The 143,536-nt window shown below is 46.9% G+C and overlaps 5 protein-coding genes across 10 annotated transcripts in view; 1 reads left to right on the forward strand and 4 right to left on the reverse strand.

Annotated features, from left to right (window-relative positions):
- ndp (norrin cystine knot growth factor NDP) overlaps positions 1–4,061 on the reverse strand; it is a 15,712-nt gene extending 11,651 nt beyond the window's left edge. Inside the window, exon 1 of the mRNA XM_062533427.1 lies at positions 3,827–4,061. Within this exon, the coding sequence (XP_062389411.1) occupies positions 3,827–4,012 (186 nt within the window). The 5' untranslated portion in view covers positions 4,013–4,061. The remainder of the gene's footprint in view (positions 1–3,826) is intronic.
- Positions 4,062–20,494: 16,433 nt separating this feature from the next.
- On the reverse strand, positions 20,495–33,342 carry efhc2 (EF-hand domain (C-terminal) containing 2). The gene is made up of 15 exons (XM_062533428.1): positions 33,251–33,342; positions 32,831–33,019; positions 32,573–32,723; positions 32,204–32,427; positions 31,733–31,984; positions 30,820–30,927; positions 29,167–29,305; positions 27,622–27,787; positions 26,674–26,816; positions 26,249–26,445; positions 25,613–25,737; positions 25,008–25,202; positions 23,596–23,688; positions 23,044–23,146; positions 20,495–20,795 (listed from the first exon to the last, which is right to left on the reverse strand). The coding sequence occupies exons 1-15, from the start codon at positions 33,290–33,292 to the stop codon at positions 20,682–20,684; spliced, it is 2,241 nt and encodes a 746-aa protein (XP_062389412.1). The 5' UTR covers positions 33,293–33,342; the 3' UTR covers positions 20,495–20,681.
- Positions 33,343–33,743: 401 nt separating this feature from the next.
- Positions 33,744–37,377, reverse strand: fundc1 (FUN14 domain containing 1). Its single transcript, XM_062534290.1, has 5 exons — positions 37,221–37,377; positions 36,049–36,220; positions 35,735–35,810; positions 34,921–35,049; positions 33,744–34,421 (listed from the first exon to the last, which is right to left on the reverse strand). Exons 1-5 carry the CDS (start codon positions 37,237–37,239, stop codon positions 34,344–34,346), a joined length of 474 nt encoding a protein of 157 aa, XP_062390274.1. The 5' UTR covers positions 37,240–37,377; the 3' UTR covers positions 33,744–34,343.
- Positions 37,378–38,507: 1,130 nt separating this feature from the next.
- kdm6a (lysine (K)-specific demethylase 6A) lies at positions 38,508–109,064 on the forward strand. Of its 6 annotated transcripts, XM_062534291.1 has the most exons (31): positions 38,508–39,019; positions 39,154–39,217; positions 44,780–44,888; positions 48,087–48,136; positions 55,389–55,447; positions 57,829–57,873; positions 63,272–63,392; positions 70,133–70,187; positions 71,268–71,302; positions 73,514–73,607; positions 75,183–75,309; positions 76,690–76,788; positions 78,353–78,572; positions 79,355–79,489; positions 81,300–81,428; positions 82,321–82,398; positions 83,047–83,154; positions 87,462–87,836; positions 89,302–90,302; positions 95,763–95,892; positions 96,576–96,681; positions 98,142–98,347; positions 98,877–98,938; positions 101,473–101,547; positions 102,117–102,265; positions 102,932–103,046; positions 103,412–103,599; positions 104,190–104,331; positions 104,853–104,979; positions 106,162–106,332; positions 107,719–109,064. In XM_062534291.1, exons 1-31 carry the CDS (start codon positions 38,850–38,852, stop codon positions 107,746–107,748), a joined length of 4,575 nt encoding a protein of 1,524 aa, XP_062390275.1. In that variant the 5' UTR covers positions 38,508–38,849; the 3' UTR covers positions 107,749–109,064. The 6 variants fall into 6 exon arrangements, with proteins under 6 accessions (XP_062390275.1, XP_062390277.1, XP_062390276.1 ...); XM_062534293.1 differs by lacking the exon at positions 79,355–79,489; XM_062534292.1 differs by lacking the exon at positions 57,829–57,873.
- Positions 109,062–115,914, reverse strand: dipk2b (divergent protein kinase domain 2B). Its single transcript, XM_062534297.1, has 5 exons — positions 115,455–115,914; positions 113,671–113,935; positions 112,886–113,059; positions 111,932–112,220; positions 109,062–109,769 (listed from the first exon to the last, which is right to left on the reverse strand). Exons 1-5 carry the CDS (start codon positions 115,697–115,699, stop codon positions 109,411–109,413), a joined length of 1,332 nt encoding a protein of 443 aa, XP_062390281.1. The 5' UTR covers positions 115,700–115,914; the 3' UTR covers positions 109,062–109,410.
- Positions 115,915–143,536: the final 27,622 nt, after the last annotated feature.

Here is a 143,536-nt window from a genome sequence, read left to right on the forward strand (position 1 = left end):
CACCACTCACTTTTGGAGAGGGATTGAGGGGGCGGGGGGTAGCTTTAGACAGAGAGTCAGATTGAGGGGTGGGGGGGTGCTGCTGCTATGGAAGCAGTGCTAAAGCCCCTTTGTGGGGTAGTAGAATACCACGCTCTCGTTGTCTGGGGCCCGATGTGGATCGTCTGAGCAATAAAATACTGTACCCCACTCCCCCCTTTAAAAAATACCACTGCCACACACCTCCCGCCCCCCTCTTAAAAAATACCACTGCCACAAAACACCCACACCCCCCTCCCTTTCCCCACCACCACAACCACACCCAGCCTGACTCATAAACTGCCCTCCTCTTCCCCCAGAGAGACGGTCAGGAGCGTGCGCCTGTCCCCCTCTGAGCCAAACGAGGGATGAGCGGCAACCGCTTAGCGGCCGTTAACTGTCACATTCACTCACGGCAGCCGCGATGTCGAGTGGCCCCCACGGGCCGCTGTCCTGCACGCGCGCCATCCGCCTGTGCCGCCGCCGCCGGCCCAACCAGGCATGAGGAAGTCATCTGTTTGTCGGCACGACAACCCGCACACCCCCACTTCCACTCCCCAACCCCAAACGCACTGTACTCTACTACGGCCTTGCCGTGGAGTGATGGTGTTATTTTGTTTGTCAGCATGGCCTTACCCACAATTGCCCCCCCCCCCCCCGCCCACCCCACCAAAGGCTCTGTCCTCTCTCCAAGTACAGCACGCAGCCAGCACCTACCTCATCATTGATGTTACTGTCTAGCTTTAAACTGATAGCGCTATGCTATGCTGTATACTTAATAAATCAAATTATTTATATAACAACTCTCAGACAGAGTGTAATTCAAAGTGCTTTATGGGGACGGAAATAGGCAATTGATTGACTGGTTCAGCAAAAAAAGTGAACGAGTTTTAAAATAACCCAATGGTGGAGAGAAAGAGAGAGAGAGAAACACACAATAGGGCTATATTACCTTATGGATGTGTTTGTTTTGTTTAGTAGTTGCAACAAACATGTCAGGTATGTTAGCATTTTTTATGGGATGGTAGCCTAATATTATGTGAATAGTCATATAAGTGCGTGTGTGTGTGTGTGTGTGTGTGTGTGTATGTGTGCACATGTGTCTACGAATGTACAGTATATCTCTGTTCTAGGCTATCTTATGCTCTCTGGGTTTAGAAGGAACAGGGACAACTTGCACTTTGTAGCTCATCTCTCAACTGGGACGCCCCATCATAACACTGCTGCCGTGACGGTCAGTTTGTAAGCAAAATCAACAGAAACATCAGGATTTCACCGATAGGGACAATGGATGCTACATTTGAATGAGCCCCACAGTCCAACAACGAAGTGCTCACTGATTGCAACACAATGTGGGAACATAACTGTAAAGTTAAGCATGGGGTCCACATATAATGTTTTATTTGTACCCAAAGCATCTGTAGCTGAAGTCTGTAGCCTTCATTACATTCCATGTGTCCCGACTGTGTTTTGCCCCCCGCAGAGCACCATCAGTACCTCCCTCTAGGCTCTGATCACATTCTACCTTCTCACAACAGACCTTCTCCTCCTCTCCTCCATCTGACATAGGCCCCCCCATACACACACACACACACACACACACACACACACACCTTCTCTCAATCCCAGAGCCTTTCTCTGTACTCTCCGGACGTCTCTGCGGTCACACTCTCCCATACTCACCCTCTCCGCATCTCCATCCATCTCCTCCCCTCCCCACCCTCTCCCCCACGTCTCCTCAGCCCCGTCCTTGGCTCAGCCTGTGACTTGTTTGGTCTCCGTCAGTGGCACCCCCACCCCACCCCACCCCACCCCACCCTGTGTGCTGCAGGGTGAGTCACACTGATGCAGGCTGGTGTCTAAATGACAAAAGGGGGAGTGAGTCAGTCAGTCTCGCTGGCCAACACTAGAGCCCAGGACTGGCAGAGGGCTGGGGGGGGGGGGGGGGCGGATGTGTAGGGGGCACTGGAGCCATGCCACGCTGCAGACATATTCAGTTCTCTCTTTCTTTCTCTCTATCTCACAATGTCTATCTATCTTTCTATCTCTCTCTCTCTCGCTCTGTCGCTCTAACTTTCTCTCACTCCCTTTCTCTCTCTCTGTCTTTCTTGCTCTCTTTCTCTCTTACTTCTTCTCTTTCTCTCTATCCCTCTCCCACTCTCACCTCCTTTCTCTCTCCCTCTTCTCTCTATCTCTCTCTCTCTCTCTCTCTCTCTCTCTCTCTCTCTGTGGGGGCTTATTTTTGGCCTGGCGGTGGGGTCCTGCAGGCCGGTTCTGCTCAACTCCCACTGCCAGGGTGTCGTTAACCACACAGCTAGAGGTCACACAGAACGAGAGGAGGGTGTGGAACGACAGAAAGAAAGAAAGGAAGGAAGAAACAGAATGAAGGAGTGGGAGGAAAGAGAGAGGAAAGCAATTGAGAGAAAAGATGAGAGGTAAAAGAGAGAGAGAGAGAGAGAAGAAAAAAGGGCAACAAGTACGAAAGAACAGAAAGAGGCAGATTGAAAGTAGCAAGAGAGAGAGAGAAACAAGAAAATGAAAAAAAAGAGGGAGCACAGGGGAGAGGAGAGAGAACAATCAAGATAAATAAACGAAAACACAGAGGTTTTCTCTTTCCCCCTCCCCCTCCGCCCATCTCGGGCCTTGCTCGCGTAACTCTAATTTGGGGGCAAGATTTCTCGGTTCGATACTCAAAGGCAGAAAAAAAAAACCCAGAACGCCTCCTCTCCCGCATGTCTAGAGACCTGCATTGTTATCTTAAGCAGCTTGTTAGCTGGGAGGTTGTTGGTGTAGCGAGTGGATAGTCTTACACAGAGGTCCGACCTCCACGGCCATTAGTGTAACTCAATGAGTGGCCAGGGAGCTGCAGGTTATGGGCGGCTGCTGGCTGCACATTCTGATGGGAGCGCGCCTCGGATTCAAACCCGGTTTGGCATCAAAGAGCATGTGTGTTTTCGTGAAAAAGAACGTCGATTTTAAAAAGAAAATGGGGTTCGTGCATTCATTTTGTTGGCAAAAAATGGTCAAGGCTGAGAGATGGCGTTTTTTTTCCTATTATTTGCAGTAAAGTAAATGGTCTGTATTTATATAGGCTTCGTTCCACTCTGACTGAAATGCAGGAATTGAAGCATTTAACGATTCATACGACACAACTCCTGTGAATCGCATTTCATACCAGATCTGCCCACCAATGGCCTTTCAAAGACTTGTTTTCCAGTTGTTAGGGACAAGTTTGAGCTCAGTATCCCTCTGAATGTTCAAGATACCCTGAGACTTTTTTTTAAAGGTTCCAGAACTCTAAAAATTTTCCTGCGCCGAGACAACTCAAACATTCCAAAAAGTTGTAAACATCACAGTTTAAAGGCTACAGAGCTCAGGAAACACCTCTTCACTGGCAGGAAAGAAGAAAAGCGAACCACACAAACATTTCACAAGCGTTGTCTTATCACCTTTTTTCTCATGGTGTGGACGTGGGCGTGTTTCTAAAGGGCAGGATGAACGCGGTGACGCAACCAGCGTTCACACAGACAGGCATAGAAGCCCCCCCCTTCTCCTCCTGAACACACCTCGGAGATATCAGAGAGTTGGTGTCAACACCAGCCTGTTTGGTGTTGTATTCTCAACTAAAATTAGCCTTACACAAAAACAGGATTTCTCCACCGATCTCAACCTGAAAACACACAGCACAGAAACACATACACACAGTCCCTCCCTCCCTCAATCCCCCCCCCTCTCTCTCTCTCTCTCTCTCTCTCTCTCTCTCTCTCTCTCTCTCTGTCTCTCTCTGTGTTCTAGTGAGGACGGTTACCTTGGAGTTGCACTTGTAGATGGGGTGGGTGATGGTCTCCACAAAGTGGTGCCTCATGCAGCGGTCGGGGTCGGTGTCCCCGAGGTGGCCGCTCTCCGCCTTGCTGGTGACGCCCTGCAGCACGGCCAGCAGGGGGCAGGTGACCAGCAGGAGCACCAGGCCCGGCTGCCGCAGAGAGTTCCTCATGATCGCACCCCCCGACGGAGCTCCGCAAGTCAACGCGCAGGACGGAAAGGACAGGGGGAACAAATTGTTGATTTGTTTTGGGACAGGTTTTCCAGGGAGAGGGGGAGTGAGTGAAAAATGAAAAGGTGAAAAAAGGTGGGGGAGGAGAGAGGGATTGCGGTGGTGGGATGAAAGTGTGTGGGGGGGGGGGCTTTAGGGCAGGGGGTACTGATTGGTGCCCTCAGGTCTTGGCGTCACGGGTGGCGGGGTGATCGCGGCGGCGGTGGTGGTGATGGTCTGCTCCGTGGGCGACGCCATCTCCAGCAAGCCCGCCCGTCTGGATCCAACTGTGGAGAGCAGAGAGAGAGAGAGAGAGACGTGACTGAGTGAATGAATGAGAGATAAAGAGGCAGAAAGAGAGAGAGAGGTAGAGAGAGAGAGAGAGAAGTGGGGAAAAGAAGGGAGTCAGGAATGAGTCTGGGAATAACCTGCTCCCGTGGCCGTGCCGATTGCCGGGGCCCCTCCCCAGACGGCCGGCTGAGGTTAGAATATCAGCTAATGTTTTGTCTATTACGCCCAGCCTGTGGGTCTGCTAACCAAAGGAGCGCTGCTTAAGTTATTAACAGGGCAGGTGACACAAGGTACGGGGCAGGAATCTTGGGAGTGTGTGTGGGAGTGTGGTGAGTGTACGTTTGACCATGTGTGTTTCTGTGTGCGTGTGCGTCAGAGAGAGAGAGAGCGAGAGAGACTGTGTGTGTGTTTCTGTGTGTGTGTGAGTCAGAGAGAGAGAGAGACTCTGTGTGTGTGTGTGCGTGAGAAAGACAGACTGAGAACCTGTTGGCGACGCAGTGCCCAAGACAGGCGACTAAGCCCGTGCCAGGCGGTTAAGGTGAGTGCCCCAGTGCCTCCCTCTCCTGCCAGGACCGAGAGGACTGGGATGTTTAAGGGGAGTTGGCAGCCCACTCCACTGTTATTCTAACAACCCCACAGCAAAAAAAGAAAAGAAAATCACAAGTAATGCTGTGTTTTTATTACACCAAGGAGAAACCTAATACATTAATAAACAGCCCAGAGCAAAGCCTTTCCCCAGGAATGAATTTTTCATTAAAAGAAATAGGTCTCAGAACAAGTTCTCTCATGACTGTAAGGGGGCTGCCAACCATGGGGCGTATTTATAATAATATACGTAGTTAGGGGCGATTTTCTCTCTCTTTTCTTTTCTCTGTCTTCCTCGCATGATCCCGTGGCTTTATTGTCCTCCTGTGACAATAGCGTTTGTGTAAAAGGAGGGCTTGTGTCGTGAGCGGCACGGCTAAACCTGCCGAGGCAAAAGCCGCTAATAAGGTTCGTCCACGGCTGGGAACTCCAGGCGAGCTGACCCCACCTTCCACCAGCAACCCCGTTCTGAGACCTCTGGAGGAGGGGAATTTGGGGGGTGGGATAGGGGTGTGGGGGGGTGCAGAGCTTGGGGATCAGGCATGTTTCTCCAAGAGGAAATTATCATTTATAAAAACAATACACTGCATTATGTCAAAACTCTTTCTTTATCATTTTTCTTCATTTTGAATTCCCCTCCACCCAAACACACATGCACACACAAACACACACACACACACACACACACACACACCATTTCCCGTTTCTCCCCAAACTCTTTCTTGGAGTTTTTCTCTCTTTTTTTTTTTTTTTTGCTTGGTGCAATCGCAAATACATCAGGTTAATTTGAACCGCTTCTTCCCTGGAGTATTATTCTCAACCAGAGGGAATCATTTAGCTTCTACATTCCTCCTGTGAGAAATCCAAGTATCAATTTGCCTGTTAAAATAAATACTCCTTGAAATGTTTGAGAGGGCCCACCGAGAGTGTGTGTGCAGAGTTTACAGAAGTGGCCGTCGCTGGACCCAGACACGGCGCTGGATGCGGACAAACACCCCGGTCTCGTCATCGGCGCTCTATCAACAGTCCCGAGACGCAGACGGCATACCAGGGTACCCGTCACTGACCACCGTCGGACAGGAGGATTCCTTGGAACTCGCTGTTGACGTCCGGCATTGTGTGATAACAGCCACCCTGTGCTCCGCAGGAGATACGAGCCAATCGTTACGTCAGATATGATCAGATCTGGCAATGATGCGGCCCTGATGCGGCCCAGATCCTGCTGTTTCCACAGAACGCCGCTGTCATGGGAAACACTTAGCGGCAGCAACAAATGCAGCGAAACTATTCAGGAAAGTCAATCCCCGTCCCGGGAAAGGTACTGCATATTCGATTTAGTCTCTTTAGTCGTGGCCTCAGCACGAGTACGAGGGCCGAGCGGCCCGGTCAGGCTGGGACAGCTGTCACGCATGACGGCCCGGCCAGTCCAGTGACGCAGCATTCTGGACCGGACACGTACGGGGGTGCGCTGGACATATGTAATTCATGCATACACAGGTATGTGTGTGTGTGTGTGTGTGTGGCCTGGAGAATGGAGTCAGTTCTCTCCCTCTCGACACGCTCACGCAGCCCTCTCTGAGAGGCCCTCGGGGGCAGCAGAGCAGCAAGGTGGGGCGACAGCGCCCCAGTTCTGCAGCGCAACCCCCACATAGCCCTGCACCTCCCGCCCTCACACCTGCTACGGCAACAGATTTATAGAGCCCAGCGTGTCCACAAACAGCAGCTGGACCTACGGATCCCACTCCCACCGGGACAACAACATCCACCACCACCACCACCTCCACCTCTGCACCCACTCCCACCAGGACAACAACATCCACCACCTCCACCTTTGCGTCTTCTCCCACCAGGACAATAACATCCACCACCACCACTATCTCAGCTCCTACACAGCCTTCTTTGCCTTTGTGCTAGAAATTATATCAAAACATGTTTGGAAACAAGTACCTAACTTTGTTCTTTGTTTGTACTCCCTACATATATTATGTATAGACAGTCTGGCTTTAGAAAGCAAAAGTCCTGCCGTGTATTGGTTCTACCTATGTGCTTAACACAGATGATTTCACTAATTAGCTGATCTACTGTACTTGGCTTAAGAGTTGGGCTAATTAAGTGAATGGTTGAAACCAGGTGACAGGACTTTTACTTTCTGAAGCTGGACTTTTACACCTCTGTATGAAGAAATTATTCCACAATTTGTATTTAGTATTTATTATGTGAAGACAAAGAGTGATAGAATGTGCTTACAAAACATTACACATTGTCTTGAACATAGTACAAGTTGTGTTTTAATATACTGGACATTGCAAGCTTACTGCGAGTGTGTTCCAACCTTTCAGTAGAAAATAAGTGGTCTCATAATAACACAGCTCTGCATTTAATGGTGTCTAGCTCAGGCCCTAAATATTGGGTCTTAGGAGGTGGTTTAGCAAAGGAAAAATAAATGTTATAAACATTACTCTTGTCCTGAGGATGGGGGGGGAGGATTTTTTTATGAGGTGCGCTTTTGTTCATGCGTGTGTGTGTGTGTGTGTTTTCAAGGTCTGACTTTGGCCACGCTGTAACGTTAGACGGACTGTACCTGCGTGCCTCCTTTGATTAGCCGCCTGATTTATCCCGAGGTTCTAGCGGCGGTCCGAGACCCAAACACACAGAATAAATCAGCGGGCCCTCAACAGCTCGGCAAATTGGAGGAGAGAGGTGTTGGAGCCACGGAGAGCGTGTAACCCAAATACTTTCCTCCCCTCATCACGCGAAACAGACACACTGGCAGCGAATCACAGCGGATAAAATTTGATTAAAGTCGTGCAGTTTATATTACATTTGCAATTGTGATTTTTCAGTACACGCCGACAAAAAAAAGAAAAAAAAGAAAATATGTATCTAATTTTTTCGGACAATGAAAAAAAAAAAAACACGGTGCCATTACCTTGCCCTGGACTGTTTCCCTACGGTGACGTTATGCTTTGCAATTTAGTTGTAATGTAATCGTTCATGCGCCATGCCGAATCCAACAAGGGGGGAGTGGAGGGCCTTTCCAGCGCTGGGGGAAAATCACAATAAACAAACTGGAACCGGCGTACGGAGCAGGACCCAGGGAGACTCTCCAGGCCACCTCAGTAACACAGAGGAAAGACAGAGCGAGAGAGAGAGGGAGAGAGAGGGAGAGAGAGTGGTGGTAGGAAAGACAGATTGCAGAGTGTGTGTGTGTAGGGGGGTGAGGGAGAGGGGGGGGGGGGGGGGGTAAAGAAAGGGAGTGACAGGTAGAAAGTGGGAGGACAGATAAAAAGTGGAAGTGAAGAAAAACCTCAGCGTGAGATGGATGGGTGAAGGAAGGAGAGCAGAGAAAGAGAGGGAGAAAGAGAGATAACAAGAGAGAAAGAGAAGAGAGAGAGGCAGCCAGAGGTCCAGACAGGGAAGTGGAGTGCGGTCTCAAAGAGATATTGGTTGGCCTGCTCTCCGCGCTGGGCCTCTGCGCCCTCTCTGAGGGCTCTATCAGACAGGTCCTAATGGCCATTAAGGTCCAGACGATGGGGTGGCCTGTCCCCGCCGGCCGTCGCCACGACAGTGGTGGCCATGGAAACCCACATTTATCGATCAAGGCAAAGCAATGCCAGAAGAGCACAGGAGAGAGAGAGAGAGAATGTGTGTGTGGGATGAGAGTGTGTGAGAGATAGAAAGAGAGAGAGAGAGAGAGAGAGAGAGAGAGAGAGAAAAGAAGGGAGAGAGGGATAAAAGAATGCAAGGGAGAAAGAGAGGCAGAGATAAAGGGAAAGAGGGAGAGAGAGAGAGAGAAAGAAAGGGGCCTTGACGTCTGCTCCATCTGGGCTGTGAAATTCCTGACATTCAAGAGCAGAGGGCTGCAGGTTAGAAGGCTTCTGTCTGTCCCTGCAGCCAGATCAGACCAGCAGAGAGACCCTCCCACCAGTCCAGGGACCCTCAACCCAAGCACACACACACACACACACACACACACACACACAAGCAGAGAAAGACCCACACCCTCACAAACACAAAGAGAGAGAGAGAGACACACACACACACGCATGCACACACAAACAAAGAGCGGCCCTATCAGTACTATCCTCACACTCACACGCAAACATATAAATGCATGCATGCCCCCACACACACACACACACCTGCATGCATGTCCAAACACACGCATATGTAGGAATGTGCATGCAAATACACGTATACACACACCGGCACGCACACCACATTTGAACATATTTCAGGGCGCACACACACGCACGCCACATGCATACATTCTCTAACACACATTCACACATAAACACACAAACACATGCACACCACATGCATAAATACTCCCAACACTCATGTATACTCGCACATACCCCATCCATCCATCCATCCAAACACACATGCATCACACACACACACACACACATACACACACACACACACACACACACACACCTAAGCATGGGAATGATACACACGCTCACACACAGACACACACACACACAAACATCACACACATAGGTAAAGAGTGACAGGCCCTTGTTCCCACACACACACATCCGCTCTCTAAGGCCCACAATCCTCACACGAAGGTAAACACAATTACAAGCGTCTGCGAGTAAACCCGAGCCCCTGCACAAACACTGTTCCAAACCACAGGGTCCCCTCCTCATGGGTGGGAGTCGTGCTCAGAGCCCAGACACCTCGCTTCGTATAATGCTGAGCTTTCCGCACTCGTATACACATATACAGAGGAAACCCGAGGTGTGTCTGGAGTGTTTTCTCTCTCACATGCTGGTTCTCTCTATCTCTCTCTCCTTCGTTCCTCCCTCCTTCTCTGTGTCTCTCTTTCTCCTTCTCCATCTCTCCTTCACTCTCTCTCTCTCTCCTCCAGCCCTCTCTGTATGAGAAAGAAACACAGATTCTCTCCTCCATCCTTCCCTCTCTCTTTCTCCTCCGTCCCTCTCTCTGTATGAGAAAGAGTGAGAGTCAACTCTTTCTCTCTCTCTCTCTCTCTCTCACACACACACACACAGACACACACAGGCTGTGTCATTTTGAAGGGGATTGAGCAGCTAAGATGGAGCCTGGAGGCTGTAAGAGAGTGGATTAAGGGGTGAATCCGCAGTATTACCCCAAGTAGCCATGACATTACCGCCGAGAGACAGTTTATTTGAATTCAGGCTGCAATTTTCCGGGTAATCCGGCCCAATAAAGTCGACTTCTCGACCCACACCGAAAGACGACGGGCATCCCCAGGGCCCAGGAATTCCGACTCCACTCCGAGTATCTACAGCCTCCATCTGAACCACGCGAAAGACTAAATCCACGAAAACCGAGGCATGTCGAAGACACGGATATCAGCAACAACAATAACGACAACAGCAAAAAAATCGGCAGGTGGTTCTTGGAAAACTGAACAAAGCCGAACCAAAACAAAAGCGAAAAGCTGAGGGCTGAAGGCTGGAGTCTTTGTAACGCTCTGTGCCCTGTTGACCCCTGGTGCTTTTGATGGATAATTTGGATGGCGGGCGCAGGGGAGGGTGGCGTGGCAGCGCGTTTGAAGGCGGATCGCCGGATCAGAGGTGCCGCAGCAGCTGAGGGCACAGTTGTTGTGTTTCGGCCAAGCCTGTGGTCGAGCAGCGGCCTGTCACTCACAGAGATGCACGCACATACACACACACACACACACACGAGCACGCATGCATGCACGCACACACACACACGTGCACAAATTAGAGCGGCTCCTGGTCTCCTTGCAAATGAGATGCACTGTATATCGGGGCATACCTTCGTGAGACGATGACGTAAATGTGGCTAAGAGTGATTCATGTGTCGAGCGTGTTTGCAACGTTCTCTGAACCGATCTGATCACTTGTGAAGGTACTGATCAAAGCAGTGGTGAAGAGGCAGAACAGAACCCAGTAAAAGTGATTCATGCTATTATATTGGCAGGATTTTACAGGGGGGGGGGGGGGCAGGCCTTGTAGTCATATGTTCCCTTGTACTCACTGCAGTGTGATTGAAGTGACTTAATCCCAGACCCAGAGTTGTCAGACTGTGGAGCTCCATGCCGGATGACGAAAGCCCTTCTAGCCTCACAGGAGGAGAGCGTGTCTCCGTCTCATGGAAGTGCTGGAGAGAGCTGTGCTGGTTGTGCTCCTCTGCCCTCTATTTCTTACCTTCTTTCTGTTCTATCTCTCCATTTTCTTCTCTGTCTCTCTGTCTCTCTCCCTCTCTATTTCCCTCTCTGTCTGTCTCTCTGCTTCTCTCTCTCTCCCGTCGCTCCCGTGTTTGGCCGCTACGTCATTGTTTGTGGCTCGTTTAGCGCCCCATTGTTTCAGCGGCTTTTAATAAACCAAAGGGCAGATTCCACGAGAGGCCACCTCTGCCTCGTCTCTCTTTCTCTCTCTCTCCCTCCCTCCCTCCCTCTATCTCTTTCTCTCTCTCTCCCCCACTGACAAACCCATCCCCCTCTCTCCCTCACGCTACCCACCACCCCACCCCACCCCACCGCCCCCAGTGGCATGCCAGCCTCCGAAGCAGGGGCAGTGCCACCGCGTGCTGACGCCACTCCGCTCGCCGCCTGCCCCACGCCGGGCCTAAGCCCCGCTCTAAATATATCCCCTGTGATAAAGATAAGACAAACACGGCGGATTTGACGGCACTCCGTGACCAATGACAGGGAGACAATGGGAGCCTCCGCTAAGCTAATGTTAGCTTTACAATTTGGGCTTCCCAGAATCGAGGGCACCGGATTCACCCGGGGGGCTCCTGGAAGCACAGGCAAGGGCAGAGGGCACCCCTCTCTACTGGGTGTGTTCTTGGGGGGGCTCCGGTCCCTCTGGCCCCAGAAGACGCGCGTGTGTGTGTGTGTGTGTGTGTATGTCTGTGTGTGTGTGGTTATGCCCTTCAGGTGGTGTGGGGGGGGGGATCCTACTGATTAGCCTTCCTGAGGCTTCCACTTGTCCTGTCTGGGTTATGCAATGAAGCCCCTCTGTGTGACTGTTGATTTCAACAATTTGGCACAGAAGGGTCAGTGTGAGTGTGGTATTTACATTTCTGGAAATCCGCCGCGAAGACGGCGCAAATAGCAGATCAGGACCACACTATGTTCAAAATAAATAACTGCCTAAAGCTGTATCTGATTATGACTGATTGTTAGCCAGAGACACTCACAGACTCTCTCTTTCTCGCTCTCTCTTAAACACACATACTCTCTCTCTCTCACACACACACACACACACACAATTTGTCTGTAACATCTGACATGCACATCTGTGTCTCGAGAAGAGTGTGAGGCCTCACACACACCTCTTCCTTCTCCCTCTCCTTCGTCTCGCTCTCCTCAGCAAAAATGTCTAGCCGTTCTTGTGCCATTCTTCCTCTCATGTTCTCGACTAGTGTTCCACTACCGCTAAGCGTGGGACGTAATCTAGAACCCATAAGGAGTTCTTTGGGTTGTCTCCATAATGCGGACCACTTCAAGATTCCTCTAGAACCATCTTTTGTTTTTTTTGTTTTCTTTTTAAAATAAAGGACTGTTCTAAAAGTCCCCTTTCAGCTATTTACAGGAAACAGAGCACCATTAAAAAAAAATATATATATATTATATATATATATATTATATATATTCTAATAATATATAAACAAACTTCAATTAGCTTTAAAAGATCTTGTATGTCCTTTTTTCTCTCCCCCTGGGGGCTCTTGGTGGGTGGTAGGTGGTGGTGGTGGTGGTCGGGTGGAGGTTTGAGGCTGAGGGAGCCCGGGGTGAGGCATGCCCTGCTGGGTCCTGTCTCTCAGTGAGAGAGGAAGAGGAAGATGAACAATCAGCTCAGGCTGTTCCTATCAGGGCTGGACTGGACCCACCGCAGAAAGCATTCATCAGCTACACATACCATTAAACCTGCCTCAGGACTGCTGCCTGATGACACACTCACCACACACCTCACGCCACCACACACACACACACACACACACGCACACACACACACATAAATGCACAAACGCGCACACACATACATACACACAGACACATGCAACAATTGGTCTGCAATTCGACACTGATTAATGTGTCTGCCTCATGGCTAAAATAAATCTCACGTTTAAAGAACTCAGCTCCTATCTAAGGACTTCCTATCTCTGTGGTCAGCTGAGTTGCCCATAATGACCACAGAGAACCTTAATCCCCTGATTAATGACCACAATGAACATCAATCAGAGGTCCTCGGGTAATTAAAAATGATGACTCGCATTAAAAAAACCTATTAAAATCCACAGTGTATATCATTTTTAGTTGCCAACTTATGCCACGGCTGACACATTATTACTGTTAATATTACTCTCACGGTATATTTAGTTATTTTTAAACAACGATAAATCTGTGCTGTCTATATAAATAACAGAAAACAATCTCTGGTATTTGTACAGAATAAGCCAAATCTGTTTAAATGATCATGGCCAGTGAGGCAGCTCTAACCTGGGTCACCTTTGCGTCCGCGGTGGTCTTACCTCCTCTCCGGCCGACAGAACGGGAGTGAAATCGTCTTCAACACCAGCTGCTGCTGCTGCTGCTGTTGCTTCGCCCGCAAACTCAAGAGAGATTTCACCCCGAAAAAAAAGCAACAGCTCCTAAATAAATCCTCTTCTCTCGTTTTTGTGTCTTCCTTTTCCCCCTTCCTTCACTTTCTCTGCCGTTCTTCTCTCCCACTCACTGTGTTACCCCGTGTGTTCCTCTCTCTCTCCCTCTCTCTCTCTTTCTCTCTCACTCTCTCCCTGTCTTTCTCTCTAACAGGTCGTGTATGAGCTCTGCTTCCCTCCCTTGCTCCCACCCTTTCTCTCTCTCTCCCTCTCCCCTCCCCTCTCTCTCTCTCTCCTCTGACACTCACACTCACTCCCACTTTCAGTGAGAGAGAGAGAAAGAGAGAGAGAGGGAGATTACAAGAAAAAGAAAAAGGGTGGATGATGCGCACTTCAGGATGGTCATCAGATGTGGAACGTGACACAGCAGTCGTATATCACTAAAGCCACACACACACACACACACACACACACACACACACACACCAGCTGACACACACACACACACACACACACACTCGACACGCTCCCAGTGAGCAAATGGGGATTCCAGCCACGGAATGGCCCTCAGTGCTGTCACTGGGCCGACCAAATGCCCAGGCCCTGATTTTATGAGGGAGGTCAGGGCAATAAAACGGTTAGCAGAATTAGTTTGTTTAAAAGCAACTGGTCACCCACCCTGCACTCCACACACATTCAGTAGGAACACCATGGCACTTGGGAGTGTGTGTGTGTGTGTGTGTGTGTGTGTGTGTGTGCGCGTTTGTGTGTGTGTGTGCGCGTTTGTGTGTGTGTGTGTGTGTGTGTGTGTGTGCGTGCTGCGGGGTGTGGGGGGGGGATGGGGGACACAGTTTACCTCCCCAGCCACATGTGGAAGCCTGTTTTTTTTTCTGTGTGTGTGTGTTTGTAGGTATGGGGTGTGTAAGTATGTGTAAGTGACTGTGTGACATATGTGTGTATATACAGTAGGCTACATGTGTGCAGGTCTGTGTATTTGTATGTAAGTACATGGGTATATGTGAGTAGACATGTGTGTGTTTGTGTGTGTATGTGAGTACATATATGTGCAATGCATATGTGTGTGTGTATACACTGTATATGTGAGTGTGTGTGTGTGTGTGTGTGTGTGTGTATGTGTGTGTGTGCTCACTCACGTGTCAGAGAGCCCGAAAAACAGCCTCCTCGCCATCTCACTAGGGGGAAGAAAGGTGGTCTTGTAGAGTTTATTTCTGGAGAGCGTGTGTGTTTATTGGCTTATTGTTCTGCACTGGCACTGTGCCTTGTCATTCACTGAATTAAAACACACCGGCGCGCCAGTGGAGTGAAACCTTAAAAGAGCGCCGGCATCATTAGAGGGGGGGATATTTATAGCCGACCGTGAGGATAATTCTCCGATTCTGTGTTTACCTGGCGGCGGAACAGATGATTAAATAGATGACAAAGCAGATGAGGGAAGAGGTGAAACTGAGAAAGGTATTATCGTTTCATGCAGAACAAGTCTCTCTCTCCTTCGTGGAAGAGAGAGAGAGAGAGAGAGAGAGAGAGAGAGAGAGAGAGACTTTAACGCTGGCATGGAAAAGTCAGTCATTCTTATTGCGTCTCATGACCAAAGTATTAACACACAATTCATTTAAACCCAATTTGGTTTCAGGGACGGGGCAAAAATCAATATTAAAATTGCCACAAATACTGGCACCCAGGGCAAGGGAGTAATCTTCTAATTGAAGAGTGGACTTCATCCAAGGAATAACTGAGAGTCCACCAGGCATGGGGGTTGGCCCTAAGGGAGTTCATAAATTTGTGCCAACTTGAAATTTCATTATGACATAGTCTTTGAAGAACTTCAGTGTCGAGGTGATAGAACTTTAGAGGCAGTCGTCAAAAACAACAACAACAACAAAACCATGGACAATGGGAGACAGGAATTGTAAAGCATGCTGACTGAGAGGGGCAAACCGAAAATGCTTGGTTCTTGCAGGGATCTTTCTGGAGAAGTATGTTGTTGCCTGCATGAGTGTTGGTTTGTGAACACAGGCTGGCATGCAAAAATCCGCCCCTAAAAACCTCCTGGGAAATCAAAAGAGGGGAGAGAGAGAGACGGCTCAGTTAAGACGGGCTTAGGGGGTCAAGAGTTTACGGAACACAATTACCTGTGAAGCCTTGTGTGACCCTCACCCTCACTCCCAAACCCCAGGACCCACCCCACCCAAATGCACCCCAACACCGGCCCCCACCCCCACCCCTCATCTCTCCTAGCAGAGGTCTCACCTTCCAGTTCATATACCCTCTGACAAGGCGATTTACAACCACCAACGGGAACATACCACCACACACCCCCTGGATTTAAACCACTGCAGCTTTATTTGTGTTCCACGTTTTCATTAACGCCCAAATTCAAACAAGTACAGCTCGACCCCCACCACCACCACCCCCACCCGTGCTGCACCCAAGCTCAGCTATTTCTCCTATCGCTTTATTGCAAAAACATCCAAAAGAAAACTATTCAATTTATAATACAAAAAAACCTTGTCCACACATTATACCCACCAGAATTGCTAGCGTGTAACATTGAGCTGACACGTCAAAATGGATGTTCCGTTAAAATAAAGCACAATATGGACACCTGTGCTCTGCTGTGGCTTGTGAATGACCTTTTTCCAAATATTACTTCTCGTATAGTGTCGATGGGGGAGAGAAAGGAGATGTGAATGAAGGAGCTGACATGATATTTCACCAGCTGCTTCCAACCTAAGCACAAACAGTAAAATAGTCTTAGCAGAGATTTCCCCCCCAAAAGGTCAACTGTCTTTAAAAAACGAGGGCCGCTCTTGCTCTGGCTTCTGGTCCACATAGCCAATGTCTGGAATGCCAATGACTCGGCATTGCGGAACAAAGGCACAGTTTCATGTGTAAAAATAGAGTGGGTTAACACGGCAGCCCTGTCAACTGAACACTCTAGTCTGTTCTCTAGAGCTTCTCACAAGGAACGTTGTGTTATTTCTTTTTAGAGGTTCTGTTGAGGAACCTTGAGAGGTTCTTCTAGCAAGCTGTAATGAGTCTTCAAGAATACCAGCTGATAGCCAAACAAATGTTAGATGTCCACAACAAAGAAATCACCAGGGTTTACTAAGTGAATCCTTCTAGCAACTAGCCTTTCTTTGTCGACATGGTATTTTGACGGTTCTTGGTTTCAGTGTTGGTCCTTTAGTCCCTTCATGACTCAGAATCATCTCTTCTTGGTGACAGCTGTCGAGTAAATGTGAGTAGTCTGGAGCTGGGAAAGGGGAACATGTCACCACAGGTAGGTAGCCTAATCCAGACTGCCCTCACTGGGGGCAAGGTAATGTGTGTGTGTGTGTGTGTGTGTGTGTGTGTGTGTGAGTGAGAGAGAGAGAGAAAGAGAAAGAAAGAGAGAGGAGCTCTAACCAGCGTGATAATCAGGTTGGCAGCTAAGTAAGGAAGATTACGCACACACCTGAGTCACCCCCTCCCCTCCCCTAGACTTCACCTTTGGACAAGAGAGTTCACATTCTCAACCCCTCCGTTCCCACCATCTCTTCCCCGTCGATGTTTCTGAGGCACACAAACTGAGGCTCTCTTTTATTTCCGCCGTGGTTTGCCCCAGAGCCCAGAGACGTGCGGCACCTCTTCAGAGTGTTGCCGCACCTGCGGAGAGACCTGCCGGCGGCACTCCGACAGGACCGACAGCTCGGGCTGCCCTCGCTCTTCATTTACGTGATCCATTTCAAGTGTAATTTCAGGCTACATGAAAATAGAGGCAGCAAGCTCATAATTTTGAAAGATTTATGTGGGGTGGAGCGTATGAAAGAGAAAAAAAAAGTAAAAAAAGAGAAAGAAAGAAAGAAAAAAGAAAACGCACAGTCCTCGCTCACTTCCAAAATGACCTCCGTAGGGGACTGAGACCCCTGTATGAAAATAGCCCCGCTGTTCTAATTTACAGCCAGTATAGAATAACTTTGCTCTGTTTTACCATCGAAAGAAATAATGTCCTGTCTGCACCCGGCCAAAGACAACGCTGCCGCTGATGGTTGTACCAGGCTTGGTCATCCAGACTCTTTCAGAGAGGAAACTGACCTCTCACGACGAGAGCTCTCAATGTTCCTGCAGAGGGAACACATTGATAATATCTGAGGAGCTGAATCTTATATTGAAGTGGTATAAGGAGAGGAGGAGAGAGAGGGAGAGAGAGAGAGAGAGAGAGAGAGAGAGAGAGAGAGAGAGAGAGAAGAAAGGATCTACAAGATGACGGGTGATGTAGAGACAAGAGTGGGTTAGAAAGACGAGAACGAAAGCAGAAAATGAAAAAGGGAGATAGAGAGGGAGGGCGAGAGAGAGATAGAGAGACAGAGAGAGAGGAGAGACAGAGAGAGAGGGAGGAGGGGGAGAGAAAAGGCAGTACAGAAACAGAAACGTCGATCGTATCTTCTCGGTAAACAGCAGTTGGTTGCTGGCAGGCAGCTGTGCTGTGCTGTGCTGTGCTTTGCTGTGCGGGGCGCGACGTTTCGGGGGAGCGAGAGAGTAACTGCTTCCCCATGTGGACCCGAGGCAGCGGCTGACCTCGTCGGAGAAACGCGCTGAAAAGCATAAATCCTGCCCCCTTTATGTGGAGCCCCCATGCCAATTCCTACAGGCACGGTGGAATCACCGCACCCGATGAGAATTGGGGGGAAAGGGGGGGGGGGGAGGTGCTGGTGTGTGTGTGTGTGTGTGTGTGTCTTTGAGAGGGGGTTGCACCAGTGAAAGTGTCTTTATATGCTTCTCTCTTCAATCTCCACACAGAGGTTGACTGGAGCCTTCTCCCTCCCGCCCTCCCCAGTAGGGTTAAAAGCAGGGCCCTCAGGCGGAGGCACGTCCAGCGTGGCCCTCTCCAACAGATGTTATGCAGTGGTGAAAAGGAATGATAAAGCGCTTTTCAACAGGCTGCACGGCCACGGTGGAAATGGCTAATGACAGCTTTCATCAGCTCCTTTCCCCAATGCTAGATGTCCAGGTTATCGGCCCTTTGCTGGATGGCAATCACAAAGGCGACCCTCTATAGTTTTTTTTTCTCCCCCCTTCATCCTTTGAGAATTTGTGCAAAACAGGTTTCCTTCGAGGGAAAGTGCATAAAAGGTAAGAGCGGCAGATGTGGAGGGGATGATTGAAGAAGGGAGAGAGTGGTATGGCCGGTGCGGCCAAAAGCCAAACAAAAGAAATTCGGCTCTGATGCTAAATTGTCTTGCCTCAATTTACTCCTGTCCAGATATAACATCGTTAAGTTATCTGAAGTACAAGATGTCCACAAACACAATCAAAACGAAATGAACCTCTTGAGAAACGCTTCCTTCAAGAACAAAGAAGCCCTTTCATCAGCTAAGGACGGCAATAAAACAAATGGTTTTGAAGTACATCAAGATGGAGAGACATTTCCTTTGTTTATGGCCAGGTATTAGAATCGTTTCCTTTGTTAATGAAGCATCGCAGAGTTTGAGCAGGTAGGCCTACCTCTCTATCAGCTAGCATGCTAACTGCGCTCAACTGGTTGCTATACAGTATATGTGAGACTTATTGCCTTATTGGGAGGTCCCTCTCACCCCTACAGACGTTTTATCACCTTTTCCCATGTTTCAGACTGGAACGTGCCCCGCGAGACTGACCTGAAGGGCAATTAAAACAGGAACAGGCTCGCTATGTATTACACAAACATCACCGGGGTTAGGGGCCAGCCGAGACAGACCAAAAAACAACAGCGTCTCCGAGCGCCCTCCTCGCGCAGAGGAGGGACGTATTAAAATGTGCGCGCACGCACCTCCGCTTAAACCAGCTGATCTGGACAAGTCATCAGTAATGTATATGATTTGGACCGCGAGGCAGAGTATAAATAACCTCTTTGCCAATGTGGAAGAGGTGTTGATAGAATAGAGCACTTCCTTTTAACTAATGGTAAGTGTGTGGACTGAATGTGTGAGTGTGTGTGTGTGTGTGACACGCATTTTTGGAGAGGCATAAAAGGCCAAACACGTGGTCCCCTGAGTGGCCCTGACGACGTCAGCCTTTGTGTCGGGGACAGGCGGGAGCGGCGCGGCGACTCGGGAGGCTAATATTTTAGTAAGTGTGAAAGCTAAGAATGAAGACTTGATAATGCCCCAGTGATGTAATGCCCTCTTTCTGTCGCACAGAGGGATTGAGTGCCTTGATTGCTCCAGATCTGATTACAAGCACCCTCAACCTGCAGGTCGTCTGTGTGTGTGTGTGTGTGTGTGTGTGTGTGTTGTGTGTGTATTTGTATGTGTGTCTCTGTATGTCGGTGTGTGTGTGTGTGTGTGCATATGTCTCTGTCTTTGATAGTGTATCTATCTCTGTATCCACGTGTGTGTGTGTGTGTGTGTGTGTGTGTGTGTGTGTGTTTGGGGGTGAGGTCCCCCTGCTTCTCCTTGTGTGCTATCCACCACCAGTAATTGAATGACACAGTGGATTAAGCCCTGAAACAGGTCCCTGTCGCGCCCCCCCACCGATAGCCCGCGGTGCTCAAATCCCACCGTCTGCGCCCCCATACACGGCCACTGTCCGGCGGCGGCGGCGGCAGGGGTCGGACTTTTTGGCCACGGAAGCCCCGGCGTCTGCGGTTGAGCGTGGTTGCCGGCTGCCTGTCTGGCAACAGGCTTATCGGCGGGGTGGTCGGGGCTATTCAGAGACAACTTCCTCCTGTCTGTCTCTCGGAGACGCGTGGTGTGCACGCTGTTGTTACGTTATACAAGCATTCTTTCCGTAATCATCGCAAAACAATGTGCGAGGCATGTGGTCCGCCCAGCCCCTGCGTACAAAATGTGTTTTGCTTTGTAGCGCTTGTATCTTTTACAGCGTCTGAGTCTACCCTGAGGGTGAATAACGCAAGATGCTTCCAGTGGCGCTTTGGTGGGAGTGTGTTTTTGATTTACTGTGAATTGATACCTACCCCTTAACAGCATACTTTAGCACAGACACAAACAAACACAAGAGGGAGTTTGAGGCTTGTATTTTTGCTTCACTTCGGCAGGAAAAATAAACAGGGTCGGATGTTTTTTTGCGGTCCGGCAGTTGGTACAGGTGAGATCTGATATTCCGACCGCTCTCTGTCTCTTTCTCTCCATTTCACACTCTCTCTCTCTCTCTCTCTCTCTCTCTCTCTCTTTATCCGCACTGCCGTTCAGTTCTCTGTGGCCGCCGTCCCTCTGGGGCCGAAGACATCCTCCAGCAGGAGAGCGTAGTGGACGCTCCTCACCGCCAGGCCCTGTGGAGTTCCGTTCCAGTTCACATCAAACTGGAAAAACAAAATCGAGACGAGGGGCTTTTTAAAAGCAGAGAGACACACAGAGAGAGAGAGAGAGAGAGAGAGAGAGAGAGAGAGAGAGAGAGAGACCGCTGAATGGAGCAAATCCACATCATCAATCGCCATGCAGCGTTTTGTGTGTTTTGTTTTACTGTTGTTGTTATTGTTATTGTTTTACTGGCCACAGAGGAAGCGCATCATCGCATAGAGTCGTGAATCAACAGGAGTGCTTTATGGCAGTGAAGGGGTCTGTTGGAGAGAGACTAGGCCTCCAGGGCATCAGGCATGAGGATGAAGGTAAGGGGAGATGGACAGAGACGAGCAGAGGAAGATGGCTGGGACTGGACAACAACATGGAGGGAGGGATGGAAGGAACGCAACGACAGCAAAAAAGAAAGAGAGCGGGAGAGAGAGAGAGAGAGAGAGAATAGAACTATCATCAAGAGAAGACAGGGATATAAAGAGAGACAGAGGAAACTTTTTGGAGGGGAGTGGGGAGTCTCGAAGGGCACATTGAAAGTCATACACCATGACGGCAGCGTCTTCGCTCCTCTTCTTCTTACTGTCCGGCGAGTCCTTGGACAAAGGCAGAGTAATCCACCATAGTCTGGCCCGTTAGTGTGGCCTTGGGCTGGGTCACAGAGAAAGGCTGCAAAGCGGCAACAGAGGCCATCAGACAGATCAACACACGGAGCAACACTGGGGGGAAAAAAATGAGCAATGAACCTATCAACGAACAACACACCAAAGGCTGGCCGCAGGGAGACACAAAAACATCCAGCAACCACACAACCATGCAGCAAAACACACACACACACACACACACACACACACACGCTCGCACACACATACCCACACACATGCACGCACTCGCCGGCTCCCTCTGCTGGAGGGTAAGCGGCGGTGCGGTGCGGTGCGCGGCGGGGGCCCCGGTCGCTGGTCTCGGTGCTCCGGTGTCGGCCGGCCCCTGTGGTCCGGGCGCAGATGGTTCTGCTTAGGCGCCGGCGCTGTGGCACGGCACGCTAAATTACGGCGCCGTAATAAAGGAGGTGGTGCGGAGCGGAGCCTTGAGTGGATTTTCTCAGGGCTGATTTGGGGGAGGTGAGGCGAGGAGGAGGAGGAGGAGGAGGAGCGTGCACACACACACGCACACGTACGCACGCGCACACACACACACGCACGCACGCTCACACACACAGCAGGCCCTTTGCTCACTCGTTCGTACGCCCCGAGGACATGGCCATAGGCCTGGAGCTGAGCCACCTGGACGTTCTCTCTCCTTCTCCTTCTCTTTCTGACTCTCAATCTATTTCTCCCTCCTTCTACCGCTCTCTTTCTTCCTTTCTTTGGACAGTATCTCGTATTGACTCTTAATCTCTGTTCTCTTCCTCTCTCTCTCTCTCTCTTTCTCTCCTGGTGTTTCTGGCACACCACTCTCTCTTCCTGGATATCCCTCTTTCTCTCCCTCCCCTTGTTTTGCTCTTTCTCTCCTTTCTCAACTCCTCTCTCTTGTCTTGCTATATCTCCATCTGTCCCTCCTGCTGTCTCTCTTTCTTTCTCATCCTCTCTTTTCTCTGCTCATTCTCTTCCTCTCATCCCTGTCTTTCTCATTTTGTGTCTCCCTCACTTCCCTCCTTCTCACCCTCTCTTCTCCTCTCCTTCTCTCTTTCCCCCTCTCTCTCTTCCTCTCCTTCATTTCCCCCCCTCTTCCTCTGTCTCTCTCCCTCCGTTCCCCAGGCCAATAGCAATCACACTGCGATTTCACAGTCGAGAGCGAGAGCCAATGGCCGAGCACAAAGACCCGCACTGACACAAATCACACCTGAAGTAATGACCGCGTCCAACATAATTGAACATGATGTGCAGTCAAACTCTACAGCCGGGGGCGGTCACACTCCACCCTTCTGTTCAGCTTAGCCTCCTGCGCTAGCTAGTCAAGCAGAGCACAGACTGAGAGCCATGTCAGCTGTCTCTCACAAAAGGCTTCAACACAGCACAACAGACATTCTTATTTCTAGATTCTAGATTCTAGATTTCTATGATTCAAAAGCTACATGAACAGATAGGTAGTGTTAGTGACAACATGTTTTTTTTTTTTGTCATTAAACTATCCAGTCATTTAAAATGATGGACATACGGTAGACTTCTGTGTTTGCAAGGACTCGTATTGCTGGAGGGAAGACCATGGAGGAATGTCTTTTTTGTCTGTTCTGTGTTGTGCAACTCTGTGTTGTCTCACCTTGAGCATGTCGTCGGGGAGGACTGGTGGTGTGGGGTTCTCCCTCCAGTTGATGCCAGACAGGAAGGCGTGGTAGTCAATCTCCCCCGACTCCCTCTCATACCTGAGGAGAAAGCGCAGAAGAAAGGGACAGTTCACAGGGGATTAGGAGAAAAGAGAGAGAGAGAGAGAGAGAGAGAGAGAGAGAGAGAGAGAGAGAGAGAGAGAGAGAGAGAGAGAGAGAGAGAGAGAGAGAGAGAGAAAGCCTCAGCGTGTGATTTGTGAGATGTGACAAGTGTTCCTCAGACTGCTGGGACTTTTTCAGAGGGGGAATCTTCCCTCCAAAACCACAGCCTGCAATTAGATGCAACTCTCCCCAAATGGTCCCGTCCACAGCAAAATGAATACTGACACAAATAGCATTTTAGCAATGCTGTCTGCCTGACAAGAGAAGGTAGCAAGAGAATATAGAGCATTCTAAGAGCAGATGAAGTATCTATGTGGCGTATGAAATGGGCCCTGAGAGGGAAGAAGAGAGGGAGATATGGCAGCTCTCTCTACTACGGGTCTTACTTGCTGAGGAGAGCCCTCAGGAGGTCATCGGTCAGGGGCAGCTGGAAGGCCTTGCAGATGGTGCGGGTCTCCCTGCTGGACAGGAGGCCGGTCCTTCACAGGAAGAAGCAGAGAAAAACAAAACCGACTTCAATGAGAGAACTTCAGTGTTTCTCAGCTAACTTCACCTCCATATCAATGATGCTGTCCAAGAGACGAAAAAAAAGGTTGCAATAGGTTCTGTGAGTATGACGTATCATGAGTAAGAATCCAATGTTTTTTTCATGCACAGGTACCACAATGTTTCAAGAAGCGTTTGGCTTCCAAATATTCTCAGCAGCCCTCACTTTGGGATCAGAGTCAATTGTAAGGATTTTTATTTATCAATTTACTTTTGCTTTGTGTGCGTGTGTGTGTGTGTGTGTGTTGTTTGTGTGTGTGTGTGTGTGTGTGTGTGTGTGTGTGTGTGTGTGTGTTGTTTGTGTGTGTGTGTGTGTGTGTGTGTGTGTGTGTGTGTGTGTGTGTGTGTGTGTGAGGCTCTTGTCTGGAGGCAGGGCGATGGCGACTAGGCTCGTTCTTTGGCCCGAGACGATCGCAGACATACTAACTTCATTATCCGCCACGTACGGCATTTTTCGGGAAAAATCTGAAAAGAAGCGATCGTTCCACGCGGGCCGCATAAACAGGACATGCGCGTTGACCCCTTGGCGCTCGCCGCCATCCATTTCTCTCCCCCCCCCCGGCCTGCGACATGCCCCAGCCTCCCACTCTGTGGGGATCATCTGGTTCCAATGCTCCACTTGAACCACTGGAACGAATCGGAGCGCCTCGAACTGGGGCGGACCGAGCTGCAGATTGATGGTTTTTCGCTTATTTTACCTTTGTGAGGAGTCTGAGTGTGTGTGTGTGTGTGTGTGTGTGTGTGTGTGTGTGTGTGTGTGTGTGTGTGTGTGTGTGTGTGTGTGTGTGTGTGTGTGAGAGAGAGAGAGAGACAGCCTATGTGTCCGTGTGGAAGGTAAGGGATCTCTTTGTGTGTGTGTGTATGTGAGTGTGTGTGTGTCTGTGTGTGGGGGGGGGGTGCAATAATTACTTGGTGCGTATATTTTTATGAGTATTGTCAACATGAGTTGACAGGTGAACCACATGAGAGCTGAGAAATCTATGAATACTTGGCATACAAATTTAAATGTCAGTGAACGACGGGTGTGTGTGTGTGTGTGTGTGTGTGTGTGTGTGTGTGTGTGTGTGTGTGTGTATGAAATGTAGTACGACCCAAGTGAAAGATTTTTGGAGGGAAGAAAAACCCCAAAGCACCTGGCTTGGCTCATCCTGACACTCTTGTGGTATACCAATGAGCCAACCATGTTGCTCTAACACACCCCAACTCTCACCACATGAAAAAGCTCTGGGGAAGAAGGCAGTGTTTGCGGTACCTGTTCCGGTCCTCGTGGGTGAACGCCCTGACCATGTCGGCGAAGGCCTCGAAGTGTTTCTTCCTCAGGTGGTCCTGCGCCACGGCCAGCATCTTGGCCATGTCGGCCTCGGCCTCCTGCCGCTCCGAGTAGCTGCGTCCCAGCATCATGATCTCGTGCTCTGACAGACCGCAGTCGGTGGCCGCCAGCAAGGACCTGAGGGGGAGGGGGGGGGGCACACACACCAACCAACCCGTTTTATTGGTCTCTGTGGCGGCCGAGGGCTTATGAATGGAATATACAGGTGTGGATGTGCAAGTAACTTTGCTTGATGTCACAATGAAGTGAAGCCAATGAAGTATACTGAGTATTATCATGAGCTAAAGCTAGCGGATACTTGTTAAAATAATAAGATCTAACATAAATCCTGTCTGTCCACACAGTTCAAATGCAGTCTTATTTATTCCACAGCGGTATTCAACATGGCTGCTCATAATGGGATTTAGAAGTGAGCTCTCACTAGCCCACCCAGAACAGAAAAGAGCCACAAAGTCACGGTGGGGAGTTAAGGCCGATCGTATTAGCTTATGAATCATTCTCAACACAGGATAGGGAGGGATACATACCTGAAATGCTCATAGTGGATGAAGCCGGTGCCTCCAGAGTCGGCCATGGCCAGAAGCTGGGTCTTCTTCTCCTTGCTGATGGATTTAATCTTGCTCAGGATGGTGGCAATGTTGGCCCTTGGGAACTAATTATAGGTACGGCGTGAACACGAGTGTCAACATGGTCCCCGTTAAGTACATGTAACTTGTGAAACTGAAGCCCACTTTGTAGCGCATGTCGCTGGCAATGGCCAAGGTCACTAAGCTCCGTGCCAAGCGAATGCAAACACTCATGGCGCCTCTATACCGCGTGCCCACACAATTCTGTACAGCTCACTGCGCAAAGGGGTTTGTTTAATTAACGCAAATGTCCACTTATTACATCAAGCCAAGAATCGATTCATAAATAACATGTGAATTGTGAAATATCAATTCATCACTATACTCTAACAAGTACTATTATGATCTTCACAGCTATGATCACTTCAGCAAATTTCCATCATGCAACTTCAAAACATCCATAATATGTAATACATGTATGGACTATGTAGTACTGCATACTGTAATATACTAAAAACAAGTGTTCATACTGTACATGATAACATATAACATGTAAAATATGGAAAGTGAGTGCTCTTTGGAACTTTGGAGCCTGACCTCCTCTGCATGCTGCTCCATGTAGTTGAAGGCGTACTCGTCAGCATCCACCAGCTGGAAGGGCTGGTTGTTGAGCAGGAGTCGCGCTCCCACGTAGAGGTCCTGCGCGGTGAAGTACTCGGACATCTCGCTCTTGAACAGAGCCTGGCCTGGCTTCTTCACCCGGCCTCTCTCCAGGAACTTACCACCGATCACTCCTGTGAGATGTACGTACGCGCGCGCGCACAGACACACACACACACACACACGAACACAGAGAAACATACACAAAAAAACATCAGCAAGGTTGCTGATTTACTTGGAGACACACATATCACAATACACACATATCACAGGACACTGGAGTAGTTGAATTTGAGAATCAAGACTCCCAGTATTGGAAGACTACAGAACGCACTGAAGCGCATCGAAATTAATCTGCTCACCTGTGTTCCTCTGAGTGGGCTCAAACACGGCGATGGTGTCATCACTCAGGTAGAAGGAGATGATGAACACTCGCTCCTTGTCAATGGGATTGTCGGTCTCCATCTTGCCGACAAATCGCAGCACGTTACTCTCAAGACCTTGCCTTGACACAGAAAACAAATACGCATCAATCTAGAGTGGCTGAAGGGAGCAGTGAACACTTGCCAACAAATTCAGCTTGGCAACTCTATCAAAAAGTTTAGTACAAATAACACATGGCATAGATAGACTGAAGTCCCTTACACTCCTAACCATTTCAGTGGAATGTACTCTGTTTTAAATTAAAAGGAGTTCAGTGAGCTAAAATGATCTTGGTAAATAGATGAGTATCCATGTTAGCATAATAAATGTGTCATGACAGCAGGTACATTAAAGGCTTGGAAAAGATGGAGAGGACGCAGAGTTAAATCAAGTTGATTGCACAATGAATCATGTCCAGGACAACGGTTAAAATAATCCCTCAAAAATGACCACCGCACGAAAACAGCGACAAAATGGTACATTCCTTGGCCCTAGTTTCCTCAAATACGGTTTAAAGCAGTGACTGCTTAATTTCACCACTGAGATATTGGTTTTGGCAGACATGGATCCTTTGTGTGGCTCACAACCCAAAAACAAAACCTCCTCCAATAACCTCCTCCACCGGCCAAATTCATTCCCGACACGAATTCGGAAGTATCTAATGAGTGAGTTTGGATGTCTGATTACTCACGGAGCAGAAGAGACACTAGCCTCTTTTACCTTTAGCATCAAAAGGGCTATAGAATGTACAAATGAATCTCACTGAATGTCATTACAGACTGGGCTATGCTCGCTTTTGCCATCTTTACACTGGGTGACTTCTTATGGCTGGACTATATATTAAGCGTCCTCCCCAGATGGGATCTGTAAGGGGAGCGTCCAGTTACCTGTCCTTCTCCATCAGCTTCTTGAAGTCCTTCTGCGGGGGCTTGGGCAGCAGGCTCTGGCAGGAGCACAGGGAGTCTTCTTCCGATCCAAAGCCATTATACGGGGGCACCTGTCTGGCCGGCTTGGGGGCTGGGGGAGCTTTGTACTGCACAGGGGTGAAGTCCTCTTCAAACCCACGCAAGGAAGAGAGGACCGGGGAAAGAGAGACAGAGAGAGAGAGACAGAGAGAGAAAAAAGAGAGAGAGAGTAAGAAAGTGAGACAAATGGAGAAAGACAAAGACATAGACATTAGGAAATGCACATGGATATATCCGTGAGTCTCTGTGTTATCCATCTCCATAAGTGCCTTACCATCGTAAGTGTGACCCCGTTCACCCCGAGCAAAGCACGCACAGGCTCTCCTTCAGGGCGGGCCTGTCACCCCGGCTCGCTAACATTCATTACAACCGCCCGTAACTAACGCAACAAGCCCCTTCAATCAGCATGACAAAGTGAGGGGCACTGAGAGTGGTGGAGTCCACACACACACACACACACACACACACACACACACGTATCTAGTGTTACGTCCGGTAAAAGTGGAGGTGCTGGAGACCCTTGTGTGTGACTGTGTGTGTGTGTGTGTGTGTGTGTGTGTGCGTTTGAAGATGAAGAGAGGCCTGGGAGGCCACACAGCTCATGTGTGGTGGCTTCAGACAGACAAGGATGATCTAGAGTCGCTCGTCCGTCATGCTCCCTTTCACAGCCCACTTTTGCTCTCCAAAGGGCCTTACACACACACACACACACACACACACACACATATTTGGTGGGTCTGCTGCCCTGAAATTCCACTGAGGTTCTACTTGTTCTACAGAGGTTCTATCCTGAGGGAAAAGAGGGGGAATTTCTTCTCCATAGCCTTCATATCCATGGAGATTGTTTGCTGTAGATGTGCATCTCTTTGTGAAAAATTCACACGCCCGCAAATATGCTGGGGAAATTTGGGAGGTCATGAATTGTGTTTCCAAAAATATGTCTGCGAAGACGTGTCTGCATAACCATGAGAATGATGCAGCTCAGTTCGCAAAACAATCCTCGATACGATCAGAACAACCCTATAGTTTTGTTCACATGAAGCCTCAGCCATTGTTTAAATCAAATGTGCTTTAAAGTTCAGTCAGAGTCTATGCAGCGCTCCAGCGCCTAGGACTACCATTTGACAGGATAAGGTGATTGATCCCAAAGCCTTACTGACATCAAGTGGCAGTTCACGAGTAATGCAAGCTTTGCCTCAGCTTAGCCTGGGCGCCGCAGGAGAAAAAGCCTGCTCTGATGCGCCCTCCTGTGCCATGCCCAAACGCAAACACATTCTAGAAGAGATCTCTCTGAGTGAGAGATGGAGAGCTCTTATGTTCCGTGCCAATTTTGGGCATTACAAGGAAAAAAACGGTCAGGATATAAAGGTCCTCTGGTAACCTGTGGCGTAGGTGGCATTTGTCCTTAATTCCCCCTAGTTCCAGCCAAATAAATTCAAGATTCTGTCTCCATCCGCCAGAACTCACCTACGCCATACTTGGTGCGGTAAAATTCTTTAGTGAAGTTGTCACAGTCGCAAATGATCACCCGTCTGCCCCAGACGTTGACGACGCTGCCAATAGTCAAGTCACAGTCCTTGTAGAAGTTCTCTTGGACGGCACCAGTCTGTTGGGAAAGTGAGGAATTACATGCTGGAAACATCCTGAACTCTCATTGTCTGAACTTACAATGACCCTCCCATGCAGTGGTGTATGAAATGAGGTTTTCACTACAGCAAGACAAAAAAAAAAAAAAAAGGCACAATAACAAAAAACCTAAACAAAAAAAACAAAACAAAACAAAACATCATCATCATCATCATCAACCGTTTTTTATTCAGGGAAAATTGACTGAGCATCAAGCTCTTTTACAGCAATGCCCTGAGTCACAAAACATATAACAACAATAATCAAAATAATAAAACAAGAATAAGAAAAATAATACATAAACAATTTATAAAGCAATAATAATAAAAACAGAGAGAAGAGAAGAGGGAAAAGTATGTATAAATAATAATAATAATAATAATAATAATAATAATAATAATAAAATAAAAGGTCTAAATATTAGTCAAAGCAAGAACATTTTACAACAGCCATATCATCAATCATACCTTTGAAATGGTCTAGTGACACAAACCTATCTAATTTGAATAATTCTTGGAATTTGTTCCATTTATTAGATGCAAAAAATGTAAAAGCTAATTTACCAAATTCTGATTTAATTTGAGGAGTTTGAAGAGATATAAAACCCTGTGAACGTGTATTGTGGCAGATTGATTTCATATTCAGAAGAGAAGTTAGGTAAGGAGGCAACTTTCCCAGTAATGCCTTATAAACAAAAAGGAGGCAGTGCCTTTCCCTCCTATCATAAAGGGAAGTCCATCCTACATTTTCATATAGTGTGCAGTGATGAGTTCTAAACCCATCACCAGTTATAAAACGTAGTGAACTGTGGTAAACTGCATCAAGTAATTTCAGAGTGGAAGGAGCTGCATGCATATACACAATGTCACCATAGTCTAGGACTGACAGTATGGTTGCTTGAATGATGGTCATTCTGCTTTCTAAAGAGAAACAGGACCTAATCCTGTAAAGTGCACCTAATTTAATTTTTACTTTTTTTGTAAGATCAAGCACATGAGTTTTAAATGAAAGTTTATTGTCTAGCCATATGCCAAGATATTTATATTGAGAAACTTGCTCAATTTTTGTCCCATTTAAGGAACTAATGTTATAGGCATCAAGGTCACACTTTCTAGATCTAGTAAAGATCATACATTTAGTTTTAGCTTCATTTAGAACCAGTTTAAGATCATTTAAAGACTTCTGCACACAATCAAATGCACATTGAAGATATGACACTGCTTGCTCTACAGATGGTGCATAGGCATAAAGGATTGTGTCATCAGCATAGAAATGCACTTTACAATTTTCCATTGAAGCACAGATGTCATTTATATACAAATAAAATAAAACAAAGACACCACAAAACTGTGGTTGTCCGTCCATTCCTTAAACTCTATGGTAATCTACTTTATGTTCTGAGGGAGAGCAACCAAACAGAATTACAGCAACTGTTGACAGATTTTTAATGAGAATTTCTTTTATTTCAATAGTAATAAAAAAATGTTCACCTACTTTCAGGCTATCCAAAATATAGCGTCCCCCATGTCCCATCGGTCCGAACACATTGAGGACAGTGCGATTTGTTTTCTCCCCTGGCTGGCTTACGGGAATAGGAGCGTGCTGTTCAATATGAAACAGAGAGAAAATAATTACGTTCTATCTTGAAGGACAAGCTTAAATGAGACCATAATTGCAATATATCTTGAAGGACAAGACTAATTTGTATCGGGGGACATAATTATTTTCCCACCAGGGGATTCTCGCCAAACCTTTCGGATGACATTTTCTGAGAGGCAACAGAACTTTAGGCGCATAGCGCATAATAAATGGGAGACAAAACAAAACAAAACAAAACAAAAAAACGAAAGAGAAAAAAAAGAAAGAGAGAGAGAGAGAGAAACAAGGCTGAGCTTTAGCATTCCTTCATTATAAATTAGGTCTGAGGAGGCAACTGGGGAGAATGGAAAAGTGCTTTAGGGGAGGCTAGACGTTACTTCAGTGCTGTCAGCCCAGATAAAAGCTTCATGCTAGAGATGGGAATGCTCACTGAGGCAGAGGAGGCCTCTGCTTGCTGGTACAGTCTCCTGAGTTCACAGTTGCACACTGCACCTGGTTGCGGTTGAGCCCATTTCATGGTGCTTCTGCAGGGTCAACTGACAAAGCATGGTGACAACAACACCAAGGTCATGGGCTGGACACCCTGGATTGCATTATGGACTGTTGTGATGTATGATAGAACATTTACACGTTATAATACAATAGTTTTGTAGTCATCTTCACAGGGGCTGTGAAATATTTAAGTACCTGCTAAATGAATGATTGACTTTTGACCATAGGTTCAGATCGCTGTAGAGAACAGTTTTCACAGCAGGGGAAATTCTAGACAGCCATCAATCACATTCAAGGAGCCCCCTGAAGGTCTAACCTTGGGTAGCCTACTCCTGTGAAGAAACTTAGGGGTGGCGTCACGGCCCGAATTCGGGTAGATGACCTCTCGGATCTCAATGGTGTCGTCGGCCAGGAAGTAATGCATTATGAGCTCTCGGGGGTCGCCGAACATGCTCTCCGAGTCATCCCAGTAGCAGTAAAAGCACAGGACATTGCGGTCATGGTCAAGAAACTGCTTCAGAGTGTCCTGTCTCTCATAAGGACGCAAAGGCTTCATGCTCTCCTCCATCTGCCACAAACAACAAAGCATTTAAAACATTTAATTAAATCACATACTTATGTCAATATGTCACAACAAAGAAATCTAATGGTCAAAGACTATTTAGAAAGAGAAAAATGAGAAACAGCATATAGTATTCAGTACATAGTGCTGCAATGTAGCCTAATACAGTGCCTATATTGAGCGAGATATTTCCCTGAATATCTCTTGTGCATTCCTCATCTTCACCTGTTGACGAAGGTCACTATAAGGATCCTCGGGAACGCTGGAAGTGGGATTGATGCGCACTCCCAATTTCCTCATGAAATTTCTTGTGAAAGGGTCACAGTCCATGATCTTAAAGGTCCTGGAGTACAGCGCCATCTCCTGGTTGATGTTGAAATGGTGCACGTTGTAGAATTGGTCATCATTTGGAGGTGGGAGCGGAATCCTGTGGCGTCGGATCAGGGTTCCTGTCATGGAAAAAAAAAGTGAGTTAAAATTCCATATTTGTATTCTCTAAAGAGAGGAACAACAGTTATTCTCATTAACTCTGCTTCTTTTCAAGAGGCCAGCATTTCTGACTGGAGTGGCAGGTTTCTTCACAGAGTGGCCTACCCTGAGGGATCCCGCTGTTCTTGAATTCTGGCTCCACTACTTGAATGGTGTCATCCTCCAGATAAAAGTAGATTTTGCACTTCCTAATCCTGTATTTTTCTTCCTTGCTCTGAGGCACAACCTCTTGGAAAAATGCATCAAAACACAGCACCTGCCGCAAGGCATTGCAAATGATAAGATGGGAACAAGAACAGTGTTTATTTTGGAGGCTACCAGTAAATAGAAACAATGTTGAAAAGTTTTGGGAATGCTTCTAACCTGTTTGTCAAAGGCTACCCATGAGGGCGCATGACTATTTTCTCCCTTGGGAAACACAGAGTATTTTGGCTTTTGCTTCTGGCCTAGAAGCAATTCCCCTCCAATGCCTGGCTTCTCAGATCCGACCAACATTGGTACTCCATTCGTATAGTCAAAATGCTGTGACTTATGAAATTTGTCTTTGCCCAACTAGAAAACAAATCAATTAAAATAACCAATAGCAATTTTCAAATAGTACAAGTCCTGCGCAAATAATTATTTGTGGCATAGCGCGGTATGGGTCCCTTGGGGACCATCCTTTTTGGGAAGTAGGCTAGCCTACGTATCTAAACGCATTACGTACGGACAAGTTGACCATTCCATATTCCTAACCTTTCTTGAGGAATCTCTTGTTAATAATATGTGGTGGTAAATACTTACGTTTTTGTTCATTGAATATCCTGGCAGCAGAGGCAGCGCCATTTTGGCCCTACGCTAGGCTACTTATTTGAGTTCTTCTATCGGACCTTCGCCACTGCAATAACAAGTTGCTATGGCAAATGCGTTGTTTGATACTGTTGCATGGCAACGCAGGAACCATGAATGTGAATACATTCTACAGTGCCATTCTTTAGTTAACGCTGGTTACAATGTAATTCACTAATATTTGTAGACGACAAGATGTATCCGACTCAGTATTGAGCATGTAATCTAAAATATTACTGGCCAAGTTCTCCATGCCTTGAAGTCTTAAATTGCGATTGAATATTGCTGTGCATTGCTTAGTGTAGAACAATAGGCCCATTAACATGCTTCAGACATTATTACAGCTATCAGACATAACACAAATATTTCACCCACCCACAAACAGATCCACAATCACAATCACTATTTGTAGTGCAGACAGTCATTGAGAATAAACCATATAAAACAATTTGTTTTAGAGTTGTATTACAGAGATATATGCACAGAGTAACAGAGCAACAAAAAAATGGTAAACAATAAAGGTTATTTTGGTATTGTGCACAGCAGATAAGAATAGGCTTTATTAGATTTGACTTCAAATATTGCACTGTCCAAAAGGCAAGTCACATACTGTAAAAACCTAGATATGATTCTATTTATGGTCATATACAGTACATGACATGAGGAAATTTCTAGTTTTCCTACTAAACTGGAAGCACGACCACCGCCGAGGAGGACACTTCCATGAGATTCTTAAGCTGACAACACTACAAATCAACCAAAACAGATGGATCAAAATATACAGGACACCGAGATCTTAATGGCGTTTGGCTTGTTGTGTGGTGTTGTGTTGTGCAGCTTGTAGTGCGCACCCAGTCAACTCTACTGACTGTAGGGACGCAGTAGTATGAGAGGGGTTTGTAACTGAGCATGCTGCACAGACGACGACGACGTGGAGTACCGAGGGCCCCACACTGCATTCTGCGGTATGAGACCGTGTTTCACAGTAACGAAAGGGAGCGCATCTCTCGATCGAGATGACTGACAGCAAACTCCACTCCTGTAACGCTTAAGATGCCAGACCCAGCAGGAAGCCTCCGACGAATCCGCTCGACATGACAATGTTCCTTTTTACAAATTCTGTGGACTGAAGCAAAAATGATGTTATTGTTATGGTACTCAGGTATCAATAATAATACTCACACACCTTAGACAGCTCATTTAGAATGATTGGCAGGAATCATAGCCAAAATTCTATCTTTAACAAACAACTGGGATTATAGAAACTTTGTCTAAACATCAGGGAAGAACTATGGCTTACACATTACAATTGAACAAAAATTAATTTAATACATTTCACATTCAGCCTTATATTTGTTCAAGACATCAAGATATACAACACAGCAATCTTTTAAATGTTTATACAGTGATCAACACTGCAAAGCAATCCTATATTTAACATATTTGCCTCTCATTTGAAGCCAGGATTGTGTCACATTATTGCAACTACCGGGAATCAACTGTAAATGCTTTTAAATCATGTCTCTGAACAGTACCATAAAGTAACAAGAGAATATACTGCTTGGTGGCAGAACATTTCCTAGAATGCACGTTTCCATTCTGAGGCGGTCTCAAGATATGCTTACCTCTTCTATGAAGGAGTTCAGTTCAGGAGCAGCTTTGTTAGCTCTCTTTTTCAGATGTTTCTTGGCTTTGTTGACATCCTTCTCAACTTTCTTCCAGTCAACCTGTACATATCCACTGTGATTGGCAATCTAAACATGTGCCAGAGACAGAAAGAGGGTTGCATTAAATCCTGTATCTGTAAATATTCAAAAGGTATAATTTCATACAGATTTTCATAACTGATCCATCACTACACAAGGCAAGCAACCATTACACTGAAAAATCAACAATTCTAGTTACATTTTAATATCATGTTCACAACTAATAGGGTCCTGGCCAATTAGGAAATGGACAGGACCCTGGAAATGGCCAAGGTAAATGAAGTGCCCCAAGTAATTTCATGATGTGTAGCAAGACTGACATATCTTGTGCTACATGCCAATGTAATGGGGAAAAAACTGTATAGTCATCGATGCAAAGCGTTTTCTAAGACAACATTTTGCCACATTTAGGGAATATGTCCCAAAAAAACCCATGTCTCCTTCCACAGCCCTGGCTGCATGTACTGGTCACAAACAAGGTGGGCGCAGCCTGTGTGGAGTGTCTCGGGGCGCACTAAAGGATGGATTGAGCTACCTCTCTGGTGTATTTAGTTTGATCTTTGATTCATATACAGTGTAAGTTGCTTGGGACAAAAGTGTCTGCTAAGAAACAGAAACAGAAACATAAACAAACACAACATCGCCCAGCATCGCTCACCGTACCTTTAACCAAAACAAAGGAATACACAGAGTGCAATATTATCACTCTCAGTCTCCTCGATTTGCCTCTTACCTGCAAAAGTAGAAATCCGCCACCAACAGCAGTGGCAGCAATCTTCCCCACTCTTTGAAAGAGATACCCTGCACACCTTTAGGCAAAATAAAAATATATGGTTGGAATTTGCATTGAAAATATGATATGCTAAGCAGACAGAAAACCAGAAACACCCGTGCTATTTTGTCTGGAACATAAATGAAGGAAGACTCAAGTGATTGTTGTTTGTTTACAGCTTGTTGTTTAAGAGACAAGGCATGTGAGATATCATATGATGTAATGAAGCCTGAGGTTGTAGTCTCTTGGCTCTGCATAACCCTGGCACAACGCACCAACCAGTGACTCCTCCCATCATGATTTGGGTGGCCACAGAGTATTTCTCAGCTATCGGACCAGAATTGTTCCCAAAGACACGGCTCCACCACTGATGGCGCCTGGCATAATCTGTGATGTCCACAACTTCATACAACTCATCCTCAACATCCTCAACTTCAGCATCTTGTTCTGAAAATAAACAAATGGTACAGCTTGTTTGAATATAAAGGTAAATACATATGACTCAAAAAGTCACAAATTATTATAAAAAGAGATATTTCATGTAATAAGGATTTGGAGAACGAAGCCGTTACTATGTCAGCACAGTTGACAGATGCCTTTAAGGCATCAAGGTGACATAAAGTAGTTCAGGTAAAGTGTGCAGTTAGTAAACAGGCTGTTCTCCATGGAAATCTAACCCATCACAGCACCCACTACTTGCAGATTAAAGTGCTATTCTGCAAATTACTTGAACGAATGTACAGCAACTACTCTACTAACCCATAAATACCTTTAAAGGTGAATGGTTACAGCATAGGTACAAACATACGTTTATGGGTTACAGTATTCTACTCCATATGGCAGGTATCCATCACCCAACCCAATGTCAAAACATGCACCTTTTCCCAAAACAGAGGCTAACCTAAAATACATATTTTGTGTTTGCATGTGCATAAGGCAAATTGACCGTAATTAATAACATAAACCCCAAGTGAAAATGATTAGTCAACCTGCTACTTTGCTAAGTAACGTTAACGTTAAGCCAACCTTGTTTCAAAAGACATGCACTGATGACATATTACTAGGATGCCTCCGATTCCTCAAGGTGTCATACTTTGTGATTACGTGGCTGGTTAGGGAATTTAGTCTTTAGGTAGCCATCTTCACTTAATCTGTGATTACATCTGCTAATGGTAGCTAACTAGCTGGGTCAGTGTACAACAGTCTATGACAACCATGATGACAACAGTACAAAAGCCTATCGTTTGTATAGGCTAATTTAGCTGGTGTGCTAGCCAGGACATAATGATAAAGGTAGCGAATTAACCCAATATTTATATCTAAAACAACAATCATAACATATTACTAGAATTCAAACACTGTAATTTACAAAGAATAAAAGAAAATAACTTAAACAACAACGGCAGACTCCAAAACATTGTGTGGTCTGCTAGCATTCACCACTTACCCTCTCCGTGGTCCGCCATTTTGAAACGCAGAGACCAACGTTAACAATGTTGACAATACAGTATCACGCACATGAACGCTACATTTTAAACGTGCCCTGCGACATAGTGTCTGAATGCAACCAGACAATAGCGTTATAAATGGTCATACTTGTACGCATAAGACATGTTTAATATCATGAACGTGTTAATCGATGCGTGATTTTTTTTTTTATAGCAGGCAGTGCAAATAGATATGCAATAAATATGGGTTTGGATTTGGACGAATGATGGTCTCTCGTCCACACTACAATCTGGATCGAGTCTGACTTTATGATTCTGGACACATCTACAAATTGTCACATTATAAGCGATGCAATCGTGGCAGGGTACTTCACAACTATCCTCATTAAAAGACGTGTTGTAAAAAAAAAAAGCACAGCATGGTTGGTGGTAGGCTGCATTAGTCCCTTTGGTAAGGAGCGATATGTTGGCTTAACATTTCATCTGTCCACCCCATATCACATAATTTCTGGCGGCACAGTCTTCACTTTACGGCTCTGGACGTAGTTGACAGGTTTACTGCTCATCCAATCTAGCCACACAGAGGGGTCGGTTCGTCCAACAGGACAGCGCAGTCATTCTAGGCCAGTGCAGGCTCTTTAGGAAACATAGCTGGTAGCCTACATCAATGGAATTATTTCATGATGTTGGTAGTCAGTTTTGTACAAATACCAGCATGTGATGTGGTTTGTGAAGGGAAGAGACAATCATAGCTGACCCAACCTCAGACGAATTTCTCAGAAATGTTTAGCAAAACTCTTGTTAGAGATTCGTTCAGGCAATGTGTTGTAGCCTACTGTGAAACTATTCGCCTATGCAGGGGACAGAACGTGGTGCCACGGTTAAGTTGATTGCAGACTTATTTGTGTCAAAATGAGTAGGCTACATCTACAGTGCTGTAAGTGCTGCGAGTAGTAAGAGAGACCAGTTCAGAGTCGATTTTCATATGACCAGGAACAAAATCTTGGCCACCATTGCATTTAGTTGTTGAAAACCAAAATGACTTTCTTTTTAACACTCCGCCCACATTGGCAACATTGTCAAAAAGACGTATACACTAACCAATAGTGTGTTTCAAATTTCACTTACGTAATCAAAATACAGTATGAAAAGCCAATCAAAACCCCCATAGGTAGTGCGTAAAGTTACGGGTTTGTTATTTATCCTCCCCCTGAAAGTTTATATGAGAAACGGAGAAAGGGACCCAAGACAAGGCCAGTCACATGTTCACGTAGGAAACTGATTATTGGTTACTCAAAACGGAGAGGGCGTTCCGACGGCAGCGGCGTGGGTTCGCCAGAGTGACACAATTATAATAACTTTGAGCTGGCGATTGGGGGGAAGTTTGTGATATTACCAAATAACGCCGTATGGTAAAAACCCCGCATTAGCATTGCTCCATGCATCCTACGGTATTAGCTAATACAGCGTGTTTTGCATAGAACAATGTGAAAAGGAGGCTTTTGGAAGGATCCTATTTTCCGGACTTGGCATCAATTCTTTTATGTTTTAATCCTGGCAAAGGTGCTGTTCTTTGGTTCGTAAATTATTTCGGTGGAGTTTCTCTACCGCTTTCCTGTTGCTTTTCCATGAAATCGTGCGGAGTGTCGCTCGCCGCTGCTGCCTGCGCTGCTGCTCGAAGTATCGGCGCTGCTGGTGATGAGGAAAAGAAAATGGCGGCGGGAAAAGCGAGTGAAACCGAAGAGGACTTTCCGAAGCTAACGGCGCAGGAGAGGGACAGCTTGGTCGGAATCGACAGGTTAGAAATGCTCTTTGATCAAACTTAAACGTGCCTAATTTTTTGGTGTCGCGTAACTCCTGTTTAAGTCGTAAAAAATTTATATGTGGCGCTCAAAGTAACACGGAACCGCCTGTGTTGTCCTCTATTTGCAGTTCACTATTTGGATTTCAGAGGCTTCATGAAGATGGCGCCAGAACGAAGGCCTTGCTGTTAAAGGTATGTCAGGAGTAGAACCAAGGCTGGCTGTTTTAGTTACCACTCCTGACTTATGCATTTCCCTCTTGAAATACGTACCAGATAAACATTGTTTATCGGACAACCAAATCCTGCTAATACGTCTCCAGCCCATAGCCGTCAGGCTAACGAAACTTCAATGTTCACTATGCTGCACTGTCAGTAGCCACACATTAAAGCAAGCTAGCCAGCGAGCTATTCACCCAACAACGCTTTCTGGCGTTATACTGTAAGATGATTATTTGTCAAGGATGATTTCAGCTTCTTGGCTGTGTGATCATGCACTTTACTACACATTGACGATATTCCCAAGATCTGGCCACAATTTCTATCTAAGTTATGGTAAAAAAGCGTGTGTGGCGTGCAGAGGTTTGCTAGCTAGCTACCTTTACCAGATGTAACAACACTTGTGTGCCAAAATATTACAGGATCCAATAACGTTAGCCTCCCAAGGTTGGCTTCATTAGTACCTCTTGGGTGCATAGCTGCAACTAAGATATGTAACATTTGAGCAGGAAGGGTTCATTTAAGTAGCTACGCAAACCCTATCAGATGAAGTGTATTCGAAATGTCTACCCAGCTAACGTAACGCTGCTATTTGCTAACCTAAATAGTCTGCTAAATAAGAAACGTAGCTAGCAATGCACAGCTAGTAAGCTACTTGGTCTTTGAAAACCCTAGTCAGGATGTAAGCTAGGTGGCTGGCTAAATCCTTAATCAAACGCATCATCTCTCGTTCCCAGATTATTAAACCGATGCAAGAGTCACTGGTTGATCATGTGTAAATGTTGCAACCCAGGTTGGCCAGAAGATGAATGTATTTTCCCCACATTACAATACGCTAACTTGCTCGATAAGAATCATATAGTCAGCCCCAACAGTGTGTATCTAGGGATGGGAAAACTAAGCAGCTAGATGGCGAATTTTGGTGTCGCCCTGGTTAACGCACTTTGAAATGGCGATACTCTGCTAGCGATTGAACTAGCCAGTATACTACAGATAAGCGGTTAGTGTTAGTTGGCGATGCAGACCTAACGTTATGCTGGGAGAAATGCAGCGAAGTAGGCAGCTCACTCCGTTCTGTAGCTGCACACTTGGTTAAAATGTCTGACGGCTGGTGCAAGTTAGCTCTAGTCCAAGGTGAAAAACTGCCCTACTAAACTATTCTGTGCAAAGCTCGGTTGTGATAATCGGCGCTTGTCATTTGCTAGCTATATTAGCTAGCTAAGTTAGCTGTGAAGCTAATTTCGGTTTACTATCCGTATTAATTCTCATGTTAGCCAGCATAGCCAGCCGAAATGGTTATTTGTTGGTTCATTACAAGCTGCCTATTTCTTGGTTCCATTGCACTCTCATTATTGGTAGGACCAACGTAATGTGAAACTTTTTTCGAAGTCGGTTTTGCTATTGTCACTTTTTGATGACATGGATCAAACGTGTCCAGTCCTGTAACGTTAGCCATCCAACAGTAGCTTCTAGCTAACATTTTGGGACTCTGAATGCTAGCCAAATGGCTAGCTAAGTCGCTAATGGCTTCGTGGATTGGTCCAAGATGGCGGGGCAGGGAGGGGAGTGTTGCACGAATGTGTTTTTTCCCCTGACCGATTATTCTCAAGCTTAACTAATGATACACATTGTGGTTGTTGCCGTGTTTATTCACTGGTGTACACTTGCACGGGAATATGAACTGGGTGTTATTCCGTTCAGGACGAGCAAGACACCTTCCCGTTATGTAGATCTCTGAATCCAACCTGTAGATAGCGTTGCTGGCCGACAATGCGCGAACAATACTATCCCCACTCGCCTTTACGGCGAGACGGAAAAGTTTTGAGCCGTTTGGATCGTTTTGTAGTAACAGGGACTGTCAGTCTCTTTTCATATCATTTCATATCATCATGGTATTGGAGACGAATGCAGGATTTTGTGGGGTATGCACCAAATTGAGAAAGGAAATCAATTCACATGCTTTGTGGATGCCTGTGAAATGAGTGATCGTTCAGTGTTTCATGGGTCATGGATTCTCAAGTGCTCTTGTACATGTTTACCTGTCCCTCTCTGTTCATAACTTCAATGTTTCCCCTTGATGCATACTTTTAGGGCCTACATCGTGTATTGAAATTGTAAATTGATGGGAGTAGATTTTTGTGGAGCTGTTATCTGGTAGATTAGTCCAAGCAGGTGATGTCTTGGTTATGCAGGTGATGCTGAGGTTATCAAAAAAGGCTTGCAGAAATGGCACTGAAAGATATGTGGGAACATGGTTATCAAGTGTACAAGTACACAGCTCCTCAAGGGATAACTCAAACTGATATTTGTCTGACCCCCTTCAGTCATATACACACACTTTTTGCAGAATCTAGGCATGCATGATTTCTTTTTTGGAGGAATAAATGTTTAAGTGCTATTTCATGTGCCATCATATGCATTGGCATTTGTTGGATCACCAGCAAGCCACACACACACACACACACACACACACACACACACACACTCTTCAAGAGCAGAGTTGGTGCAAAGTTTGACATTTTGGTTAACTGTTGAATAAGTTACGTTTTTGACCTCAACAGTTGTCCTGAAAACACATTTATAACGAAGGCTCTAAATTATGAAGTGCCAAAATAACAGAGCTGTCTCCATGGCATCCCCTTATATGGTGGATTTTGTTGGCCTGTCTATATAAATGTCTGTTTTTTTGACTGGACTGATAACCCACACTGTTGATGTTTTGCAAGGTTGTCAGATTGTAGCCTTAAATATTACATCTCATAATTTTTCTTTAAAGAGAGATTAACCAAATAAAAAAAAAAGCCAGTGTTCCAAGTTCTTACCCTTGCGTTGTCAGTCATATGGCCTAGTGCTTTGAAACATGTTACCAAGGACTGGACAGAAGCATTGAGATTTAATGACATTGATTATATGTTGACTGGATCTTGCAAATATCAGGATTTTAAGGCCTTTTTCTTCCTCATATGAAGATGTGCTGTAAGCCATTATTCTGTGAAGCTCCCTTCTCCAGTGGAACACAGCTTATGGCACTATTGCATTATTTTCCCTTAATGGGGCGGTAGTAGCATAGTGGTTAAGGAGCTGGGCTAGTGTGCAGTAGCCTGAAAAGTGTAGGGTACAAGTCCCGGATACCACCTTTGTGCCCTTGAGCAAGGCACTTAACCGCGAGTTGCTCCGGGGACAATGTAGTCATTTGTTATAGAATTGACACTCATAAGTCACTTTGGATGAAAAGTGTCTGCTGAATTAATAAATGTGAATGGAAATGGAAAAAAACGCTCTTAAAACATTTTTCTGAAACACTCCACCACCTTTTGTAAATTAAGGCGTGTGTTATCATCTATATCATTTTGTGGACGGTCTGCACAGCTGCTCAGGGTAGATGGCCCTCTGCCAACATTCCATAAGAATTCCATACATTCCAACATATCATAGAATGCTTCACCTTAGATATGGAGTATGGTGCCCACACAAAAGCCAATGAAGGACATACTGTAGTAACAACGTCATAACACTCTGGAAACTTTCCAAATTGACAGGGGAGAGATGGACATAAAGAATTATCTTAGAAAGCATGGCCGGTCCAGTAATTGCAGTGTATTGCACTCTAGTTGCATTTCTTGCTCAGGCGCTGTACAAGCAGACAGGATGACTTTGGTGAGAAGAATTATGGAGAGGGCCATTGTTTAACAGGAGGCGTGAGCCTCTGTATGTGTGCTTGTGTTTAGTGAAGACTGTCACACTGTCTCTAGTTCTGGGGAGTGCACACAGGGAATACTTCTGAACCCCTTCAGGATTTTGTTTTGCTTCGGTATTTTTTTTATTATTATTTTTTTTAAAACATCTCAAATTTTCTCCTTCATTTGAACCCATATCCCATGTGCATGCAATCCTCCGCCTACTTTTCCTTTTTCCCTCTCCATCCCGAGAGCATGGTGGAACTGGTCTGTCATGCGCTGACAGAAGGCATCCATGCTTGACTCGTGAAATCCAGCTGGAAGCTTTGATGGTCCGTGTGTGCACACGCGTGTGTGTATGTGTGGTTCACTGGTCACCTCTCTGGCTTCAGTCTGGTCTGCTATGCTTGTGTTCTGTATTTGTTTCCCAGGTTGGTGGTGGATGGTGTAGAATTGTAGTACTAGCCTGCATTATATACCTTTTTGTTATACATTAGTTCTGGAAAGATGTGTCTGCAAATAGCTTTTATCTGCAGGAGTACAATCCAACCATCTCTACTGCCAGTGATATTTCTTTTTGGCTTTCTTTTTTTTGCTTTGCTTTAAGGGCTCTATCTTTAAGCCACTGAAGCCCTATGCCTTGAAAACCTCCAGCCATATTCCTTAACCACGTTCAGTCTTTGGAATAGCCTGATTTAAGTGAACTGACGACTATTGTGGAGGTCCTTTTTGTCTTGCTTTGATATTTCGATTTAGAGTTGCCTTAGGATGACTCAAAAGACCGTTCTTCGCTGGTATTTGCAAATGCCTCAGTTATTTCGGTATCTCCAGCTGTTTCACAAACCTATTGTCCAAATGCCGTCGTCGTCCGAAAAGTGGAAAAAGTGTTTTTTTTTTTTCTAAGGAACCATAACAGAACTGGTCTCTCTTGCCCAGTATGATAATCTTTGTAACAGTTGTTTGGCCTTGTTGTGACTTCCATTAGTGTTCACTCATGTTTGTGTGCAAGGAGTAATGCCTGCACACTGGAAAGTCAGGATGACCGACCACGTGGCTAAGAGCAGAGGGGTGGAACGCACGGATCCTCCCTGGTCCAGTGACCTTTATTTGAACTCGCCCGTCCTCATTTGAATGTATTACATTTCAGTGGAATCGGTGACTGCTGGACCTGTGTGCTCATTGAAAAGCATTCTTCATGGAATAAGGCTGGTCTCCCTCTGCTTTGACTGTCAAGTCTGCCAGTGGAGGGGACCGTGTGTAGCTACGCCTCTGCAGTGAAAATGACAAATCCGTAAATTTGTGCAAATTAATTGTTGTTAATCTGGTTGTTTTGGCGTGTTTCTTTTCCTTTAAAACTTCAATAGCTCAGACATATGCTCATGTTGCAAGTGGTTAAGCAGTAGAATTTGATGATTCTGTTGAAGCAATTGATTGAATCAAAGTTTTTAAAAGAGAATGAAAAGTTGTTTTTGTTTTTATGTTTTCTGAGAGAGAGTTTTGATTTCATATGTAAGGCTTCTTCTGGAAATGGTATCATCCTCAGAAATTCAGAGGCTGTAATTCACTGCATGTTTTCCAGATGGCAATCAATAGCATTGCTCTAGTGCACTTGAACATTTTTCACTTGGCTTTCAAAAATGATAAAACATTTGTAAATCCGATGGATACTAGCAAAATTATTACAATATGGATACAAGCAAAAATAATCTGTTTTAGATGTTTTTGTTGGAGGTTCAATTTGTCATCCAAAATGATTTGTCAACATCTAAACTAGTCTTCAGTGAAACTCTTAACTGATTATGTAGTAGGAAATGACTCCTCATTGCTGATCATTGTATGTGTTTGTTTTTTTCCTATTCAGGCTGTTCGCTGCTATGATTCTCTCATCTTGAAAGCTGAAGGCAAGGTTGATCCAGAGTTGTTTTGCCAGCTAGGTCACTTCAACCTCCTACTAGAGGATTACCCAAAAGGTGAGTTTCAGATACATAGAACAGCACCTGGTGGGGCGGATTACTTTCTATAACTAGTGAGTTGTTGTCAAAGCCTGTAGGCACTGAAATCCTCCTGAAACTTTTTGACCTTTTCCAGCGACACGGTGTATTTTTCCACAGAAGTGTTTTTAAACGGGTGGCATGCCAGATGTGACGGGCCATGTTGCATCAGCAGTCATGGTCATGTACAATTCTCTGTGTTTGTTCCTTTAGACTCCAATTTCCAGTTCACCATGTTGATTATTCCCTGTAGTGTAAGGCTGTTATGACCCTGCAGCAGGAACATGTTAACTCCTTGACCATTGTCATATCTCTATGAACACAAGCCCTGAAACAATGTATCCCCTTCAATGTGTACTACTGAATTACATAGAATGAATGGCTGTTTAGAGCAGACTATGCACTTATGTACTGAATTCCTGCCCATATGGGTGTTTCTGTGAATTTTAACCTGTTTGCATACACATCAGTAGAAGCAAGAGTAGTTGGTAATTTTCAAGTCTCTTTAGATCAGTCATCAGCCCATCCAGGTTGTATTTCCCCCCTCTGTGTTTTTGTATTAGAAAACTATATTGAAAGTGTCATTGACTTGCTTTGGATTTTGTCTGAAATGTAGCTGAATGGTTCTTCTGGGAAGTATTTACATTGGGGAATAAAAACTGGATTCAATTTGCATCCTTCCATCCATTCCAAAGCCCCTTTTTTCCCTCTTGGTTTGTACGTGGTCCTAAGTTTTGCCTGAAAGGCTTTTGTGATCACATCCTCTCTGGATTTTTTTTTTTTGTCTTTTTGTTAGCAAAGTGTACCAGTGAACAATGGGAGCTGTCTGTCTGAAGAACATGTCCCTCCTAGACAGCACTGCAAGCATAGCTTTTGCTATCGTTTGTGGTGCATTTTAAAACTGGAGAGGAAAGTGGGTTTATCAGAGGAAAAGGCATTTATAGAGTTCACTTGTCACTTAGATCGTCTGGGTCCACCAGGGCAGGGGAAAATGATGGTTGCTTTGCAATGCTAGCGTAATAAGATTCTGCATCAAAATCGGGAAATTTAAAACAATCTATGAAAATAAATCTGCCTAATTGACTAAATATGCCGGCCTTATTGAAATACCCACTTAAGCCCTATGATGCGCAGTAAAATTACAGATCAATGCATGCTACATGTAACTAGGTGCGACTGAATGCACAATACATTGGGGTTTTCTGATGCTAGCCAGGTCCAGGAACATGCTAGTTTGACTATATTCTAAACGCACTTATGATTGTGTGGTCATTCAACACAGTGTTTCTAAACCAGGTTTCCGTCTAGCATAGTCTCCATGGATGGCATCAAAATAACCCCAAATATACACTATTTCCCCTAAAGCGTAGCATTTTCATTTGTACTAAGAAAGAGTTGATAGAGATAACATAAATTTAGCAAGATTTGTAGTCTGTGTTGCATCTTTTGCTGTCTAATATAATCGCGTGCATGGTTTTCGTGTGACTTGAGCTTATCTAACTATCACAAGTTTCATTTACTCGGAGCGCTTATATTTCTGTGCCAGTGTGAGTTGGGCGGGGGGGGGGGGGGGGGACGACGACTTCTGAGAAAAGTCTCCGATAGATCGATGGAGGTAGATAAATTGTTTTCAATTTGCAAAAATACTCATGTAGACCTTTGGTTTGAGGGTGTGTTAGCCTTCAGTGAGATGTGGAGTGTAGTTTTATTTTTATTTATTTATTTTTGACTCTTTTGTGACTCATACATGTAAAGTGTGCCTCGACGGGGAAAAAAAAAAAGATTATGAAATGATTCTGCACACCAATAAGTGAACAAATAGTTCTAATATATACCTAGCTCTGCTACTTAATTAATTCACTGATCTGGGCAGAGTGGCGCCTCTGACATGCTGATGCAAAACCGGATCACCTGGCATTGCACTACCACAGATAGGCCACGAATTTCTGAGGTCTGTTTTGTCCATTTTGACTTGAGTTGGTACTTTAATGCAGGGGCTCTCAAAGCTTGTGTTTCCAAGTGTACCATTTAGGCGAGAATGCTGTCTGATTTCTTGAGGTTTCATCGTTTGTACAAAATATTAACATGGACTTTCTTATGTGCCAAGTTTCATATATATTGCCCAGAAAAGCCAGTTTCACCCAAAACATGTATTACATCGTTATGAGCGCCGTCTTTATTATAGTAGCCACGCAGGCTTGGCTTCAACCAATCAGCATCACAGGTGAGCTGAGCTGATTGGCCAGTGACAGTGAACAACTAACTTAGCTGACATGCTCTTTTGCCTGCCCCAGGCCAGCCTGTCATTGACAGACTATGTGTGCTCCTTGCAGCTTATTTAATTCTCTTTTGCAATGCTATATTTAAATCGACTTGAAACAGCAATATCAATGAATCAACCACCAACATCTTCCTCTGAAGCATTGTTTTGTCTCGATAGAGGGTCGTGGAAATAAGAGCTTAGATATCGTAAGATGATTTGCTAAATGAATATTTAGCAGACATGGCAGTGTTGTAGTAGGCTACATAAAAGGCATGGCCGTCTAAATAGCGTGGTGGTGTTTTTGTTGTTGTTTTTTTGTGCGTGTATGTGTGTGATTGTGCAGTTCCCATTTCTCACTCTTGAAAAAATCTAGGGGCAAAGCCAAACAAGTATATGTGCAGTGTTTTGGTCCAGTGAGTGCTTCATTGGCCTAATCTATGCATTACGTCATTTTGGCGTTCTTATTTGTGGTGCGTTTGCATCCAGAAAAAAGCCTTTTGGAACCGTTCAGTTCAAGGGCTGGGGCCTCCAGTTCCAAGTTCATAGAACTGTTTTTTGTGAAACTGTTAAGTCTAAAATAGTTTAGCTTTGGAGAACACATGGTGTTGGATCATAAGGCAATCAAAATTGACGCCTTATGTGGAGAACATACTTTTACCCTTTCACTGGAAGGAGGGAACTAGCAGTTAGTTCAAGGCTTGTTGAACAAACAAGAAATAAAAAAATGTGGCTAAGACTGTCAATACGGACAGGTAGACTGAATCTGATCACATTCAATGCGGATGGTCTGTCTAAGATTTGGGCTGCAGTACTTCTGTACTTGGGTCACTAACTCATGTGCACTGTGTTGACATGGACCACATTGTTGTTTTGATGTCTTGCACCACACTAACTCTCCTCTCATTCTCTTCCAGCATTATCTGCATACCAGAGGTACTACAGTTTACAGTCTGACTACTGGAAGGTGAGTTGTTCTCCCATTCCCATCAGAATGAATGCCCAACCATGAGGGTTCTGTTCAGCTCCAGAACAGTCAGTGACATCACTGTGTTGTGATTCTGCCAGTTGTATAAGAACAGGTGGATGCGCTGCGATGGTGCTTATGTAGGGGGAAGACCAGATTGGGGACTTCAGTTTTGGGCAAGCTTGATGGAGGTTCAGTTTGATTAATTCTCACAGACCCTTTAGGGACCACTTACACTTGAAGGGTATTATTGAGGGACTACACGATTAAACCTTGAAGCTTAAATTTCCGGAAGCAATTTTTTAAATATTATTAATTAAATAGTTTTAATTAACACAACACCATATATGGTGGTTGTTTTTCTTTTTTGCGTGTTGAGGGGCGGGGGGCAGTATTTTATTAGCTTACATTAGGACAGTTTGGCCCATTTGAATACTTGGATGAAGACGTCTGACAGTGGGGGAGCCGGTGGAGCACTGAGGCTTATAGGGTGTGACAGTTCTGGGTCCCAAGCAGCCATGCTGCCACAGTGGACAAGTCTGTTACTGATTCAGTGAGGGAGAGATTTTTTTAAATATTTCTCAACGCTTCATTTCATCCCGATGAAGTCATTAGACGTGTAAAGGCACAGCTTGTTTGAGCCCTTTAGGAGAAACTCCATTCAAATCCACACCTTGAAGTCAACGTTTTAGATGGTGTCCATAACCAGGGAGTAATAGCCACGTGATCAGTGAAGGCCTGCTGAATGGCACAACTCGCAGGGTTCCCACGGGTCATGGAATTTCTGGAAAGTCTATTTCAGACATGGAATGTCAGTGATTTTTTTTAAAATTTTTGGGTCAAAGTCATGGAATTCCAGGGAATTTTGTTGAGCAGTTTAAAATGGCAATGTGTTAATCCAAATATGTTTCCACTCAGAATTGGTGTATATCTGGTTATTAGCTTTACTCCCTACTTAACTTTGTTTATTTAATTCATCTCCTACTCTAAAACTGTAAAAGATTGTTGACTCTTGATGTGCCTGGAAATCTTTTTTCTGTAGCCTATCATTCATTATATAGAAAATTCAGGGGAAAGTCATGGAATTTTACATTTCACTTTGAGTGGGGAACTCTGAACTCGCCGCCGCTTAAGGTTAGGACCAACAGATTGAAAGCAACTGTCTAGGAGAAAGATGGGAAAGAATTTTCCAACATGTCACCTCTCACCAACTTGTCTCCTCTTAGTAACTCCACATAGAAATCTGGGTGGGTAGGCTGGGTGGTGGTGCCGTAGTGGTTAAGGTGCTGGGCTAGCATGCAGTAGCCTGAAATGTTGTTTCAATTCCCGGCTTCCCGGGCCCTTGAGCAAGGCACTTAACTCTGAGTTTCTCCAGGGACAATGTCGTCCCTTGTAATAGACTTGACATATGAAAGTCACTTTGGATGAAAACATCTATACAACGAATAAATGTAAACATAGATCTGGAAATTTCCTCTTTTTTCTTGTACAGAAGGCTAGCTGCCTAATAAGTTAGTTAGGTCTGTGGTAAACCTCTATGTACAATGTCAATGGCCTAGTTAACCATATGGGCCAGTTGAATGAACTACATGTGTGATCAGGCACCTCTGGTAGTGCTCAAACCTCCACAAGCATCCTGACATGTTGCGCCATCACATTGTGCTAGACTAGCAGTGTTGGGACTTGGCTGTAGTTGGTCCCCTGATCATCACTTCAGAAAGCAGTACTAGATGATGAATAGCTGATATAGTGCTGGGCGGTATGGCCAAAAATTTATATCACGGTATTTTTAAAAATTCTGACGGTTTCACGGTATATGACGGTATTTTTTTTTCCATGCATAATCAGGTGTTCACAACATTTTCTATGGGTTGACCAAGGAATTACTGCAGTAGATTGACTTAGGATGGCCTATTTTACTGTCATGATGAGTGAATATTGTAGAATAATTCCACACTAGTAGTATTACAGGTTGCATGGCCATGATGCTGTTTACAAAGAGGCACTCATGATTCTAATGGGCAATTGCAGTCAAAATACAGAACTTTCACTATGCAAATTGCACAAACCTACACAAAAAATAGTGCAAATACTAGTTCAAGCCCAAGTACACTGTTTTCAAGTAAATATAAAAAGGAAATATAAAACAAGTGTGACTAAGTGAAGAGACTGCTCTGCTAATATGCCTACTCTGTCAAGTAGGCCCATCAAAATCATGCCGTGCTGTTATTGTGTGCTCTACACATAACGTTAGTGGTAGGCTAACGTTTACAGAATTCACGTGGATGTCTTGTTAGCCTTTCATGTTACGGTTCGCTAAGCAAAATGTAAACACAAAAGTTCGTTTCAATGCACTGATGACAGTCAAGATCATGACTAACTAACCAGCTAGTATTGTTCAGTTCATGTCTGTAACATGCTTTACTTTCTACTTGGATAATTTCAGCGAATGTTATTAAGGTAAAATGAATTATAAGATCATAAAGCTTTCCTGTGTTCGGTGGGTTCGCCTACTAGCCAGCTAGCTAGTTACAGCGGTGAACAATCTTTTTTTTGCCTACTGGAAAATCGCTTTCAATGTAGGTTATTAAGACCAGTAACGCTTTTCTTTAACTAGGGGAACAATTTAAGGTATTCTGTGCAACACCCGTGAATAAATCCCGTACCAAAGGAAAAATTAAGCCTTCAGCATCATAATTAAAGGGAAAACGTGAGGTGTCTTGTGCTACAGGCTCCACTGTTTACTTTCACCATGCGTGTTTAGAAGCGCAACACTGAAAAGGGTCCCGTCTGAAACAATGACGCGCGACGCAGCATTCCGCCCACAGTGTAATCAAATACACCGGTATGGCGGTATATTAAAAATTCATATCATAACGAAAATATACACCGGTATTCGGTGTGAACCGGTATACCGCCCAGCACTAAGCTGATATAATAATCACTCATCACAGAGCCACGTTTTTATTGTGCTGATAAGACTGTTCCCAGGATTGAGTGGTGTGACTGCGTGTCCAATTAAAAAATCAAGTGTGGTAAACATGCACTCACGTACGTACGCACGCACACAAGTTCACACCTGCCTTCCCACATTTGCACCTAGCTCTCAGCAGCTCCCTCCAACACGCATACACCCTGTATTTTAATGACCACAGGCTAATCGCACCCCCGTCTTGTTGCGCCCCCCCCCCCCCTTTTCCTGTGTCTTTGGGGCTCAGACTTTTACTTTTGTCACAGGGGTGTGTGTGTGAGTGAGTGTGAGAACATGCCTGCATGCATAGCTCACCCTCCCTCACTTACACACACACACACACACACACACACACACACACACACACTTGCATAGATATGATGGTGAAGATGTTTTGTGTTTGTTTGGCCTGCCGGTCATGGTCTTACTCCTGATGCCTTTTAGCTGGCTGTGAAGAGCCTCAGTTCTGCAAACCTGTCGTCCAACAGTTTTTTCCTTTCTTCTTTTTCCCAAGCTGTTGTAGTGGGCAGCTGCTGGTAGTATTTCACCTCTCTCCCTCTGTGTACTCTCTCTGTCTTGGTCTTTATCGGTCTTCCTCTTGCCCTCTGTCCTCCACTTTTTTTATTCTCTCTCTCTTTCTCTCTGTCTCTCTCTCTCTCTCTCTCTCTCTCTCTCTCTCTCTCTCTCTCTCTCTCTCCCCCCACACAGTCACTTTCTTTTTTTCTTTTTTCCTTCACTTTATCTTCCTTTCTGTCACCGTGCCTTTTCTCCCTTCTCTGGAGCTCCTGTGTTACTCCTCTGTCCTCCAGCACAACTCCAGACCCACTGTCTCCGTTCTTATTTCACATCTTTCCCCTAGACAGTTGTTTTCTATCTGTCTGTCAGTCTCACTCCCTCTCTTTCTCTCTCACTCTCTCTCTCTCTCCCTCTCTCTCTCTCTCTCTCTTCTGCTCTCTTCCTGCATTTCCACGGCTTGGGCTCCTTCTCTTGATCTCCTTCTCGGGGGCACTGCTCTTTTGAGGCATGGAAATCACCAGCAATTGCTGTCATGGCTGTCTGCATCCTTACAGGACCTTGTCCCCGTGTCAGCCTAGTTAGTGTCAGCTCCAGGCTGCACAGTCCAGCTCTCGAGCTGGCTCACTAGGACAAACATGCGCACACACATGCATGAATACACACATACACACACATATACCCACCATACTACATACTGACAATATAGACTCCTTAGTCACATTCTATGCACACAATACTTCTCTGCAAACCAACAGAGTGTGTGTGTGTGTGTCTCAAAAACTACGGCCCGCAGTTATTCTCAATTCTAATTTACTCTATTCCCTCAGATAGCTGTGTTTTGGTGCATTAGATATACAAGTTATTTGATTATGCAAGTACAAATAATTGAATTTGGAATCTGTGGAGTCACTGGACACAAACTTTATTAAGGGAACACATGCGGATCGGTCTGTTGAAAGGAACAACTGAAGGCCTCACTCTGGCACACTCAGGGCAGCAGTGGCCACGACTATCACATAATCCTACCCAGTGAAGGGCGTGACATCAGAAAACCAACAGAGGCTTGGTGAAACTTGGAGCTAATCCCAATTGTGCATTAGAAATGGTGTTTGTGTGTCTCTGTCTGTCTGTCTGTCTGTCTGTCTGTCTGTCTGTCTGTCTGTCTGTCTGTCTGTCTTGACGGACTTACTTTTGAACGGTCTCGAGATGGAAAGAAACGTGGCGGTCTCTGTGACGAACCCCAAAAAGCATTTGCCGTCGCCAAATGTCGTCTTCTTGCCGCCAGCATGCTAGGGCCATTCCTCACAGCAGCTGTCAGGCTAGCAACCACCCAACCCCCCCCCCCCCCGCACCCATATCATCCAACAGGATGTGTGTGTGTGTGTGTGTGTGTGTGTGGTGGGGTAGTGTTGGGGGCTTGATTGATCTGTTGTCAGAGTAGAATTATTTGTTCCCTGATTAAATTTCCCATGTCAGTTGTGCACCCTCATTACTGGAAAAACAAGATGTATGACTGGCTGTGTGCTAGTGCATGAGAATGATTATGGACCACAACAAGCCGTGCGTTAACTGTGTGTGTGTATAGCCCACATCCTCCTGAATCTGTCATTCCTTCCACCCTTGTCATGTTTCATTTGCCCCTTTGCAGCAAATGCATGATTGAAGTGTGTCTGTGTCTGTGTCAGGCAGGCAGGTCTCTTTCTATTTTGTTCTAACAAAATATCCATGGCAGTCCCCTTCCTCCCCCCCCCCCCCCCCACCACACACACACACACACACACACACACACACACACACACACACACACACACACACACACACACACACACACACACACACACGTCCCACCTCTACACATGGATATTTGTGTGGTCATAATTATAACAATGACAAGCTCTGGCTTTTATTGCCAGGCTTTCAGGCTTTCTGGCTTTTATTTGCTTTTGTGTGCTTTATGTGGTGTCCACACTGGTGCATGTTCTCATGGCTCCCTTTGTGGCCTTCCACCCTTCTCTTCTCTCCTCTGTTCTCCCTGTGCAACTTCAGAGGAGGCCAATCTCTTTGAAGGCAGCGAAAGACAAGGAACAGTCACCACAAGGCCCTGGCACTTGTCGTTTACCACACCACGTTCGCTCTCCTTCAGTTTTTAGTTTAGTTTTTTTTTTTTTCCCCTCTACTTTTCTTTTTCGGTCTTTTCTTCTTCTTTCACTCTGTCTTTTCTCCAGCTTTCGTGATGCTGCACTCACGCGATCCAATATAACCTTGATGTTGGCCATGAATATAAGTCCCCATGTAGGCCAACAGGAAGCAGAAAGCTTTTTTTTTGTGTGTGTGTTCGTGTATAAGTTTGTTTGGGGGTTGAGCCCGACCGTGTGGCCGATTAGACGAGGTCTTAACAGAATGTCCTCTCGTCGTTCAAGCTACACCCTCAGGCATTCGATGAAGTGTTTCTGCCAAAGCATGTCCCACCCACCAACTGTCCCACCGCGGCTGTGCCGTGGCATAGAGCCTGATGGCGGCCTGCTCAGCCCTGATCAATGGGACGGAGTTCCGTGGTGTAGCAGCGGTCGTGCGAAAGCCGCAGAGGTTTTTCGGTTAGCGTGGGCCCGGCCTGTTGACGTGAAAAACGGCAGTCGAAAAACTTTCGATGGTTTTCTCGGTCTGGCTGCGAGCACCATCCTACATGATTGATATCACAAGAGATCAGCTGAGTTTCGTTTGTGTGTGTGTGTGTCTGGGGGGAGGGGGAGGGGTGGTATTGATTTCTAAAAATATAGGTCTACTAAATATAATTGCAGACTTTTTTTTTTTTCTCTGGCCTATGGTTACTATGATCAAGTTGATGGTCTAATTGCCCATTTTAAAAAAACAAACAAACAAAAAAAAGATGTTGGGAATTTCCCTGCATTCATCTATGCAAGGTTTCAAAATGCTGTTGCAGGTGCATTGGCTGTGAAGTGGGTGTTCTCGTTGAATGGAGGAGCCTGTTTGGAGATGTGATGTGCTACTTTCACATGAACCTTATTTAGGCCTACACAATAATCCCAGCATACTGTACTCCATTATAATTTCTCTCTCTCGGTTTTTTTCCTCTCCTGAGAGGACCCTGACCTTAAAGGAGCGCAGGAGGCACTCCTTTCATTTTAATTAAGATGAGGCTCATTAAGTGTGCCTCTGTAGATAACGTGTGTGTGTGTGTGTGTGTGTGTGTGTGTGTGTGTGTGCCTGCACGCACATTCATGGGTATATGCTTTATTATCTAGGTGGGCTGTTCTCTGCTTAATGTAGAGCTGTGTGTGTTTGTCTAATTGACGTGTGTGTGTGTGTGTGTGTGTGTGTTTGTGCTCATTCATAGGGATATGCTTCAGCTAGGTGGGCTCTTCTCTGCTTACTGTATAGGTTGTGGTGTGTGTCTGTCTGTGTGTGTAGTTGCGATGTCTGTGTGTGTAGTTGCGGTGTCTGTGTGTGTGTGTGTGTATGTGTGGTTGCGGTGTGTGTAGTTGCGATGTCTATGTGAGAGGGCTGGATGGAGAAAGTTGGATGGAGCTCCAGGTGAGGCCCCTCCGGAGTGGACACTGCACATTAGCATTCTCACTGTGGTGGAACTGGGCAGTAACAGGGCAATCATTTGTCTTTTGGAGGCGTTTTCACAAAGTGTGTGTGTGTGTGGCAAGACTGAATGTTATTACCTTTCCACAGACTTCATGTTGTTCTATGTGACGTTTGTACATGACTGACGTTGGCTTTTCTCTCTTTCTCTTTCAGAATGCTGCCTTTTTATATGGCCTCGGTATGGTTTACTTCCATTACAACGCATTTCAGTGGTAAGTTCCGCATCACTTGTCTATGCAGTGGAAACCCATGCCTTGCATTAGACCTTTCACATCTTTTGAACTTTATGTAAACCGCACAAGCCACTCACCTCTGTATTTTGGCCCTGTTTCACCATGGGCTCTCACAAGCATGCTGGGTAGGCTTGGGCTAAATTTCCCCCCTTTTTCTTTTTTTTTTTTGGGGGGGGGTGGAGTTGGATGGTGGGTGGGTACCTCTGGGTGGTGAACCACAAAATATTGTTTTTATAGCAGTGGTCACTGCCGAGTGACCCACTCTGCAGGGGCTGTGGTTGTGAAGGCTGGCTTGCTGCTCAACCAACTGGAGCATGGACCGCTTCCTCCAGAGCGGTCTGTAGCTCGCCGTTGATCGTCACCTTGTCCACCACTCACGGAGTGTTCATCTGTACTTGCCTAAATAAGAGCGTCTGTTTACATTCACATACACAGAAATGACCAATACAGTCCCACATTGTTGTGGTCTTAAGCAGCCAAAGGTGTGTGACAAAATGTATGGAATGCCGCTTCAATGGTAAATGCTGAATTTGTGATCTCATAGCCATACTTACGCCCATGTCATCCACACCTGTTCCACAGCGAAGCGTTGTGGGCAATTGGTCATCTTTGCTACGACAATAGTATTTCATGTAAAGTTGAAACACAAAAAAAGAGTGCTGTTTTGATATTTGTTATCAACAAACCTTTGGGGATGAGCAAAACAGCCTTGCAATGCTGATTTGAAAGTTGTTTTAAGTTGTAAGAGTTCGGCGTTCGGTGTGGCAGTTTTCAAAAAGTGTGTGTGTGTGTTGGGTGTGTGTGAGCGAGAGAAAGGTCGGGAGTGAGGTTTCTCCTTGAGATGGTGGATCTTTTAAAATCATTACTGAATTTTCTTGCACCTCCTGTGGATATTCTTGCATTGAGCCATGGAGTCCAGCGTTACTTGAATCTCTTCCCTTTGACTTCGGGGGAGGGGGGGTTGTACGTGTACGTGTGTCAGTGTGGTGGGGTCTGGCAGAATCAGTTGGTTTTCTTCTCTCTGCGCAACAGTCATCTGCATTTTTCTTACCAGTTCACCTGCTCAGGGGTTGAGAGGACCTTGCTCTAACCAGTTACTTTCCAGTGTGTGGTTTTTTTTTTTTTTTTTTTAATAAACAAAATGACTTTCACCCTTAAAATCAATACATCGGTTTTAACAAGCAGTGCCATTATAGACTATTTGTTTTGGCTTCTAGGCTCCCTGGGAAGATGTGACGACGTGGTGATTTACCATTTAAAAAAACTGAGGAGCATAAAGCATAACTGTCCTTTTCAGAAAATGCCGCAGGTCACTTTCATGGGCACTTGGATGTCAGTGGTCCACGTGCGCCGGTTAGCAAAGACGTATGAAGCGACTCAGACGCGCTGTGCAAACCTCGGCCCCTGCAGCCACGAAACAGTTAAAACCGCCGGATCGCGCCAGGCTGGGAGAGACCCAACTCTGCCCCGGGAGCTATCGAGGTCACCACAGCGCGAGGGGGCGGGCCGGAGGGGGAGGAGTGCTGGGTAGGGGGCGAGGTTTTGGGGGGGGAGGGGGGGGGTCCATGGGTGGGAGGGTAACTAGTGGTCTACGCTGGTGCGCAAGCTATTCCCACACAATCAGGCCGCGCGCGCTCCGGGTGGTGTAAAGATCGCCATTGATGCCGTTTCTTTTGCGCAGCCGTGGGCATTTTGTCCTTAGGCGAACTTTACTCCTCACCGCTTCTGCTGCACGCACAAGAACAAACACACATGCGAGGCTCACACACACACACACACACACACACACACACACACTCACACTCTCACACACCACGGAGAGAGAGAGTCCACACCCATAGAGGCCAGAGCAGCTCAGCACACACTACACAGCTCTGTGTGGTTGTTACTTGTTAAGTAATCGTTTCCCTGGTACTCTGATGTGCTGCATGGTTTGGTAGGCACCTCTCCTTAAATGGTTAGGTTCGGTTAGAAGTCAGTAGATGTAAAGATTTCAACAGGGAGCGTTAAAAAGCAGTTGTGGTTTAGTCTGTGGTGGGAACTGATGGCAATCTGCCTTGTTTATGCAAGGCTCTTAAATGGAGTTGATCACCTTTTTAAAATTAAGCCACCTTCCTCTTCTGCCAGTCTACCTACTACCATTTAGCACTGTACTTATAAGAGTGGCTTAAACTGTGTGTAAATACCAGCACTAGAGTTGCAGATGTAGAGAAAGAGATGGCTTCTTTTCTTTTTTAAAAAAAAAACAAACAAAAAAAACCTTATAGCTAAAGTAAGACTGTAGCTAGCTGTTGATGAAGACGTGCCGATGGTGTTTGTCTGTTTATTTACTACTGGAGGTCCCCTCTCTTCCTGTCTAGGCCCACACAGCCCAGCTGCTCAGAGGCCCATGGCGAACAGAGAAGGTAGGCACGCCATGCTGGGTTCAAATCAAATGAATAAGTACACAAATAGATAGATATGAGATAAATAAATAAATAAACAAACAAACACCATCAGGACACAGACTGGCTCCTCTGCCCTCCGGAGGGAAGAGGCTGGAGTGAGGGGGGGGGGGGGGGGGGGGGGCACTGTTGGCGGACTGGTTGGTTGGGAGTCTGCTGTTGGACGCCAGTCATTTTCCTAAACGTTTGCCTGTTAGTGTGCGCTTTGGTTTTGTGATTAGTAAGGTATGCTTTCTGTGCGCTCTGATTTACTTCGAGATGCTTGGTGTGTGTCTGTACTTGTCTCTGTGTGTGTGTGTGTGTGGGTGTCTGTGCATTGATTAGTAAAGATATATGGGTAGCTGTGAACCTGGCTGGACGTGTGTGTGTGTGTGTGTGTGTGTGTGTGTGTGTGTGTGTGTGTGTGTGTGTGTGTGTGTGTGTGTGTGTGTGTGTGTGTGTGTGTGTGTGTGTGTGTGTGTGTGTGTGTGTGTGTGTGTGTGTGTGTGTGTGTGTGTGTGTGTGTGTGTGTGTGTGTGTGTGTGTGTGTGTGTGTGTGTGTGTGTGTGTGTGTGTGTGTGTGTGTGTGTGTGTGTGTGTGTGTGTGTGTGTGTGTGTGTGTGTGTGTGTGTGTGTGTGTGTGTGTGTGTGTGTGTGTGTGTGTGTGTGTGTGCTGTGTTGTAAGGAATGGATCAGCATTCCCACCCCGTGCTGGCCTGGAGGTTACTGAACTCAGCCAGTGCATTATTCATTCCCTTAGCTTAGACAGAACCGCCTCTTCAGGATTACTATGGCACGGGGCAGCCTCTTCCCTGTGTGTGTGTCTGTCTGTGTTTGTTTTTCATGGTTTCAGTCATATTCTTGTTGATGAGGTAACCTATGAACATGCTTGCAAAGACAGAGAGATACAATTACTCTCAGCCCCCATATATGCAAGCAGAGCTCGTATAGAAACCGAGATGACCTGCTTCCGCTCATAAGCTCAAACAAACATGTTTGCACGTACACACACACACACACACACACACACCACATCACACCATACACACACACATACTCACACACTTTCACTTTCTCACTGTGGTCCTCACACACTCGCCTTCCTGTTGTCATGCTCTGTCTTCTCTCTTTTGCTTCTCACATGACCTTTTTTTGTTTTCCTTATCATCTTTCTTGTTACCAACTAATTTTCCTGACTCTGTTGCTGCTGCCCAAACAAACGCTCCTCTGTTGTTCTCAGTCCCAACACACACTCACACACACACCCCTCCACACACACCCCTCCGTCGCAAGTGGTATCCTCCTGGAGGGGGTCTCTGTATAAACTTGGCAGCGTGACAAAAACTTCTGGACTCCCTGAGGCCTGGGCAAGGGGTGTCAGGGGGGGGGGGGAAGAAAGGGTCGGAGAGGGAAGGAGCGAGTGAGTGTTTGAGAGAGAGAGCGAGAGAAGGAGGCAGGAAGAGGCCATGATCTTCCATGCATACGATTTTTTTTTTTCCGATTCTCTTGTTACCATTATATTATAGCTCAAAATTGCTTCTATTTTTTTGTACCCCAATATCTGGGAATTCTGACGCTTTTCGGCTATGTTTCCAAGGTCAATTAAATGTGACCCGCATGTGGCACAATTCCGATCCTCTGAAGTATAAAAAGGAAAATAATGTGCATAGATTCCGATATGTTCAGATGGGTTTCAGACCTCATTCATACGTGGAAATAAATCGGATATGATTCGGATAAGTGCTAATGCATCTGCATTCTTAACGGGCTAATCGGGTAGTCCCTGTCATTTTCATTTTCGTTGAAAATGCCCACAACCTTTAACGTTTTTGCATTTACATTACATGGCCCATAATGTTGCTTTCAGTTTCTTGTAAACGCACGACTAGCAGAACGATGTAATTAAAAATGAAAACAGACATGGCCCAGACCCACTCATATCTGTCATAGCCAATCACTAACGTTTGGTCATGACGCGACATGCTCAAACTAGCGCACAACCTCAACGTCATCGTTCTCAGCTACTCCCTCTGTTCGCTGAAAGGACCTGCACAGTTTTGTCCTCAGAAAACCTGCGATTATACTGCAGACCCAGGCTACGTAATGAAGGGAAATGAAAACTGAGCGCAAGTAGCCTGATTACCATCGACTTTCAAAGGCTCTGCGAGACTTTAGTCTGACCAACAGCCTGTGCTAACACGGTTTCTTGCCAGCGCTGGTTGACCCGCCTCCTTTAAGTGCCTCGATTTGCTACTGGTAGATGTCAGAAAGCGGATTGCCGAGTTTAAACCAATAACAACACTCTTTCCGCTGCCTTGAACACGCCTCTACCCAGAGACGTTGGAGCTGCTCAAAGTTGATTGGTTCTCGACCAAAGGGGGCAGTTCCGCAGATTTCGGGAACTCAGAAATCCTTCTCAATGAGCAGTTGACCAGACCAGCAGCAAAAGCCTGAAGGCGTTGCGTCACTGGGAGGGCGTGCCAGGCTAGAGCGCAAGTACATAGGAAGGATGAGCCAGGCCACTGAAATCCCCTAGTGCATTTGCAGTGCTTTTTGATGGCTTTCATTTCGATGACCAAAATTCCTCTGGTGTGCATACGGATTTCGTACAGATTTTCGTACAGAAGTGTTAAAAAAGATTAATGAACCATGTAAACACATATCTGATATGGGCCACTCTCAAACGAAGATGTAAACAGGCAGTCCAAAAAATTGGATATAGACGGAAAATCAGAACTGCGCATCAAGGCCTGCTGGTGTAAACGCAGCCTTTGGCCATAGCAATCTAAACAACAGCAGATACCCACAAGCAGGTCTTGAGGTGGATATGGATAATTGGATGTGTTTGGACCATCCAGCTGTGCTGTTGACGCCTGTATGATCGCTCCTTACCGCAGCGCCTCTGCTCTTCACCCCTGATCCGCCGTGATGCCCGCTCTCTCTTATCCCCCGTCACGTTTGCCCCCTCGGCTGCAGTAAACGCTGAGCACGGCATGTTTGAGTTCTGACAGGAAGCCGTGCCGATTGTTAGAATGTCTGTGTGCGTCATGTGCCCGTGCGTTTTCCATTTCATCTGCAGCGGTACGTCCCGCGCAATCTAGACATCCTGCGCACGTGCTTGTATACAAACCCATTTCCTCCACGGTCAGATGTGCGGACACTATTTTTGGCTGCACAACAATGTGGTATTTTTAGGGAGAAATGCCCGCGGCAGAGAGAAACGTAAACAATACCCAGCCTGAGGACGAACGGGGAGGGGATTACTATGGCTTCTGTATGTACGGGTTCTTTGGGTCTCGCCATATCTTTGTCAGTGTCTCATCTCTTCCCCTTTCCTGTACGGTGTGCTCTTATGCATACTACCTACTTAGGCGGTTGCTACTTTGCAGGGACCTCTATCTCTGAACATGTGTATTGTATTTAAAAAAAGAAAAAAAAAATAGAGAAAAAAAGGCCAACATCAAGCAGTTGGGGTAATATTTGCTTCGTTCCACTCTAGAGATTCCACTCTTGTCAATCTGTTGTATGTTGCTGAAGATTGACATGTGGGGGTGTGTGTGCATGTGCATTATTTTATGACATGCTCAGTTGCTGGTGGTGCTGCACATGCCTGTAAACACATGCGCACTAGCAAATGTGAACTTTCACTTGAGCCACTGCCTGCTGTCCCAGCCAGTCTTTACACACACAATCATCTGTGTGACCACACACACACACACACACACACACACACACACACACACACACACACACACACACACACACACACACTTGTTGCAACTCACACTTTCACACACACCTAAACACACAGCTGATTACACATGCACAATCAATCACGTTGGTACACAAACACGCCACACACACATGTACAAATGTGTTGCTACTCACTCTCGCACGCGCACACACCGAAATACATAGCTGATCACACACTCACTCACAGGTGTGAAGATGGAATGAGGAAGGATGCCTTCCGTTCCACTCTTACATCAGCAGGATGGGGGTAGGAGGGGTGGGGGGGGTTAGCTTGAGGCTAATCAGTGTTCTCCCCTTGCTGGCAGTCGGCCTGTCTCTACTCCCAGCTCCGGGTTAACGAGCACCACGGACCTCTGGGCTCGCTGTCAGTCCTCTCTGGCCTCCTTGCAATCACCACAAATAGCCCCCTTTCTTCTGCGGGACTCTCTCTCTCTTGCTCTCTCTCTCTCTCTTGCTCTCTCTCTCTCTCTCTCTCTCTTGCTCTCTCCCGCTCTTCTCTCTCTCTTGCTCTCTCCCGCTCTCCTGCTCTCCTTTTTCATCTCCTCTATTCCCTCGTTTTCACTTTTCTTTCTGTTTTCCTTTTTCCCTTTTTTTTTTCTCCCCCCCCCCCCCCCCCCATTCGGGCTCTCATTCTTATTAGCTGTAGCTCAGGCCTGGCATTCTGTCACGTTCGATCTGTTCCAGAGCACAGCAACACTCATCGAGCATTCTACTGTGAGCGAGAGAGAGAAAGGGGGGAGAGAGAGAGAGAGAGAAGAATGAAGGGGGAGACTGAGCGAAGGAGAGGGAGGGGGGGAATGTAAGGGAACACAGGAGAGGAGGGGGGGACTTGGAAGGGGAGGAGAAAAAGTTGGGGCCATTGAGTTCAGTGGGCTGTGCGTCAATGAGGAATACATCCTGTGTGTGTGTGTTGGCGCTTGGCTGAGCAGCCACTCACTGAGACTCGCTGCTGAGATTTGGGCACGTGTTTAATACGTCCATACACACAAGAGCATGTGCCGACAGGCTGTGTGTGTACAAACGGAGAGGCTCAGTTCTGACGATCACTATTATTCACCTTCAGTTCACACACGCATGCCACACACCGAAACTCATTTTGATGAAGATGTAGTCGGCATGGACTCGTTGCCACGGTGACCAGCTTGCTGCAGCCGGTTCTCGCCATGGTGATTTTGTCCTCTGGCTGATCGGAAGCTCTCACGATCTCGGGTGGCGGGAAAAAAAGGAGCTGACGCGCCAGAGCTCCTAGTGCTAATTGCAAACTAGCCGCGCGACCAAAAGGACTGCTAATTAGCTTTTGCCATGTTCATGTTCTCTATTAATTCCGAAAAGTCATTTCTGCACACTATTTTTTTTATTTTTGGATGTTTATGGCTAATTTTTATGTTTTTGAAAGGTTTGTTCAACGCTTGCAATGTCCTTCAAGGGATCTTACTGATAAGCTATTTCTCTTGGTTGTTGGCAGATATCTTGTCTCTCTAGGTGGTGCATTGTGAGGTGGTGTGTCTAGGTTCATCCCTCTCTACACTGGCACAGGCACTGTGCTCTCAAAACAGATGCTAAGATATGCGAGATGAAGTTAGTCATGCTCACTTCCTCCACTCTGTTCCCCTTGTGTCCGTCTCAGGGCGATAAAGGCCTTCCAGGAGGTGCTCTACATTGACCCGGGCTTCTCCAGAGCCAAGGAGATCCACCTGCGGCTCGGCCTGATGTTTAAGGTCAACACCGACTACGAGTCAAGCCTGAAGGTATTTTTCTCTTTCTCTCTCCCACACACACACACACACACACACACACACACACATACACATCCCTACACCTACACACACAAACCTCCTTACTCGGGGCATGCACACATTCACCTCTCTCCGAACACACACATTCACCTCACACCCACCAGATACTGACAATGTGCACACACACCTTGTCACACCGAATTGATTCATGAACTGTCTGAAAGGGTGTTTGACTGCTATGTCTCAAGACCAAGGCATATTTATTTAATGCCTCCAAAAACTACTTGTCCATTTTTTTCCCTTTCTATTTTCTTCAAGGCTGTTCCGACTTGGCAGAATGAAATCAATACTTTTTGAATCAATATCTTTTTCGCCCCCCACCCCAGTCAATAGTCCTGAATGCTAAGCATCAATCAAGAATCACTCTTCTGTCGTCTCCGTCTGTGCCATTCTCTCATATTGAACTTGAGGGCTTCGATGCCAAATGGTCAAGTTCTTCAGTACCTCTGTCAATCCACACACACACACACACACACACACACACACACACACACACACACACACCCCATGTAGCCGTCTGTTGTCGTGGTCCCTGTATCCCCCCCCCCCCCCCCCCCACATTCTCCCCAGTGGCTTGATGGCTGCTGAATTGCTGCATGTTTCCGCTGGCTAATTATTTCTCGTCAGGCTGCTTTTGTGGGCCTTGTGCTCTCTTTCTCTCAACACCCTCCTGTTTCCCAGCCCCCCCCCCTCCGCTAGCCACGCGTTCCGTCTGAACATGCTGACACCGACGCAGGACCAGTTTCTGGTCAATTCCCGTTAAAAGGAAAAACACAGAACTGCGGGTGGAAGGTAGTACTGGTAGCGTGTGAATTTGGCGTTGACCTGCTGCAACCGTTGGTTCATTTGCTTATTTTTGAACAGCTCTCACAACTGTTTTTGGTCACGGGTACTGTATGTGACTACTGCTCAGGAGCCCTGTGTGGCCGGCCAGAGAGCATCTGCTTTTGAGGAGTTCACAGATGGGCTCCTTCAGCGGTCAGTTTGACCATGAGGCACAGTTAAGTCAATTTGCCAGTGATCTATCTGACTGTCATCTTGCACAATAGTGATGACTGTTGTCACAAGCCACTACTTCTCTGTTAAAGCTACTTAGCGGTCCAGTCAGACAAAGGTGTATGACCTCTAAAAGAGGCCGCGCTCTGGCTTTGGCCTGAGTTATGTCTACTGCGCTAGCAAACGGCAGTGGGCTTGGCAGTGGAACCAGAAGATTAGACTTTGGAGAGGAGTGTCGGTGTGCGCATGTGTCTATGTTTGTTTCTGTCTCTCCACTGGTTTCCTTTCTCTCATGCTCGCTTTGATTTTGTGTGTGTGTGTGTGTGTGTGTGTGTGTGTGTGTGTGTGTGTGTTTGAGGCCGTGCTGAGTTGCCATCTGGCCCAGTCGCTTGAGGAGAAGAGTGGTCATCTCTCCCTCTCTCTTTCTCGCTCTCTTTCTCTATTTCTCTCTCTTTCCCCCCCCCCCCCCCCCTCTCTCTCTTGGTATCCCACCAATGCCCCACCCTTCTGCTCTCCCTGACTGAACCGGATTTGTGAATGAGACTCCAGTGTCCTTACCGTACGTTCACACCACAGGCGACCATGCTGGCAAAAATTCACCAAAACTACCAATGCCTTTGAGGCTTGTAGGTTTTCCAAAAGTCTGCTTAAGTGTTCATACATTGAATCAGTCTAAAAAATGTTGCACCCCCTCCCCAACCCCAAATGCTACACACTCAAGCAAGTAACACTTAAACAAATCCAAACGATTGCTCCAAAAACATAATTGTTATTGCAGACAACAAACAGTATTTAGTTGAAGCAGTCTGAAGAAGAGCCATGCGGCTCAAAACGTAACTTGAATTCTTAATAAACTGAACCAAGTGAGAGCTAGTGTGCGAAACTTTTACTATTTTTTTTTTTTTTTTAGACAATTAACAGTAACAATGTTTAGTGGGAACTAAAGTTAATGTTTTGTTCTCTGAACTGAGGCACATTTTAAATTTGAATTGGTTGGATCCGTGTCATCGTTCATCACCGTTATCATTTGTCACTTTATTGCAGCGTCCGCACTGCCCAAAGCGCACACTCTGCTTTCGCAGAAATGACCGCCGGCCACTTTGTACGTTCACACCAACAGTGGTGCGGGCGTCAGTCACACATGCATCACGCGGCACCATGGTGCCTGAGCCATAAGATGTCCATCTCACACACACACTTCAGTAGTACACACACGGGTGCTTTTTTATTTGGACAGGAAGAGGGAATGTGTGTGTCTTGCAGCATAAGGGAGGTGTGTGTGTGTGTGTGTGGTCAGATGCCCATGCCACTCATTAACAAATCTCTCTGATTAGGCTCATACGCTTTGTGCCGAGGCTTCCTCCTTCAGAAAGTTATGTAATGGGGATTAGGAGGGAGGTGTGTGTGTGTGTGTGTGTGTGTGTGTGTGTGTGTGTGTGTGTGTGTGTGTCTTTGCCTGTGCCGTCCAGCTGTGCATGTTCTGAAGAGCGCCGGGCTGCAGAGCTCTATAAACGCTGGGCTTCTCTCTCTTAATAGCTTTTGTTGTCCTCTGTCCATCAGAGAGGGGGAGTAGGGAGGGAGGGAGGGAGGGGGAGAGAGAGGGAGGGAGGGAGGGAGGGAGAGGGAGGGAGAGAGGGAGGGAGAGAGAGAGGGAGGGAGAGAGGGAGGGAGAGAGGGAGGGAGGGAGGGAGGGAGGGAGAGGGCGCGCGTGCGCACACACACACGTGCACAACAGGCAGCGCTACGCAACTGCCTCTGACATTTTGTTGAACCCACCTCACTAGAACGTACCCCTCTAAGGGGCTGTATGAGAGGACTGACTCTGAAAAAGACTGATAGTGGTGGGGGGAAAAAAACAGGTTGGAGTAGATGAAAAGGGTAGTGGGGGAGAGGAGGGGGGCTGGGCGGAGGCTTGAATGACGTGTCTGTGTGTGTGTGTGCGCGCTTAGCGCTGGGCGAGTGGAGGGCAAGATGTTGCCATAGCTGCACGTGCAGCATGTCCTCTGTGCTCCGTCTGAACCCAGTAGAAGGAGCGTTGGCGGCGTGCCAGCGCTGCGATAACACTGCGCCTGTGTGTGTGTGTGTGTGTGTCCCAGTTAGTGGAACAAAGGCTGCGCTCTCGGAACAGCGCTCGCCCAGCCGACTGCACCCCATGGAAACACCTCTCTGTGCCTGCACTCCTCCATACGCTCCACTATCTCTTTCTCCTCCTTTCATCCTTTCATCATCACTCCTCCTGTGTGTCATTGCTTTTTTCCCTATCTATCTATCTATCTATCTTTATGTGTATGTATTTCTATCTATATCTATCTATCTATCTATATGTGTATATGTACAGTATGTATTTCTATCTCTATCTATCTATCTATATTTGTATGTGTATGTATTTCTATCTATCTATCTATCTATCCATTTCTATCTATCTCTATCTATCTATCTATCCATCTATCCCTCCATCTCTCTCTCCTGTTCATGTGGTCTGTCTGATGCTGTTTGTCTGTCTGTCAGATTTGTATTCTATCGTCTCACTACAGTCAGGGCTCCGTGGTGTGCTGCTGCTGTTCCTGCTGTTGCTGCTGCTGCTGTGTTTTTTTTTTTCATCATTGGGGATTCAGTGCTGTACTTGAGTGCTCCGCTCGCTCCTCTCACACTCTATTTTTTCTCTCCGTCTCGTGCTGATTTCCTGCAGAGGGAGAGGAGGGAGGGAGAGAGAAAGAGAGAGGGAGGGAGGGATGAGGAGGGAGGGAGGGAGGGAGGGAGGGTAGAGCTGGGAGATGCACTAGTCTACAGCTCCAAGATTATGAAGTGGGTGAAGCAGAGGGAGGGAGGGGGAAATCTGTCTGCCTAGAGGTATTGTGTGTGTGTGCGCGCGTGTGTGTGTGTGTGTGTGTGTGTGTGTGTCCGCCCGCTCTCTCCCCATCTCTCTCTCTGTGAGAGTGTGATCTCTCGGTTGCAGTGCTCTGCTGAATAGTAATCAGTATTAGAGGGAGAGAGAGAGAAGTGAGTGAGTGAGGGAGGGAGAGAGTGAGGGAGGGAGGGAAAGAGAGAGAGAGAGAAGCCCGGTGATCCTGCTGCAGTATCAGGCAGCCAGTGGAGCGCCCAGGCAGAGGAGAGGAGAGAGGGAGAGTAAGAGAGGAGTGGAGGGAAGAGAAGAGAGAAGGAGGAGAGGAGGGAGGAAAGAAAGAGGACAGCGACTGGTGCAGGAGAAGAGGCAGAGGAGAGACAGGGTGGCAGAGAAAGGAGGAGAAGAAGGAGGAGAGAAACGAGGAGAGAGGAGAGGAGAGGAGAGCCCCCGACCCCTACCAACGGCTGGGTAACGTACGCGGTCTTCTGGCTGCCGCCGGCACTCTGCTGGTTGTCACGGCTATTTTTGGCTCGCGTGTGTGTGTGTGTGTGTGTGTGTGTGTGTGTGTGTGTGGTGGAGCTGGCGAGGAGGAGGAGGGGGGGTTGAGGAGGGGTGCTTTACGTTTGTCTCGGCACTGTGTGTGTGTGTGTTTGTTTGTGTGACTGTGTGTGTGACAGTGTGTTGAGGGGGCTTGAGAGTGTGTGTGTGTGGGCGGTGGAGGGGGCGGGGGGGTCACGCATTTGGTTTGTGTTGAGCTCGATGGCAGCTCTGTAGTACGAGACAGTGGCTGGGGTTTTTGATCTGCCTGACAGTGAGTGGCTGGTTGGAGGCGAAAGCGCTTCATCAGAGAGATCAACGTGTGATTCCCACAACCCCCCACCCTACGCTGCTCTCAGCACACTATTGACCCATAGACGTCCTCACCCGCGCTCGCCACCATTCCTAGGCCGTCTGAAAAGACGCCACTTCAGTATCGCGTGTGTGTGTGTGTGTGTGTGTGTGTGTGTGTGTGTGTGTGTGTGTGTGTGTGTGTGTGTGTGTGTGTGTGTGTTTCTATCCCTTCTTTTCCTCCGCGTGCTCCCTGAGTGCCAGCCGTCTTTATTGATCTGAGCAGCATCCTGATGGCAGCGCGAGTCGGCTTTTGAATACTTAATGCCAGCGTGTGCTCTAATGCCAGCGCTCCCCCTCGCTCGCCCCGCTCACTTTTGAGCCCGCTGTTGCCAACGCACCTGTGCAGCTGGAGGAGCGTGACGACGAGCATGGACGAGGGATCACCGCGGCGATGAGCGCTGATGGGCCAGGAGGTCGGGATGATGATGCTCATTAACGACTGGCTGAAGTTGGGATACGGTGCTGATGCTGATCTGGATGAAGACTGTGAATGTGATTAGGAGGAGGAGGAGGAGGAAGAGGATGCTGATGATGATGATGGTCCTTGTTGATTTGGTAAAAGGAGAAGGGTGATGCATGATTGGTTATCAAGATCAGGGCAGGAGAGATGGCTATGGTAGCGATGGTAATGGGGATGTTGGTGGTTTGGCTGCCCACCTTCACCTGGCTTCAGGTCAGGTAAAGGTAATGCCCGTATATGGTTAGGGGGTGGGGCAGTGGAAGAGCTCAGTTCTTGTAGGCCTGGAAAACAAGTGTGTGTGTGTGTGTGTGTGTGTGTGTGTCAGCGAGAGAGGACGTGTCTTGTCCTTGTCGGGACTGAAGGACAGAGGGACCACGTAGAGATGAATGGCGAAAGGAAGAGGAGGAGTGTGAGGATTAGAGATGTGCTGATGAATCTATGAGCTGAGTGGAACGAGCACACACGCACGCACACACACACACACACACACACACACACACACACAGTCAGTGGAAAGTCATTTACACCCATCATTTCCTTGTTCTGCTCTTTGGGGTATATTCATCTTCCTACATTCATGTCTTCTCTTTTTCTTTCGCTCTCTGATTCTCAGCTTCTGCTTCCCCCTTTCTTTTTTCCTCATTTTCTCACTGTCTCTCTAATCCCCCTCTCTGCTGCACTTAGCCCCCCTCTCCATTTCCTATCCAACCTCAGGGACTTCTCATCAGTTTCTCAGGAGACCTCCCACACCTGACTCTCTCTCCCTCTTTCTCTCTCTCCCTCTCTTTCTCTCCCTCCTGGTGTCACTTGCTTTCTGAATGCAAAGAAGGTTGTGTGGTGTTGGTAATTGAGCAGCAGCTTGTGTGTGTTTGTGTTTTTATTTCCCCATTCATTTTCATGGCTGTCAGGTATTTGTGTCTTCTGGTTGTGTGGAACACTGAGCACCTGTTCACTTTTTACGCACAAACCTGGACCTAATTTTTCCAGTCTCCTGTCTGTGATGCAGTCAGTCAGCGCTCCTCTTCTTACACCACACACACACACTCACACTCTCGATGACTGATAATACACACCTACCTGCTTCTCCCACTCTCGGTCTGCTGTGGGAACCCCGCTCACGATTCTTAATGCCTATGATCTGCTGCCCATGCTAAAGGTCATTTAGCGGTCCGCAGTCACCTAGCAACCACGGCTCTGATGTTGGGGAGTTTGTGTGTGTGTGTGTAGCGCACTCCGCTCAATAGTAACATAATCTGGGATTCATTACGGAGCTGGAATGGGCGTGCTAATGTGAAAATGTGGTGTGATCTAGTTGTTTTTGGTGCGCTCAACACGGCATCCACAGCTTTTCAAGTCATCACTTGAGTGTCATTAATTGATGCTGTGCCCTTGAGGACCACTTTGGGTTTTTTTTGTTGTTTGTTTTCTCTGTTGTTTTTGTGGTGTACCAATGTGTGGCTTTTTCATCTAATGACCTCCTCCTCTCTTGTCTCTTCACAGCATTTTCAGCTGGCTTTGATTGACTCGAACCCCTGCACTTTGTCCAAAGCTGAAAGTAAGTACCAGCAAACAAGCCCATCTTTCTCTCCACACACACACGCACACGCACACGCACGCACACGCACACGCACGCACACACACACACTCACACGCTCACTGCTGAAGGCAGCCACCTGCCTGCATTATTTAACAGCCCTCAGTTTTCTCAGAAGACTTGTCCCCATGTAGCATGTCTGACTGATACAGCCACTGCAAACCATTGGACTTTTGGCTTGACATTTCAATGCTCTTTTGCTAAACATGAACCCCCCCCCCCCCCCCCTTTTAACTATCCTGTGCGTCATCTTCTCCTTTATCCTCTCCTCCTCTCCTGCTCTCCTCCCTCCCTCCATCTGAAGCGGCTGTTCCCTGCCATTTCCCTTCTGCCTGAGACAGCCTGTTGCTATGGTAACAGCCATACGGGGCTGGCTGGAGCGGCGCTCCATGCGCCCAGGCGGTAATAAGACACTGCTCAGTAATGGCAGCGCAGGTTGGCAGGCAGGCAGAGATCTCGCAAAGCCATACCGTGGCGCAGTCGATGCCCCCCCCCCCCCCCCCCCCCGCTCTATAGCATCTCCATATCATCCTCTCTGCGCTCTGTCTTTCCATCTCTCCCTCCCTTACTTGATCAGTTCATCCTGCACTACTTCATCTCTTCCTCCCTCTCTCTCCCTCGCTCTCTCTTCCTCGCTCCCTCTTCCCCTACCTTGCTCCCTCTTCCGCTCCCTCCCTCCCTCCCTCTCTCTCTTTCTCCCTCTCTCTCTCCCCCTGCCATCCCTCCTACCCTGCCTACCTTGCTTTATTTCTCCATCAATCAGCATGTACACCTTCTGTGCTCTTCATAGCGATAGCTGCTGAGGTGCACTAATGGAAACAGCCCTCTCCACACCTCGGCCCCCTCAGCCCTGCGCCGGCTCCATTTTTCTAATCTACTCCAGCCCGTGTTCCTCTCCTTGTGATAAGTGTGTTCATGTTCTCCTAAAGGGCTTTTGCTAGCCTTTCATTTTCTCAGAATAGTTTTGCTAACAGTGTTTTTCTTTCTCCCCCCTCTCTCTCTTTCTCTCTCTCTCTCCCTCTTTCTCTCTCTGTCATACAGTCCAGTTCCACATCGCTCACTTATATGAAATTCAGGTAAGGGCAATCAGTATACACTACACACTAACTTAAACAGAAGTGTCCATTTTTTGTCTTTTACCACTGGCTTATTGTTGTTGAGAATGTTGCAGTTGAGAATGTTGGTGTGGTCTGTGATGTCTAGGGGACACGGAAGGAGTGAGGCTATTGATGTGATTGGGTGCTGAGTAGCTGTGTGTGTGTGTGTGTGTGTGTGTGTGTGTGTGTGTGTTGTGAGGCGTTGAGACTGCAGTGATTTGTCACATCTGGCTGCTGGCACAGAGGGGAAGTGGTAAATAATTAACACGGGACCGAGAGGGGTCCCTGTGGAAAGCAGCCACCCCAGAGACTGCCCTCCGGCATCAGGCCACGCAAGATCACCTCTACTTCCACACACACACACACACACACACACACACACACACACACACACACACACACACACACACACACACACACACACACACACACACACACACACACACACACACACACACACACATCCCTTCCCTGAGTGGCCAGTTTTGCCATGGATTGAATTTTTTTGCTGGTGTTATTTTAAGGGCCCGTTTACACGTATCCAGATGTTTTTTTTTTTAAGTGTTTTTCTAAATATATCTCTGCACACTAGCACGCGAGCTGCACCGGATATTGTGACGTTATCTGCCCCAATCATTGTTTTACAGATTTGAAGAAAAAAAAAAAAACATTAAGTCACAGGTCGGAAGACTTGAGATTCTTTACTGTTAGAAACTCAGTTTATCAAGCGAAGTTCAGACATCAAATTTATTTTGGCATAGCACAGAAACATGAAAAAAAAAATGTTGATTTAAAAATGGTCTGAGTACATGTGAACACGAGGGACGCCTGTTTGCAGCATAGTTCTACAGTATATATACAGTCTATGGTTTGCAGCCTGTGTGCAGTGTATGGAGCTCCAGGCCAGACCCTTCCCATTGCCCAGCCATTAATCATTCACTGGCCAATCAAGTGCTCAGTCCCAGGGCTCTGGTCTGGGCAGTCCTGTTGTGTGCCATGGCAACCGCCAGACGGGTGGTTTCTGGTCTGATGGCGTGAGATGTGATTATGGAACTTCTCCACCAGTGAACTTTGACTACATTTCCCAGGTGCTCCTTTTGGTATCTGACCGAGACATCAAGCACATCTCTTAAAAACGCTGCGCTGTACGCTTAGCCTTACCAGTGACTTAAACACGGCTGATTTATGGACTGATTGTAAGGTCACGGCGGTTTAATGGTGTGTGCGCTCTTACCCTGGGCATGACCGAGATTACGGAAAAGCGCATTTGATGCATTCAGGTCACCAGGTTTCTGTTTTTGTTTCATGTTTGCTATTTTTGACCTCATCTCTTTGGCCCTCCAGTATTTGGTTGAATGCTCATTTGGAATCCCGCTTAGCGGACAAAAAGGATTTGTAACCTGCCCAAGTTTTTTTTTTTTAAATTGGTCCGTAAGTTGCGTCAGAGTGAAGTAAGTTGGCTGTGTGTGTGTGTGTGTGTACTTGTGTGTTTGTGTGTTTAGAGAGACAGAACATTCGGACAGAAATGTTTGACATGCTGCTTTTAGTAAACCTAGACAGGTTGTGAAAACACAACTCTTGGTGTGTGTGTGTGTGTGTTTGACTCTGCTATAGCCAAGATCCTGATAAGTGCTCGGGCTTAGACTCTGCCTGTCTCAAGGTCAGCAAGAAAAACAAACACTTATTCTAAGTGGTCTTCTCAGGTTTCTCTGATACAGCACCGTAGGGCAACCAGCCCACACACACACACACACACACACACACACACACACACACACACACACACACACACACAGAGGGAGACGAACACACAGACACTAAAGCGGTCCGACTTGTTGAGTCTTGTCTGCTCTGTTATGTCCCAGACTGACCCTCCCATAGTGTCTGATGACCCCCCTCCTCTTCTCTCTGCTAGTTAACAGCATTGCCCCCTTCCTCCACTGTCACACTTTAACAGCATTGCCCCCTTCCTCCACTGTCACACTTTGAAAGCCCCCCCCTCCCACACACACACACACACACACACACACACACACACACATTGTGCTGGTCAGTCTCAGGGGCCCCTTTTGTGTCCAGACTGGACAGTCATAAAAATGGTCAACTCGTCTGGTTTCTCACCCTCCTCTTTCTCTCCTCCTCTTCTCTCTCTCCTTCTCTTCTTTGCTCTCCCTCCGCTCCTCTCTGCAGAAGAAATACCGCGCTGCAAAAGAAGCGTACGAGACTCTCTTACAAACGGAGAATCTTCCGGCACAGGTGAAGGCAACCACCCTCCAACAACTGGGTAAGTGCATCTGGATGTCTACATGCTACAAGCGGCTGGATTTTCACTGTAGTTGTTTGCCTACTCAGTGGCTGCCTATAAGCGTGCTTGTTGTGGCACTTCGAGTGTGAGCTCATGTTGGGTAACAATATTCTGGTTACCAGCTTTTTTGTTCAATGGAATGAAAGGGGAATCTTTACCATGTAAATGTACCAGCCTGCATTTTGTTAATGATTATGGCTCAATAATGATATCTGATAGGAATGGAATGTCTTTGTTATTTCTAATGTTATAGTTGCTTATTATGGCTTTTGATCGGGAGGTGTGCTGGTAAACTCACTGGATTGCATCACCCCATGTCAGTGTGTGTGTATATAGCGAAGAAAACAGCCAAGTATTCCCAAATTAGTCGTTCCCTGCTTGGAATCCCTGTATTCTCCAGACACCTCCCGCTCCAGTCTCAAAAGACTGTCTGATGCAACTTGTCGTTAGACTGGCTCGCCGGGTTATCACACACACACGCACAGACACACAGACAGAGACACACACACACACACACATACACACACACACACACACACACACACACACACACACACCAGACACTTCCTACCTTAGCACTCTTCCTCTTTTCCAAACACCATGGTCTGCTTTCTAAAGCTTTGCTGTAAAATGTTAAGCCCTCCAAACACACACACACACACACCCTCCCTGTCATAAACTACCTCCATTTTTTTCCCTCCCCTGCATTTGTCAGCGCTAGTGTAGTTGCCATGGCAACAGTCCCTTGGGCGCCAGGCTTGCCACAGGTGTTAAGAGAGGGTGTGTGCAAAATGGGTGCAAGACTGTGTGTGTGTGGCAGGCTGGTTATTACCCAGGAGTGAATGCGAGGGACAGGGTGAGTGAGACACGAGTTGGGGTCGTTTTGGGAGAGCGGGGGAGGATGGTGTGTGTGCACAAGCTGTCTGGCCTCCCTTGACGACCGCTCCTGGGTGGGAGGGAAGCGCAAGGCACAGCGCTGTTTGGACAGAGCGCGCCCAGACGGAACCGTTTTAAGTCTCACACATGCGCACTGGCTCCCTCCCTCTATCTTTGTGCTTTTTACACACACACACACACACACACACACACACACACACACACACACACACACACCTCATTCCCTCCCATTGTGCACACAGCGACTGTAAGCAGGCTCTCCATTTGCTGGCTGCTTCTTTTATTTATTTGTTTATGTTTTCATCAGGTCGGGGTTTGATTCGCCGGTCAGGCAGCTACCCCTCCTGTGAGAGAAGAGAGAGAAGAGAGAGGGAAAGGGAGGGAAGAGAGAGAGAGCATGTAGAGTGAGGGCGGGGGAGCAGGAGGAGATAACGCACCGGTCTTAGCTTAGCCTAACTGTAGACAAGCTGTAGATCAGCTGCAGCAGGAGCTAGTGTGGAGTCAGGAGTTAGACTACCTGCACTTGCGCAGTACCCTGGAAACTAACCATGCTGCCCTCTGCCTCATCTTCCTCTTCTTCCTCCTCCTCCTCCTCTGCCTCATCATCCTCCTCATCTTCCTCCTCCTCCTCTTCTTCTTTGCGGGGTGCCGCTGCAGGCTGGATGCATCACACGGTGGAGCAGCTCGGGGACAAAGCCAACAAGGACAGCTATGCCATCCAGTGTCTGCAGAAGTCCCTGGAAGCTGACCCCAACTCGGGACAGTCCTGGTACTTCCTGGGCAGGTAGGACCAACGCTCTATATCGCAGATTGGGTCTCAAGGTGTTTATTATAATGCTCATGGTGTATTTCATTATGTTGGTTGAACATGTGTAGATTGAAATGTACTGCTCATGGTGTCATTGGGGAGTCCTACAGAGTAGGCATTCACGTTGCTTTTTTTTGCATGTTTGTCTCTGTCGTCTTGTAGACTAAACCATGTAGACTTTATAATTTGCGTTGATGTTGCTGGATGGTTTTGCAAAAGATGTTTGGTGTTCATCGCGTGGCTTTGCCGGAGACTTGGCTGGATTTGTCAGCTGTATCAACGGTTTGATGTTTGACTCATTGTATGCTTGGGTGTCTGTGGCGCCGTTGTGTTGTACTCAAACAGGAAGTAGAGGAAAAGGAGAAGGATGAGGCGGGAAGTACTTGGCACATGAACCGGAAATGGCCCTTCTGGATTGTTGTCTCCTGGAGAGCAGAGTAGAGCAGCCGTTTGGAACTTTCTCTTGCGTAGCTGCTAGTAGTTCCTTGTCTGGTAGAGAGCAAGGGGTCAGGCTACATCAGGGATTTAAAATAAATAAATAAATAACTGTTAGTAGTTTTGGAGAAAGTGTGTGTGTTACATGACTAAACTTTTCAGTTGTGTGGATTTAAATCTGTCAAGTTAACTTTCTTAATATGCTGCCTCTGTTTTAATAAAATGATGAGAAACAGCATTTTCCAGAGCCTGTACATGTACAGTAGTCTGCTCTGGGGATGGCGTAAGCTACCCTTTTGCACACTTGCGCTGGTCACTCTTTGTTGCTATGTTGGTATGAGTGGCAGTTTCTGAACAACCTCCTCTTAGTATTAACTCTTTTGGAGCTAAGTAAACTTCTGCGGTTGGTTCACACAAACCTCTGTGTGTACCGGCTGGCATGACTATTGGTGCTTGGGGTGTTTCTCCAGATAGCGTGAAGGAGAAGCATGCATAGATTAAGCCCAGCAATGAGCCTCTTATCACTGTGGTATGCTGACGGCAGTCATAGAGGACCAATAACCGTGATATAGGGCAGTATAGGGCCGTCAGTCCTCAACTGCACTGCACTGAGGCAGGTGAGGGTGAGTGGGGGGTGTTGAGCAACGGGTGAGGCTGAACAATAGACTTTGCATGAGTCGTTAGGCCGATGTGAATTGCCCGTGTATCATTTGCATGTACCTTACTGGTGCTGTGTTTGTGTGCGCGCTCATTTATTATTATACCAATGGTTTTCTTTGATTTCAGTATTTGTAGGATTTCATCCTGTTTTTTTGTTTGTTTTTTTGGTGTTTACTTGGTCGTATATGGGATTTAATACAGTTACAGCTTCTTTGAACTTTGACCTCTGATTGTCCATTCCACTGTCTTCTCCATGCTCAGGTGCTACTCCAGTATCGGGAAGGTCCAGGACGCCTTCATCTCCTACCGGCAGTCTATTGACAAATCAGAGGCCAGTGCAGACACATGGTGCTCAATAGGGTAAGCCACTCACTTCCTGACTTTTAATGTTGGTGCTCAGTGCCTTATGGGAAATGTATTGTTTTCTCCCTTTCTGGAAAACATCTTAATGTAAACATCAAACACTGTTGTTTGTGCAATGAGGGGTGAAGTAGTTGGTAATGGTTGTTTGCGAGGTGATGCCCAGATGGGAGTGATTTTACTCAGGTGGGGGTACTCAGGTGGGGGCAGGGCAGGTGTGGAGGGTCTTCGCTCTCCTGTGGGAGTAGACGTGAGGAGCTCTAGGGGTCCCAGTAGGCCAGGAACGGGGAGAGCAGAGCGCAAGGGGGGTGGTTGCAGCCCCAGAGACGAGCAGAATTCCCCAATTAGGACGAGGAAAACAACCCTCTGATAAGCTGGAGAGCGAAAAAATGATGAGATTTTAAAACCTTGATTGCAGAATGGGAGGAGATTAAGCCCTTTGAGGTGACTGGGAAGAGGGGCCAATGTGGGTGGCTAGAGCAAGTAATCGAGGGAAGGAAAGAAGTCGTGGCTCTTAGGATTTGAGGGGCTCCTTAGTATCTCCTCCACCTGGTTTCAATTGTTGACCTATCAGGGGCCTGAGGCTCCAGCAGAGTGGTCCCTCCCCGTGTGGTCTTCTGATCTCGCGCCCATGGAGCTTCCTCTCAGACTTCTCCTCTTATCACCAGAGTCTGGGCCACTCACTCCGCTCTCATCTAATGTGCCTCTGGCTTTTCTCTCCTCATCCTCCTGTCTCTCCCTCCTTTTCCCTCTCTCTCTCTCTCTCTCTCTCTCTCTCTCTCTCTCTCTCTCTCTCTCTCTCTCTCTCTCTCTTCCTCCTCTCTCTCCCTCTCTTTCTCCTCCCTCACTCCTTCCACTTCTCCATGTCATCCATCTCAACTGCTATTCATCTTTCATCTTTATCTTCCCCTCTCTTCTTTGCCTCCTCCCTCCCCTCCCTGTCATCCCTCGCTCCTTCACTTTTTCGATCATGCTTTTCATCACGGCTTACTCCCGTTTCCTCCTCTTACTCCGTTGCGTTCCCTCCCACACACGTTCCCTTGGCCTCCACTCCCCCTGCAACCTGCCCCTACGCCGGCCTTCCTTATGACTCCCATCACTTTCTCTCTTTCTCTCTTTCTTTCTTTCTTTCTTTCTTTCTTTCTTTCTTTCTTTCTCCTGCTGTTTCCACGGTCTTTCCTCTCTCTGTGCTCATCCTGTCTCTTTTCAATCCTCCTTGTGCTCTCTACTTAAATTTCATTTTTTTTCTCCCCCCGTTCCTCCCACTTTTCTTCTTTATCTCGGCCTCTGCCTTTTTTCTCTCTCTTCTTTCTCCTCCTGTGTACTCTCTGTCTTGCTCTTTATCGGTCTTCCTCTTACCCTCTCTGTCCTCCACTTTTTAAAAAATCTTCTTTCTCTTCCTAACATTGCTCGGTCTTTCTCATCTTTCTCTCTCTTACAATCTCTCACTCTCGCTCTTTTTATCTCTCTTGCACGCTCCCCCCCCTCTCTCTCTCTCTCTCTCTCTCCTCCCTCCCTCCCTCTCTTTCCCTTTCTCTCTCTCTCTCTCTGTCCCCTCCTCCAGTGTGTTGTATCAGCAGCAGAACCAGCCCATGGACGCTCTGCAGGCGTACATCTGCGCCGTGCAGCTGGACCACAGCCACGCGGCGGCCTGGATGGACCTGGGCACGCTCTACGAGTCCTGCAACCAGCCGCAGGACGCCATCAAGTGCTACATCAACGCCACGCGCAGCAAGTCCTGCAGTAACATCAACGCCCTGGCCGCGCGCATTAAATGCCTGCAGGTAAACCCTGAGCACCTCTCCGCTCAGCCCCCCCACTCCCACCCCCACCTCCACCTGAGACGCGGCTCACAGTAGGGCTGGCCTTTCTATCTCTCTATTGCTGCTGTGCAGTCGCTCGACTCACAGATATCTGTGTGTATGTGTGGTGTTGCTGTTATTGTTGTTGTTGTTGTTGTTCTTGTTGTTGTTGTTTGGTTTGTGCACTGATTGTTATTGTTGTCGGTGGTTTTGATTGTGTTGTTGGTGTGTTTGTTTTTTTACCCTTTTTATGAAGTATCGTTTTTTATTATTATTTTTGTTTAGTTTGGCTATGCTGATTTTTGCCTTACATCCACGCACTCGAGATGTCTATATGTTTAAATTGAATCCTTATGTAATGGTTTATTGTGTTCTTGATGTGTCTGGTGTTTTTTTTTGTTATTATTGATGCTGTGGAAAAGAGATTTCATGTGGCTGAGATGCCATGCATCTTCACCAGTTTTACAGCATACTCATCATGGCATTTGACTTTCCAGCTTTTTATTCCAAGCATTTGAGTTTTGAAAGTATTATTTATTTTTTTGAATTTCCCTTATGATTTCTCTCTTATCATTGGCAATATTCATGCACAGAACTTCAAGTCAGTACTCTCTCTCTCTTGCTGTAAAGATAACATTCCTTATGGTACATAACACAGCATCTGATACTATAGGTTTCTCTCAAGGTGGTTTCCGAACCCGCCTTTTTTACTCATTCTTTTTATTTTTTTTCCCAAATGTGTTTTCTACACGATTTTCTCCTAGGCTCAGTTGTGTAACCTTCAGCAAGGTAGTCTCCCGAGTAAAAGTAAAATGCTTCCTAGTATTGAGGAGGCGTGGAGCCTGCCAATCCCTGCTGAGCTTACCTCCAGACAGGGCGCCCTGAGCACGGCACAGCAGGTGAGAAGAGCTAGCCTAGCCCCCCTCCCCCGAACCCCCCCTCCGGCCTGTAGAGTAACCCCTCCACCACTAACACACACACACACACATGCACACATAACTCCCAACACATAGCACATTCCCATAGGCATACCTGTAACATGCGCACAGAGAGAGACACATACCAGATTCCCTGACATGCACGCAGACGCTCAGAGATGCTGGCTTGTTCGGACAGTGTACACTCGCACACAAAAAGTCGCACACGCATATATACACAGACGTAACGCACACACGCTGCTGTTACAACAGTCTGGTTATGGTGCAAAGCTGATAGATGATCTATCTCTGGGCTCTTCAAAGCAACAAGGAAAAATTGCATAGCGCTCTTATGAAATTGTACATAGTGGGTCACCTGTCCTAGCTGTGACCTGAATGTTTTTGAGCCGTAATCTTTCTCTAATCGGACTGTCTAAAAACTACCTACCAAAAAGTTTTTGTTTGTTTAAAAAAAAAAAAGAAAAAAGAAAGAAAAAAACCCAACACATTAAACTCCTTTACCCCCCTTGAAGTTGTACAGTCACACACAATCACCCATCTCTGTCGCAAGGAGATGGTTTAGGTTGGTGTGTGTGTGTGTGTGTGTGTGTGTGTGTGAATGTGTGTGTGTGTCGTTTTTTTATTTTATTTTTGTCCCCGCCTCAGCCACCACACCACGGTCAGTGTTGCATCAGATATGAGCGCTGACGTGTGCATGCGTGCGTGCGCGTATGTGTGTGTGTGTGTGTTGCCTTTTAGTGTGCGTAGCTGGAAGACTGCTCTTGTAGCAACACATCCCCCATCACAACATGGCAGTCATAAGTTAAACACATGTTCTCACTCAAGTCATCCCTATCGCATGCACTGAACCTGTAGCCATCCTAATGATGATGATGATGATGATGATTATGATGTCCGTGTTGATGAAATGTCTTGTGTATAATTTTTTTTTGTTTTGTTTTGGGTGAGAGTTGAGTGTGTGAATGCCTGTGTTTCCTTTGGTGGAGGTTCTTAAGTTGAAAGTTAAGAGTCCTTTAGAAGTGTGTTCTAATCCTTTCGTTGAGGGTCTAGTGATCCGTCAAAACTGGGAGAGAAATGTCCCTCTGGCTCCACTTAATGTTTTCTCCATTCTACGTCTTGGCTGTTTGACATCCCAAGCATGTTGACCTACCAGTGGTGTAAACGTTAAATGATGTCGATCATTTCTGGCGATTTCTTTTGTTGTTACGTCAGAATTATATATGCCAAGAAAAGGGCTATGGTTTCATAGGTCAGGGATTTTGTTTATATATTTATTTGGGATGTTTTTAATCTCCCATTTGTAAGTAGGAAATGTATCAATTCTAAAGTGTATAACATGAGTTGTTGATATTGACATAACAATGCACGTCATGTAAATCTTGGCATCAAGAAAATCTTTTTCCAGTTGCTTTAAAGCCTGACGTCCAGTCTTGTGTAGGTGCTTTTTTTGTAAGCTTCCTTTATTAACTCTTACTCTTATTAGATCTTACTTACTTAGCTTTTCCCTAGTTGTTGCTGTCCAATGCTCTTATGTAAGCGTTGACCTCAGTCAAAGAATAGAGTTGAGATTGTTCTCTTATTCGAGACCTCCTGGTGTGAGTCCTGTATATTTGTGTGTGTGTGTGTGAGTGTGAGCGTGCGAGTGCATGTGTGTAAGGATGTTTTTTGTACGTGTGTGTGTATAAATTGACTTGTGAAGCCTCTTTCCATGCACACTTCCCCAGCTGTTCGCCTGTATTTGTGTGTGTGTGTGTCGTTGCCGCCCCTTCAGGCCTGCAAGCCCCATCAGAACCAGGAGGGCCAGAACGCGGCCCACTCCCTGCCGCTCCACGCCACCGCCGGCCCGGCGGACGAGCTGTCCAGCCCCGCCAAGAGGAAGAGGACGGCGAGCCCAGCCAAGGTACGCAGCCGGGGGGGGGGGGCCCAGATCGCCCGCCGTTAGCGCAAGATGGAGGGGAGGGTTTGGTGGGGAGAGGAGAAGAGAGGAGAGTCTGTGTCTTAGCGGGCGACACATTTAGGAGTGTGGGAGTCGTCCAGCAATGAGATGGTTGCTGGGTTGTTTCCAGCGTCTCCTGACCACATGTCGAAGTGTCCTTGAGCTCGACACTGAGCACCCAACGTCTCCCGATGAGCAGGTTGTCGCCTTGCTTGGCAGCCTCCACCGTCTGTGTGTGTGTGTGTGTGTTTGTGTGTGTGAGTGGATGAATCTGTGGCAGTAATCTATTAAGTGCTTAGAGTGCTCTGTAGAGTGGGAAAAAGGCACACAAAAAATGCATTTACGTGCACATTTATGCAGTTATCTGTATTGCAAAGCATGAATCTGTAAAGCATGTATTGGCATTCGATGTCCTACATTTTAAGGGCTTTTAAACCTTAACTATCGAGGTTTCTTGCTCTCACGGTAGAATTCTTGGACGCACAATTACTGGTTAGCACATGGGACATGGTAGAGGGGCAGGTGTAGGTAGCATGTTTGAGTGTTTCGAAACTCCTACACTGCTGGCGTCTACTCGACGACCCCATACTGTGATTCACATAGAACTTGGTGTTTTCTGAACCCAATTTTCTGAATTTCTCACCCCAATTTATATATGCTGTAGAAATAGATGTAGTCATCATCCTGGTAGCAATTTGTAGTCCTTTTATTTAATGTTGTCTTGAGTCCATAAGGAAACAGTTGATATATAAATCGCTAACCAACTCTCCCTCTTCCTCTCATTCTCTTTCTCCTCTTTCTTTACACCCCCCCCCCCCCCCCCACACACACACACACACCCCAACTGTAAATACAGAATTCTCCGGATTCCTGGGCAAACAACCCAATACAACAGCAAAACCCCAACTGGTACTTGACGCCGCAGAAGTTGCAGGTTTGATTGCGTTTTTCCTTTTTTTTTCGTGGCTATTTATTAATTTTATGTTCCCTGCAAGTGATTTGTGTGTCTCCTACTCGGAGTAAATTTTCCCTGTCACACACATGAACTCCCTAGTGTATGATCACATGACCTGAGCTCTAGACCAGCTGGTCTTAAAGGGGTACGGCACACTGTTCGCCCCTGCATGGAAAAGTGGGGAAACGCACACCTACGGAGATTGCGACCTGCTTTGTGTCAGTGTAGAAAGGCTGCAAGTGTCTATTTTTATTTTATTTTAATTTGATGTCCTAACTTTAACTCAAGATTTTGTGACTGTCATGGGAATGTCATTGAAATAGTTAATTGAAAAAAAAGTTCTGAAATGTTAGCATGGAAATGGTTGGGGTAGCTGTGGATAAGTTGTCTGATTGCATCTGTGAGCAGTTTTTGCACCTTTTGTCATTATGTGGGCTTATTTGTTGATTTGCCCAGGTGTGTTTTTGCCGTTTCCTGCTATTGGGCTAACGTTAATACTTAGCACCCAGGGCCGCCCTGTGAGTGATGAGACAAGCAGATGGATGATGTGGGGCGTGGGGGACGGTTGTCTTAAGCACATCCTTCATGTCTTGACGTGTCGTCGTTTCTCTCATGCTCTCTCCGCAGCTCCTGGACCAGTTGCGGGCGAACCGGGCGAGCCTGAAGCCGGCTCAGCTGCAGATGCTGGAGCAGCTGGAGGCTCAGTGCGCCCTCATGCAGCAGCACCAGCAGCAGGTACGGTGGCCTGTTAGCCTCCATTTGCTCCATTGGCTCTGTCCCCCCCTAGTCCCCTATTCCTGTTACGTGTTGTCCATATTTCGCTGCTCTGCATACCTGACTCAGCTCTCAGTCCAGCCTCTCATCTCCGCACAGGTGTCAGGCCTTTCGCCAGTTAGCTTTTGTAGCGTTTCCCAGGCCTGTTTCTGAGACCCTGGGGCGTCCTTGATCTGCCAGGGGTGCTGACCCCTGGACTAGTCTTCTGGGCTCAGCTGATATGCGTCCCTTTGGCCCAAATGAACTGTGTGACTGTGTAACTGTCGTTTTGGTTTCTGGATGCTGTGCATTTTTGTGTATTACATTTAGCCATTAAGATGTCTGCAAGCACTTTGAACAATAGCCAAAACCAATACTTGAACATTTATGCATGCTTGACATAGTTGAGAAATATTTATGATGCTTTGTTTCCCAAATGGACTGTGTGACTCGTGGTAACGTGTAGTGGAAGCGGTTTTGGGGGGGATGAAAAGACTGTCCATAGGATTTATCTTGGAAAGGCTTGCTAGAATATCGCTTTTTTCACAGGAGAGGTCTAAACTTTGCTGAAAATGTTGGTATTGCATGACATGACTGGACTTGGTAGTAGTAGAGGACTAAAACTGCAGCATCCACTTCTGTTGGGTGTCAAGCTAAGGCAGGCTGATTGGCTCATTGGCCCATATGTGACCTTCCACGGCGAAATCATTCACAATGTCCAAATTTTCAAAATCAAAGTTATTACGTTTTCAGGAAGGGGCATAATCAACCTTCAAAACGATACCTATATCTAATGAATTGAACGTCATATTACTGAAATATAAACATTCAAAGGAGTTGAGTTCATCCTGTCATGCCAATAGAAAAACGGAGAAATCTGCCTCTGAAGTTAACCGTCGGCTCAACACTCACGAACGCTTTGTAAGGTCGCCGCTATTACAAGATTTACGGTACTTGTATCAACGACACAGCACACGGATGGCTTGGTGGTTGTCAATGAGTGCAATTACCGTAAATATTGGAATAGAGCGGCAAAAACGAGACGCCTCTAACTTCCTGCTTCCTCTAACTTTCTCACCTCAACAAACTCATGTTTTTAGACTACAAAAGGTCAGTTTTTCGGCGAAATGTATTCATGGCCGTACAGTGTAGACCTCCCACTGTTTCAAAACACTTACAAAAAAAATTCCACGATTTTAGCACAAGTGACATAAATGGCCATTTTTCTCAGAAACGCCTGTTGCGACAAGCGACTGGTTTTGCCGTGGAACGACACATATGTGTATGCTTGCACAGACCTCTGCTGCCACACTAAAGGCTAACTAGAAAGTGGCATCTTCGTATTTTAGAACTGTTAGTGTCATTATAGATTTAAAGGCTTGGTTTTCTTCTTTTAAAAAAAATAATTTAAAAAAATCTTTCATGGGGTTTGGTCATTGGGATCAGATTTTCACACCAGAGACGGCCCAAGGCCCTCTTGGGGTCATGCAGTATAAGTACCCTTTAATTGAGCATGTAGACTTTTTTTTGCACCATAACGCAAAGGCTGTCCTCAGGAAGTAGTTTGATTCCAACCAATTAAAAGCCTCCTTCAAAGACTGATGAAAAGCAGATCTAAATGATGGTGTGCAAATGTCAGCGGTTGCCCTTGCCGTGCCGCACCCCTGACCGCTGAATCGGCTGCATATTTGTTATCTATTTCTGTTACCGGCACAAACGAACGCAAATCAGTTTTTATCAACACAATTAAGCTCTTTCTTTATTGTGAATCTATGTATGATTGCGTACTTATAAACCTACTTGTAGGTCTACTGTGAGTTCATGTTGCAGCGTCTAAGTTGAACTTGGACTATAGCGCTAACCACACACACGGCACACAGTCAGTCAGTCACACATACACACACACACACAGAGAGAGGGAGAGAGACACAGACACAGACACTCTTTCCCCTCTGTCAGACGAATGCAATCCAGGTCCATGCTGAGCAGCGGCCCTGTATAGCCTCCAGTGCTTTAGTCTGAGTGCACAGCAGCAGCCACAGCAAAGGTCTGGGCCACTGGTGCCAGAGTGGAGCTCTGCGAAGGTCACTGGCAAACGCCACACAGGGTTCCACAATGTCCTCTAAAAGAAGCAGAGGGAAAATTCAGTGCAACGCAGACGGATAGGGATGTGCGGGGCTTTTTTTGTTGTTGTGTGTTGTGTGTGTGTGCACCTCGTAATCTTTTCCCCCGCGAGAATGTTAACTACTCGGGACCGAGCTTTTGTGGGAAAGATAAATAGAATTCCGCTCGAATATTTGCTCATTCCTGTCGTGGCCGTTTCTGGCTTTCAGGCGCTGTTAATGCTTTACACACACTGCTGGCGTGTGAGAGGGGGAGAAGGGGAGATGGGGGTTGTGGTATGACGGGAGCAAAACGAGCTGGTGTTGTACAAGGAAATACACTTGTGCACACGTACGCACGCACGCACAAGCACCTGTAAAACAGAAAACGAAGCCTGTGATTGACAGGAATGGGAAGAATGATGAGCATTCCTGTTGGATTCTGTTCATCTTTCCACTCAACTTGCGCTATGGTTCAAAAGTTTGGGGTCAGTTAGGAATGTCCTTGTTTTTGAGGGGAAAGCTGTTAAAGTGACAACAAATCGATCAGAAATGCTTTGTAGACATTGTGTTGAGTGTTGCAGCAGGAAATGACTGTTTTTGTAATGCAACATGCACATGAGCGTACTGTGCTCCACATTTCACAGAAGAGCCTTAACTGCCTTTAATCAAAGTAGGAAGAGGAGAGGGGGTCCAGTGCACGACTGAACAGGGCCACAATCTCATTAGCGTCTAGTTTGAGAAACCAATGTCTCACAGGCACTAAATTAGCTTTAAATATTAGCTGCAGAACACCAGTGTCAATGGCAACCGAAGAGGAGGTGACTTTAGGATGCTGCCTGAGATTTTTTAAAAAGTGATATGATGCTGGCCAATTTAAAAAAAAAAAAAAAAAAAAAGATTAAGATTAAGATGGCAGATTAACACAGGCAGTTGACAGGAAGGTTTGGGTAAAGAATGTGTTAATGGACAGACAAATCTTAAGATGTTGATCAAAAATAAGAATGTTGGGGAGACGCAGATCAAATGGAAGTGTTGATTCCATGTGTTAAGCAACGGTGGAGGGAGTGTAATGGTTTGGTAATGCTTTGGCGGTGCTAAAGTGGGTACTCTGTACAGAATATAAGGAGTGTTGAAGAAATAAGGTTATCACTGCTGTTTGTTAGACCATGGCACACCCTGTGGACGGCACATGGTCAGAGCTAGTTTCTGCCAGAAAGAGCAGTGACCCAAGAACACAGCTCCACACTATGCAAGAACCATGTGGGCAAGAAGCAGTCAGCAGGTCTTCGCTCGACAATGTAGCCTGGGAGTATCCATACAAACCCTTGCCAAATGTTGGATTTGCTCTGTCTGGCTAAGAGGCCATTGAGGTCCATTTTCAACGTTCCTAAATCACAGGTATGCAAATACAATCGATAGTCCAGCATGGGCGTGTATTTCTTTGGAAGTGAGTAAACAACAGCGTTTAAAACCTTTTGTTTACAAGATAGCTGCACTTCTGAAACGATTTGGTAGTGGAGTTTAATGCACCAATTTCAGCTTAGTTGAACTGGAAGTCGGAAGTCAGCGAGTCTTTGCCAGACCCACTCTCAATTGCCAAGGGTCTGGTGTGGAATGGACTTTTTGTGAGTGACCCCAAACTATCGAACAGCGGTGTAGCTCTCACGCCGCTCATCCCGTTCGCGTTCATTTTACTCCTTGGGCCTCTTTCCAGCCCGTGGATTAATGTGCGCAAGTTCGTCAGTCCAGCAGGGAGTTTTCCACATTAGTCCCGGGCTAAACGAGAGCTTCAGTGTCTAGGGGTTAATCAGTGGACCGCAAACTGAGGTGCGTTCAAATTGGGCAAACAGTGGCGGAACGTTTGTGGTGAACATGTTTTCTTTGAACAGTTCAATTTGAATGATTTGGTGATTTGAACATTCCATTCGAACGGTAATTGCATTGTTAGCTTCATCAACCTCACGTCCCGTTCCACTGTATGTTCACTGTATGTTGTTCACGGAGAACAACCTCCTCAGATTGTTTGAGATTGTTTGCGAACGTTCGCCTATGTTTGTAAATTTGAATGCACCTCTGGTCTAATAACTGGTGATGGATTGCATTGGTGTGTTGACCAATTCATTAACGCTGACATTTCTGTTCTTGTTTGTCCCCCTTCCTCTGTCCCCCCCCCCCCCCCCCCAGATGAGACAGAACGCTGCTGGTCAGATGCGCCCCTCTCTTCCCAACGGCCCCTCGTCTGACCCCTCCCTGCCCGCCGGCGCCCCCGGCCACCCGCACCCCATCCTCTCCCGGACCCCCTCTTCTTCCTCCTCCTCTTCCTGCTCCGTCCCGGCCGGCCCCACGGCCAACGGGCCCTTCCCCTCCAGCCCCGCGCCTCTCGGGGTCGGAGGCGGGACCGACGGCACGTCTGCGGCCAATAATCATGCGGCGGGGGCGGGCCCAGGCAGCAACGGAAACGTGCCTTACCTGCAGCCACACGCGCTACCTCACAACCGCACAACCCCCACCAGCACTGCAGACGAAGCCTGGAAGCACCAACGCGTCAACGCCACTCAGGTAAGGGCCCGCCGCAGGTGTACAAGCCTTTTAGCTTCAGAACAAACTCAAAGTCTTGAGTTGGGCTACTTTGATGTTATGCAAAATATGCATTATTTTAATGAGGTGGGTGTGGTGTGAATGTTGGATAATTGTTGAATAATAGTTTTATATTTTAAATGATAATTGAAAAGTTATTTTAGATTCTGCCCTATAGACTTATGTAGGAACTTGTAGACGTTGTCGGTGCTGGTACAGCATAATGGTTCGTTTTACTTCAAGAAAAGGAAACCAACGTGCACCCTTTTTTTGCACATACACACACTGTTGTACACGCACATGTACATGCATGTGTGTAATGTAACTGTAACTGTTTGAGCATTGCTGTGGTGAGAGGAGGCATACGGGTCCATGTTAGATGCTCACCTCCATGCAGAAGATATAGCCCTCTTACACTTGATGAGCTTGTGTTAAGGTGTGCACCAATGTGTGAGAAGTGTGGTCTTGCTCGCTTTCTCTCTTGCACTTTCTTGCTCTCTCTCTCTCTTTCTCTCTTGCTCACGCTCTCTGTCTCTTGCTCTTTCTTGCTCTCTCTCTCTCTCTCTCTCTCTCTCTCTCTCTCTCTCTCTCTCTCTCTCTCTCTCTCTCTCTCTTTCGCTCTCGCTCACGCCCTCTGTCTCACTCTCTCTCTCTTACACAAGACTCTAATTGAAACACTATGCACAGGTGGTGGGGCAGCTATACATGCACTCTGTTGTTTGTAAGTGCATCTCAGACTGACAAGTTTGACACACACACACACACACACACACACACACACACACACACACACACACACACACACACTGTTCTGGTGCACATCACAAGGCTTTTCCGCAGGCTTTTGTGTGTGCTCTAATGAATACACGTGAGGCACGGTGCAGGCTGCTGCGCGCTCCAAATGAAAAAGCTTTTTAGCATGATTGCACAGCTTCAATTTATTGCCTGCCTCTTTTGGAGAGACCTTTCAGTCTCTCTTTGTTTTTTGAGCGGAGCATATGCTAATTAAATTAGCGGGAGACTTGCCAGCCTCCCTCCTAATGCAAAATGTATATTCCGATTATACCACTTACTTAAAAAGCCTCCGTTGCTGGCCTTTGTGCTTGTTGAAAACGGCTTCTTCAGAGCGCCACAGAGGGTTTTTTTACGAAGCAATTTAAGTTCTTAGAAGAATTGGTTGCCTTTTTTTTTTTTTTTTTTTTTTTTTTTTTTTGCAGTTTTTCTAAGTCAATGAAGAACAAAAAAAAAATCAGATGGGCAGTGCGAAGACATAGGAAAGCAGTTCTGTTGTTTGCACAGTGGACGGTGCTGTTGTGGCGTTACATGAAGCTCTTTTGGAATTAGGAATAAAGTATTTCTTGTCTTATACATTTGTTTGTTTGTGTGCTGTTCTGTTCAGAACCCAAGTTACTCACCTGAGCGTTCTCTTTTGCTTTCCTCACCGCAGGGGCTTCACAAAGGTCCAGGTTCTCATTCGGCAGGTCCTAATGGCGAACAGCCTTTCTCTTCCTCTGGGGTCCTCTCGCCCCAGTCTTCTCATCCCGTAGCCCCCGGTGCTACCCCTGCCCCTGGCCATGCCACCCCCAATCAGGAGGCCCTGGAGCACAGTGGCACTGCCCCGTCCTCCTCCTCCGCATCCACCGCCGCCGCCACCACCCACAATCACATGACCACCCCCAACAGCACCAACGCGCCCCTGACTCTCCCGGCACCTCCCCCTCCCCCTACCGCCACCGCTGCCACCCCGCACTCTGCTACCTCAGGTGGACCGCCGGGCACGGGCCAGACCAAAGAGGGCGCGCCATCAGGGAACGGGCATCCGGGCACAGGGGCGCCCCAGAGCGGCGGCGGCGGCGGGAGCGGCAATGGCAACGGCGGTAACGTCGGCCCCAGCTCGGCGGCGGAGGGACTCCCTAATCACGTCCCCCCTCAGCAGTCGTCGTCCGCGCCGTCCACCGCCGCCTCCTCCTCCTCGGCCGCTACCGGCTCCCCCCAGCAGGGGGCCTCGGCCAGCCCAGACAATCCTCAGCTCTCTGCCTTGTTAATGGGAAAAGCCAACAGTAATAACAGTAATACTCCGGGCGAGGCAGGCAAGGCGCAGGTCAACCACGTGACGTCGGCCGCCACGGGCACGACGACGACGGGGGCGGCAGTGGCGGCGTCGGCATCTTCATCATCGCTATCGTCTTCGGCGGCGGTTGCTCAGGGCAACTCGCTGGCATCCTCGCCCTGCTCGGCCATGTCCACGGCGTCGGCCTCGCCCGGCGGCCCCGGCGCCACCCCGACGTGCGCCACGCTCAACGGCCAGGGCCCCGAGCACACGCACAGTCCCCGCAGCACGCAGGAGGCTGGAGGAGGACGGCCACACAAGCCCCCGGCCCCCACCCTCGCGCCCTGGTCCTCCGTCTCCATCTACCCCAGCTCCAGCGAAGTCCTCAAGGCCTGCCGGTAAGACCTCACTCACTCACTTGATTCACTCATTCATTCACTCCACCTCATTCATTCATTCATTCATTCATTCACTCACTCACTCACTCACTTGATTCACTCACTCACTCGATTCACTCACTCGATTCACTCACTCAGTCACTCAGTCACTCAGTCACTCAGTCACTCAGTCACTCAGTCACTCAGTCACTCAGTCACTCACTCAGTCACTCACTCAGTCACTCACTCAAGGCTCTAGCACACTCCTCCGTCTGCGTCACGCGCACGCGGCACTGGACATTTGACGTGCGTCATTTTAGACGCATATAAGAGGCATACTCCAACGTCTGTGTCCTGAATGCGCGCCAGCCGATCAAGATTAGCGCCGGCGCACTACGAATTAACTGTGATACTCTAGGATGTGCGACCACTGAACTAAGGAAGAGCCAGGGAAGGAGTGTTCCACACTTAAATACACAAAAGATGCAGCTGTTAGATGAGGAGAAGCACCACTAGTACTTTCTCATGTTTGCTGAAAAGTTTGATGAGTTGGTTCTTCACATCTCTCCATTTATCATCCACCAGAACAGGCACAGCACACCACGCGTTGGCTAGCATTCCAAGTTACAGCTAAACTAATGGGTTAGCTTATGGCTAATGTGTATGAGAAATCCCATAGAGATGCTAACGGTTAGCATAATCGATAAAAGTATATATTTAGAGCGAACTTCAGTCCATTTACACAACTTGGATTACATAGGAGGTCTTTGTTTACAACTGACTATTAAAATACTCAAAGACTAATGTTTTGTCATCATATAACAACGTTAGCGTGTAGGAAACGCCAGTTTAAGTGTTCTTCTGTCTCTGTTTGCTGCGTTTTAAGCGTTATTTCTGTACGTGCTCCACCTACTGGAGCGGCGTCTTTACAGCAGTTCCGTTTCACACATGCGCAGTCTACGCGTGAAAGAGACGCGCGGTCTTAATTTTTGGTCGACTCAAAGACGCGACGCATGCCGTAAAAATTACGCAATTCTCGTCACGTGCTCACCAGTGCCGCGTGCGCGCGACGCAGACGCGCGACCATACTCGGGCCTTCAGTCACTCAGTCACTCAGTCACTCAGTCACTCAGTCACTCAGTCACTCAGTCACTCAGTCACTCAGTCACTCAGTCACTCAGTCACTCAGTCACTCAGTCACTCAGTCACTCCACCTCATTCACTCACTCACTCATTCACTCACTCACTCAACCACTTGATTCACTCATTCATTCACTCCACTTCATTCATTCACTCACTCACTTGATTCACTCATTCATTCATTCATTCATTCACCTGCCTCACTCACTCACTCACTCACTCACTCACTCACACCTCACTCACTCTAGAGCAATGGTTCTTAAACGTTTTGTCTGTAGTCTGTTTTGGTGGGGTCACATACACTTACATTCCTGTCTGTATCTCATGAGACTGCAACTAATCAAATAGCCATTTCAATGATTATGAAAATACCATAATCAAAATGCTGCCAAGTTATGTGAATAATATTCGGAAATAAGTATCTGTTAACATTTAGAAAATGAGTAATGTTGAGTAGTTGTAATTGTTTTTGACAATATTGAAATCACAATTATTTTTTGCCATAATTGATCATCTCTAATCTCTCAAGAGCTCTAAAGCTCCACACACACACACACACACGTGCTCTCTGAGTCAGTCTACGGCTTTTTAGAGCGCCAGGTTATTGACCTGCAGGTGCGTTCACCTTCCATTGCATACACAATGGAGCCAGAGTGGCTTTTATAGTCCCGTATTGGTTGTGTGCTGCATGCCTGAGTGTTGGCGCGCTCTGTTCTCCTCAAGGCCGCACACTGATTTTGCAATCCGCACTCTTCCCGAAACGCTCCCTCAGTTCCACTTTGTTCAAACTGTGTCCTTCAGATGCCATTCAAAACCCTCCCGAACGCATTGCTTGTTAATGCCTGTTGCTGGCATAGTTTTCTGCCTTGTGAATTGTATTAATTAATTTATTATATTTACTTCAGCACTATGCCAAAAGATCTCTGCAAGGCCAGCCAGTTTCCTGCCCCTTGCCCCTCGTCTCTGTCTGTTTTTTTTTTTTTCTTTTTGAATGTGCGTTACGTAACAGTGGTTATTGTCAGGTTACTTACGAGTCGTTCTGTGCTTGGGTGCTGCAGACGCTCAGCTATTTCTCAGGGCCACTGAGCTGGCAGGCTGGGGCGGCCAGCCCTGTGTGTGTGTGTGTGTGTGTGTGTGTGGGTGTGTGTGTGGGTGTGTGTGTGTGTGTGTGTGTGTGTTGTGTACTCATGAGGACGTTTTTTTGGTGAAGTCCTGAAAGCCGGGGCAGAGAGCAGCAGAGGTGCAGGGCAGCTGCTTGCAGGTCTAAGTTGTACTCTCTCTCTCTCTCTCTCCCTCCCTCTCCCTCCCTCTCTCTCTCCCCCTCTCCCCCTCTCTCTCCTGCCTTCTTTTGCTCTCTTCCGTGAGTCTCTTTCTTCGTGTTGCGAGAACTCGGTCCTCTCCCTGGGCCTCCTTCTCTTCCGCCTGCTATTGCTCTCTTTCACTGTGCCGATCACCTACATTGAGGCCAACTTCCAGCTCTATTCATGCGGCCTATTGAGCGAGTTCAGTAATACGCTACCTCACCTGCCCACCGTTAATCCCTCTCCATTCTCCCTGTGCCGTTAGAATGTCTCCCACTGGCTGTGTGCATTAGGGCCTTTAGAAATGCACCTGTGTGTGTGTGTGTGTCTGTGTGTGTGTGTGTGTGTGTGTGTGTGTGTGGTTTCAGTCCTCCCATGTATTTAACATGTGGGTGTGTCTTACCGGTCAAAGCATTTGCAGGGCAAATATCTATTGCCCTGTGTGTGTGTGTGTGTGTGGTTTCCTAGGCCAGCTTCCTGTTTGCTGAAAATGTTATTAATCGTAGGTTCCGTAAGTGGCTTTGCCATCGGTGTGTGAACGGGTGAATGTGAGGCATGATATGTAAAGTGCTTTGGGTGCTCGCAGAAGCCGATAAAAGCGCTATATAAATGCAGTCCATTTACCATTTTGGTGTGTGTGAGTGAGTCGGGTCATAACGGTCGTTCCGTTCTTGTGGTATATGCCTCTCCTAATCTAAACACTGCCATAATCCCAAGGATTTTACCGGATTTCCCATTCGGCGTAACTTCAGAGGAGAAGTGTTTTGTGTGTGCCAATATGAGCTTCAGCAGCAATATAAGGTATACATGAGTTTCGTCAGGCCCCTTTCCACAGGTGCATTAATCAAGCACCATGCAGTCTGTGTTCATAATCTAGGTGCTTGATTTTATACACCTGTGGAACAGGGCCTAATGAAACCCATGAATACAACACTGGAGAACTTTGAGCTGGCTGCTGTTCTAATGCCACACTGCACTTGGCGTACCGGGTTATTACACCGGCATCATGTTTGTTAAAGACGGGATTGCGTTGTATTTCCGTTTTGGTAATGCTGCAGAACCTGGAGGTCATTGACTTGGTGGACTCATGCTCCTTCACTAAGCTGATTAGCATTCTGTTGCCCCTTCATGCGTAGAGTGTGTGTGTTATATTACGGCAACATTACGATGTAGACTTAAAATTGCGATGTTGCTGTTGTAACATGTCCACATGTCGGTAGAACGATGTGTTTGGGTCCCCTATGTGAGACGAAAGGACTTCCCTCTTGGTTGATGCGTATGTATTATTGGCCAGGCTGGCATTCTGTTGCCCCTGCATTGGTACAGCGATGTGCAAGTGCCCGTTGTTTGTGTTAGTGTAGTGACCTTTGCTGGGAAGCTGGTTTCCGTGGTAGCCCATGGCTGGAGGTACACACGCTCTTTCACTTGGGGATATTGGCATTTTGTTGCCCGTGCATTGATGGACCAACGTGTCCCTAGGGTCCAACTTCAGATTTCCCTCGCGTTACATCTGATTTGTAATGGCCCCTCGTATCTCTACTGCCCCTGAAAACCCCTCTCTCTGTTGTAAGTCTCACACGCTTGGCTTCAACAAGGTATCATTAGAGGTGAACTGAAATGACTCGTGACTGTGAAGGGCAGAAAAACTGACAACTGACCGGCCGATCAACTTCCCCCATCATGCGCTTGTACTTGCCCCGGGGCCAGTGTTTGTTGGACCCCGTGTCCCCGTGCTAGATGCGAGTTGTGTTTCCCCTTTGCTGGGCAGACTGGGTTTCTGTGCTGGACTGGTCTGACTGCGACTGGCTGGCTAGCTTCTACGGAGTCCCCTCATTGGGCCCGACTGGCTCAGGTGGGAGATGCTGATGGGGTGCGACAGAGCCACTGTGCAGAAAAAAAGCACATCCATCCCCTGTGGCTCCTGGCCTGCAGCCAACACGTGTGTGTATGTGTGCTACAAGACACACACACACACACACACACACACACACACACACACACACACACTGCATGCTGAGCTACCGGCAGACTTTTTCCCAAGCACAAATTCTCCGTTTTTTGCCGTGGTTGATATCATCATTATTAGCCTGGACCTATAAGCTGATTTTTCCCGTTCACTGTTAGCTTTCGGCATGTGATGTGTCGGGATTTCCTCCACCGTGTGTGTGTGTGTGTGTGTATGTGTGTGTGTGTGAGATGAATTATGCACGCATGTTAAAAGCATGCAGTGACATCTGCCAGTATCCATTTGGTTTGCTTACGGAGATACACTTGAGGTCTGGCAGCTTGTCCAGAAGTTGACTGACGGAGCACTGGGACCTCAGTGTTGGCTGGGTTCTGACCATATGGATCCGGCCTCTTAATTGTACACACTGTTCTTCACTGTAAATGCGTCTGTAAGGTGGGAGTTGGTCTGGTCAGTTAGCCCAATGGATTGTGGTCTAGAGGGTATTGCTGGAGACTCTTGCATACATTTGAGGAGTTCAGATGCGAAAGCCTCTAAACGCTGCTTCTGCCAAAAATGAGATAACTATGGTGAGTGAATGCTGTCCACACATAGTATAAATACGGCTAAATACCACTCTCTTCCTGGTCTCAGTGATTTGTTGGCTAAAACGTGTGGGTGCCTGACAAAAAATGCTCATTTAAAAGAAATGTCGTTTGACGGATTTAGAGGGTTTTGCATAGCAACTCTTCATTTCTTTTACATTTACTCCGTTAGCTTACACTTTTATCCAGAGCAACTTGCAGTGATTACTAATATGCTGAATAAACCTGGGCCTTTAGGTCAGCTTTTGCTCTGAAGGATTTGCTTGAACGTCCGTTATTCATGACCCTGAAGAGTACTGGTCATAGTTGTGTTTTGTTTGTTTGTTTGTTTGTTTTTGTCTGGTATCTGAGGGAGTCTTTGTGTCTGAGGCGCGCTTTGGAGTGGATTCCTCATCGCGCTCCTGTTCTGTGGTTATGTAACGGCTCTTTAAATCTTCCCCGGGCCTCTGCTGATCACTGTGTGCCGTGTCTTGTGTTTGTGCTCCTGCAGGAACCTGGGGAAGAACGGCCTGTCGAACAGCAGCATCCTGCTGGACAAGTGCCCCCCTCCCCGCGTGCCCTCGGCACCCTACCCTCCGCTGCCAAAGGACAAGCTCAACCCCCCCACCCCCAGTATTTACGTGAGTATAGCCACCACACACACACACACACACACACACACACACACACACACACACACACACACACACACACACACACACTCATGTGTCTTTCTGTTAATGAATCCTCTCACGGTGATGCTGGTTAGGCCTGTTCAATGAACTCGCGCTTGATGATGAATATGTGCATAGGACACATATATACACACACACACACACACACACACACACCAAACACAAGTTCACCAAATGTGGCACATTTCCAGGTTAGTGTACTCCGTAAACTCCCATCCCCCTGTTCTGAGTGCATGTTGTTTGTTTATAAACCAGGCTCCCCCTCCCTCTCTACTTACGGTCAATGAGTAACTCCAGCTAGCTTTCTCTCCAGTTAAATGTGCTTAGCAACTTTAAAAACCCCTCCTCTGTATTTGGGTGCATCGGCCCAACCCCCCATTCTCTTTGCTGTATTGATATAAGCACAACAGCGCCCCCAACAGGCACTCTCTCAGAAAGAGGCTGCAGGATTACTGTTGGATCGATACACCAGCGTTTTGTGTCGGCTAAGTGTGCCGTTGATTGGCGTGTTTTAGTTACTGCCTCGATGTGCAAGATTCTTTTTTCTCATGCGTCTGTCTGTGTGTGTGTGTGTGTAATGTATGTGTGCGCGCGTGTGTGTGTGTGTGTGTGTGTGTGTGTCTCCACAGTTGGAAAATAAGAGGGACGCCTTCTTCCCACCCCTGCACCAATTCTGCACCAACCCCACCAACCCAGTCACGGTCATACGGGGCCTAGCAGGAGCCCTCAAACTTGGTAAGTTCAGACTCTGTGTATGTGGTCTGTTTTTGCTCCAGTGTGACAGATATATTTTATGTGAACCATCAATTAGCATGTCTTTCACACCCATACAAACATTGACACTCGTGCTGTCACTGAAGCTTAAGCTATGAAAAACGCTTGTCGGTGTGATCTACTCGGTAAGCGAGAGTCTGGCTTTGCTGGAAAGCATTGGAGAATCTTTTTAAGCGCAGGCCGTCGTAGTCCCTAGTGGATGCGAGGTTTGGCTCTGCGCAAGTGTGTGTGCTTGCTGGCATGCTGTGTGTGGCTGGCTGTGTGTGTGTGGCTGTGTGTGCTCGCTTTGCTCTGTATGTGCGTGCTTTTTCTCTGCTGTGCTGTGCGCGTTCCCGTTTGTGTGTGTGTGTATGTGTGTGCGTGTCTGAGAGAGGGAGAGCTGTGTGGAGACGTACAGTGTGACAACAGCACCACCTGTAAGCAGATGGCGTTACTGCAGCAGGCTGGAGCTGGAGGAGAGGTGCAGTGTAGAGACTGTCCGGCCCGTTTCATTCTCCAGACTGTCGTCCGCCACAGCGCTGCTCTCACACCACCAGTCCACCTCTCCCTGGTGCAGGTCCACACACATTCTTCCGTTACACTCGCTTATGGGGCAGTAGGTTAGCGGAGCGAATTGACAGTTGATCCATTTTGACCATTGGAGGATTGGTAATGCTGTAAGAATTGAACTAGACTTTGAAGTTTGTCAACCTCCATGTTTTTTCTGGGTTGTGCTGGTAGTGGGCATTTTATTGGTCAACTCTGAGAAGAGAATGTACCACAGGATTCTGCCCTACGACAGAGCTAGCCAGAAACTGCTTATGGTTTTGCATCATAGCGGTGCCCTAAATGCTGTAGCGATTGCACAGGTAGAATGACGCACGATTGGAAGTCTAGGGCGATATATAACTGGGGTGGGGAAGAATGCCTCGTCTCTTAATTTCATGTGGAAATGTCAAGGTAGTTGGCCGTCCTATAGCACGGTCACGGCCCCTTAAAGGCTAAGCGCTGCTGCCGCCGGTGTTGCCCTGGTGCCTGTGGAGCAGGACTCCACAGCGCAACATTCTTCTGCCCTCAGGGAGCGCTCCTGGGTCAAACCGAGGCCAAGGCAGCGGGTTCTGCTGTTTTAAAATGGACAAATAAGGAACAAATAAATAGATGTGTGGGTGGGTGGGCTGGCTCATGGAGAAATAAAAAAAATCCCTAGTTTCTTATTTTCTCCCCCCTACTCCACCCCCTCCATTAAGTCTTTTTTTCCCCATTGCTCTCTGGCCGTAGATTGGAATTCCATGGTGTAAATGTACTCTGTTGTTGCACTAATTCATAGCTGAACTCCGGGTAATGGAAGTGGCCTTCCTTTCTCCATCTTCCTTTCTCTATCCCCCCCCCTCCTCCTCCTCCTCCTCCTCCTCCTCCTCCCTCTCCATCTCTCCCTTCTTCAGACCTGGGTCTGTTTTCCACGAAGACGCTGGTGGAGGCCAACCCCGAGCACCTGGTGGAGGTGCGGACGCAGCTGTCCCAGCCCACGGACGAGAACTGGGACCCCACGGGCACGCGCAAGATGTGGCGCTGCGAGAGCAGTCGCTCGCACACCACCATCGCCAAGTACGCCCAGTACCAGGCCTCGTCCTTCCAGGAGTCACTACGGGTCAGTGCTTTGTGTGTGTGTGTGCGTGTGTGTGTGTGTGTGTGCTCCGATCTAAGTACTATGCTTGCACTTAGAGGATGTACTTCTGTGAAATTCGTACAAGATATTGAGTGTAACTTCTAATTGAAGTCGTAATTATTTGTACAGAGCTGGTTTTGGCACGTTGACATATAGCAAGTTAGTTTAGTGTATGTGTGTAGGAGGAGGGGGTATACTCGCTTTTGTTCTCAGTTTGTCGTGCTATTTTGGTTCAGTGTAAATTTAATTGCTTGATTGGAAGCCATGTGAAGGTGTGATTCTCAGCCCATCTGTCTCAAGTGGTACAATGGTGGTACAATGGTGTTACAACTTCTCAGAGTAGAAGTGAAGACAAGGCTTCAAAATGAGGAGAAAAAACCTGAACCATCTCGTGCCTTTTCTATGGGGTGGGTTTGTGTGATTGTCAGCTGGCTTGGGGTTGTACCTGTGTCTAATGTGTGTGTGTGTGTGTGTGTGTGTGTGTGTGTGTGTGTGCGCGCGCCTGTATCAGGAGGAGAATGAGAAGAAAGGCCAGAAGGACCACTCGGACACAGAATCCGCCTCCACAGAGAAGTACGCTCCTATTCCCGCTCACAATGGAGCAGGACCCACACACACCAGTCTCAGTAGTAGTAAAGGGTTATTGACTGGATTTAAAATGGCGCATTGTACCTAAGAACCAGCACTGCCCCAGACCCATGTCCAAAACCATTCCAACCTATAGGCTGGCTGTTAAAAAAAAAAAAAAAAAAGTACAGTAATTTACTGCATATAAGCTGCATTGTATATAAGCCGCAGGACAGTGTTTTATGCAAGTTAAAAGAAACAAAACCATATTGATACTAGGCCTGTAGCGAGGAGTCGATGACGTCTACTAACCGACTTCAAGATATCGTCGACGTCATATTTTGGCATCGACATATCGCCAGAAGACGTGAGTCAAAAAAACAAAGCACTTGAGTCACAAAAATAAAACAAAACGAACAGTTCGCACTTCCTCAAGCCAAAAAAGCCCTGCACAAAGCCCTGAAAAACTGCTCGCCTGAGGTGGTCGAATGGGAATACTTACTTTAATTTCACGTTTGTGTAGTGTGTCGTGCAGCTTGAGCTGAGTGCACTTCGGTAGTGCTCGCTAACTATCCTAGCTCTCTGCAGTTTTTTCGTGCTTGTTGGGTTGGCAGTTTATGTTAGCTTGCCACTGGCAGCGAGTCAGCTGTGTATTGTATTTGTTAGCATGTATTATTGGCTGGAATGGCTAGCTGACGGCTGCATAAGGTGCTGTGTCCACCACAGCCGACGGCGACAATTTTCAATATAAAGTCTATGTAGCTCAGCGTTCACAGCGCTGAGCGCCCTCGGCGGAAAAAAGCTCTCTGCGCTGACGGCTATTTTAACTTCCATAGAAACAGAGCTGAGACTGTACAATAGTCAACATTGTTTAGCATTGAGTAATGTTTAGTCAAATTTGAATATAATATGGTAAAAATATTGTAGCTTTAGTCTTTCATTTAAAGATCTCCAGATGATTTCCGCCTGTATTATGTTTCCTGGATCATTACATTCAGGCATTCAAATGAAAATTTCATTAAAGCATATCAATGTGTTCTCCATTTGCCTACCAGAGTAGGCTATAATGCTTGCATGAGGGAAACATCCCAAAACAATAGCACCCATCTATAATTGTTGTTTTCAGAAGTAGGCTGTTTCTCATGCAACCATGCAAAAGCATCCCCATTTTTATTTTCTCGTAGTGGGCAACCCTACATTTAAGAGTAGATTTAAAATGTCCCACTGTCATAACTGTTGTTCCAATACACATTGATATTGTGTGTTCAGGACAAAGCAAATATTTTTATCCTGGTGATATTTGTATATACTATATTATTAAGAATTTTTATGGATACATTATGGTTTTTATTAATCGAAAAACAGAAAATTAATCGTTAGACTAATCGTCCAATTAGTCGTTAGATTAGTCGACTAATCGATAAAATAATCGCCCGATTAATCGTTTTAAAAATAATCGGTTACCCCCAGCCCTAATTGATACCATATTAACTGTCCCCGTGTATTAAAGGAGAATTCCGGTGTGATATTGACTTAAAGTGTGTTGAAATATGATACCGAGTGTGAGCGATTGTCTCAGAGCTGATCTCGACCCGTCAGCTGTTCTCCGAAACCCGGCGGTAGCTCAGCAATAGTCAACCAGGTTTTTAACGTTTGTGCCTCGGGCATCGAACTGCCGTGCAAATAAATCACTGTTTTACACCATTAATGAGGCTCAAAGTAGCTCCACACTTTATTGGTAGACTTCTGAGGGCCCTGACATTTAAAACGAGACATCGAGAACTTTGAAAAAGCACTGGTTGTTTACTTACATGACTGTTTATTCAGGCAGTCACTTTCGAAAGTTTACCGGTCGCAGCCATCTTGAATTTAGTCACGTGACTGATTCATGACTAGTGCACGCATAGACATAGCGATTACGTGAACCAGTCACGAATCAGTCACGTGACTAGATTCAAGATGGCTGCTACCGCTAAACTTTCGAAAGTGACTGCCTGAATAAACAGTCATGTAAGTAAACAACCAGTGCTTTTTCAAAGTTCTCGATGTCTCGTTTTAAATGTCAGGGCCCTCAGAAGTCTACCAATAAAGTGTGGAGCTACTTTGAGCCTCATTAATGGTGTAAAACAGTGGTTTATTTGCACGGCAGTTCGATGCCCGAGGCACAAACGTTAAAAACCTGGTTGACTATTGCTGAGCTACCGCCGGGTTTCGGAGAACAGCTGACGGGTCGAGATCAGCTCTGAGACAATCGCTCACACTCGGTATCATATTTCAACACACTTTAAGTCAATATCACACCGGAATTCTCCTTTAACCTCATAGCTGAAAAAATTTAGCAAAATCAATGTATAAGCCACGGCTAACAGTCGGGAAATGATGGTACACATGGATACAGCTAGTGACATTCTGATTAAGTAGATGTAATTATTTGTGACATTTAACTACATTTCCATCCGTGATATGTGAATCAAAGGTCATATATATGGCCATGTGTAACGTCCCCTCGGTCTCATGGTTGACTCGTTGTGTCCCTGCAGTATGATGAGGAGACGGAAAGGCCCCTTCAAGTACATCAAGTTTGGGACCAACATCGACCTGTCGGATGAAAAGAAGTAAGTGCCCCCACCCCTCCCATGTCTGCGGCTGTTGGGTTTCAGTTCTCGCTTGTCTAGCCAGCATCGAACCTGAATCATAGCTCTCTATTGTTGTCAGAATCGCTCTCCACATGATTGAGCTGTTTGGGCTCAATGAGAATAATTACATGGATGTGGGGGAAGGGCCTCACAAATTATGTTGTGTGTGTGTGTGTGTGTGGTGTGGTGTACTCTCAATCTTTATTCAAGGCTGCTGTAGACTAGTTAATTTGTCGACTTCACAAAGATATGAGCTAAAGGATGGGAATTAGAGATACACTCTCTTTTTTTGCTTACCTTCACAAAAGATGGCGATGTTCAGGAGTCTAGTCGCCTGCCTCAAATTGATCAGCGCTCTAGATAATCTGATGAGATTGCTGCAGCGCACCCCAAAATAAAGCTAGCTAACTCAGGACTCCTAGCATTGCCACAGGCTACAGTAAATACAGCATAAATGCAACCACTACCAGGCCTTTGACTAGCTGTAGACCAGAAACTACCGTGCATGTTACCCCCCTTGGATGTTGACCTTTGACCTCTTTGTTCAGGTGGAAGCCTCAGTTGGCGGAGCTGAGCAAGCTGCCGGCGTTCGCCAGAGTGGTGTCAGCTGGGAACCTGCTCAGCCACGTGGGCCACACCATCCTGGGCATGAACACCGTACAGCTCTACATGAAGGTGCCCGGCAGCAGGACGCCAGGTGAACGCAGCGTGCACACACACACACACACACACACACACACACACACACACACACACACACACGGAGAGAGTCCCCGTAATACTAGCTGTGACACACGTGTGCGTGCACAGAATTGCAGACAGACAGACGGACGCTGCACACGCACGCACACACACACACACACACACTCGGACACTGCCTGACTCACTCGCACTGTACACACAAATGTTTAGCATGTAGGTGTGTGTGTGACGGCTTGTCATCTGAGAATGCGCTGCGGACAAGCCAAACACTAGCAGTGCCGGCGGGTCCTAAGTGGTTCTGCGTGTACACACAGCATAGTACCCACATCCACTTAGCTAATCTGCAAATGAGTGTTATCTGGTGGAGGTCAAACAGTTGGTGTTGACTCCCACACTTTAGCACTTTTCTCTGTCTCACACACACACACACACACACGCACACACAGATTAGTATGAATGTCATAAAATTAGTCATAGAATGCCCGAAGTAACATTTAATAGCCACTTTAACTGATGTTGATATGAATAACAAAATGCTAATTACGCAACGCGTCTGTAAAGGCTTGATCGGTGGAGGTGCCGCTGACTGCCTGTTTTCTAGCCCTCGCTGACGTCGAGTTTCACTGATTTGCATTTTGGCTCTCTTTCCGCTCTCTTCCAGGGCACCAAGAGAACAACAACTTCTGTTCGGTGAACATCAACATCGGCCCAGGGGACTGTGAATGGTTCGCTGTGCCCGAGCCGTACTGGGGGGTCATGAACGAGTTCTGTGAAAAGTAAGACGACTCGATATTGCTGTGCTGTGTTGTGCTGTGTTGTGGTGTGGTGCAAGGCCTTGAGATATTGTACACTTGCAGTCTTTGCCACTGTGTTGTGCTGGACAATGGTTTTGCTATGCACTGGTGCTGTGCACCTTATGTGAACCGTCAGAACCGAGTGAACATGTGACTCGTAAATCCTGTTTTATTGTGGAGTCATTCTCCCGTGTTGGGTCACTCTGAAAATGTCACCGTTGTCCATGAAACCATGAAAAGACTTTGACTAGAAAAAACAACAAAAATGATCTGGAAGTCGTAATTTAGATGATTAAGTTTACTAGAAAAAAACATTAAATAACATAATTTAATATAAAACACAACAGGAACAATATAAACTTCCTCATGGGGTCGTGGTGGCCGAACCTGGAGGACCTGTACGAAGCGAACGTGCCCGTGTACCGCTTCATCCAGCGGCCGGGAGACCTGGTGTGGCTCAACACGGGCACCGTGCACTGGGTGCAGGCCATCGGCTGGTGCAACAACATCGCCTGGAACGTTGGGCCCCTGACTGGTAAGGCTGGCGTCAATCTATGCCCATTGCTAAAGGCAGAGAAGTTCTCCCCTAGACCATACATAGAGCTAGAACAAAAGGTTCTTTAAATCTGTGTGGAACTTTTGCCATACAAACGATACTGGCAAGACGTAAGGTCAGACACGAAGGACAACTACAAAGAGAAAGTCTGTACAGAACTGAGCGAGGTTAAAACTTTGCGGGAGGAACATTCTAACAGCAGGGATGTCAAAAATCTGAAATGCACCTGTATTCATTTTTTTCCCCCACAATGTGTTTTATAATTAGACAGCTCTTTTGTTGTCTGGATGTCTGTGTTAGAATCCTATTATGTGTGTGTGTGAGCATGTGCAGATTGTGATTTCCTTTGAAGGTTGAGTTCCTTTTATTTGGTGAAGGCTGGTTGAACTCCTTTTAATATCGCACACCCTGGCAGACACAGCTTTCATTTTATTTTGTACCAGATGCCTACCTCACCGTGTCCTTCCTTTTTGTTTGTTTTTCTGACCAAGCTTTTCTCAAAATGTCTCTCTCCTCCTCTCCTCCTCTCCTCCTCTCCTTCTCTTCTTCTCATCCCTTCTTCTGCACAGCATACATGTATAAGCTGGCGGTGGAGCGATACGAGTGGAACAAACTGCAGTGTGTCAAATCCATCGTTCCCATGGTTCACCTGTCCTGGAACATGGCCAGGAACATCAAAGTGTCCGACCACAAGCTCTTCGAGATGATCAAGTGAGTCCACGCCACGCCAGACCAAGAGCTACCTGCTGTTGTCCATATGCCTGCTGTGCGGCTCAGACTGCACGCCCCCGAGGCTGGGACTCGTTTGCTAGAGATCTGATAAAGATGGCTAGAGATGGGATTTGATATCACTGTTGGGCGCTTTTGTTTGGTGAGAAGGGGACGTATGCATGTAGGAGGACAGTCATTTCCCGCATATAAGCGGGATAAGCCGCAGGACAGTGTATTTATGCAGGTTAAAAGAAACAAAACCGTATTAACACCATATTAACTGCCTCCCTGTTATTAACCTCATAGCGGAAGACATTTTGTAAAATCAGTGTATAAAGCCGCGGCTAATAGTCTCTAAATTACGGTAGGAACTTTTAAGTTCATTGATATTTTACAACATTGTAAGTACCGTTTCAGTTCGCTTTGCTTCAGTGGAGTGTCTGATCAAACTCTCATATTGCAGCTGTGAAGGAGTACACACATGTTAATGAGTGTGTGTGTGTGTGTGTGTGGTCGCTCAGGTACTGCTTGTTCCGGACGCTGAAGCAGTGTCAGATGCTGAAGGAGGCGCTGATGACTGCTGGCAAGGAGCTTGTGTGGCACGGGAGGACCAAGGACGAGATTGCACACTACTGCAGCATCTGCGAGGTACACACACACACACACACACACACACACACACACACACACCCCTCTCTTCACCCCGCTCATTCCTCCATCTCTGTCTGCAACACGTTGCGTCTCTTGCACGTCTCCCGTCTGTCTTTCTCTCTCTGCATTCTGCCCCTTCATCTCTCCATCTTGCTGCCTTACCCCTCTGTCATCTGTCTGTGGTCACTCCATCATCGTTGCCTCGCCCTACTTATATCTCACCATCTTTGTGTTTGCTCGCTCGGTCTCTTCGTCGGTTTGCTACCGCAGGATCTGTGAGGTAGAGACGTGTCTCTGACTCTGACTCTGTCTCTTCCTCTTCCTTTGGTCCCTCCCGTCTGTCCACTGTCTCACGTCTAGCCTCTCTCTCTCTCTCTCTCTCTCTCTCTCTCTCTCTCTGTCTCTCTGTCTCTCTCTCTCTCTCTCTCTCTCTGTCTCTCTCTCTCTCTCTCTGTCTCTGTCTCTGTCTCTGTCTCTCCCTCTCTCCCCCCCCCCCCTCCCTCCTCGTCTCTCCATGCTGGTGTTGTTTTTCTCTCTCTTCATCTGTTCTTTGATTATTCTGTCTGGTCCACTTTTACTTCCAATCACTTTCCCCTCCCTTGCGCTCTCTAGATATTCTCCCATACGATCAGTCACTGTCAATTGTTTAAATTGTGAAAATAAATCAGTCCCTTGTTGTTCTTAAGGCTGTCAAACCACAATAATGCACCATCATGCTCTTGGTAATTATTCCGAAATCCAGCAAACACTCCCTCAGGCTTCTCCACTTAGGAACTGTGTAGTCCGTATATGGATTAGTCAAAGATAGCGAGCTCCTAGAGGCTCCCAATCAGTGCATGCCTTCATGATTATATTGGATCAACTTCTAACTGCCTCCAACTTGTCCCTCGCCTCATTATTATTTATTTATTTATTTATTTATATAAATAAAAAATAACCAAATATATGTATATATTATATATACTGTATGTGTATATGTATATATTATAATTTGGTTAGTTTTCAGCAAACCAAATCAAGTAACTACTGATGTCGATGTGGGTATGTCCAGTGTTTGAATGCATCTACTGTAGACTTAGAAGTTTCACTAACGTCATCTACTGAACAGCATGATGGTGCACCTTAGAGCCCTTTTTCCCTCACTGTTGCACCCCCCTTAACGTTGGTCCACTTTGGCAGGTGGAGGTGTTTGATCTGCTGTTCGTGACCAGCGAGAGCAACTCCCGGAAGACGTACGTGGTGCACTGCCAGGACTGCGCACGCAAGGCCAGCACCAACCTGGACAACTTTGTGGTGCTGGAGCAGTACAGGATGGACGACCTGATGGGGATCTACGACCAGTTCACATTAGTAAGTCACACATTCAGGACCAGCTCACATTAGTAAGTCACACACTTCACGACCAGCTCACATTAGTAAGTCACACACTTCACGACCAGTTCACATTAGTAAGTCACACACTTCACGACCAGTTCACATTAGTAAGTCACACACTTCACGACCAGTTCACATTAGTAAGTCACACACAGTTCACATTAGTAAGTCACGCACTTGGCAACCAGTTCACATTAGTAAGTCACAGACAGTTCACATTAGTAAGTCACATACTTGGCAACCAGTTCACATTAGTAAGTCACACAGCATGACCAGTTCACATTAGTAAGTCACATTCATAAATGAATCACTTTATGACCATAGTATATTGGTTTTAAGGTTACTATGGCTCTTTGAAATCTTGGCAAGTTTTTGAATTTGAAGAAAATAAATCATGGACTAGATATAAATAAACTTGAGCCATTGAAAGTGATTGAATATATATTGTGCTAGAAATGGCAAAAGACCCTACATGGTCTACAATCAGTCACAGTGCTTAATTGACAAATGTTGATAAGCGTCCACACATTCCAAATGTAATTGATTTCTTAGCTTCTTTAAAGCTTGATCGCTTTCATTATAAAAATGATTGAGCTGTATCTCAAAATATGATGATTTGGGCCTTTGAATTCAAGAGAATTGAGCCTGAAAAGCACTTGAATTTGGTGTTAAACTGGGAACCCGTTGGTTTAATGGCAAGTTTATGTCAGCATATTATCCAGTTTATGATGCACTATCTATAGTCACCCTTATTTTTCTTATAAAAGAAATATATTTGCTTGTACAAAACATTTGTCTTGCATGACCGAAGTGGATACAGACTTTTTGGACTTTGCTATGAATGTAGGATTAATCATTCAGGTCATCGGGGGGCCAGAGTGGCATGTAATCCGGTGTAACACTTGTTCATGTTTGTAGAGCGTCCAAATCCTATGACCAGCTATCTTCATCTTAGTCATCCTCTTGGAACTCTTCCAGTTGGTTGTACTTTGTATGACCAGTCTAGTTAAAAACCTGCAAGTCATTGTGACTGTCGCCAAGCTCACATCTGCAAGTAATACAGACTGTGACTAGTCCACAACAGTGAGTCATCCTTTGCCTGATCCACACAAAGGAATGCCACGTATTCCCCATCTTAACCACAGATTAACCACACATTCATCCTCAATAAATATTGCTACTGAGGGCAGTCATCAAGGCCTTTTTTTTCGATGCCACTTGATGTTTCTAATTGCCCATCTGCATTGTATTTGCTGTTGTGCACCAATTCCTGTTGTGGCCTCTTGTACGGGATCTGTTGAAGTAATCCTCTTGTTTTGTTTTCTCTCTCCCTCTTTCTTTTTCTCTCTGTCTCTCATCCAGGCACCTCCTCTGCCCTCGCCCTCATCTTGACATTAACATTTTCTGGTTCTGAGGACAATAGTAACGCCCAGGAACTTTTAAATGAAGCCGTTTCTGATATTCAGGAAAAGTGACCCAGCTCCACACCACTGGTTTCTGTAGCGGACCCTTAACCAACCACCCACCCACCCACCCACCCGCCCTGCCTGCCCACCGGCCGCCACCTGGTCCAGTCATCGTCCCTCCCTGACACCACCACCCAACCCAACCACTACCACCACCACCATCACCACCATCTCCATCACCATCCTCCTCCCCAGGCCCAGCCCCACCCCCCTCGAGGCTGCTGGCTGAGAGATACTTGTCTATGCAACCTGCCAAGAGTGCAGCATCAACCCCGTCAAGCAGGGGGTAGACCCTGTTCTCCCTCTTTCTCTCTCTCTTTCTTCCTTCCTCTATCGTTCTGTCTCTCACTCTCTCTCTCTCTCTCGTCTGTCTCTCTTTCTCACTCCCTCTGTCCCTGTTACCGGTCTCCAGGACTGTTTCTGGCTGGTTCAGCTCAATTTCTTTTAGTGGAAAAAAAAGACTTTGACAAAAAATGGACAAAATTACTGAAAATAAAGTTTTTGTATATATTATGTCACAACTGGCAACATCACTCAAAGACTACTGACTTGACCCCCTTTTCTCCTTGATTTCTTTGTTTTGTTTTTGTTTTTCCCTTTTTTAAGTTTGATTTCATGTATGGGCTGATACATGATTTGTTTTGTTTTTTTCTTTCGTATTGAATCTCATTTTCTCTGTGAAATGAGTACTAGCCTAGCTGGTATTTTGTATGGTAGGTAGAAGATTTAAAGTCTCTTTGGGCAGCGGAAAAAAAAAAAAACTTAAAAATATTCAAAAAAAAATTTGTAATGTGAAAAGTTAGGTGGTATAATTTTTTACAGCTTTTATGTTCACCTGTCTTTATGTTTTTTGTTTGTTAGGGGAATAAAAATGACAAAATAAGAGAAAAAAAGAAAGATAACAGCCACGTCACAAAGAACAATGGGTTGCACATAGACTAAGAAATAAACTTTAATTTGTGATTTTTGTTTTGTTTCTAATCTTGTTGTAAATTTACACTATTTATAAATGCATATTTATTGCTTGAAAGTATTTGTTGATGGAATGCTGTTATTTTTTTCAGAGTACCTGCCATTAAATTTTAAGGAGCAATGTCATTTTGAGCATTTTCTCCTCTTACGTTTTCTATATATAAATAAAACTGCTTAGCAAGCGTTGTACAGAAAACCCTCGGTAAGATTGTTTTATTGTTTGAAGGATGTTTTATGCGTTATTAAACAAAGTTGTCTTTATTACTGAAATCCACTCTCCTGTGTTGAGTATTCAATTATGGCTGACTTTGAGGATTTCAAAGTTTGGCTTGTGCAATATGATGCGCTGTCATGAACGTGTTATGCTTTCCACCTTGAAGTGATAACAGATGCGACAAACGTTGTCTTTGCTCTTAGTGAAATGTCAGTGCCTGCCAAGATCGATGAGTCCGACTGAAATGCACCTCTGCAAGCCTGGAAAAATCCTACCTCAACCTGGCTGACTCTTTTGTCCCGTTTGTTTTTCCACAACAAATGTTTGCTTGCGGCCTGCTCCCCATCCTGCCAATATTCCCAGTTCAAGTCAAGAGGCCCTGCCCCCTTCTTTCCGACGTGATCAGAATCCGTTGTTGTAGATGCATTCGGGGTATCTGTAGCCGTAGCGAGGGCTGCATGTCCTCATGGTCCTGAGGATGTCCATCAGGGAGTGTGCAGCCTGGGTGACCTCCGCGTCGGACCGGGCACCGTCGGCACACCGGGCCAGCTCTCGTGCCGTGTGGCCGGGCAGGCGCGGAGACTGCAGCAGGTCCCTAGAGGGCAGCAGGCGCGGGAGAACGTTCCGGCACAGGAGGGCGAAGCTCTGCGAGGGCCGCACCGTGGAGCACGGACGAGGCCTCTCGCAAGAGCCGCTCAGGCAGGAGAAGACGTCCGTCATCTGATCGGCTGGGTGTGTCTGCTCGTCATCGGGGGGAAGCCCTGTTGTGAGAGAGGAGACGGGCGGGTGTTTAAATGAGGGAGTGAGAGGAGTTTAAACTTGATGCAGACATTTTTTTAAAAATCTCCCTCTGTGTTTTGTGTCCAATCGTGCGGCCTTGTCTGTAGGTGCCAAAGCATCTAGCTGTTTTGTGAGTCAAGTCACTTGACCTTTTGTATGTTGAAATTCAAGAAAACTGTGGCTTGTTTTACACAGTGCACTTACTCAGTTGGAGATCGTTTATTGGTATCGGCTCAGAACCAAACCAAAAAGCAGACATCAAAGGTTATGGATCTCTTGCTATGTTATTAGCTGGCAGATTCATTAGATGTGCAGTTTGCATGCTTGCTGTAAACAAAACAAGCTGTCACACCAGCCACAGTAGGGGATAAACGCGAGATTTGTGAAAAAGAACAAACGTTCGAACCACATGTTGCTGAATTTGTCTAAATGCACTACTTAGTAGGCTGTCATGAGTGCCGTGTAAGATGTTCTCATCTTCTCATGTTACTTATATTTTCTTTTTTTCATCAGTTTATCGCAGTCTTTATCGGAGGCATACGCAGGTCTTATTGCCTTTTTTTATGTTTCATTCATTTTGAAGGCGACCTTCATATCCGCCCTTAAACAAACCATTAGAGATGATGTGGTATTTCTGAGAAAGCATGGGGTCCTGTTGGGCGACCCTAGTAGTCATTAGGGTCTAAATGTCAAGAGCTCAGCCAATGTGAGCAGGAGGGGGGGGCTGTATGTGGTTAGATATGTACAGTCATCTTGTTGCATTGGGCTGTTGCACTCAAACTCAACAGCTTTAGATGACCATTTTTACTCAACTTTTGTTTCACTTGTTGACAGACCCAATCACCAATGACTAAGGACACCATGATGACTCCTACTGCATAGAACCAATGTTCTTGATCATGATGACGTGCTACAGCTGTAGTTTCGGGAGACAGCTGGACAAACAGCACATGCAGTGGCAAGGCAGTCAGGTATGTGATAAGTCAGTCAGTCGTGTGGAAATTTGATGAGAAGCCCTCTGACTAAACTGTCCACACCTAAACGTTTCTCCAGAATAGAGAATTCCTGTATTACGCAGTATGTGTGATGTGGTCTTTTGCGTGATACACTGTAGCACGTGTGCGTGTGCGTGTGCGTGTGTGTGGCGCATATATGTGAAGTGGTGCCGGTGCCCTGCAGTGGCTCGGTCTGTCTTGAGCGAAATGTAGCATATTAACCTGGAGAATTAATTGACAGGGCTGTAGCGTGGTGCACCACATCTGAACTGAAAAGTAATTAACGTCGGATTATGACCAGCCTAATTGAAAGAGCCTGCGAACCTACTGCGGCTCACTCAACAGAGGCAGCTTTGTTCACCGGAAAAAAAAAGAAAAAAAAAACTGTTTTAAAGTCTACCGACAGAACTCTGTTGTGATGTAATGCAGTTCTTCCCAACTTTCTCTGCCTGGCTTTTTATTGCTATCAGATGGTTCCCTGCCGCATTGCATTAAAGGGTTCCCTCAATGTTCCTCATCTCGAGACACATACATTTCCTCAGTGTGTGCATTTGTATGCTGCGTTGACCTTGGTGTGACCTTGCTTCCCCTGCCTTGTGTAGGGCAAGGATTCAGCACAAGGAGACCCTCCCTCACTCCCTCAATCTTTTGAAAGCATTTGGATTTCAGCTGACTTTTCAGCTGGCTTTGTAGTCAAGAGGAGAAAGAACAGGTAAAAGAAGTCTAAAGCTGTAGACAAGGTTCCAAGGTTCTGTATTAATATATATTTTTATACTGTACAGAAGTACTGGGCTTTAATATTATAGAGAGGAGTGATGGGAACAGTATCCACCACTCTACCTCAACTATCTTCAGATGTTCTGTATTCTGCCGCTGTGTTCACCCTTGTGATTTCATATTTCTAAGTGTATTCTAGGGCCTCTTGACTGTATGCAGATTGGACGTTTGAGAGTGATGGAGTGAGATCAGGAAATGCCGATGGGTCAGAATGGAACCGAGGTCCCCATGGGCACTTCAACCCTCATGAGCTCGGGCTACTGCTGGTTGCACCACGGCTCCCCCTCAGCACCATCACTTCTAAACCGACTCGAGCAGCGCCTCTTTCTCCCCTGAAGTCCTCCTCCGTCTTCCTGGTTCATCCCACCTACCTTCCTGCAGGTCGATGACCCCGACGCCGCTGGCGTCCATGACGAGCACGCGTCCGTCCTCGGCCAGCCCGAACATGTCCTCCGAGGCCCGGGTGTAGTAGAGCCTGAAGCGCAGGCTGTTGGTGGCCAAGCCCCGGGCAATGTGGAGCAGCTGATAGGCCACGTCGGCCCGCTGCTCCAGGGAGGCGAAGCGGAGAGAGCTCAGGGGGCGAGAGCCCGCCCACACCACCAGCCGACCGCAGGAGCCGTGGTACCGTGGAAACGGCCACCCCTCGGTGCCAGGAAACATCTGTGGGCAGAGGGGAAGTGAGGTGCGTTGAAAACAGGAAGTACCAGCACAGGGGTGTAGTTGCCACCATTCATTATCGTGTGCTACTGAAGACCTGTAACACCTCAGTAATGTCTGCTGGGGCACGAATCAGGAGGGAGAAGTAGCTTGAAATGAGATCACAAAATCTCTGGATGCCTATATACAGTACACCAATAGTTCTAGTTTTAAAATGACAAATAGTTTGTGGTTATGTATGTTATTTGGGTAGCCATTCTTATTGGTTAGTGGCACAAAATATTCTTCAAGGTCTGCTGCAACTTTGGGGAAAAAAGATGAAGAATACTGTCTAAATACTGAATATTTCAAGTATGAAAAAAAACCCTGATAAGAATGAACAGCTTATTATTTAGTCCTCTATAGACGACTCCTGTGTGTCCTTCACTGTTCCACTGAAAGTTCTCCTCCTCAGAGCGCTATTGTGTGTGAGTCTTATTTTCCCCCAGACAGGTTTTCAGGTGAGTCAATTGACCACTTAATGACAGTGCTGCCGCAGATTGCTCGCGGAAAAAAACGAACGAATGCGGGGGCTAATCGTCTGGATCTCCCCCGCCGCCACCACCACCACCACCACCACCACCACCACCACCACCACCACCGTCACATCAAATCACATCGCATGGCACCTGCAGCATGAGTGGGTGTTGATTGACGGCCAGGGTGTAGAGCAGGCGGAGCTTGTCCCTGTCGCTGAAGTGCTTCATCTGCATGCTGCCCACGTCCAGCACCTCGGCGTAGCGCCGCACCACGCGGTCCAGCAGACGCTGAGACGGACAGCGGAGCAGAGGGGCGGACAGACCCTGGGGAGAAACGGAGAACGCAGACAGCGGAGGAGGAGGAGGAGGAGGACGAGGAGGAGGAGGAAGAAATGAAGAAGAAATGTGGAAGAGGAGGAGGGTAAGGCTGGTGTTAATCTACCTGTGCAAGCTCTTACAAGCACCAAAAGCCCCCTCAGAGATTAGCCCAGAGCCTCACTGTATCCAAATGATCTCTGAGAGAGACCTGACATTTACGGGTGGGGGGGCTCGAAACTCTCTAATTACTTCTAAACTTCCCACTGAGGAGCTGGTCTATTCAAAGAATTATTCAATCAGTTCAACAGATGGAGAGAAAAATATACATTTGGATAGGTGTTGGCCCTGTGGATTTCATAAAATGGCATGATATATATTGAATGTTTGTCATTCCATGCTGTGATGTTAAACATGTCTATCCCTTTGTAATAACTGTGGTATTTAGTGGACACTTTCATCCAAACCTATCCAAACTTTTACCCAAACCAAAATGTAAATACAAATATATATGCTAAATATACAGTATATGCTAATGAACATTTAAATAAAGCATGCTAGATTAAGCTACAATCATATCCACCAAGCATGTCATGCCCCCCTCCTTCCCCCAGGTGTACCTGCACCATGCTGGGGTAGAGCAGGTGTGAGCGTGCCCAGTTCTGGAAGCGGGGCGTGGCCCTGAGCACCGTCTCGATGCTGCAGGTCGGGGGCCGGCCGGCCGAGCTGCAGATGCTGCGGTCAGACAGCTGGTGGCGCTGCGGAGGCAGCAGCCGAGACAGGACCACGGGCCGCCACGTCTCCGAGTCATCCGTCAGGTTGCCTTGGTAACTCTGCCGGCTGGCCTTGGGTAGTTCCAGGTGCGAGGACAGCCATCTGTCAAAGCTGAGAAAGGCAGGTGGAGCATCTCAATACACCTAATCCACATCTGACCCCTCTCACGTATTAAAAATTACAGACAGTCAATTACACATAGATTATCCATATTATTATTACACATAGATTATACATATTATTATTACACATAGATCATACTTATTAAATTACACTTTCCAGCTTGGATAATGACAACAAATGCTTAATTCCTGTCTCCTCAAAATCTGGAGGCATACAGAAAGATGTTTTGTAGATAATTTCAAATATTTAAAATTGCTCCACATAACATCTCACCAATTTGGGGGAAAAACATTTTTTGTTTAGAGAGTTGCTAATTACGGATGCTGTGATTCTCCACCCTTTGTTTTGATTTGCAATTTAGGTGTTTACGAGCAACTTTGACACTGACTCGGGCACTGCAAGGGACCCAATCTAGCCAGTGGAGCACTGTGTTGGACTGCTGGTGAGTGTTCTCATCTGGTGATTTTCATCACATTAGATGCACAACAAAACTGTTTGCTGCTCTCTGCGTTTGGGACCAGATTAATATGTGCAACATTGTTATGTTTTGTCTCGGATTGTTTCTGGTTGTTTGTTTAGGTGTCAGTTTTTTGGCAGTACAAAACCCCACTGTATATCACAGCCACCCGTTATGTCTGAGTCCTCTTTGAAGCAGATCTTGTTTACTTCTATCTCGTTTGCTTATCGGGCTGACAGCAACGGAAACGCTGTGGTGGGTGGGTGGGTGAGATTCAAAGACAAGTCCTCACAACTCTGTTCACTGACAAACGGGGCTGAAGGTGGCTACAGGCGCTTTTCATATAACAGCCAGAGACGCACTCCTGTGCTGGGGAGACAGGTGTTTTTGGTGTCTGCTTGCTAACAATAAACCAAGCCTGATCAAACATCCTGTCCTTTGACCGCGGGAGGTGTGTGTGTGGGGGGGGGTGTACGCAGTGACCAACGACTCCTGGGATCCCCCTGGACTTCCCAAACACACGGCGCTCAGGAAACTCCAAGCTACAACAGTTATCATGGGTTATCGCTCAGCATTGTTTGCACTTAAAGTGTCGAAGGTGCCGTTTCTGTTAATATTTTGCTAATAACATGCCAAATGCTGGTTAAACACGGTTTTACTGAACAAAAGGAAAGCGCACTTTTTCTAACTAAGATGTCTTCTTAAACTGCTCTGTTGTGCTGGCACGATCTAGATCCTGTCGGGTTGTTCCCTGGGATGAATGCGTTTCTATTGCCTCAATGTCAGCAAATCCAATGTTTGTGCTGATATTATGACCTACCACTCCAGAAAATCAGAATTAGCCTCAGCCTCAGAAAAAAAGTGTGATGTTTTTGAACGGAAGACACTTGGTATAATTGGTACAACCTGCCTGAGTTCAGTGCCGAAGCGTTAGTAGTTATGTAATCTTTACAGGGTTTCTAAACAATCTGGAGGAAAACGTTCGGTCCCCTAATATAAGTGTCCCCCCTCTCCCTCTCTGGTCTGAGCGCCCCGACAGAGCTCCCTTACCGTATGTCCTCCTTGAAGAGCTTCTTGCATATGGAGGTCCCCACGCAAGCGTTGCACTTATCCAGGCCCAGGAAGCTTCTCCCGAAGCTGTAGGCTTTCTCCTGGCGCGTCCCCGGTGGGTATGGCGTCACCGCCACCGTGGCCGCGGCCGATGCCACCAGCGCCAGTGCCCAGCTCGCCGCCCAGAGCTGCACGGCTGGCGGCGGCACTTTTCCCGCCGTCGCTCTGGGGCACGTCAGTGCCATGCTGCCATGACACTCATCGCTGGTGGTGAAGAGGTCTGACAGGGCTGCCACAGACACACACACACACACACACACACACACACAAAGACTCACACACACACAAAGACACACACACAACACTCACAGACACAGAAAATAGTCTGGAGTGTGTGTAGCTTCTGAATGCCCCTGGCTGCCTGGGTCCCCCTCTCTCTCAGTCTCTCGGTGTGGTGCCTCGGCCACCGCACCCTGCCGCCTCACGCCTCGCGCACCTCCACAGGAAGCACATGGAGGATGCAGATAACCCCCGTTGTCATGGCGACACTTCCTTTACCCTTTGCCTGCACGGACAATGGCCTTGTTTGGGGCACGCGTGACCAAGCCCACCCCGGCTGAACCTGAGTCGAGATACAGTAACAAAGACTAAATCAGTACACAACACATACAGACGTACAGACTATACTGTAGGTCTAGAACAATAGTAAGATAAGACAAACGCCACACTCACATTTATACACATATATGTCATACACAGAGCTGGGTTTGCAGTGTTCATAGAGCTTACAGTTGTGTACACAGCCTATTGGATTGTGATTGTAGAATTACTTTGTGATCATGAACATAAAGAGATGAGAGATGGGAAGGAGATACTGTTTTAAATCATGTCTGTGTGTGTGTGTGTGTGTGTGTGTGTGTGTGTGTGTGTGTGTGTGTGTGTGTGTGTGTGTGTGTGTGTGTGTGTGTGTGTGTGTGTGTGTGTGTGTGTGTGTGTGTGTGTGTGTGTGTGTGTGTGTGTGGTAGAGAGTGAGAGGGAGAGTGTGTGTGTCTATGTGTTTTGTTCTGATGTCTCAACCTTTAGGAATTTCATAGACCGATGCTTAAATAATGGGTCTTGTAGGTGGTTTTAGGGTTGGCACTTAGTTCGATGAATCACAGCGTATGGACATACCAGCAGAACACCTGTGAGTCCATTTATGAGTGTACTGTGTGTGTGTGTGTGTGTGTGTGTGTGTGTGTGTGTGTGTGTGTGTGTGTGTGTGTGTGTGTGTGTGTGTGTGTGTGTGTGTGTGTGTGTGTGTGTGTGTGTGTGTGTGTGTGTGTGTGTGTGTGTGTGTGTGTGTGTGTGTGTGTGTGTGTGTGTGTGTGTGTGTGTGTGTGTGTGTGTGTGTGTGTGTGTGTGTGTGTGTGTGTGTGTGTGTGTGTGTGTGTGTGTGTGTGTGTGTGTGTGTGTGTGTGTGTGTGTGTGTGTGTGTGTGTGTGTGTGTGTGAGTGAGTGAGTGAGTGAGTGAGTGAGTGAGTGAGTGAGTGAGTGAGTGAGTGAGTGAGTGAGTGAGTGAGTGAGTGAGTGAGTGAGTGAGTGAGTGAGTGAGTGAGTGAGTGAGTGAGTGAGTGAGTGAGTGAGTGAGTGAGTGAGTGAGTGAGTGAGTGAGTGAGTGAGTGAGTGAGTGAGTGAGTGTGTGTGTGTGTGTGTGTGTGTGTGTGTGTGTGTGTGTGTGTGTGTGTGTGTGTGTGTGTGTGTGTGTGTGTGTGTGTGTGTGTGTGTGTGTGTGTGAGTGTGTCTTGTGTGTGTGTGTGTGTGTGTGTGTGTGTGTGTTATGCATGTTTTAAAAGTTGACTTGGCATGTGTTTTTTAAAAGCTGTGTTTGGAAGCTGAAAAATATATTGATTTGAAGAATTGTTTTAAAGAAACTGAATTGAAGATTATTCTTGATTATTACATGCCACTGGATAAAGTCAAATAAATGCACGTTGTGTGCGTAGAGCGGAAATCGCAGCGCAGTTCATATGACTTACCACCAGAGGTCCCCATAGGGGAGACTTCGAAGAGCCACGCAGCACATTTGAGTCACGGACTGAGGAAGCTGGGGCAAGCCATGAACGCATCTCAAACCCCTGCTATTCTTTGATCGTTTATTCCATTGCCATTAGTCACGCGTGTTATTCATCGTGTATCTACAAAGAGCACGCGTTTGTTTCCTTTTTACTTTCCTTGTTTCCCGTGACTCATTCCAGCACCGTCTTGAAAACATATGAGATTATTTTAGGGCAGGGAAAAATGCAAAAGGGGGAGAATTATGTTTTTTTAAAGTCTCCTTGGGTCAAGTCTGTAAGCCACCAAAGAGGAAATGTGCTTCATTTTTAGGAAGTGGTGGGCATGTTTAACTGTTTTACGCATGCTTCAGGAATTGCCTGTGAACGCTAGAACGAAATAAATGTTTAAAGTATCTGAATTGTCTGAATGTTACTGTTTAAACAAATGCAAATTCACACATTAAGTGTGCATCTGTCCTGTGCAATGATATGTGTGATCTAAACAATTATGGATGGTCTGATTCATTATGTGTTCCCTTGTGCTTGCTTAATTGCATTTTTGGACAGTCTTCCATACATCGTGTCCTGTGGAATTCGCCTTTTTACTGACTGCATATAGACTATACATTTTAATGGCATGTTTGTTTATCCATCAAGGTCAACTGTGGTTTCCTCATATATTCAAGCCTCAGAAGCATTTTTCCCGAACACACACTCTTTCATAATTTCAAGTTGTAAAATATACAGGACCATGAAAGGGCACTATGATCTGACCTAGGAGACGATCCGTCCCTTAAAGTAATTGGTTTTCTATGACAGAAGTGGATCCATGTGTGGATTTTTTCAGTGAAGTCCCCTGTCTGCGAAAAGCGCCTCTTAGACGCCTAAGACGGGCCACTGTGCTTTGACTCCTTATATACGGTGTATAAATACACTAGTGCGTCCGTGACTCACGGCCCCGCATTAATCATCGCAGTTGCGGTCGAGTCCCGGGGCACAAGGAAGTAAAGTTTATTGACTGAATGACTAAACCGAATATCACTTAATGAAACGGTTGCAAAGAGGAAGTTTTTGTACGGCGCATAAACAGACCAGCGTGGAGAGAGGGTGATTACACGCAAAGTCACCTCCAGGGCGCACAGACGCTCAGGCGTTGTTCTGTGCGCCTGAGCTGATTGACATTGTATGTTCCACTCTAATTTTCTTTTTGAATTGGCTGTAATTTACGACTTGTGTGACTTCCATCTGATGTTGAGGTGCACAGCGGGGCAGATTTTATTTTTCTACATAGGCGATGGCGTGGTATTCACATGTGACCGTGCAACTCTGTAGATCAGTCCGTTAGAGAGCTGCAGGCGACAGAAATCCCCCTGGATTCCTTTCAGTTTAGTGTCCTAGCAGGCGGCCTGAGTCACAGGAAACGGAGGGTTATGTTTCTGTTTTCTGCTGTGACATAAACACACACACACACACACACACACACACACACACACACACACACACACACACACACACACACACACACACAGGGAGAATTTAACGGTCTGTAAAGGTGTGATGTGAACTTCACATGATTTGCTGCGGTGCACCAACAGCTGTCAGATAATCTCAGATGCTCAATTTGAAGAACATTCATTTGTTATAAATTAAACAGCCAAGTTACGCACACGACGGGGGAGTTAGTGTGAAGTTTATGAATGAAAGTTCCAGCTCTCTGGAAATAGTTTGCGACTGAATCACGGCTACGGAAATATGTAACGGCCAAACGGTGAGGAGGATGGGTTTATGAATGGAGGTCTAGGGTGTCGGTAGAAGTAACCCAAACCTGAAGGTTGTATTTTAGTTGTGGCTCTTTGCATTCCCACGGGGCACTATACCACGAGTCTTGTGTTCTTGCCAGAATAGACTTTACATGCTAATGCCATCTTCAATTTCCAGGGCATTCTTCGGCATTGTGTCCTAATCTGCAGAAATCCCGTCCTATGGGCAGTATTAAACACTATCTTCTTGCATGGATTTTTTTCAACGTCAACCATCTGATAGACACAGAACATTTGAATAAGGGTGGACAGATGAGGCCACTGCACAACAAAACAGCTGTAGTGGGTTACTAGTCAATAAACAATGTAAATTTAAGCATTAGCTTATGTCTTCCATTTACAGTTTGTGTCTCATGATTTATTTGCATTTGTGTCACTTGGAAGCATGCCAGTAGAAATATATATTCATATTTGTATAGGTGGGGTTGTCTGGAGTCTGGCAATATAGGAATCTGACATAAATATTTTATTCATAATCCACTGAAGTCTTCCTCATTGAACAAAGAATGTGCCTTATACTCCTACTACCTGAAGTAGCCTGTACTTAGATATCTGCAGATGTCATGTAGCGAAAAGCACAGTTAATCTGTGCATGTCATGACCAACTTTTGATTCTTTGATATGGAAAGCAAGTTCATTAATGTGGGGCGCTATTACATTAGAATTTCAGCCCAACGTTTTAGACCATGATGTAGTAGAAATGTGCTGCATTTCAAACCGAATTACCCAGAATAGTTTACTGTAGGCTATAACATATATTTTCATTTGGTAAGGTGGAGATTGAGGCAGGGTTGAGCGCAGAATGTAAATATGATTACATTTTATGTATAATAAACATACTTTTCTCGTGAACTGTTTATCACAAATAGTCTATAATATCACTGGGAAACTCGGGTTCCACTCGTCCACGTGATATTCGCGTGATATCTGTGATATTTACCAGTAAGCAATTCAACAGAGAATGGTGTGAATTTGGATGCATTTTGCGTCCGATGGCAACATAGCCAGGGGTTGCCAGAATTGGGGGCGCCACTGAGACAGAAGTATATGCACAGGTGGTAGACTTAAGTTTCCACACACTTATGCACGGTTAAATATGGAACATCGAGATATCCTACTGAAAGCAGATAGGTACACTTCTTTCTTTAGCGAACACCTTTTTAATTCGGCGCCTGTCAGAGACTACGTGTGTGCGGGTTGAGGACACCACGCGATGGCGGTATTTACATCCGTAGGAACGATAAGGCAACAAAGAGGTCAAACGGGGATCGTTTTGAGGACCGACCACAATACGAGTGCGAGTTAGACAGTGTCCATAAGTCCAGTAGGCTACCGTCAGTATTCTTATTATGTCAGGTAGACAACAGACATAGCCTAGTCTATTTCAGAACATCCCAGTGTATATAGTTATTGATTGCAACTTACTCTCTCACTCTCAATTTGTTGATTGGAAACAGCGACCAAGCCTCAATTTGAAAGTCCCCCGTGACTCTGTAGGTTAAGGCGAAATTCTTGCTTCATGAACACATCTAGAGGAATCACGCGGCACAAACTAGGTGAAAGGTCAACACATTTTAAATAATAATAAAAAAACATATTAGACTTTGCTGACATTTATTTTATCGCAAGCTTTTATTTTAAATCACCGACAATTGAGAGGCTGTTTCCTTTAATGAAAACTTGAAAATAGACGACGTCAGAAGTCAAGTTCATCTGGCCAGTTCAATGTAGGCTACTAGACGCATAGCCTATAGGCAACAAAAAAATGGTGCAAAACACCATTTTTGATGATGTGAGTTCTACGCCCTTATTTCTCCACGTTTTAAATATAGCAGTCATGTCGGTGTCCTTAAAAATGTCTCCAATATATATTTTTGCAAATATGCATACAAAAGCAGAAATATCTCTCTCTCTCTCTCTCTCTCTCTCTCTCTCTGTATGTGTGTTGTGTGTGTGAGTGAGTATCTGTGTGTTTTGGTCTGATGTCTCAACCTTTAGGAATTTCATAGACTGATTCTCAAATAATGGGTCTTGTAGGTGGTTTTAGGGTTGTGGTGCATAGTCTGATGAATCACAACATCGACATGGACATACCAGCAACACCTGAGAGGACATTTATGAGTGTACTGTGTGTACTGTGTGTGTGTGTGTGTGTGTGTGTGTGTGTGTGTGTGTGTGTGTGTGTGTGTGTGTGTGTGTGTGTCTGTGTTTATGTTTATGTTTGTGGCATTGCCCACTTCCTTGCACAGCCCCAGTAGCTCTGACTGTCCTTGCCCAACTGCATAAACACAGACTGCTCCCTAACTGTGATACACACAAATATAGGCTATACAGTCACTCTACAAACACATGTATTTACATTCACTTTCATCCAGACACACACCCATACAATCTTCCACTGTTTATCAAATATACACTCACATACTCTCATGTAGACACACCAACAAACAAACACACACCCACACACACACACACACACACACACACACACACACACACACACACACACTGCCTTCTCTGATCTGAATGTGGTTTTGGACTCATGCGTATGGAAAAGGATTAAGATTTTTCTCTTTTACTTTTCATGTCTCTTTATCTACTGTCTTCATATTTATCTCTTTCTCTGTTTTTGCATTACCAGCCCTGTAACTCTGCCTTTCTGTCTTTACCTTACCAGCCCTGTAATTCTTCCTCTATCTCCCCACTGTCCTTCTGATGCATCTCTCCGTGCTGTAAAGACTTAAGGAGAAAAATGAGTCATCTCTCTCTCTCTCTATCTATCTCTATCTATCTATCTAAGCCTACATTTCTCGAGCCATTCACCGACACATTACTGTTAAACTGAAAGGCGAAGTTTTGCTCTGAAAAGAGTGACAAGAATGATATGTGAAATTGTAGCGTTTGTATATAAGTAATTGTATTTGTGTGCTTGTGTGTGTAGGTGTGTGTGTGTGTAGGTGTGTGCGTGCGTGTGTTTGTGCGAGACAGTCTGTCTGTCTGTCTGTAACTGTGAAAGTGTGAGTGAGTTCTTGTGCAACATTTGTGTCCATACATGTGTGTGCGTCATCTTATTCAAAGGGGAATTCAACTGTGCAGTGTTATCGACTTGTGACTGTTCTGTTCCAGTGTACTGTCAATTCAGGGGTCCCCCCCCCCTCTCCCACGTCAATGTCATAATAGCATGAGCATCACTGCCGTCATGACAGCATCAATGTGACATTGTGACATCATCGGGCTGCGTCCCCATGGCATCCCCTGCGTCACTGTGTGTACGCGAGCCGTTTTTCTTTACAACCTGTTCTGTTGTGTGTCAACAAAGTACAGATGGAAGATCCTGCTCGCACGCTCCAGGCACCTGTGAAAGTGTGACGTCACGTTTGACAAAGGTGTGTGCAACGGATGCAGGTGAGCGCTCCACTATGTGTGTGTGTGTGTGCTTGTGTGTGTTCTTGTATGTTTGCATGCCCTCCATGTGCGCACACATACATGCACACACACACTCACACCTGGACACCAGTTCTAATCAGCATTGTCTCCTTAGCAATGCTTCCCCTGACAAATGGCTATCCATCAACATCAACAGGATGCTTTCAGCGACTCGAATTTTCCCAAAGAATACCTACGTTACGCGACCGGCCACGCAAGCCACGTGAACTGGAGACACACACACACACACACACACACACACACACACACACACACACACACACACACACACACACACACACACACACACACACATACACACTCTCTCTCTCTCTCTCTCTCTCTCTCTCTCTCTCACACACACACACACGCACACACACACGTTATGCGACCGGCCACGTAAGCCACATGAACTGGACACACACACACACACACACACACACACACCTTGATGCCCTAAAAATAGTGCTCATGAATCAAGCCCTGCCATGAGTCAGTTGATGAATGACCTGCATCTCCTTTTGTCCGCCTGTCTGTTTGTCATGGCGCCGGGCACCATTAGGGCTATAGGAGCGAGCGACCACTCACACACTCACACACTCGCACAGTCAGTTCTTCCGTGCCTCCGTCCCTTTAAATGGAGGAGGAGAAAAAAAAGAAAAGAGACGAGAAGGAACTGTAACACAGGGGCAGGAAAGAGAAAGCTGGGGAAATGAGGGAGGAGGAGGAGGAGGAGGAGGAGGAGGAGGAGGAGGAGGAAGAAGAGGAGGTGGAGGAAGAAGGGGGTGTAGACGAACGCGTGGAGGAGGAAGCCCTGTCATCTGCAGGAGGGGGGTGAGTCAGCGGAGGCTGCATTTTTGAAGGTTGATTCAGCGCTGCCGAAGGAAGTGGGGGCCCCCAGTCCGAGAGAGAGAGAGAGAGAGAGAGACACGCCGCCTCTTCCTCACCCCCGGCCTCGGCACCGCCAACACACACACACACCCACAGACACACACACACACACACACACACACACACACAGACCCACACAGACACACACACACACAGACACACACACACACAGAACAAGAAAACAACTCCGTTTTCCCTCCATGTTGTTGTTATTGTTGTTGTTGATGTTGTTGTTTTTGTTTTGCCGTCCCCGGTGGGCTGAGGTGGCAGGGCAGAGCTGACCGGCAGGCTCTCTGGTCAGACGTCCGGCCAGTTTATGTGTGTGTGTGTGTGTGTGTGTGTGTCGGGGTGCGGAGAGGGGAGGAAAATCAGCCGAGTTCTCCTCCCGTTGGTCAGGGAGCGAGGAGGTTCAGTGTCTCAGTGTCTGTCTGCTCCCCAGAGAACCCCCCTCCCCTTTCTCTCTCTATCTCTCTCTCTCTCTCTCTCTCTCTCTCTCTTGCTCTCTCGTTCTCTCTCTCTCAATCCCTTCCTTTCGTTTTTCCTCTTCCTGGTCCCCCTCTCAGGTTTCAAACCCAGTAGCGAGGGAGTTTAACCCTCGAGAGCCCGGGGGGCTCATACTCGTCACACACACAGACACACACACACACACATGCATGCACACACGCACACACACACACACACACACGCACGGCGCGCGCACGCACGCACGCACGCACGCACGCACGCACGCACGCACGCACGCACGCACAAACAAACAGACTTTTCTCTCTCTCTTTCTCTCTCTGTCCAGGAGAGGAGCAAGGGCTGTTTTAAGCAAGCAATCTGACCACATGTCTAAGGGTTTGTTTCCACTGTGTGGCCTTCTGAAACCACATCCACACACACCTGACCCAGTCCTCTACTGGCAGTGGGAGGGGGAGTGGGTTTGGCACAGGGCATAAACACCGCTGCACTCTTATCTAGTTGCCTTCTCGGAACATTTCTTTGAGTATACCCAGAACACATAGATAGCATTTCTGATGCACATCACATTGACATATGGCACATCACATCACGCCTTGAAAGGCAAGCAGAGGATCTTCCCCAACAAATGCATGGGGCTTGACTTGTTTGTGTTGTCGTTGTCTTTGTGTAAAGCGCTTGTAATGCACAAAATATTTAAATGTTTATTTACTTCACTACGTTCATTTTCCACAGATTAATCATACTTAATTAATTAATACTGTCATGGCAGCCTGCGCTTCAGCAGTCGCTGCATGCTGTCAGTTCCTCACGCCCCTTTTCACTGACCAAACTTTGAGCTTTCCAAATGTGCCTAGCATTTCTAATAAGGGCCACATTCAATATATATAAAACATATATACATATATTTATTTTTAAGAATAAGAAACCATCTATATGTGGAACTCAGCTCACACACTCCCGTCTCTTTCAGCAAATGTCCTCAGGAAGTCAACATGTATAGCCTATTACATTCTTAGTAATGACCTAACATACTGTTTGTTCATTGCAGTGCACATGAGAGTTGGCCAGTGAGGATGGGGACCAGGGAAGGGTCCAGAGAAGGTGAATCGTGAATCATGACTCAGTGAATCTGTGGTTCAGAGGTTCAGTGACCTGTGCGACATGCTATCAGTGTGCTGATAGTAAGCACATTTAGAGGAATATAGGGCAGGGCAGTGTGTCAGGAAATGCGCTGTGTGTGTATGTGTGTGTGTGTGTGTGTGTGTGTGTGTGTGTGTGCGTTCATCTATCTCCACAGACAGTTACATCCGAGCCAGCCTTCGTGGAGTGTGAAGGTACCACTATGATATCAGAGCTTATCAGAATTTCCATTCACGAGAGCGGTCACACACACAAACACACACACACACACACACACACACACACACACACATGGCTATTGTTATGTAACCAAAATGCTCCTTTCCCTGTAGGGAGCACTCCCTAGTCTAGAGAGAGTGAGTGTGGGAGTGTGTGGGGGCGAGTGTAACTGTGGGAGTGTGTGTGTGTGTGTATGTGTGTGTGGAAAGACGCAGTCCCTGAAAGAGCTGAGTGAAACAGGTTCTCACAAGAGATTACCCTGCGGAACATCCACCACTGTGGAAAAAGCACTCTCAGCTGATTAAATACACACACTCACACACACACACACACACACACACACACTCACTCAGTTGTATATGCACTCACTCACACACTCACTCACTCACTCACCTACTCGCTGAAGGCTATGTTGTAATGCACGGCAGTCGCTAGGCAACAGACTTACTCCAAAGCTACTCGAAACAAAAGGACTCACTCCAACATCACTGCGTGAGCCCTTTGCTTCGGTGCCTCTTCAACAGCGAGGGATCGGAAAGAAGAAGAAGAAGAAGAAGACGAAAGAAAGAAAGAAAGAAGAGAAGAGAAGAGAGCCCTGAATGCGGGGAGAGTGAGAAGGAAAGTGAGCTTCAGCGGTTTGGTGAAAACAAAAAAGCGGCTCAAAGACGCCACGCAGTCGGCCATTAGGTTTCCCCAGTAAACGGCTGTGCATTTTTGTCATCAGGTGCTCCTGTAATATGATTACGCCAATGAAGAGGCAACAGACACAGACACGGACACATACACATATACGGACACGGACACAGACGCAGACACAGACATAGACATATAGACACGGATGCAGACACAGACACGGACACGGACACGGACATGGACACTGACACAGACGTGGGCAGGGAGAGCAGGTAGGGAGAACTAGAGCGGAGAGTTGACCAGAGAAGCCCCAATGGCAGTGGAAGAGGAAGGGAGAGAGAGAAAAAAAAAAAAACGAAAAAACCCCACCACTGTACGTTAGACTCCATGTCATGTGCTGCTCATTTTTGTCGTTCCTTCTTCCTCTTTCTCTCCTTTCTCTCTCTCTCTCTCTCTCTCTCTCTTCGTGGTTGTTGACCTTCCTCCTCTCTCCATGCTTCCCCCCACCCCCGGCCAGTCCCCCCAGCCTAACGCCTCCCATTATTGCCCAACTGCTTCCTCTCTCTCACTTTACTGACACGCAGCACCGAAGTGCGTGATCGCAGGAAGCCCGAGACCTCACATCACATCACGTCACGTCACGTCGTGTCACACGGGTGGGTTTTTTGGACCGGCCTTGAGGGTCAGATGCTTCTCGCCCCCCCTTTCTGACGATCCTGGGGCCGCTACGGAATGACCAGAGGGGCGGTCGGACAGCCCAGCGGACGGACGGACGGATTGGCGGCCAGCTGCCCACGGGGCGCGAGGGGGCATCGGGCATCTGGCGTCTGAGATGACGAGCCTGGTGTGGGTGGCGGTCTGATGCCGCTGCCAGCCGGGCATTTGTGGGGCTTACGGGCTGGAATGGCAGACAGTTGGCAGCCCGTGTGAGCGGGAGCGGGAGCACGGGCGGCTCTTGCCAGGGTTGCCACTGTGCCACTGACAGGCTGCTGCTCTGAAGCTGCTGCGTCTTGGCATAGCCGCCGCCGCGAGAGTCGCCACTGTGGCCGGGGCGTAGGGAAAGGGTTAAGGACAGAAGCTTTAAAACACAGGAGTCTAGGAGTGTGTGTGTGTGTGTGTGTGTGTGTTCCGACTCTGTGACAAGTTTCCAATGTCCGACCTCATGAGGTCAAAGGTTAAGTTAGTGACTCATAACGTGTGAAAAAAAGAGAGACCACAGCCCATGCGGGCGGCACTTTGGAGTCATGTCTTGCTTGTAATGGAGCTCTTCTCATAAATTACCCTACCTTCCCAGCCCGACCACACACACACACACACACACCCTGGTCAGAATACCTCCAACTGACCTAACACCTCACAGTCAACTCAAAGAAACACCTTAACTCCACACACTCTCGGTGGTCAGTTCGAGTAGTAAAAGGCAACGCCATTCATTCATTCATTCATTCATGCCGAGGCAGACCATAGAAATGACCACATCTGGTGACAGAGACACTGAGTTTGTGTGTCTGGCAAAAGACACCATTTGACCGTTTGACAGTAAGTCAGGAAAAGAGAAGCATCAGAGCGGGTCAACAGACTGGTGGTGGTCTGTGTGTGTGTGTGTGTGTATGTGTGTGTGTGTGTGTGCGTGTGTGTGCGTGTGTGTGTGTGTGTGTGTGTGTGTGTGTGTGTGTGTGTGCTGCTGACCAATTCTGAGCTTTCTGAGAGGAGGCTGAATGGAAGTGTGTGTGTGTGTGTGTGTGTCTGTGTGTGTGTGTGTGCGTCTGTGTGTGAGTGTGTGTGTCTGTGTGTGCAGCGTCATACAATTCTCCTTACTCTTGTAATATTTCGCTGAAGTGAGGGGCAGTGACCAGCCCAACGGAAACATTCTGTATTTTTAGCGCTGGACACAGGACCCGTGAGGTATGCGTGCCGGCGGCATCCGCACGCACGAGTGCAGAATTCCACGCTGGACGCAGGTACGGGGCCTCGCACTGGACCGTGACCGGGCGCTCGGCGCGGCCTGTGTCGTCTGAGAACATTCTAGGTCAGTCGGAACACTCCGGAATGCTATAGGAGGGGGGAAAAAAAATTCCACTTGGGAATACTTAGAATGTTAAGGACATGAATTACCTAAATGTGAATTATCAAGTCAGACATTCCAGAACGCCCGTTTAGCCGTTCATTTGTCGGCGTGACGGTCCGACCCGTGCACATCCTCTTCAGCTGCGTGTCATCGGGCTTGACCAGGATGCATTGTGGAATGTGCACATGCATCCACCTCAGTTCATGACAGAGGGAGAACAGGAAGGAAGAGAGGAAAATGGAGCGAAGAGCATAGAGAGAGAGAGAGAGAGAGAGAGAGAGAGAGAGAGAGGAAGTGGAGAACATCCGTTGTGTGTGTGTCTGAATGTGTGCATGTGTGTGTGTGTGTGCGTGTTCATGTGTGCGGTGCGTGTGTCTGAATTTGTGTGTGTGTGTGTGTGTGTGTGTGTGTGTACAAGATCCGATCTGCCTCTCTGCCTGAGCCTGTGCAGCTAGCTGGGTGTGGAGTTGGGGGCTCGACTGGTATGTCGACTGCAGTTCTCAGGGGCGGCCTGGAATCCACCAAAGGGGGGAGTCTGTCTTAGTCCAGTGACTCACCCACCGTATCAGAGATTCATACTTTCAGGGGTGTTTTCCGGCACTGATAGCACCACGCCCTGAATCCCCCTAAGCTCTGCACACACGGAGGAAGCTTCTTTAAAGTATTAAGAGTTTGAGATTAAGAGAGTGAATGACTGCTACCTGAGTCACGGCATTACTGTCAGAATTCCCCTCCTTTTCACGAGATAAGAAAAGGTTTAAGGTGTAATTAATTCCCCATTTTTATTAAACCATGCGTCAGCACCTGTCCCACCCGACAAAGTGTACTGACTGTAAACAAAAATCGATGTATCATATTCGCTTTTTCCCGCGGGTATTATGGGTTGGTTACCCAGGGAACGGAGGCACTTTGTTTTTTTATCCATGTTACACACCTATGTGGGTGAAATGCCACAGCACGGGCAGGAGTGTTGGTGAGCGCAGGTTACTGAACTGAGCTGAGCTGACCACTCCCCTCTCCCCTCCCTCCGCCCCTGACCCCTCCCTCCCCGCCACCGTTGGACATGCTTGACTGGGTGGCCTTGTGGTCCTTATGTATGTACTGCACACACTCTTATGTGTGTGTGTGTGTATATGTGTGTTTGGGTGTGTGTGTGTGTGTTCTCTTCTCAGCTGACGTCTCGCTGTCATGAGACCTCCGCGTGTGTGTACTGTACACTCAGCACTCAATGTTAGCCGCTAGCCAGCAGTGCCCACTGTGCCCTACAACACGCACACACACTCGCACACACACGCACACACATACACACACACACACACACACACACACACACACACACACACACACACACACACACAGACACACACACAGTTTTCCGCAAGAAAGGGCTTGCCATGGGGGAATCTTTCCTTTAATCAAAACTTTGCCAGCAGATCCAGGTGAGTAATGCTGGTAGAATGCCTCCACTCCTACACAGAGTGGTTACCAAAAGCACCAAACCCGTACCCACCTAGTCTCGCTTTTTTTTCTCTCCGAGGTTCGCCGTGTTACAGTCCTGTCATATGAATCATCCTGGTGTTCCGTAACACGATAGGGATGGCGTGCTTTAGTCTGCATGGAGTACAGGGATTTTAGATTTTTTTATTTTTTAAATCACGGAGCAGGGGGCGGAGGTGGGAGAATTGGAATAATGAAATAGGTAACATCTCATCCCCGAAGCCCTGATTCTTATCTAGATGTGGCCTGATGTAAGAGGTGGTGAATCATAGGCCCCATGTTTTTTTTACATAAATTACCTCGCGGTCTGATTCTTCGTGTGTGTGTGTGTGTGTGTGTGTGTGTGTGTGTGTGTGTGTGTGTGTGTGTGTGTGTGTGTGTGTGTGTGTGTGTGTGTGTGTGTGTGTGTGTGTGTGTGTGTGTGTGTGTGTGTGTTGGGACGCTCTGTAAGGTTGGGAAAAAATTATGTTAAAAAATTCCTTCGTCCCACTGTGCTGAATTGTATCTGTGCTGCTGGATGTCAAACACACTCCTAGTTGTTTTTTTTTAAATTTTATTCTATTTTTTCCCCTTCCATTTCTGGAAAGAAACAGACTTTGCCTAGGCTGTCTCGAGGGCACCATTTTGGATCGTCGCTCCGATCAAAAAACGGGCTCCATTGGAGTGCGATAACTATGACTGGCTCGTCCTGCGGAGAATTTGGAGCCAGGCAGCTTTCGCATGGCGCTCCTCGCGCCGTCGCCAACAAAACCCCTCGCGGCGCCGCCTTCGCCGGTGCCCAGTCGCCATGGCACCGCTCGCGTTTTGCGCAAGAGGAATCGCTCCGGCGGGCAGTTAAAAGCGAAAATGTCGAACCCTCCCCCGTCTCGAAGATCTTACCCCTGAATATGAAGTTAGATTTTTTTTTCGTCGAGATTAAGAGATTCTTTAAAACTCACTCAGGTACCGCAGAAAAGAGCTCTGCGGAAAAGCGGTCTTATAAAGGGATTTTGTTGCAAAATATATTTAACCACGGAAAACTATTCTCTCTCTCTCTCTCTCTCACTCGGTGATATAACTATTTCCGAATATACCACACACAGATCGATAGTGCTGCAGCTGGTCTTATAAAACGCGGGCGAAGGGAGCCTTCGGGACTGCGGCGCTGAGCATAAGGGGTCAGCTCCACGCTCTCCTCATTGGGTCGGTTGGGTACGGGCCTACACAATAGCTCCAGGTGGCATGGAGAGGAGAGAGAGAAGGAAATTATTCAAAGCCAACATTTGAATATCACTCCCCCGTTCTGGACACACACACACACACGCATCCACACACACACACACACACGCACATTCACATGCGCGTGCGTGCGCACACACACACACACACACACAAACACGCACGCACGCACACACACACACACGCGCGCGCACACAAGTACACACACACACACACACACAAAGACAAATGCACTTGTTTTCTCTCTCTGGCAATGTTACTCGTGGCTGTGAAGGTCAGGGTTGCCAGAGATAAAGCTCTCTTTGCAGCTTTTCAGGCGGAGTTTCTTCCATACCCTGTTCTTGAATCAGTCCCTGGAGTTGGAGCTCTGCAGATGGATGTTTGCAAGAGAAGCTCACTTGGAGGCCATGCCATGATTTGGACTAGATTTATTGTGTTAGCTGAGAGATAGAGATAGAGAGAGAGAGAGAGCGAGAGAGAGAGGAAGGGAGAGAGAAAGAGGGAGGGAGAGGGAGGGAAGAAAAAAAGGATAGTGTGAGAGAGAGACAGTTGGAGGGAAACATTGCATGTGAGAGCTTGTGTGTGTGTGTGTGTGAGTGAGTGAGTGAAACAGACAAACAGAAATCAAGAATGTGTGTTGGGAATATATAGAGAGTGTGTTTGAGTTTGATAATGGCGTCTACAAACGGAAGTTCGGGAGGAGCGTGACAGAATTTGCCACGCCTCCTTCTTCAATCAGTCAGGTTACTTATTCGCAGTCTACCTGCCGAAGTTGCAGTTGCCGTTACTCCACTCGCAGTGACTGCCGGTTTGCTTTCTCGCTCTCAAACAGGACTTGCTGCCAATTATTTGACTGTTTACAGACTTTCAGTTGCGTCTAGGTTGCATGGGAAACTACTGGAGAGAGGCCATTCTTATTTTGTTGCTTTGTGTTAAAGCTGTTTGTAAAACCCACTCCTACCTGCTTAATGTTGAGAGATACATGTCGCAAACATGTACGCTAAGAAGGCACTTGTTTTGCTGTGTGCCTGTGTTTAGCTAACAACTAGTTTTTAGTTGCATTGGGTTCGTTCATAAATACAGGCTCATGGAGTAGCCTAGTCACCTAACAGGGGACTTACACCTGGTGCGTAACTGAAGCGCTGTTTGCAACACTTAACTCATTGAGTGCCAACAACGTAATATTGCATTTTTAGCTCCCATGCGTAGAGTGGCAAAAACGCAATGTTGTGTTTTTAGCTTTTTTAAAAAAAAATTACGAAACTAGACACTCTAACTCACCTTATGTGTGATTTTTGGAAGTCTATCATGAAGAGAACTGAAGTAGATGACGATCGAAAACTCATGAAATCTCACAATCCGGACATTTTATCTGGACATTATATCACAACGTGGCATTTGATTGATATTGCCGCATGAATTGTGTCGAATCAGGCACATCAATACAAGGTCATTTCGTAATTTTGTGGGTTCGTCACAAGGTGGCAGTCTCAACAATGGGATAGTCTATCCAGTGTTTGTTATAGATCAGTGGGCCGAGGATCGAGGAGAGAGTTTGAGAATCACCCCGGGATTATAGCCAAGGCTATGCAAGAGCTAGCCTTGCTGCATTAGGCCTACCTGTTATGTGTTAGGGTGCCTCTCATTCAGCATTTATACGTCCTCCCTCGCTCCTCGGGCCTCGATCCTCACTGATAAAGAGAGATAGAAGAAGGGATAGACTATCCCATTGTTGCCGCCCCATCATTCTTTATGTAGATCAGTGAGGATCGAGGCCCGAGGAGCGAGGGAGGACGTATAAACGCTGAATGAGAGGCACCTTTAGAGAGATCGAACTGTTCATTGACATAGGGCGCTTTAAATACACGTAGGCTAACACTTCCCTTGATCATCACTGACAAGTGCAGATTTTGTTCGCGATTGCATTCACATAGCAGCTGTGCCGGCAACATAGGTCGGCAGCAGGAAAGGTTCCGATGGTAGATATGTGGACATATGAATTCGCCCCACTGTCGCGTCTGGTGTAGCTACTTCCATTGATTACAGTGATTATTAACTGCTGCAGCATATGCGTCGCAAATGGAACGCTTCAGTTACGCACCTGGTGTAGCTCCCCTGTAACACCAGCGATCCACTAGCACGAACTCCGTTGTTGCGAACTCCGCATCACACTACCCCTATTCATTTCTATGAGAAGCGAATTCCGCTTCCGCATAGCATTCTGGGTATGCGCTGCGACGAGAGCTGTTTTTGCGTCAAAAAAGTTCAGCACTGCCCAACTTTATGAAAATGAATCCATCCATCGCGAGCCTATCGCGAGGCGAGTATTCAACAGCAGAGCAGGTCCATCATGATGTTAAACAACCATGATGTTTACCACCAGAAAATCATTTGCCATGATGTTGGACGAAAAACTGCAGTGTCAACTTTTTCCTGTATTTATGATGTATTTTTGGATGCATGGAGGAAGATAGCAGAGATTGTTGATGATGATAGTGGGTGTCATTGTTATGAAGTTGACTGAAGTAGGCTACGCCATTATTCTCCACCTTCATTTTGGTGAGGTCGGGGTAGGTCGAGCTCCCCGGACTTCGCTGGTAGGAGGTTCCACTTCGACAGGCATTCCTGTGCACTTTTCTTAGTTGGAGGTAGGATAAGTCCCACGTCCAATGAGTCGGAGGATAATGGCGGCACCCATGGAGTCACACGTCGTGAGAGATAAACGAATAGCTATAAACATTCACTCGTAGCTGAGCAAGGAAGCACCTACACCAGCATGTAGCTCTGCTCTAATTCTTGGAATCCTCTCTAATGACGTGTTGCTGCTTTCCACTTCTCTTGCCGTTAGCTACTGCGGTTAGCTTCAGTATTTTAATTGCTTTAATTGCTCCATTGCACTTCATATTGCTAAATTGGCACATATCCAATCCCTGGATTACTACAACTAAATTATCACAACTCTATGTAATTATATGCACTATCCTGGGGTGTAAAGGCCTGTATCTTCAAAGCATGTTGTAGTCAACAGCCTACAACTACTAGACTATTATCATGTCTCCATTGTACTTTGTGGCTAATTCGCTAATTTTTAATTGCTTGATAGGTGTCGGCTAAAATTAAACCAACATTCATAAACAATTTCAAATCAAGGCCAGCAATCTAGGCTGGGTGAAACCTGCCTGACCTGTTGGCGAATTTGGGTTTTGCCTGGCAGCTCAGGCTGGACACCTGCACATCTATCTCCTCTGTTCGGTGCCAGAACCTTTGGCTCCAATCACAAACTAGCTTATCCAAAAGATGCATCGGATAGTTGGTCTGATTGGTTGAAGGATTATCCAAGCGTACAGAGTCATGATTTGAACGATGCTGCCCCTCCTCTGAGAGAGCATGCCTCTCTTGTGCAGTAGAAATAAATTGCAGACTTCCCATACTAATGTTCGATCTTAAAAGATTGAGCTTAGTATGGTGATAGCATCCCCATTAGATCCCCTCTTTGCTACAGACAACGGATGCTCCATCACTAGCTTTTGATTTCAAACGCAGCTCAAAGCTGTTCTAACGCAAGTTGGAATCCCAGCAGACTGTTACTCGATTCTTTTGGATTGGTGCAACCACCACTGCGACAAATAACGGTCCGATCAAGCCCTCAAAACTCTCGGCCAATGGCCCTCTGACTCCTTATCACTCTTATATCAGATCAAATCACTCTTCCGTTGAACTTGCTCCGCGTCGTCCTGGCCATAGGGTCCTTCACCTTCAACGCAATTTTTGGGGTGCATGGAAAAACCCTGCCCGACTCCTGCACAATTCCACAAAGCACTTCAGGACCCTGGCCAGAGACTTCGCCAAACATGCTCTTCTATTACGCTTTTATGTCTTTATGCAAATTTCAGAATATGAGCGAGTGAACTGGCGTTTACAAACGGAATTCTGGGAGGAGCGTGACGGAATTTGCCACACCTCCTTCTTCAATCAGTCAGGTTACTTATTCGCAGTCTACCTGCAGAAGTTGCAGCATCGGCACTACTCCGCTCTCAACCCACCACCTCCCCCTACACCTCCCGTAGATAAAGAATAAAGGGGTGCATGGCGGAATCCTGCCTGACTCCTACTGTACCTGTGCAGTCGACTCCGGCACAATTCCGCAAAGCATTTCAGAGACTTCACCAAACATGCTCTTCTAATATACTTTTATGTCTTCATAGAAATTTCGGAATGTGAACTGGTGAAATGGGAATAATATGGATGTAGACATGTACAGTATGCATGAATACTGGCATGCGCATTTGTGAGAAACAGAGCCAGTTGGAATGCATATGTATGTATGCAGGCAGGGAGGGAGTGAGAGAGAGAGAGAGAGAGAGAGAGAAAGGAGAGGGGGGTGTTTGAATGTGTGGGTGTGGGGTGTGAGTGGGGGCCGAGTGTCTGTGTGGGTGGGTGGCTGTGAGGAGAGAGAAATAGTGAGCATATCTGAGTATGTTTGCACTGTGTGTGTGTGTGTGTGTGTGTGTGTGTGTGTGTGTGTGCGAAACAACAACAGCAGCAACAACAGAGAAAGATAGTGAGAGTGGAAATGTATAATGGAGAAAGAGAAAGACACAGAGAGAAAGACAGTCAGAGAGAGAGAGAGAGACAGGCAGAGAGAGAGAGAGAGAGAGAGGGACAGACAGCCAGAGAGAGAGAGAGAGAGAGGGAGAGACAGCCAGAGAGAGAGAGGGAGAGAGAGACAGAAAGAGGGAGAGGGAGAGAGACAGAGAGAGAGAGAGAGAGGGACACTCCCTGGTCTCTCTGAGGGGAATACCGTGTGTGAGTTCGCCAGCCGGGCGACGCTACTTCCTTCCATTCTGGCCGCGTGCTGACTGGATGACGTCAGCGCCAGCGTCCACTGCTGCCTCAGTCCCTGACCCCTCCAGACAGCCATGGGCGACATGTGGAGGAAGTGCCCCCACGCCGTCTGTCACACACATACACACACACACACACACACACACACGCACACACTGTACTCAGACACACATGCACATGCTGTACATTACCACACACACACGCTGTACTCAAACACACGTGCACATACTGTACATTACCACACACACACACACACACACACAAACACACACACACACACACACTGTACTCAGACACACATGCACATACTGTACATTACCCTCCCCCCACCACCACACACACACACTGCACTCAAACACACATGCACATACTGTGCATTACAACACACACACAATCGCACACTCATACACACACACACACACACACACACACACACACACACACACACACACACACATATATATATATATATATATATACACACACACACACTCCCTTCCTAAATTCCTGGCTGTTGCTATCTGCCTGTTCTTGTGCGGCGCAGGATTCTTGGTGACGCCCCGTGTTAGGGAGCGCGTCATGTAGAACGTTTAGAGAGCATTCCACTGATGCCTCTGATTGGCCCGCCAGGACCCCCTCTGATGTCACTGCACCGCCACCACTACGCCACAAGAACTTATCAAAGAGGCCATTTACTCCACTTACACACACACACACACACACACACACACACACACACACACACACACACACACACACACACACACACACACACACACACACACACACACACACAGACAAACACACACACACACACACAGACACACACGCACACACACGCACGCACACACACACACACACTCAGCTGTGTCCTCTTATGCATCCGTAGATTTCTCTCATTCTTGTGGGCTCGGACGTCTCGTGTGCTGCCGAGGGACCGGAGTCATGGGTGATTGGGGGCTGAACTGGGCTTGTTCTGTGGCGAGGATGTTTGTGGTGCAAGTGCTCGGTCATATCTTGTTTTCTTGTGTCGCTCAGTGGCTTATGGCGATTATATGTCAGTGATCATGTGGCTTCGAGGGCATGTCATGGACATTGGCTGTTTACAGTCATTTCCTGTGTATTAGCCGCATTGTGTATAAGCCGCACGACAGTGTTTTATGCAAGTTAAAAAGAAACAAAACCATATTACGAAATATCATATTAACTGTCCCTGTGTGTTAACCTCATAGCTGAAGGCATTTTGCAAGATCAATGTATAAGCTGCGGCTAATAGAAAGTACAGCAAAAGCCCTTTATTGAACCATCACATGGATCAAGGACTTCTAAAAGCTATTGTGTGTCTGTGTGTGTGTGTGTGTGTGTGTGTGTGTATGTGTGTGTGTGTGTGTGTGTGTGTGTGTGTATGTGAGGGGGTGGAGGTCATGCCATAGAACAGGTGTATGAAAGATGGAGATTCTTAATTCTTGGATGTGATGACTTGTGGTGACAACAGGTGCCACTGAACTTTGGGAACCTCAGCCATCGGTCGGATAAGCATAAGACATGTCATATGGCAACATCTGCTCACGACATCCACCTCACATGTGTTTGTGGGGGAAAAAAATGAATGAGAACGCGACAATTTTTGGTTATTTGAACTTTGAGAACTTCAGCCGAACAATGAGACTATAATAAGCACATGTCATATGGCAACTTCTCCTATCACTTCCGACAGTGACGTTCACCTCGCGATCACTGGTGGAAAACCCCCAATGTAATAGGAATATAAGCAGAAGTAGACAACATCCAGAGTAAAGCAGGCAGAACTGGTCAAATCAGACGTTCATTGAAATGACCGCATGTTCAATGTATCACTGAAAGTGAATTGAATGAATATGTCCATAATATATGTCTGATATGAAAAGGAGCTATTATTGCATCTACAGTAGCTATCAGTGATGACAAGGGCTGATGGTTTACATATTTTTTTTGGTAGGTCTAAGCAGCGAAGCTCCATTTGATCTGATTTTGTGTTTTGTTCTGGTAATTTTAACCTATCCTCTGATACTTTCTGTCATACTTCACATTCTTTTTGCAGTCATGTGGGTGGTGTGAAAAAGATGGTGATTCCTGATTGTTGGATGTCTCGACCTTGAGAATTTCAGCCAAACAATGTGATAATTAGTCGGCACATCACACGGTAATAACAAGAACAGACCACAATGAAATGCTTTTCCTTGTACAGGTTTTCAATCGAGCAATGTGTCTTCCGTAAGGAGGCAAAAAACTACATCTCATATGCATGCAATGTTTCGCTCAAAATGAATGGACATTTTATTCATACTGTATATATATATTATTGAATTGAAAGCATATCTGAAAAGCCTTATTAAAACACTGCCAATGCCTAGATCATGTTTTAACCCACCTTCCAGGGTGGCTAAAACCTCATTCATAGGCAATCAATGTGCATGCAAATATCATATAAATATCTTATATATATATATATATATATATATATATATATATATATTTTTTTTTTTTAATGAGACCAGCAGGTATATGGGAAAGAGGGGCAGCCAGCCTCCGCCAGGATCAAGAGTTCAGCGGTTCTCCCATTCCTCTTCCTGTTGTCTCAGAGTGATAGCCAAGACACATGTATCCACTCGCCGGTCCATTACAGCCGCTGCTTATAGAACAGCATAGCACCGAATGCACAGAGAGAGAGAGAGTGATGGGGGTTGGAGAAAGAGGGGGAGAGAGGGACATAGAAAGAGAGAGAGAATAGGGGAGAGAGAGTGCATAGGGGAGAGAGAGAGAGAGAGACCCACAGAGCGGCCACCTGCATTGCATCTACATTCCTGCTGTCCAAACAGTAGTGAGAAGGGAAATGGCATCATTGGAAACACCTGCACCCAACCATTACTGCATGCCCCCCTCCTCTCTCTTTCCGTCTCTCGCTCTCCCTCTCTTTCTCTCTCTTTGCTCTCTCTCTCGCTGATTCCCTCTCTCTCCCATTCCTTTTTTTCTTTGCTCCATCTCCCCATCTCTCTCAGACACACTTCCATACTCTCTCTATATCTACCTCTTTCCCCCTCTCTCTTGCTCTATCACTCTCTCAGTCTCCCTCTTTCCCTCTCTCTCTCTCTTGCTCTATCACTCTCTCGGCCTCCCTCTCTCATGCTCTGTCCCTTCCTCTCTCATTCTCTATTCTCTCGTTGGTCCCCCCTCCCCCTCGCTCTCTCCCTCTTCCTCTCTGCTGATGGTTTGAATGGCCAGTCCCACAGACACGACAGGCCAGGAAACAGTGCAATCATGGCAATCGTTGCCCAACTCCTTCCATTCTCCCTCCCTCTCTCTCTCTCTCTCTCTCTCTCTCTCTCTCTCTCTCTCTCTCTCTCTCTCTCTCTCCCTGCCTCTCTCTCTCTCTCTCTCTCTGCACCAGCCTCAGTGCAGGCTGTCAGTCAGGACTGAACAGGAACCCAGACAGCACAGGCCAGCTTAATGTTGGGGGTGGGAGACTGGCCTGCTTTCACGCTTCAGTGTTGGTATCTAGGTCTGCACTTTTCTCTCGGCCATTATGGGTTGGCCACTGCTTCTCACACAAACTGTGCCACACTAATGTGTATGTGTTTATTGCAGTATATAGTTTATCATACTTGTTCCTCTGATTCTTTTATGATATTTTGTTGTTTTAAAGGAATGGTATAGGGACACAAGGAATGAGGAACACATGATTGTGTGACAAAAGGCAAGTCAAGTCCATTTTTATTTCTGTAGCGCATTTATGAGCCGCACCAAAGCGCTTCACAATAAAGTGCTAAACAATCCACCAAACAACTGGAACATATTTCTGTTTCATCATTAGATCGCAGCAGACTCAGAAGTAGAAGTGAGCTAAAGTGCATGAACACCCTCATGTCACACATTTCATGTAAAGAAGTCCAGGCGCTATTTGGGGCAGAGGGTGTGCGGCCGCCTCGCCTCCCCGCCGCCTCAGCGTGTCGGAGACGGAGAGGACGTCCATCTGTCGGGCGCGGAGCAGAGCGGAGCGGAGTGGGGAGTGGAGAGGTCCGCGTGGAACTGGACGGCTCTCGGAGCTCCCGGAGGACCCTGGCTCTGTTTTCCTGTCTTCCTCTGAGCACACTCTGAGCACAGGTGCGCCTGCATATCTGATGCTAACCAAACATGAGTGGGGATGCGCCTGGGAGTGTGGGAGTCTGAGACTGAATATGGATGGGTGTACATTTGTGTGTGTGTGTGTGTGTGTGTGTGTGTGTGTGTGTGTGTGTGTGTGTGTGTGTGTGTGTGTGTGTGTGTATTTGTGTGTATGTTCAAGTTTTTGCCTTAGGATATTTTTTACTCTTGCTCTTATTGCTTCACCCATTCCACTCAGTATGTGTGGGAGCAAGTGTGTGTGTGTGTGTGTGTGTGTTTGAGATTTAGAGACAGATAGAGTGTGTGTATGTGTGTGTGTGTGTGTGTGTGTGTGTGTGTGTGTGTGTGTGTGTGTGTGTGTGTGTGTGTGTGTGTGTGTGTGTGTGTGTCTGTGTGTCTGTGTGTGTGTGTGTACACATCATCTCAGTGCTCTGCATTACCAGCAGGCACACACCGATAAGGGGCCAGCAGCGATGAGGAGACTGTGTTTGTGTGTGTGTGTGTGTGTGTGTGTGTGTGTGTGTGTGAGGACACTGCTGCCATACAGAGAGCCCTCTCCCAAACCCCGGCGACATGTTGACAACCTGTCTGCAACCAGCCGAGCTCCAAACTAATACACCGCTGGCAGCACCAACTACACCCCCCCCCCCCCCCCCTCTGTCCCCCGGGCACACTTCCACCCACTTTATCCACCCAGAGAGCCTCTCACACCTACCACCATACGGTATTTCCCTCATGACAAAGAACGACACCAGGCAAACAGCAAATTACTTCTTCATTACTTTTATTGTTTTGTTTGTCGGCAGGGTAAATGACATGCTGTGAATACCAATGAAAAGGGGAAAGGAGGGGAGAAGGGGAAGGAGGGGAGGGGGGGAAAGGAGGGGGGAGGAGGGGAGGGGAAAGCGGGGGGGGGGGACTTACCGTGTCTGGACTTACGGAGCAGAATCCAGGACGTGCGTGTGACGAGAGAGATGTTTGTTTTGCCCACCTGAAACCCAGCAGACAATGTAGCTGTATCTTGTACCACACAGAAATCTACATTGTATGCCAGGTTCAGGAGAGAGGCAAAGAGACTGACAGGGTCCTCCGAGCCAGTGGCATCATGCTAATCATCATCATTCATACAGCGTAACAGTTGTTTTTTTTGTTGTTTTTTTCCTCATGGTTTTTTTTCTACATTCCTTTGTACGTTGTTGCCATCAATGTTAAGATTTCAATATGAAAAAGAAAATGGATGGAAAAAAACCCCCCATTACAGATGACATTCAAAAAACAAGCCTCTACTGTACGCCTGACAAAATAATCACGGAGAGTGAGACATCTTGACTCGCCCCATTGTGTGTTTTAATCATTCAAATGACTCTATTGGGAATTGTGAACTTAATGTTTTGGTTTGTGCGCTGCAGTGCCGTTGCTTTTGTGCTCTTGGATAGCCACTTGTGCTCGGATGCTTTGTGCGCTTGGGAAGGCATTGTCCTTTATCGCCTCTCGTGTCGTTTCGAAAGGAAATATGAATTGCATTGAAAAATCAAAGGAAAAAAAGGCGATTGGGAGGAGAGACTGATAAGTTGTTGTTGTTGATGGGGAGATGGGGACTAATAAGACAGGAGATATAGACAATGGCGCTCAGTCAAGCCCAGTGCTTACTGTAATTCCTTATAGACAAACAATGTGTGTGTGTGTGTGTGTGTGTGTGTGTGTGTGTGTGTGTGTGTGTGTGTGTGTGTGTGTGTGTGTGTGTGTGTGTGTCTTCGTCTTCTACTTCTTCTTCTTCTTCCTCGTCTGTCAGAGCCAAAGGATGACGTCCGTGAGCAGTGATAACATACCACACAATCATAGAGGAATGGGGTGTGGGGAAGCGGAGAGTGCGCCACGAGAGACCCAGTAGCCAGATGTAGCTGCTGATTACCACACAGGATCTACACTGACTACTGAGCAACCCATGGGCACCAGCTAAAAGGCGCCGCAAATTAGAGCGAGCTTCCAACGCCGGCCCGAACGTTCCTTCCCTCGTTCCAGAACGTTCCCCTCTTGGTTGCCGCCATCTAGCCGGCAGGGAGCGTCGTTCCTGCAGAAACAGACGAGAGGGAGAGAGGGAGGACGAGAGAGTCAGAGATCACAAAGCAAGAATAAAAAATAAAAAACACACATCCGAAATGACTACAGCTGTTGAGTAGGCAGGCGGCAAGGCATCTAAACAGCTCTCTGCCGCGCCATCGCCATCACATCTAAACAAGCCCCCACAGCATTTTGCTGTTGTTTTTTTTTTTTTTTTTTTTTTGTGGACTGCTGGCGGCGGACGTGTGTGTGTGGGCCGGACCTGTGTGAGAGTCAGACCCTATACCTGGGCTGCACCACCTGCCCACGCTACACCAGCAGCCACAGATGCACAGATGAAACACAGAGGATGGAGAGGAGGAAAACATACAAATGGGCTTCTTTTTCTCCTCCAGCTTTTTCTCCTGGTTTCTTTCTACCACATACATGGCAATACATTTAAAGTGCCAAAGTGAGCATGAAGCAAGGTTACAGCGGTGTGCTTGTGTCATCTGTGTCTAGTGAAGGACCATTTTGGGGGGCATCATCTTGCCACAAGTCAGGAGTTTGACATTTGAAGGGCTTTGTCCCGTTACAGGGTATTTAACAAAATGGCCAAACCTAACTACAGCCATCTCAAAAGAGTCTCTGTCACTGATTACTTTTTTTTGTAGCCTTTCAAGGAAGAGCGGTTCCATGACTTTATACAAAAAAAAAACAAGGACAAAACAGTCTCTCACACACACACGCACACGCAAACACAACAAAACAAAACAACATTCGCCAATCCGTCGCCAGCTACTTTGACTTCCTAACGACGACATCCATGGAAACGGGCTTAATCGAATGACAGGCAAAAAAAAAAAAAAAAAGGGGGGGGGGGGAATATTCTCAGGCCAAAAGGAGCAGCATAGCGAGCATGGGATCATGATTAGGGTTAAAAATAACCGGCGTGCCAGGTCCCCTGGAGAGCTGGCCTCAGCTTAGCGCACACGGAGAGGCCGAGGTCTGTCTCCAGACCCTCCTGTAATGGGTCCAGCTATGCATACCTGAGACCTTGTGACTGTATTGATCAAACATACTTTTGACCAGCTGATGGTCACTTGACTCCAATTTTTCTCTATTAAGAGGAATTGCTTCCCTCGCTTCCCTCGTTCGTTCGCTCTCTCTCTCTCTCTCCCTCCCGCTCTCTTACTCTCTATCTCCGTGCCTCTCTCCCCCTTCCTCTCCCTCCCTCTCTCTCTCTTTCTCTCTCTCTCTCTCCCTCTCTCTTTTCCCGGATTCCAGCGTTCCCGACGCCACTGATCATCAGCGCTGGCATGCAGGCCGTTCCTCGTGTCCACTCCGACTCTGACCGAGGCTCAGCACTCTCTCTCTGGGCCGGGGCTCCAGGAATGCGGCTACCAGAGAGCGAGCGCACCCCCACCCTCCACCCCTCCACCCCAGCACCCCGCCACCCGGGCCCCCTCGCGTCCGTGCCGGAACACCACTGACGGGCTCAGCCAGCCAGAACGGAGCCTCCGGCGGTAGGGTGCCCGCTAGTGTGCCACCGCACGCCACCTCCGGGGAGGGGAGGGGAGGGGAGGGCATGTTGGGGGGGGGGGGGGACACACACGGCCAGGGCACATTTCCATGGTGACATCA

This window comes from Sardina pilchardus, chromosome 4 (assembly GCF_963854185.1).
Source record: "Sardina pilchardus chromosome 4, fSarPil1.1, whole genome shotgun sequence".
NCBI classification, from domain to species: Eukaryota; Metazoa; Chordata; class Actinopteri; order Clupeiformes; family Clupeidae; genus Sardina; species Sardina pilchardus.

Excerpts from the sequence above, each read along its gene's own strand:
- efhc2 (XM_062533428.1), bottom strand. The coding sequence starts at position 33,292 with ATGGCGCTGCCTCTGCTGCCAGGATATTCAATGAACAAAAAC. Across the intron at positions 30,928-31,732 it reads ACAGGAGTAGGCTACCCAAG|CACGCTCCTATTCCCGTAAG; the intron begins GTTAGACCTTCA and ends CATATTGAACAG. Across the intron at positions 26,446-26,673 it reads GCCCACTCAGAGGAACACAG|GAGTGATCGGTGGTAAGTTC; the intron begins GTGAGCAGATTA and ends TACATCTCACAG.
- kdm6a (XM_062534291.1), top strand. The coding sequence starts at position 38,850 with ATGAAATCGTGCGGAGTGTCGCTCGCCGCTGCTGCCTGCGCTGCTGCT. Across the intron at positions 96,682-98,141 it reads AGCAGGAGCCCTCAAACTTG|ACCTGGGTCTGTTTTCCACG; the intron begins GTAAGTTCAGAC and ends TCCCTTCTTCAG. Across the intron at positions 103,047-103,411 it reads ATGAACGAGTTCTGTGAAAA|GAACAATATAAACTTCCTCA; the intron begins GTAAGACGACTC and ends AAAACACAACAG.
- dipk2b (XM_062534297.1), bottom strand. The coding sequence starts at position 115,699 with ATGGCACTGACGTGCCCCAGAGCGACGGCGGGAAAAGTGCCGCCGCCA. Across the intron at positions 113,060-113,670 it reads TCTACCCCAGCATGGTGCAG|GGTCTGTCCGCCCCTCTGCT; the intron begins GTACACCTGGGG and ends GTTTCTCCCCAG. Across the intron at positions 112,221-112,885 it reads AACACCCACTCATGCTGCAG|ATGTTTCCTGGCACCGAGGG; the intron begins GTGCCATGCGAT and ends CTCTGCCCACAG.
- fundc1 (XM_062534290.1), bottom strand. Across the intron at positions 35,050-35,734 it reads GCGGATTTCTACTTTTGCAG|ATTGCCAATCACAGTGGATA; the intron begins GTAAGAGGCAAA and ends GCACATGTTTAG. Across the intron at positions 34,422-34,920 it reads TGAACTCCTTCATAGAAGAG|TCCACAGAATTTGTAAAAAG; the intron begins GTAAGCATATCT and ends TTTTTGCTTCAG.